At 45.8% G+C, this 144,179-nt stretch overlaps 1 protein-coding gene and 1 long non-coding RNA gene across 2 annotated transcripts; one reads left to right on the top strand and one right to left on the bottom strand.

Moving 5' to 3' along the window:
* Positions 1 to 32,243: 32,243 nt before the first annotated feature.
* Positions 32,244 to 113,099, bottom strand: LOC136793157 (uncharacterized). The gene is made up of 5 exons (XR_010838042.1): positions 112,787 to 113,099; positions 48,224 to 49,011; positions 47,798 to 48,106; positions 46,467 to 46,611; positions 32,244 to 32,705 (listed from the first exon to the last, which is right to left on the bottom strand). It is a non-coding gene; the product is annotated as an uncharacterized lncRNA (long non-coding RNA).
* SOX9 (SRY-box transcription factor 9) lies at positions 110,148 to 115,460 on the top strand. The gene is made up of 3 exons (XM_059047067.2): positions 110,148 to 110,936; positions 111,889 to 112,142; positions 112,719 to 115,460. The coding sequence occupies exons 1-3, from the start codon at positions 110,506 to 110,508 to the stop codon at positions 113,561 to 113,563; spliced, it is 1,530 nt and encodes a 509-aa protein (XP_058903050.1). The 5' UTR covers positions 110,148 to 110,505; the 3' UTR covers positions 113,564 to 115,460.
* Positions 115,461 to 144,179: the final 28,719 nt, after the last annotated feature.

The following is a 144,179-nucleotide window of genomic DNA, read 5'->3' as shown; positions in this document are numbered from 1 at the left end:
CAAAAGTGTTACACAGTTCATACTGTGTGAACAGAACTATGAGCAAGTGATGGGTCATAAAACGCAATTGGCGAGGGAAAGCTTTTTGAAGGAGTTAACTGTTGAACCAGATTTCAAATGAAGTGATGAATATACATCAATGACACTGGCCTGGGTAAGAAAAATCAGTTCCAGTAAGTGATCAGCTGTGAAGCAAAAAAACCCCAAAAAACCAGAAACTCAATATATGCAGGGAATGGTAAAGAGGACTTAAGTGCCTAAAACAAAAGTGGCCACATTTTGAAATACGAGCCTTGATTTTGAACTAACATTTACTAGCATACTGTATGCTAAGTTTATATCTACCTTATCTCATCATCTCTCAATACAAACATATAGGAAAAATTCAGCCATGAGGAAACTGGGGCTTAGTGAGGCCGAGGTCCTTGTCCAGTTGGGCATCATTGATAAGAGGTGAATCTCAGAATCCAATTTCTTTCTCTCGGACACTAAAATTTATGCTTTTTTCCACAGGACCTCTGCCTGGCAAGGTACAGTTATCAAGGGCCTCAAACACCAGGAGGAAAGAAGAAAAACAACAACTCTATTTGATCAATGATGCCAAAGAAATTTCCAGAAGTAGTACTAAGCAGAGACGTCTCAACCAATTTGCCTCCCCGTTTCCATGTGAACTGTACACACAAAGCACTGCACTTTAGATGTGTTACTACTTTCCCAGACAAGACAGATGGCTAGTTTCCCTTCAGCATTTTGCAAGGCAGTGTAAGACCATTCCTTATATCTTGTCCTCCTGATGTGCTGTTTCTTCCTCATGGCTTCTTAACATCTCAAACTGTTCACTTTTTTTTTTTTTTTTTGTAGGCTGAGAGGAAAGGTCAGTTATCTTAACACCATCTGGAATCAGCCATCACCACACATTTTTAATAATTCAAAGAAAGACTTGTCAGTATGTCCATGAAGACAGCATGGTTGATGGAAACATGTAGGGGACTCAGCCCAGGTTATCTGAGTTCTGGCCTCAAGCCATCTAAGAAGAAGAGTTGTCTGCAAAGGCACAGTTGTTACAACTCTTCAAGCCATTATACAAACATGAACTGGAATAATATTGGGAGACAGCTGATGTCACCGAATTGAACGTGTAACTTAGGATAAAGTTTGCCTAGAACCTACCCATTAAAAGTATTTGTTTTTCTGGAAGGAAGACATGAGATGGAGGGAATTGGGGGTATAGAAGAGTGGTTACTGATATTTGTGTGTGAAACTCTGTATTTTAAATAGCTTTTTCATTTCCTGCTCATTCCAACCTTTTAGTTATGGTATTATTACACCCATTTTACAGAGGAGAAAAATAAGTATCAAAGATTAAATAATTTGCCCAAGGTCATGGATTAAAACCTAAATTGGGGGCTTCCCTGGTGGCGCAGTGGTTAAGAATCCGCCTGCCAATGCAGGGGACGGGGGTTCGAGCCCTGGTCCGGGAAGATCCCACATTCCACGGAGCAACTAAGCCCGTGCACCACAACTACTGAGCCTGCGCTCTAGAGCCGATGAGCCACAACTACTGAGCCCGTGTGCCACACTACTGAAGCCCGCACGCCTAGAGCTCCACAACAAGAGAAGCAACCGCAATGAGAAGCCCACGCACCGCAACAAAGAGTAGCCCCCACTTGCTGCAACTAGAGAAAGCCTGCACGCAGCAACGAAGACCCAACGAAGACCCAACCAAACCCAAAATTTATTTATTAAATAAATAAATTTAAAAAAATTTTTTTAATTGAAACAAAAAAAACCTAAATTGACCTAACATCCAAGCCAAGGAACCATCAAAGGAAACACTTTGAGAACTTTTATTCAGAGTAAAAGAATATACAGAATATGCCTTTTCATCCTATACCATCTCCTAAAAGAATAATACCTGGATTTACCAAAGTAGTCTTTAAAATCTGAATTTCATTTATAATTATTACAAAATATTTTCTATATTCTCCATGTTGTACAATAATAACTATAAATGGAGTATAACCTTTAAAAGTTGTGAATCACTACATTGTACACCTGTAACTTACATATTATACATCAACTATACTTCAATTTAAAAAATAAATTAAAAAATAAAATCTGATACTTCACTGCAAGTTTGTCTTCAAACATTTCATCTTCTTTAAAATCTACTACTACTTGTCTTGGTGCTACAAATGGGACTCAGAGCACCTTGATGAGATCCAACCAGTCACGTTCCTGCAGGTCGGTCAAACCCACAGCACACATATGAACGTTAAAACCGAAAAAGAACTAGCCGTGGGCTTCAGGTTTGGAGGAACAATACGAGAGATCCTGCAATGGGGACAAAACTGGTGTTTACATACAGTTACCATCAAATGAACTAACAGCACAGATCAGCATCCTTTTTTTTTTTTGAGTTAACAGCTCAGACGCTTGATTCTAGGGTTGCATCAATCTACCACAGATCGACTTCAGAAAACCTGTTCCCGAGAGCTACTGATTTCAAAGCAAACTCCGGGAACAGTAAGGAAGAGAGCAAATAGAAGCATTTGGTTTTCAGGAAACAATTCCTGGTCTGTCCCATTTGCAAGCACAGAGGCAGCAAAACTGAATCTTACAGAGATCTGGTTGGGGGGTGTGGGGTGAGAGGTGCACGGGGACCAGGAAAAAGCAGTCTGAGTATGAGACCCCCTGCAGTTGGTCTGATTCGATCGCTAACTCTCAGGAAACCCTGAACTATTTCTCCTGGAAATTGAATTGAGATTTGAAACTAATGAGGGGCCAAGGTATAGAAGTGTGTTGGATAGCATGTGCTGCTAATTATTTCATCCAGAGGAGCCAAAGGGATCTTGGGACATTTCCATTCAGCCTATAAACTAGGGAAATTAATCCTAAAAGCTTGAAGGAAAAAAATTAGAACACCAACATAAAAGCACAGATATTAAATCTGCTGATAATTTCTCCTCATCTTTCTGGGAGGTTATCTAAGGCCAGGTGGAAATTTTCAGTTCCAATTAAGGTCAATCTAACTCTTTTGTGAAAATCTGGATAGGGACAAAAGGACTGCGCTAAACTGGGCCAGTCCCAGACTGCTCTAAATATTTTCACATAAGAATTCAGTGTTCTGTGGGCACAATTCTATGTTCATAGTGAAAATAGAATTCTGCTTTCCTAAGGAGCGGAAGGAAGTCAATACATGTCACCAGGATCCGTGCTATCTAGTCAGTCAGGTAACTAGGTTTGGGTATCCCCTAGGTACAAAGTCTGGTTCCCATGACAACGGTGGAAATGGGGGAGCTTCGGGAGCTGGAAGGTGAAAGAAATAGGGAAGTCAGTTTCACTGTCAAAGAGTTCCAAGTCAGGTAGCATCTACAATACGCATCCCTTTGAAAAGTATAAATAAAATAATTATCTTGGCCGGCTGTTCCCGTATCAGGCCGATTCTTAGATTCACCAGTAGAACTGAGAAACGAAAGCCAAACAAACAGAAGTTCTGAGTTCCATCCCCAGAGCCTGCTTCCTTAAGGGGCATCTTTTAAGGTTTCCTGATAATACTGATGATCAACCAGTTTTGTGAAATGTTTACCTAATTTATAAAGCATCAAACATCTAGGAATATGGTAAAATTTGAAAGATTAAAAATCCTTCCAGATAATCATTAACATGTAAAAAAGCCCAAATCTAGAGGAGTAGACAAAGGTAGGGTCCACATGGGTGACAATCCCATAAACACTTAGCAAATATAATTTTTAAGTGAAAATTAATATACTACATGCCACATGTTAAAAGAGCAGTAATATATAATACATACACCTGGTGTAAAGGAGCAATCAATAATTGCTAGCCACCATTATCATTATCATTATAACCAGTAGTATCATTGCTTATGAACTTTCTAGGGCAGGGTATGACAAGCTTTTTCTGCAAAGAGCCAAAGAGTAAATATTTTAGGCTCCGTAGGCCATAATGTCACCATCATAACTATTCAGCTCTGCTGACAGTTGGTCTGGATCACAAAAGCAGCCACAGACAGCACATAAATGAATAAGCATGGCTGTGCTCCAATAAAATTTTATTCATGGCAACTGGAATTTGAATTTTATATAATTTTCATGTGTCATAGAATACTATTTTTCTTCTCAACCATGTAAAAATCATTCTTGGCTTGTGGGCCATATAAAAAAACAGGCTATGGAAAGTACCAAACTGTTACTTATAGACTCTCTGTTGTACAACAGAGCTCTAGAACATATTTATCTTGCATGTCCAAAATTCTGTATCAGTTGAACCACTTCACTTAAGTATCTGTTAAGAGGGCAGAACTCATGTTAGGTGTTCTTACTCCAAACTACAAACACACACACAAAAAACCCACCAAAAACAGCAACACCACCAAAAACACAAAGTGACACAAGGAAAATTTTGGAAGTGATGAACATATCTATTACCTCGATCATGGTGATGGTTTCACGAGTGTTTGCGTATGTACAAATTCATCAAATTGTATACAGGCAGACCTCGAAGATATCGCTGGTTCGGTTCCAGGCCACTGCAATAAGGCAAATACCACAATAATGTGAGTCACATGAATTCTCTGGTTTCCCAGGGCATGTAAAAGTGATGTTGACACTATATTGTAGCCTCCTAAGTGTACAATAGCATTATACCTATAAAAACGATACGCATACCTTCATAAAAAACACTTTATTGCTAAAAAATGCTAATCATCATCTGAGGAGTTGTAATCTCTTTGCTGGTGGAGTGTTTGCAATATTGCGAGAATTTTCAAAATGTGACTCAGAGACACAAAGTGAGCAAATGCTGTTGGAAAAATGGCTCCAACGGACCTGCTTGACACAGGGTTGCTACAGATCTTCAGTCTGTAAAAAACAAAATATCTGTGAAGAAAGCAAAGCTCAGTAAAATGAGGTATGACTTTATATTAAATATGTACTATTTTTTGTATATCAAATACATCCCACTAAAGCTGTAACAGAGAAACAGACAGCGGGCCCAATTTGACCCACAGACTTTAGTTTACTGTGGCCACTGGGTTAGAGCCTAACTCCCCATTGATGGAGCAGTCTGCAAAGAAATGATTACACACTGGAATCTGGCGTCTGTGAGCAGCTGGTTCCCCAATGGTGCACTGGGTGTGTGCGTTTTAGCGATGCACCTGCCATTCAGAAGGAAAACCTTGCCATCTTTAAAGGTTTTCCTAATCCCTGATGCAAAGAACATCTGATTTTCAGAACGACGTAAATCCCAGCTCTGCCTGCCAGTAAATTCATGTACATCATGTTAACATCAGGTTTATATTAAACATTTACATTAAGGATTGGATTGGAAGATGAAATTGTTTGCATACGTTCCAGCCTCAGGGGGAACGGCCCCACGACTCTCCCTGCCAACGGCGCTGCACCAGACGGTGACCCATCCGAGAGGTGGGTGAGACACCAACTCATGGTCCTTGGTGAAGCTGGGCAGCCTCTGTCCACTCTGCCTGCAACCTTCACGACTGCCAGACAAGCTGTGACCTATACTGCCAGACGCCACCGGGAGGCATTTAATTTATGACAACAAAGAGAACGGCTTCCTTTAACGCAGAGATTCAGAATGGGTGTCTTCTTCCCGGCACTGGAATTTTCCTCCCTGCAAAATCATTCACTTTTCTGTTATTTTGATTCAAATCAGTCAAATGGCAATGCTGGATGTTGTGGGGTTAAGACCAACATTTGATCGTGCAGCTTGTATCTTTTGCAAGAGATTGTGAATTGGGGAGCGACCGACGGTGCTCCTAAGTCGGGTTCCTAAGGAACACGGTAGTCTTTTGTCTCTGAAATTCAGACCCAGAGAGACTGCATGCAGGGGTAACCGGGCTTTGCAGTCTCCCTTGGGCCAGCCCTCCCTGCCATGAACCAAGAGTTGCCCAGGATACTCTAACAAGCAAATGGTCTGCGGGACAAATGTTTTTGTGGGAAAAAAAACCACCACGGACGCCAAGTGAAGTGGCTGGAGAGGAGTGATGTTGTTCAAGTGTATGATTCATTAAGCCTTGTCTGAGGGTCAGATGTTCAGCATTCGATGCTACTGCTTCCAATTTAAATCATTTTTAAAGAAGTGCCGGAAAAGGTGCTGAAAGGCACCTCACTCTGTTCCCGCACTTGAAAAACACTGTCTGCTTGTGCGCTGTGGTAAAACTTTGCATTTTGGCTAGACACCCTGTGTGAAGCTATGTTGGAGCTTGAGCTTTTTTTTCTCTTTCTGTAAGTTTGTACCGTCACCCGAAGGCAGGGAAGAGAACGCAGTAGTTCCACCAGCCAAACAGTCACTCCTGATGGCATCTGTGAAATTAAAAGAAAGCGCTAAATGGAACTCCCCCTCCACAGGGAGAAATCCCGGCACAACCCACCTCCAAGTCCACACGGGATCACCTCAGAACTGTGCGGGGCATGTGCTTTTCTGCCTGGAGTCCTTGTCTCTTAGAACTCTCTGCAGAACCCCTGGGAAGTCTGGAGCTGCTGATCGTGGTTTATCATCACCAGTCAGACGTGAGGCTAATGTTGCTATCACCCTGGATTCCCGTCAGTACCCAGTGACGTCATGGAGACTCTAAACTGGTGGTGTCCTTGGTACCCCCCCCCCAAATGTCTCCAAGGGTCGTCACTACCACTCCTGCCTCACGCAGAAAGGGAGGACGCATACCACATGGATGAACCTTGAGGACATGGTGTTAAGAGAAATAAGTGAGTCACTAAAGGACGAACATACATGATTCCACTCATAGGACGTATCTCACTACAGTCAAATTCAAAGAGGCAGAAGGTAGGATGGTGGTTGCCAGGGGCTTGGGGTGGGATGGAGAGTGATTGTTCAATGGAGAAGGGGACGCAGTTTTGCAAGACGATAAGAGTTCTGGAGATGGATGGCAGTGATGGTTGCACAACCGTGTGAGTGTATTTAATGCCATGGAACCATATACACTTGAAGATGGTTACGATGGTAAATTTTCCGTCGTGTGAACTTCACCACAGTCTACAAGGATGACGCAGGTCAGAAAGCGGCTAGGAAAGTCCCAGTCAAGACTCCCAGTTCTTCCCCAGATAAGTGTGAATTTCATCCACAAATGAAATGTAGTTTTCAGGGATATTCATTTGAGATCTGGGTCTTCATATTCTTAAGCATTTTTGACAGGGATGTTATAAATTTTATTACAAGTGCAGTACTTGCTGATAGAAGCTTCTCCAGTTCCTCAGACTGTTGCCAACACAGGCCTTCAGCAGTAGGCTAGAAGATGTTAAAGACTTAGCTGAAAAGCTGTGGTGGTGTGTTTCCTACAATTCAAAGAGAACACAGCTGGCAGCTGACTGGAGCTGGCGTTTGGTTGGTGAGTAGACAGACACAGGCAGATAAAAACGCCCAGACCATCTGAAATACAACCGCACCAAGAAATAAAAATGATGCGTAATTTGTTTATCAATGTATAGATTTCCAGATATTTTCACCAACATAAATCACATAGTCGTCACAACAAATCCATGATTAATTGCCACCACTGAAGGCCTGCAAGGTGCCAACTGCCATCTTCATCAACTGCATTATTTCATCTTCAGCCTCGATTAAGAGGTTTAAAGAGGCTAAGATCATTCGGCCTAGTAAGTGGACGGGACACGATTCTGACAGGATTGTTTGTTTGCTTGTGGTAGCAGTGTTTCTTTAGCCCCAAACTCTGTTTTTTGCCTTTTTCCCTAATATAAGTGTCAAAGAGCAAAGGGAAGAAGGATAGATTCGTAGGACTCCAGGTGATAAATGGAGTTTAGGCCTTCAAATAAGCTGGAATCTGATTTCATTGATTCCCATCACTCCAAGGCTTTGGGAAATATCCTTTTGGTAAAAAAAATCACAACCCAAACCAAGGCCCGCACCTAAAGTACTCACGGGATTGAATACTAAGATGTTCTTCTTACTCCCACTGCATCAGCTTTCAGCAGTGTAACTGTTGTGTTACACTGAACAGAAACAAATACAAAGAAAACGTAGCCCCCATTATCCCCACCGATGGATGACCAACCACTGTGATGGTTGCTCAACTGGTGTGTGCCATCATCTGAAAAATGCAAACACTATGTCCTTCCCCTCTTCTCCTTCCTGTCCTGAGTGCAGATGTCCACCTAAACTTATCTTTCCTACAGAGTGACTACAGACAGATATTCCCAAGTCACAGGCTCACTAAGCTGGAAGGAACCTAAAAACAGACCCCTGTAGGTCTGTCCTTAATCCTTTCCAGACAAACGAGATACAATTTCAAAAGATCTTCAGGAAATGCAAATTCCCCTCCCTCTTTGGTGACCTGTTTTGAAGCTTTACTCCTATGATCAGAAAAACCTTCATTATCATTACTCTCAAGTTCATCCTGTTACAATTTCCCCTTCTTAAACAAGTGGTGTGTCCAACTTCAAGAAAACGTCTCAAACGTAAAAATGAATTTGTAGAAAAATAGACGAAGTTGTCGTGGATAATGTACCAAGTAATACCACATTTTACAGAAGGACACAGAATAGAGAGTTTTTAAATGATGCCTCATCCTAATATCTTTAAAGTATGATTCAGTATAGGAATATCTGTGATATAGAAAACTTCACAGACAATTATTGATTCAGGTTAAAGACCTCTGTATATATGAATATATATTTAGACAATGCTATCTTGGTGTCAGTTTCATCTATCCCTATCACATGCTTGCGTAAGCAAATAAAACTTCCTAGATATATCCACATTGATTGGACTTTGCTGGTCTTGATGCATTTGCATCTGTCCGTGAATGAGTCCATTTCAAGCTCACGTATGTGTCTGTGCATGGGTAGAAAGATAAGCTTAGATAAGCTTAGCAATTGTGTGATTTGTTTCTGCTTAGGCAGTAAGTTACTAATCTCGTGATTGGAACCAGATTTGTATGAATTAGGAGTTGAAATTGGAACAGTCACTGCTGTGTGCAGGATGTAAAGTGAATAAAATGAATGAGGTATTAACCTTCAACCACTGAATATTAATCAGCTTTTCATAAGAAAGAAAACACAGAGCCTGCCACACTAAATATTTTCAGCGCTTATTGACAGGATATGATTTCTTTTCTTCCTTAGCCCTGTTACTTCCAGTCAAGGACTGAACACCGGACAATGGTCAAGTTGACCTGGATTAATGTATGACTTGAAAACCCCAGGTACCATGGGTAAGTCAGACTCTGCGAATGTGTGGGACCTGATGAAATGATATGCCTTTATCAAAAGCAAGGCTGTCTTTCAGCCACTCCTGCAAACACAGGCCAAACTTAGCCCAAAGGGAATTCAAAGAAAGACCATGGACAGGAAACCCTGATGACCACAAAATGAACATGTAAAAGGAATACATTTCCCATTGCCCTGGAAAGGACTTGCAAGTGGGGAATGGTTCTGTTTGGATATCTGGATGAGATCTACATCTACCCCAAGAAGGATTAAAAAAAAAAAGTCAGGTAATAATGGAATCTGGGTGAAAACAAAACCTGTAATACTCCCTTTTTCTTATGCAATGTTGCATTTGCTTCTGTTCGAGAATGCAAAGTCTTGCGTGTATGGCTATTTAATGATAACATAGCATATATATATATATATATAAATTTCTACATTTACCCTTATCTACCTATATCTATATTAATCCATATCTCTATATATAAACAAACAGAAATACATATGTAGTATATATTATCTCACCAAAGAAGGCAACGAATTCTTATCTTTTGAAGATATTTTGAAACAACATATTATATTTAAACATTATATGTTTATGTCCCCAAAACTATTTATAGTACTATAAAGAACATATTTTGTGTGGCTAGACTTAAGGGGCAATTGGGCTCAATTTAAAAATCTAAGGAAGATAAAAACAGGAAGGATTTCTTCCATACCCAGCTCATGCAAAATCTCTTCAAATTTTTCCTCAAGTATGTTCTCAAATACTCAAATTTTTAAAAATTTTCAAAGTAATACTTCAAATGAGGGTAGTGTGTATTTCTATGATATTATATTATTTATAAGTCAGTAGGTACCTCTCAACCTCAAACATACCAGAGTAGCGTTAAGTAAATTATTTTCCCCCTTGGTGATCTCTCTCATTTTGTTTCTTTTTCCAACAGGTGACCCTTTCTCTGCCTGTACCACTGAGCTTACATCCCCACGGCACTCATATGCTCTCTGCCAAAAAAATTCTAATCCTTGATCTCTAATACTGAAGTAACCTCCTGTATAATATCCATTTAGCACGAAAATAACAAAAAGTATTCTACTCCCCTTAGCTGGTAGTGACACTAGAAATCCACCCATTAGGCTACTTCCATAGAGATGCTGATGACTGATAATAGCTTTCTGTCACCACGCAGGACAATTTCTTAAGCAGAAATTCTAAATTTCCTTTCTCTTCTCCCCCATGATTTCTATACCTTGATCACTCAGTCAAACACTAATCTAGGTACCATTGTGAAGTGACTTTGAAGAGAAAGCTAAGGGTACTAGTCAGCTGACCTTAATGTAGGGAGAATAGGCTGAATTACCCAGATGGGCCCAATGTAATCACCTGAGCCCTTAAAGACGAGGAAGGCAGAGACCAGTCCAACAGACAGGGTGCAGTGGAAGAAGGAAGCCCAAGAAAGGAGGCCGAAGGGGAGTCAACACTTGAGTTGTGACTGTCTTGATGCTGCTTGTTTGGAGGAAAGAGGAAGAGAGCCACGAGCCAACGAATGCCAGTGACACCATGCTGACAGCCAGCGAGGAAACGGGGGCCTCTCTCCTCCAACTGCAAGGAAACTGCTGCATGAACTTGAAAGGGGTTCTTCCCCAGAGCCTCCAGTAAGGAACGCAGCCCTGCCAACACCTTGATTTTAGCCTGGTGAGACCCATGTTGGACTTCTGACCTATAGAAACTATGCGATAATAAATTTGTGCTGCCTTAAGCCACCTAGGTTATGGTAATCTGTTATGGCAGGAATGAAAAACTCATACAGGCAATCACCAAAGACTCTTGACAGGAAACTTTATTCATCCAAATGAATAAATCTCAACTACGCTCCAGAATAGCCTGGGAAGGGAATAAGTGTTGGGGGGAGAGAAAGATAATTGTAGATAGGGCATTCCTAAGTCCCATCTCTAAGTCTACCTGTATTTACAACTGCTTTTAAGAAATGCTACTGAAACTAACGCGATATTGTAAATCAACTACACTTCCATTAAAAAAAAAAAAAAAAAAAGAAACTACAGCTCCTCACCTCAATATCCTGCCTAGAGTGTGGTTAACTCTTATAATATAATGTTGGCAAACAGAAGAACTATGCAAGCGTGACATATAGGTAATAGAAATTAGTGGTGCCTCCTGCTGGTTTTCCTACATATTTGGTCATAGCATCTTAGCCAGTGCATTTCCCATTGAAGATCTCTGACTCTCAGAGAAGTTAAATGGCTTTACTACGATCATATAGCTAGTCAGAAACCTAAGTTCAAGTCCTCTAATGTCTTATCCTAAGTTTCCCAAATCATTCCCCTGATTCCCCACTTATTACGAAAACTGGCTGAAATTTAAAAAGAACACATTTAATAGGCCACAAGAAAGTATGTTGTGTTAGTACATGTGTAAAGGGAATATCAGTATTTACCTGGATCATTTGCGGCCCAAGTCACATCATCAAAATGCAATGCTGGTTGTCTGAGTCATTGATAACTCAGATAAAAAATTACCAAAGTATCCAGATGCTTGGGATGAGGAGGATTTGGCTTAGATTACCTAAACTGATGCTTCAATAATTCGCTATTGCACTTTTTCCAAGATCTCATGACCACTCTCAACACTAAATAGCCCTGTTACTTACAAGCCTGAGTTTGCCTTAGCAGATAATATCAATTTGTAATCCTGGAAGGCAAATTGAAAAGCCCTAGGAAGAAAATAGAATGACTCAGCATGCATGTTGAGAATGGAATCCAGAAACTCAAGATGCAAATGCCCAGTTATTTGAAGGGAGTCTTATTTGGAGGCTGTCAGTCCTTACCCCCTTCCCCACCTCTCTTAATTCCACTGGCATTGCTACATCCTCCCTTTGCTCTACTGGGTTTCTCCCTCTCTGTCATTCTCAACCAACAGCCAAACACCTCAAACCCCAGAATCCTGAGGCAAATAACTGCTCCTGTCTGCTGGGTTTCAGAACCCGACCACAGATCCACCCCTATTCCAAGTCACCTCATCAAAGCATCCAGAGCCAGAGGAAAATTCAGGTGGTTTCGGCTGGAGCTGCTTATGAATCTCCTGGCTAAAAGCTATCCAGCACATGGAGGGACCCCTAAAAAGAGGCGGGTGGAAAGGTTTATACAGCATCTTGGCTGAGATCATGAACAAGTGGAATGCCCCTCCCCCCACTTTTTGGAATGAGATCCATAAAGAAGCAAAATGATCTGGAAAACATCCTTGAACTAAAATGGATGTGAAATGTCCACTTTAGGCATTTCTGTAAATATTTAAGCTTTAGCCTAAGAACTGCATCTCGGTCTATGAGAGCCTTAAATCCCTAGCTGAGGTTAAGATAAATCCTTAAACTGACGAAGAAAAAAGTATAGCCTCACTGGAGATTTTTATAAGGAACAGAGAGAAGGTACATGGATAAAGGGGAGTGGATTCAGACTTCCCCCTACACTCTCCAATTCTGAACGTCATTCACTTTCTATCAGTTTAGAAAGAGCTGCTCATGGAGAGAGAAGAGGAGGGGAAAGAAGGGTGTCTCGATATTTATTTTTGTCCAGCAGAAGCCACATAAGGCTACAGGGATGCCACCATTTATTACCCTCTAGTCCTCTCTATGTTATGATTTGACAGTGTTTGGAAAATAGGAGTAAGAGCACACCCTCAAGCAATGTCATTGGCAGGCTTGGACCTCCAGCCCTCACTCCCCATCATACACCACCCGGCAATTATCTCCAGCGCAGTTACCACCACTCTTCCCGACCCAGAGACACACAGCTACGGGAATTGACATGGCTGGAAATAAAAGTGTAGCCTCTCGTGCCCTATACTACGTCCTTTCTTTTTGTTTGTTTGTTTTACTACGTCCTTTCTATGTCACTTTAGGAGCGACATTTTTCAGTGACTCTGAAAAATGTCGCTCCTAAAGTGAGAGATTATAGAAAGCTGCCAGATTTGAAAGACACACATTTACTCAAGGTGGAAGTCCTCCTCCACGTCCAGAAAGGGTATGCAGTGGGCATGTTCTGTCCTTGGGTGCACGAGGACTTAGGAAGGGGAGGAGGGAGTGAAGGTCAGGACACCTCTCCAAAGGCTACACACTCCCATTCCAGAAGGAGAGACCTAGGATGATTAAAATACTGTTTGTGCAGCTGTCACACAAACGCTTCTTAAAATTCCTATTCTGTATCCCAGGATTTAATGCAAATTGTTCACATAACAGAGGGTCAAAATGATAATTGAGATGCCATTAGCCAGATGTGTTAGAATGAAATTTCTCCCACCCACCCCCCAAAATTATCTGAATAATTTACACATACATAATCACCTTACTCCAGTGGGAAAATAGTATACCCTCATTTATATCCCCTAAATACCTAGACTTTCTAACAGTGTTACACCCAGAAAGTGCCAAGTCCAGAGAAGCAAATAAGATAACTTTGTGAGGCCAAGCTGTCTCTCTCTTAAATGCAGACAGAATTAATTTGTTTTCATTAACTCGTTATCAAGTTACTTAGATTCCCAGTACAAAACGTATTAAAAAAAAAAAAGGGGGAGGGAGGGTAGTGGTGGTAGATTTTCAGGAAATAGCAAGTTCTTTTTCTACTGAGATAGAAATCATTTGGCAAGCCAGGGTGAAATACTTCTAGTTTCCAATAGAAAGAGAGAGAAAAAAAATTTTTTTAGAAGATGCTAATGAACCACAAAAGAAAAAGAAGGAAGTATTTTTTAAATGAGACCTCACTTTTGAAAACAGCTCAGTTTGCAACCAATTTTTGAAGAAATGTCAGAGTTATTCCTGTGGGAGCTATGTCAGAGCTAAACCAGGCCTTCAGATGACTGCAGTAAAGAAGTGAGCAATTCAGGTGACTTTAATTAAAGAGTCCAGGATCATCAGAACTGCCCTTTCAGACACAGCCTTTCATCTCCAACAAGGATGAAGCTGGTAAGAGCCAGTGATACGGAGCAAAGGGAGGGGCCTGAGAGCCTGGGAGCTAGACTGCACTGTGGGGTAACTGTGTTGGGGGGACTTGGAGGGCTGCTGCTCCTTGGGAAGGCATTTTGTTTCTTACAATTATACATCTGAAGGAAGGGGGATGTCCCACAGGCGAAGGGAAAAGAATGAAACGCACAGATGAATCCCAAGGTCCACTTGCCCTTTAAACTGGGTGTCTTAGAACCCCTTGGCCCCCGGGGGGTCACCTTCATCTCACTCTCCAGGACTCAGACGCTAATATGAAAAGAGATGGTCAACAGGAAGGGCTGGGAAAGGGATGAGAAAAAGGGAAGCCAAGAGCCAGGGTAATCTCCCTGCAAAGTACCAGCCCTTGCCTGCAGCCATAAGCAAGGCCGCTTAGCTTCACTCTGAAATGAAGACAATACAGATGTCAACGTTGCTTACAAAGCTGCCCAGGAAAGCAGCCTGGAGACTCTCCGTGGAAGAAGTGGTCAGCCCAGCTCCCCCAGAGAGAAGACAGGCCCTCAGCAGTCGGGACTGAGAGGGAGGCAGAAAAGGAGAAGTAGGGTGGACGGGAGGTTGGGGTCAGCAGATGTGGGCTTCAATATGTATTTAGGCTGGACAAACAACAAGGTCCTACTGTAGAGCACAGGGAACTACATTCAATATCCTGAGACAAACCATTATGGAAAAGAGTATGAAAGAAACGTACACATATATAACTGAGTCACTCTGCTGTACAGCAGAAATTAACACAACATTGTAAATCAACTATACTTCAACAACAGAAACAATTGATTAAAAAAAAGAAAGAAAAGGAGAAGTGGGAATCAGTGTCTGGAAGAGAAACGGGGATTGTGGAATCTTACTACCTGTATGTATCCAAATAGAGGGAGGGGCTCCCAGCCTTTCCTCCTTCCCCCCTGGGAAGGACTGAGACATCCGAGGGCCCCAAGCACCGAAAAGATTACTGTCCTCCATAATCTCTGTCCATCTACCTGTCTGTCTGTCTATACAATCGTGATTGCCAGGCTGTCTGTTCCCCAGGACACTGGGTTTTCTCCTTGCACTGCACGTGGTGGAACTGCCAATCCTTGCGTCCTTGAAGTCAGGTGTGCCGTGCGATCTGCTCTGGCCCGTGGCCTGCGAGCACAGGAGAAAGGCCTCCAGGCGGAAGGCGCGCAGAAGTCTGTGCCGCTGCGGCTGGGCTGCTCCGGCGGGTGGCAGGCCCCACCCCGCCAGGCCGCTTCCCTGACCGAAGACGAAGAGGCCCAGAGCCACGCCCCGCACCGGCCCTGCAGGCCGACCCGCAGCGACTACGCCATACAAATAAATAATATGCCTTTGATATTTGCAGCCACCGAGATTTTGACATTGGTTTTGTTACTGAAGATACAAAAATGTAAAATAATAGTAAGTCCAAAAGATTTCTTTCCTTAAAGACTGCGTGGATAATTTGGCATTTCCATGAAATAACCGAATTCTTTCAAAAAGGCCTCCCTCTTTTTATGTTTATGCCGTTACAGGGCTGCATGCAGCATGTGCCTCATCTGTCTATCAGGAAATCGAATCCTCCTCATCACAGAAACTCTGCCCTGGGGTAAAGCACAGCAGACCAACCGGACTATTTTAAATACTGTGCCGAGACTCCCCCGCCGTCATTTACCAGCCACACGTCCTTGGAGGATCTGCTCAAACTCCCTATATCTCAGCTTTCTTAGCTGTAAAATTAGCATCGTAATTTCTGTCTTTCCAATTTGCCGTGCCATGAGGAAAAGTATGCAAATGGTAGTGACTCGCCCCAGTTCCTCTCCATCAGCGGAAATGTTACCTGATGCTCCTGAGGAAGTGTTTCCATAAAAGGAGGATGACAATACCTACGTGCCCACCTAGGGTCAGGATCAAGGAAATCAGTCAAGCTAGAGCTCTTTGCGGCTATAAGCACTAAGAACATAGCAGCGGATGTAATCTCTGTGATCATCATTATAGTAATAAATTGCATAGGACCTACTATGTACTCAATAAATCTCAGCTGCTTCCCTTGCCCTTGGAGAAAGGGCCCTTCCTGTTTCGGAGTGGGGTTATCCGGAATAGCATTATCAATAGTTAATCAGCAGGGTGGCCGACAATCTACTAAGAAAAGGACTCAAAAAGTCTCTGCTTTAGACCCATTTATAGCGAGACATGTCTGCATCCTTAAGATGCCAGGTTTTTTCCATTCTGCAAACACATGGCTTCCATTAGTTGACTGATACTGACACATCCAAAGCTTCCAAAGTCCTCTGGGCCTCTGATGAGTGAAAGGTTTGCATGCCCAACGAAGAAAAGGCAGGCTCTGCAGAATGCTGCCAGGGGCAGGGCAGCAGAGGTGCCAAGTTTAGGCAGGACACCAAATCTGGCTCTGTTTTTAATGACCATCCTGTCCACACCTGAAAATAAACTAGCCAATACTGGGTGAGATTCCCAATATTCTGCAGCTCCAGTGCTGATGTCACTGTGCATATACAGCCTTCATTGATCACAGTGAGTGTGGTGGGTGTGCGTGCTAAACAGAGACGGGGGAACAGTGAATATCCTGCACTGTGTGCACCACACCGTCTCTGCTGAGCGTTCTAATCCAAAGCAAACCCAAGCTCCAATGTCGTGCTCCTTTTATTTTGTGTTCTAAGGACTTCGTTGTTTGGTCGGCTTCTTAGAAACTGGCCTGAATTCTAATTAGTTTGCAGTTAGAGGCTGCATAATGGTAACTCAATCCTCACCTAAACTTTATCATCTGTTTCCCATCTTCAAAGCTGCACGGTCCACTTTTGTCCTGTGCAACAGTGATGCCAGGGACCTCATTTTGCATTTTGTGTCTCATAGCAACAGTGCTATTGGAAAGGGGGGTAGAGGCGGAAGCATCACAGATCTGAGGAGTTGGGACAGTTCTTTGCTCTAAATTTCACCCCCAAGGGGATGACTCCAAGGAAATAAGGCTTTGTGTCCTTGATTACAGAGGGGACCTACTTAGGGTAGTCCTGTTACCGCTCGAAATGTTTGCAGTTTCAGAGTGTGCAGCACAAGTGAGCAAATAAAAGTGATGAAATAATGAGGGCACATGTATCCAATATTTGGAAGCTGACGAGTTTTCAACATGTACAAAATCATCTGATTCTGTCAACAGCCCTGCAAGTTAGGTGAGCAGTTACTATTAGCCCATTTTACAAGTGAGGAGAGAAGGACTGAAGGAGGACAGCCCACCTTGATTTGCATCTCAGCTCCACCCAGCTAACTCTTAAACCCCAGGCTAGTTTCTCCATCTCTCTGTGTCAGTGTGTGACACACTGTGAAATGGGGGGGAAAGCAACAGTTGCTACTTCTTGAGTTGCTGTTAGGTTTAATGAGTTAATATATGTAAAAGGACTTAAAGATCATTTATGACATAGTAAGGGTTGACTATATGGTGGCTGTTGTGATTATGAGGAAAGGTATAAAGTTGAAAATCTGGGGACCCGAGAGGATTAGGGCTGAAAATGTCCATGGGAACAAGACTTGAGCTGAGATGAAATCCCATCATGATGGCACAGAGGAAACAGAGACAGCAAAACGCCCCTATTCATAGAGATGTTCCACACCTAACTCCTCTACACCCCACGTTCCATCCTGGAATGTCCTCAGAAAGAGATGACACAAGTTCCCCATGGTCCCCAGGAAGACTGACCAAACCTGATAGCTGGTTATGGGAAACCGTATTTCCCTCTTGTTTTACAAAAGCACATCCAAGATATGTGAGAGGGGAAAAGAAAAAAAGATAAAAGTTTAATCCCTTCCAATCCATTGGCTAAAATAAATATTTTGTGTGCCACGTACCATGCCATATATGTCGCACACATCTTCTTATTTGTTTCTCATAAGCAGGGTGACGAACTGTACTGGTTTGTGCAGAACTGAGGAGTTACCTAAAACCTGGGGTTTTCAGAACTAAAACCGAGAGAAGCCTATGCAAGGCAGGACCGCTGATCACCAAATACAAGGCAAGTACTCTATCCATGCCATTCTGCAGGTGAAAGGATGGAAGCCTGAGGAGTCCCAAGGTCACACAGCTAGCCAGTCTAGTTGGGATTTTTAAACCATTATAAGATACTAGTTAGAAAAAGCCTCTTCCTGTAGGGCAAAGTTGTAGCACACATCAGCAAAGGAGCGAAATGAGCTGTTGCTCCCTTTATTAGAAAAGGGTTAATATTCTCCAAGACTGTGTTTCTCTATTGTTGACGTTGTTCTTTTTCTTTCTATTGTTGTTAGACTTCCAAGTGATTTGGGACACAATCTGAAATGTTAATTAACAGACTTCTGTTTCTTAACCAGTGTCATTCTATCTTTGAGGAAAGAGAAGAGTGACATTAGCATTACCAACTCCAATAGAATCAAAACTTGATTCCCTAAGAGAAAAAAATATATGATAGAATCCATCTATTTCCCCTTCTAATTCTCCCTTCAAGGGAGATCTTAGCCAGCAGTGACTTTCTGTGAATTATAGTTTCAGAGGACACCAGTAACTCTCAAAAGGCATTATCTTAGCTCCTACACACTTTCCAAGTGTATTTCAAGGTTACATTTCACTGACTATAAAACAAGCTCACAGAGTGGGATCCATGGGTTGTGTGAACCAAAACAGTCATCATCTCAAGTTAGGAGGAGGCCCAGGAAGAAAGCTTCCACATGGAAAAGGATTTTCCAATTTCCCAAATAATTGTCTATGAATGGATTTACTTAAGCAAGAGCTAAAGTACGTTTCAAAAGAAACCAGTGATGGACTTCCCTGGTGGTGCAGTGGACACAGGTTCGAGCCCCGGTCCGGGAAGATCCCACATGCCACGGAGCGGCTGGGCCCGTGAGCCTGCGCATCCGGAGCCTGTGCTCCACAATGGGAGAGGCCACAACAGTGAGAGGCCCGAATACCGCAAAAAAAAAAAAAAAAAAAAAAAAAAAAAAAAAAAAAAAAAAAAAAAAAAACCAGTGATCATAGCTGTAAGATGAACACTGCATACATTTAAAGGCTACTTGGGGACACTCTAAAATCCCAAGGCAAAACTGACTTTCTTGATTTGATGGAGGAAGAGGGCCAATTGGGAGATTAGGCTAATTCTGTTTTTCATGAGTCATTTTGTCTGTGGACATGCCTCACAAATTAAAACACACATAAAAAATCCCTAGGTGTGAGGTGATTAAAGTTTCAAATCTGTTCATTTGAAAAATCACAAAAGTGTTGGATAAAAGCCATGCTGTTTTGAGGATTTTATTTTTCTTTTTAAAATCCTGGGAGTTGCTGAGCTTATTAAAAAAAAAAAAAATCCTTGGTTCCAATAAAAAGTGAGGGCTTTTGGAGAGAGTCATTCTCTTTGATATCAGATGTATTTTAGTCTATAATTTTCCACTCTGGCTTATGTGAATGTCTAGGCTTGAGTCCATCAACTCATTTAATTTCTGATTTCATAAAAAAGCATGTTTTCTGTTTATCTTTGTCCAAACTGAGTGCAATCTGTGCTTTCTAGCTCTTCTAACAATCCCAACTTTCCAAATTTCGTATCAGAATGCCTGTGTGGCATGGTAAATCTATGCTTGTCTTGACAGGTTGGAAACTGCATGTTCATAGTGAGAAAATTAAGCTGCTACTCCCAAAGACACCCACTTACCAAACTGTAATTTAAAAGCAGATCATCATTTTTAATTTACTGCAAGTAAGTGAAGGGAGAGAGAAGAGAAGTTAGTACAAGTAAGTGCTGAGCTACAAGTCCCAAAATTAATGGGGAAAGCTTTCCCCCAAACGTTTCATTTTCATATACAAGCTAGTTACTGAATTGGAGAAAGGTCAGCATTCAACACAAGCTCATTCGAAACCAACCAAATCCAGAAACTTGAACTGAATTCACTTACTGTTACATCCTTCTATTTCTTGAAGCTGAGATGACTGACTGTATCTCAGGGAGAGTTTGTAGCCATTTGGTCACAGAAGCTGAACATTTTAACATCACGTACCACCTAACCTCACATACAGATGAGAACACAGGACTATCTTTTGTTACTACTAATGATCCTCATTTTGTTACAATTTGGTCATGAGTTTATAAAGACCTATTTCACTTTATTATATCCATCATTACACCAAACATTTCCAACATCTAATCAATAAACAAAAAATAATAATAATTGTATGGTCACAAGCATTTGCTTACCCAAAACACTTGCAAAATTTTGTCCGTTTCTCAATATATATTTAGGAGCTGTCTTATCTCAAAACCTTAACACTCAGAAAACCAAGGCCTGAAAGAAGTATTAATTATCTACCACCTAACCATACACACACACACAAACAGTGCAACAGCTTTTGCAAAAGAGTATGCTAATAAAGAAAAGAGAGTAAGTACAGTCTACCACATATTATGAAACAGACTCACTTAAGTTCACTGTTCATGGGGGAATAAAATTTTTAAAAAATAACCCAAACGGTTCAGATTAAAGGCAATATTTTTCGTTATTCATTTGTTTTTATTTCCAGTTCCTCATCAGTTATGTAACTTTGGTCTTTTAAAGAAAGAATTTATTTGTAAATGAGAGTAATGAGTTGGCAACTGAATTTAGGTCTGGCCATTTCACCTGAGCAATGAAAAAAACAAATGCCACAGAGGCCTGCAAAACTGTTTAACTCCCCCTTGGCAATCCTCTGGTGGCCCCCCTGAGATTGTCTAATTACAGAGTAATGCTGGAAGTACTCTTCATTTGTAGATTAATTAGTTGATGCCTAAGCAGCTCTTTGAACATAAAAGGCAACATGTAAATCTAAGTATAATTATTTGTCTTCAAACTAATGATCATTTAATTAGTGTTTTCTGCTGGTTTAATGGTCCATAAAGAAAAAGGCAATTGGGGGCAGAGGCTTCTGCCATTGTTATAAGAAAGGTTTAGGATCACAGATCTAACTGGAATGAAAAGTATTTATTTAATGTTCAAATAAAGCTTTTACAATTAGATATAAACTGGAAATTGACTCTCTCCTTTCCTGGTGACTAAGAGGCGTGAGAGAACCAAAAATCAAGCATAGCTTTCGGCATCATATGCATATTTCCAGAGTTAGGAATCATAGCTTGAATCGCGCTAATCTGATGTTTCGTGGCAAATCCAAAGACCTACCCAAGGCGAAGTTTACAAGCAGAAAAGAGGTTAATTCTGGGGGGTGTTTGTACATGTTATGAAGGTGCTTCTGTCCTCTTAGTAAAATAGGATACTAGTTTCCTAAATAGGATATCGTGACCAAGTTGGAAGTCATCAGATAAAGCTAAGTGTTTTGCAAAGTACCAGCATCAGACCTTCTGGCAGGGCTTTCTAATTAATTCTCTCTATATTTCCCCTACTAGATTATACACCCAAAGCCAGGTATTTGGGTGTATAATCTTTCCATATCTATTTCTAGCCTTATCCAGCCATTAGTCAGTATTCATTAACTGAGTCGATCAATGAACAAATAAAAACTAGAAATATACCTATACAACTCAGATGAGCAAATATGCTTCTGGGTATAAGAATTATTCCTATGAACTTAAAAAAATATTATGTCAAAGAAAATGTAACCAGCTCTGTCACATGTTCTCAATTCAGAAGGCCCTGTTCTGATGCTGGGTCATTAACCCAAACATCACCACAAGGAGACTGCCCAGACAACATTCTCAAGTAACTTGGCACCAAAGCAGCTGTATTGGTTTTTACCTAATCAATATCTGCCTCAGGGGAATTCCCTGGTGGTCCAGTGGTTAAGAATCCATGCTTCCACTGCAGGGGGGCATGGGTTCGATCCCTAGTTAAGGAATAAAGATCCCACGTGCCATGCCACAAGGTATGGCCAAAAAAAAAAAAAACTGCATCAAGTGACTTCTTCAAGCCACAATTTTCTCAGTTATGAAATGGGGCAGTTGCCACAGTTAAATGGAATGATAGTAAACCTAACAGAAAGAAACTATTCAATAAATGTCCGCTGTATTCACATCAGTTGTTTTTTTATAGGAACTTCAATTCAAGAAAGAAAAAATTTTAAAACTTGCTGAAAATAAAGGTAGCCTTACCTTCCATGGACAAGTATTTCCTTTGCCAACTGACAATTCCAGTAACATAAATGCAATACTGGAAATCATAATACCGATATTTCAGGATACTAAGAAGCACACCCTACACCTACAATTTAGGGAATGCTGTAAAATTAAACGTTCAAAAAGAGTTCTAAAAAAAAGCAAAAGCAGTTATAAAGATATGTCATACGAGTTTTTTATCAAAAGGAGAAAAACTAAAAGAATACAAAGAACTTGACAGTGACCTAAACTATAACATAGTTGGGAATATGATAATAATGCTATTTGAGATTTACTCAAAAACAAAGAGACATTTAAATAATAACTGAAAGACGAGCATCTTAAAGTACCCATAAGTCTACCCTGTTTTTCAGAAGGATGTTTTTCATCTTCCTTTTGGAACTCCTGGAAGAATTTCTAAATCCACTTACTCAAAAATCTCCACATCTATATCAGACAACACAGAAGTGTCAGGCATTCCTTACCCAATAGGCTGGCAGTAGAGCAACATTTGACCAGGTTACAAAAAATGTGTCAAGAAACTCTATTGGAAAAGTCCTTGCAAAGGATGAACACCCAGAATCTATATTGGCTTTGGACCCACAGGTAAGGCACTGAATTCACAAAACACATTCCCCCTGTACTTCTGTGACAAGGGTCTTGCCTGGCTTAGCCTCCAGCTTCTCTTATTTCTTGACCTGCTCTTTTATCACCAACTTCCACACTGTGTAAAAGACCTTGGTCTCTGCACCTGAAATCATGTAAGATAATAGAAAATATATTTCAATCTGAGTAAAATATCAGTTTTTAGAAGACCTGAATCTGTTTAAACAAGGCAGGAGAAAAACAGATATTGCTAATATAAATAACTTGAAACTTAGACCAAGTTAAAAAGCCTCCACTTAATAAATAATATACTCGATAAACCTGAGAAGTGTTGTCTAACATTTTTCCTTGGCTCTTTTTCTGAATATGAATGCTTTCTGTATTTGCTAAAGTCTATAAGGATTTTTTTAAAAATCCAAAAACAGAACAAAATTTTTTATCACGGATGATTTCATTTCATTCATTTCATTCAGTTTCTTCCTCTTTTTAGAAACATGAAAACAAAGCACAACAAACCTAAACAAGAGACGCTAGATTCTGTGACATCTACTACTTTGCAGATTAATCGGTAAAAGGAGATAAAACACGTTGAGTGCTGCTTGCAGAAGTTACAGGCATTATGAAATGCAAGAGAGTCTCCTTGTAACACAGGAAGCCCAGTGAAACAGGGTGAAAACACTCAAAGTACAAATGTATTTCATGAAGACTCCTGATTCCAGAAAGCTTCCCTCACTGTCCTCCTCCCCCTTTTACTAGAGTCTCTGAAACCATTTTGCTTGGGGGAGAAAGTAGATTTTAGAAGAGTGGGAAAAATGCCAAACATCTATGGCAACTTAGAATTTTTCCACTTTCTTTACATGTTCAATTGAGACCTTCATAAAATTATAAATGAAAGGACACATTATGAGCACTTTCTTTGAAGGGAAAAAAAAAAAAAGGGTCTTGCCTGGAAGTAAAATTTTGGAGTTTATATCCTTCTCTGGAGAACACTTGGGAGATTTCTCTGCCAGCAGCAGGGTGACTAAAAGAGCTTGTCTGTGGCTTCAGAATTCACAAAGGTAGAACCACCCATTGTTCCCAATTCCCTGATTGTGGTTGAGACCTTGAGCACCAGAAGGGGACTGGAAAATCCTGGGCTCCGTGCTGGTGTCTCCAGGGAGTAGAGGTCAGCGTGTATTGGCGCCTAACCTCCACCCCCCTTTCCCCATCTCTCCTTCCCTCCTCCCCCCCACCAGGGATTCACTCCTGTTTACTTTGGGGAGACTGCAACTTCTGTTTCTTAACGTTTAAAAGAAGTTTAAAAGCTTATAAAAAGGCTCTTAAGATTTCTTGGACACCAAATGCCTCTTACAGAACAATATTTTGATGAGTTAAGTGTAAATGAATCAGAAACCTACATATTAAATTTTCCTTGACATACACATCAGTTTAAAAAAATTAATGGAAAAAGTGCCCGGGGCTCAAAGTGTTCGGGGTTTTCTCAAACCCAAAATGCTTGAAAGTGAAGAACGGAACTGCATTTGAATCAGCCAGGTTTGCTGATTTCCCCCGCCCCCAACTCGCAGAACCCTAGCTGTAATGGAGGGAGTAGCATCTCCGGACGGTGGCCAAATGCCTGGAGATATGTCATGGTCCTGGTCCTTCCACCCGGGTGGCAGCAGAAGCCAGAAGCTGGGCTGACACTGGAGAGATGTCTAGCGGCTGTTCTCTGAGGGCAGACCCTAAAAGGTGCCCCCCTTTTTTTTTTTTTCAAGAGGAAGGAAACTAAATAAACAATCAGGGAAGATCATAAATCACTGACAAAGATATTTAGACTTGAAACAGCCCTCGAAAACAGAATGTGCCACAATTTGTCCCTAAAAAGATTTAACTCGGTTCTGGGTCCTATAACTGTGGATCCCGTGACGTATGATAAGAAACGGCACTGGGTGAAAACTGGAGAACCAGTCTAGCTTGGGTGTTTTGTTTTGTTTTAATGCTTACTGGGGGTCCAAGGAAACACCCACAGAAACACCAACAAATCCTGAAACCAGACTGGATCTCTAAAATCATCCTCCTCCGATTTTTTAAAAATTAGGTTTTCATCATTTTTGTTTCCGTTTTGTGAATGGATGACCATGCGAGGCGAGCAGCTGACTAGAAAGACTGAGCCAGGTGAAGGAGATTTCGACGCTGTCCTTCTGTGATCTGATCATCTGGGGGTGCGGGGCCCAGATATTACAATTGGGAGCGGTGGCTCACTTTCTGGTGAAACGTGCCATCTGCCCGGTACTCCTCAAGCACGGTCGTGCTGCCGAGGAGTCAGGGGGCCTGCCCTGGGCATCTTCCTCCCCAGCAGTAACCTCAGGGGCCAGCAAGGAAGGATCATGCCTTTGAGCTCACGCCTGACGAACCCCCAAGTTACCCCTCGTTCAGCTAAAGCACGTGAAAGCTGTCTGTGAACCTCAATGAGCTACCGCCACACAAGCTGTTTCCACTGTTATTTTCAAAATTCACACCCTCCACCTCGGTTAGGTTTTTCGGCCCCCAGGGTTTCAGAGGAGGCCCGTGATGCGCTCTAGCTCAGGAGGAGAGGAGATGCAAGGGAGAACTTACTTAGGGTGATCTGTGCCTTGCTCATCCGTTCTCAAAGAAGCGCTCTCTCTCAAAAGCTCGGCAGGGCCTTGAGAGACGGGGAGGTGATATTTAGAGAAACATACCTCTTATTTTTCTTAATTTTTTTACGAGTGCTACTGTATTCTATTTTTATTGTATTTTTTGGCCACGCCTCGCGGCATGTGGGATCTTTGTTCCCCGACCAGGGATGGAACCGGCGCCCCAGGCACTGGAAGCACGGAGTCCTAACCACTGGACCACCAGGGAAGTCCCAAACATACCTTTTCCAGACGGGGTTTAGCCTTATTCCACTCTAAGCATGCGCTGAATACATGTTTGTTGAATGAGTAAGTGAGTGAACGGGCAAAGGATAGGTTTTTCACAGGAAACTTGCATAGATGGTGGACGGATAAAAGATGGTCAAAGGATAGGTTTTTCACAGGAAACTTGCATAGATGGTGGACGGATAAAAGATGGTCAAAGGCAGGCATAATGCAGATTCCCTCCACCTCAACAGCTGTCCCCTCACCAGACCCCTCTTCCACACAAAAGAGAAGGAGCAAAGAGGAAAAGCTGTCACCGCAAAGCCCATTAACAATTCCCGGAAAATAAAAACAGAATGTGGGTAATAAAACAAAGTCTAACCTTCTTTTCTTTTCTTTTCTTCTGCAGTTAGTCTAGTTTCACTGGCTCATACGGTGCGGCGGGTAGAGGCCTCAAACCCAGAACCTTCAGACCAGAGTTTCTAGCGCAAAGCGGCTGCACAACTTACCAACTCAAGATGGAGGCAGCAACAGCGGGCCGTGTGCAGAGACGCTACGCCCGGACCGGATCTAGAGCTGTGAGCAAGCCCGCGAAAACTCCGGTCAGGCCCGCGAGAACTCCGGTCGTCCCCGCGAGAGCTCCTTCCGCTTCTCGCGAGAATTCCTCCTCCTTCCCCAGGAGAAGAGCCCTATAAAGCAGCCCTGCCCAGGGCCTGTCTGGAGAGCTGGTGCTTTAAGGTGGGAGTTCACCCGTCTCCATTCTTTGATCGAAGAATGAAGCTTGGCTTTGCTTCTGAACCGAACTCAGTGTCATTCTACTAGCTCGAAGGATACTGGGCAGCAGGACCTTTGTTGGGGCCTGACTCGAAAGGGTAGGTAACTAAACTGTATAGCAATGAAACACCCCCCAAGGAGCAAACTAAAAGTTCCTTTGTCTTTTCTGTACACCTTCCCAGTGGCCACCAGTTCTTAAAAGCTCCTAACCCTTATCGCAGAAAACGTAAGAAAGAGGGAAAGCAATAATAGTAACAGCTTCATGGGAACCTTGCAGACCCAGAAAATCCAGAAAAATAGGGAGGTGCTGGAAGGTCTGATAAAAAGCTTGATTTCCTCTCAGATATGGGGACTGGAAAAAATATTAGCAATAGAGACTAGGACAGACATCAGAAATGACCAAGTCCAGCACATTCTCTCACTCTCCTTTCCCAGGCAAACCTCAAGAACATGCAGATATAGGCAAGTGTTCCTCACCCGAAGTGATCCCTTTTCATCCTAAGTAACTGAGAGCAAATCACTGCCCCCTGGCCGGGTTTCTCTCGTCCCACCTGAAAACTCAGACTCAAGATGCTTGCCTGTTTTAGGTTTGCTCTGGTAGGTGAAGAGGCTAGAGACAAAAGTCACTGGTGTGACCAGGTGCCCCTTGATTATATGCAAATTTGGAGGCCCCTACTTTATCCACAAAAAAACACCTCTGATGCTGGCTCCTGGAATTTTCTCCTAGGCCTTTACATTCTGTGTTTAGGGGGTGAAACTCCCTTTAATGCTAGTTAAGACCCACCTCTCCCCTAGGGGGATTCCTTGCAGGTGGAAAGCTAACAGAATAAAACAAAATGACCTTTTCAAGACCTAGAAGATAAGCCTGTAAAGAGCGGCAGCCCGTCCCCATTGCTCAGCCCTCTCCTGTACCAATTGTAGCCTGGGAGCCAGATTGTTTTTTTTTTTTTTTTAACATCTTTATTGGAGTATAATTGCTTTACAGTGGTTGTTAGTTTCTGCTTTACAACAAAGTGAGTCAGTTATACACATACATATGTTCCCATATCTCTTCCCTCTTGCGTCTCCCTGCCTCCCACCCTCCCTATTCTGATTTGCATGTTTGCTCAGAAGAAGAGCCACAGAAATGAGGTCTAGAAACATAGCTGGTGTTTGACTGAAGTCTCTGGGGTTTGAACCTGCCTTCCCCACCCAACCCCACCCCCTCCAGTCCAGGACCTTCTGTGAGGTTGCACAAACTTGATCCCTTTTCCTTTGATATGGAACCTACTGTACCTATGCTTCGCTCTTAGCGCTAAAGAAAACAGCCCTTTTGGAATCGGATTTGCCTCCTGCCCTGGCTGCTGTTACTCAGCAAAGCACCAGTGCCACAATATTGCTGAAATTCAGGGTCGGTGTTGTGGCGGGGAATGGCAGGGGTCCTTTCTTCTTTGGGTTTGATACATGCTTCCTTCCTCTGCTCCTTGCAATCAACCGCTAGGAGAAGGAGGGAAGCAGGCAGGAGGGAGAGCGGGAGACTTCCGGAAATCTCTTTCCTCCCTTGCCTTTGCAGGTTGCCCGATAATGACCCTGGGGGCTTCCACCTGCCCCCAGCGAAGGAATTGGTTACTCTCCCGGAGCCCTCCCAGGCATCTCCCCCTTGCTCACTTCCTCCTCTTCCTGTCCCGAACCTCCACCCCTCTAGCCTCCCGTGGCTTCAGAGCCAAGCTCCCCATCTCAAAAAGCAGCAGATGGAACTTGGTAACAGTAAGCTTTCCACGCTTCAATCTAGGCATCACCCTCACCCGCAAACGCGCAGACTCGAGCAGTTGGTTTCCTGGAATCGTTTGTGAATCTAGAAGCATGAGGGTGGTTTTAAAGGGAGCAGGTAGCTTATTCTTTTTTCTGTTGTTGAATAATATCCAGGTGTGCTAGGGGGAAAGGGCTTCTTAATGTGAATTTAAAAACTGATTTAGAATTGGTTTGTTTTTTTGTTTTTATTGGAGTATAACTGCTTTACAATGTTGTGTTACTTTCTGCTGTACAACGAAGTGAATCAGCTATACATAAACATATATCCCCTCCCTCTGGGACCTCCCTCCCTCCCCCCTCCCCACCCCTCTAGGTCAGCACTGAGCACCGCGCTGAGCTCCCTGTGCTCTACAGCAGGGATAGCTAGCAGGTCACTAGCTATCTGTTTTACACATGGTAGTGTATATATGTCCATCCCAATCTCCCAGCTGATCCCACCCTCCCCCCACCCCAGTGTCCACACGTCTGCGTCTCTATTCCTGCCCTGCAAATAGGTTCATCTGTTTTTAATATATAGTCTATCTTGCCCTGGGGTCAAACAGTCCAGACTCCAAACTTGGGGCTTCTGCAGATTTTTAATACAGCAGGAGGGGGGACCCACCCACTGCCCCACTGCCCCACTTGTCAGTTTTTCCAGCACAGAGTGATACAGCTTGTTTCCTCTTTGTCAATCTCTGCAGACTAACAGCAAAGGCTGGTGATGGTTCTGGAGTCTCAGCCGCCGTGCACACCTCTACCCGGAGCCTGAGGCTGGTGGGACACACCCCAAGCAAAAGCACTGGTATGTAGAGAAAGTTCGTTTCTTCCCTTTTGCTTATTTTATTGGAAGAATTATAATGGCTGGGAGACAGGTACACACCTGTGATGGTTGGGGACTTCTATTAGAGTACATGCGTCCGATGCTTATGATTTTCATGGAATCAACCCCCTCGTTGCCAATTAATTTCAGTATCACAGATAATACCTCTAATCCTGGCCAGTTGTCTCACCAATATGTGTCATAAGGGGCCTGGGGCAAAAACGTATAGATGGCCCAGCCTAACCACTACTTCTCCTGGAGAAAAACAACTCAAAGGGCATGTTCCACATAGAGCAGGCCACGGGTAGAGACAGACATAATTGCAGTCACTAAATTAGCATGCATCTCTCAGCCCAGCCGGAGATTAATCTAAGCCAGACCTCGTGGAATGCCAGGCCGTGAGTACATCACAATTGCAATGAAAAAGAAAAGAGAAAAATCACTCTTGCTTCCCAAACATGTATTTTTAACATGGCAGGTACTTTGTAATAATATGAGATACTAAAGGCATCTGGAAGGAGCAAGAAAGGTGGTTTGGGTTAATCATCTTTGAAAGGCTAAAGGATTTGACATGTATCTCCAGGGCCCAGCTCTTTGCATGCTCCCCTTTCTCTCTCTGACGTCAGCCACATCCATCCCACCTCTGTTGCTACGTCTTGTTGCTACCCAGTCATGCATGGTCCCACTGTATCTACTGCTTCATCTGGACCCTCCTGCTGACTTCTTTACTTGGTCCACCTAGCTCTCCAATTCTGCCTGACAGGCCATAGTCCTTGGACCCTATGAGCCTGGTCTCTTCTCTTTTTAGGTTCTCTTAATGCCTGTAAGGCCCACGATTCTAAACTACATCCTAACACTGACTGTTTCAAACTCACTTCCACCTGAAGGCAGAAATCAAGTCTAGGAATCCACAGCAAATGTACTTTCTCAGTGGTAGGGTTATGAGTGACTTTGTCCCCTTACAATGAACACGCATTAAATTTACACTCAAAAATCTTGCTATTATTATTTTTTTAGTTCACTTTCAAAATCCAATATCCAAACACACCAAACTTTGCTTCTCTTGGCTTTTTAAACTCTTTTCCCATCCCACAACTCTGGATTCAGTAGTGCAATTTGTCTTCAAATTTGCCGCTTGGGTTTTTTTAAATCAAAGTGGATATGACAGATGCATTGTGTCTCTACAGGTCAAATCACAGTACAGTGTTGCCAAGAATCCATTTCTGTAGGTGAATGCAAGGCCTATTTTTCAGTTTTCTTTGTGCTAGGGACTACTGCCTTGATAAAATTTAGGCCTTTTGCTGGCTAGGACCTAGTAACCCCTCCAGCCATATTACAATGAATTTTGAAAAACTTGGCCAAACAGTGGGCTCTATCAGAATTTTACCTTTTCAAATTTCAGAATAAATAGGGTATCAACAGGACTGTGGATAACATTTGATCACACAGAGAAACACATTGTAATGGGATTCTTTTTCTGTGTTAGTATAATGATTTAATAAAGACATTTGGTACATAAATAAGACTCTCACAGACCAAGCATTTTGAACAATGAGAGGATTAAGATCAGCCTTTATGGGATATTAGCAAAAGTGTCTTTTCTAGCTTTGGTAAAACTCTTCTATCTGTTTAGAGATAAATTCATTATTCTTAACTAAAAACCCTCCTGAAATAGATGTGGTGAAAAACGTTCTGCCCCTGTTATGAGACTTTCCAAACAAGCTTAGAATTGCTCAGAAACAAAAGGCAGGAGGGAAAAGAAGGGGCCATGTCTCCAGATAATGAGGTCCCGCCTTTGTGTTTTATCTGCAAACAGCACGGTTTGAAAAGTCTGGATCCCATTTCATTGGAACTGTACGTAAATGTAGTGCCTGGAATTCTCCCAAATGAATAAATTCTTTGCCGATAATTTTTAAGTGAAGAAAGATCAACAGGATAGGGGCATGAGAGAGGGTTACAGCCTGCAGGGTGTATGTGTCTGTGCACGTGTGTGTACACACACACGTGCACACGTCCGGGTGGATTTGGGGTAATAAAATGTAAATGAAAGAATGCAGACCCTCATCAAATGTGGCCATCAATGTGGGAATCCAAAAACAAGAAGGGTGTGCATTTCTTTGCGTTTAGCAGGACAATTGGGAGAGTTGGGGACACAATATTTTTCTTTCTCTTTTTGATGTGCCATGCTGAATTCTGTCTCTCTTTCTTGGAAAACTCTAATAGATTTATTTCCTCTGAAAGAACTCCTGCTGACTATTTGCTCATGTTAATTCCTACTCAGTTTTCCTATCCCATCCAGAGGACAGCAGCATGACAAACCTCCCTTCCTTGCATTGGCTTCACATCTTCTCTCTCTGTTTCTGTAGGCTGGTTTTTCTCCCCTGGATGGTGGCCAAAATGACACCAATTTAGGGCTGGTAAGAGAATGCACTGTGGACCATTTCCCTCTTTAATTTTCCTCCATTTCGTGAGGTCTTCATTTTTTAATTTTTCGTTTAATTTTTATTGGAGTATTGGGTTATTTCAATAAATTTTATTTATTTTATTTTTGGCTGCACTGGGTCTTCATTGCTGCGCGCGAGCTTTCTCTAGTTGCGACAAGCGGGGGCTACTCTTCGTTGCGGTGCACAGGCTTCTCATTGTGGTGGCTTCTCTTGTTGCAGAGCACGGGCTCTGGGTGCGCGGGCTTCAGTAGTTGTGGCTCTCAGGCTCTAGAGCGCAGGCTCAGTAATTGTGGCACACAGGCTTAGTTGCTCCGCGGCATGTGGCATCTTCCAGGACCAGGGCTCGAACCTGAGTCCCCTGCATTGGCAGGTGGATTCTTAACCACTGAGCCACCAGGGAAGCCCTGGAGTATAGTTGATTTACAATGTTATGTTAGTTTCTGCTGCACAGCAAAGTGAATTAGTTGTACATATACATATATCCACTCTTTTTTAGATTCTTTTCCCATATAGGTCATTACAGAGTATTGAGTAGAGTTCCCTGTGCTATACAGTAGATTCTTATTAGTTCTATTTTATATATAATGGTGTGTATATGTAAACCCCTATCTCCCAATTTATCCCTCCCCCACCCCCCTTTTCCCCCTTGGTAACCATAAGTTTGTTTTCTACATCTGTGACTGACTCTATTTCTGTGTTGTAAATAAGCTCATTATGAACTTTTTTTAGATTCCACACATAAGCGGTATCATGTGATATTTGTCTTTGTCTGACTTACTTCACTCAGTATGACAATGTCTACGTACGTCGACGTTGCAGCAAATGGCATTATTTCATTCTTTTTTATGGCAGAGGTCTTGCTGAGCACAGTCTGCAACTCCTATAGTGATGGAGAGAACAAAAAGCTATGGGAGCCTCCCATTTACACTCAGGATCTCAGGATCAGATCGAGGTTACCGAAGGAGGAACTGAGTAATTTGTTTATGTCAATCTCTCCACCAAGTCTTGAAAAGTTCTGAAATGAACACACTTCTTTTGGGGGCTTAAGGTTCTTATTTCGCTTTTTTGTTTCAAAAATACAGGGAAAAGAAAAGGCCATTGAGTCTCCTCCTCCTTTGACCACTGGAAGAAAGGTAGAGAAAAAGAAAAAGAAAAAAGTTAACAGAGAGAGGACACACATCCCTCCTCTTTCCTTGCCCTCTCCCCATCCATGGGCAAAATCTAATAAAGATGATTAAATTACATGTCTTTTCCTCCCATTGAAATCCACTGCATACTATTCAAATATTAGAACTCAGGAAATAAGGCAGGACAAGATTCCTCATGAAACCTTAGAAGGCAGCATAGGGGTCTGAGCTGGAGGTCTGCCTGGCCGGGCGGCTCTAATTAAGAAATCACCCTGCTGAGCAGAACTTAATCTAAATAAAATATAAAAAGGAATTCAGTGAAAACCATTACCTCCTCCCAACACACCTCAGGTCCAGAGCTTCCACCCCCTTCGGTCCTAATAACTTTCTCTCCCAGTACTGGGGAGTTCGATGTTGTTTTATGTGCCCACGATACAATCAAGTATAAAGACAGCTCTTGAAGAGGGAGCTGAGTCTTGTGCCAGCCTCTTGCCGGTTGGCCAGACCTTCTCAGGGCCAGAGGCAGATGTAGTTGATGTTTTTTTGGTTTGGAGCGGGATAGAGGATGAGATTTGATCAAGGATTGATAAAACAGTTGGACATCTAGCCCACTCGTCCAGCTTTAACACAGTGAGCTGGGAATTCACAGCCCCTCTGTAGTGTGGCTGGGTTTTGCTGGCCTATCCATCAGCTGTTTGTGATGGGTCAGCCACTTGAGAGCAGCGGGGCTTTGTTCAGTATCCTTGTTCCAGTTAGTTCTTTAAGCTGTACTGAGTCGGCCTCAGACCTCTTCTCCATCCAGGCCCTGGGTTATATCCCTCTGATAGTGGTTGACATTGTTTGGCCTCATTTCCACCTACACTCCATAGAAACCTATGTTGTGTTCTTGCTGTTGACTCCTGTTCAGTGTACTGTTCTCTTTACGTGTCTCTGGCTTTGCATGGGCTGCCAGGTCTGCCCACAACAGTGATTCTTAAACTGTTAAAAACCAGTTGAGAGAGGTGGACCCTCTCCCTAGGGGGAGAAAAAGCACATATGCATATAAACTTTCCCATTGGGTGGTCAGTCTAATTATTTAGGCAATTCACCTCCCTTTCCTTGCTTCATATTTTACACGGTCCTTATAGTATATAAGGAGAGAGGAAAAAATGGAAATAGAACTGTGAAAAGGTTGAAAAAAATGGAGAAGAGGAAAGAAAAAAGAGCAAAGAGAAGTGATCAGAACACCCAAGCCAGATGCGGAGAAATGATTTCAAAAGAAAATGTCTGTTTTTCCCATCTCTAGTCATAAAGATTTTGACAAGGAGCTTGGCATTTATCAAAAAGGAAAACAAGAGAAACAGCAGTCATCTTCCTAAGGGCCCAACACTGTTGGAATTCAATGACCTAATTCTGTACAAGGTTTGCAGGGAGAGATTGCCTCTCTTGTCTGAAATCTCATGGCATCAGGACCACTGTTTTCTCAACAGCCCATGCCACAGCACTATCAGAGGTCAGGCATAAAGAACAGAGGATATGAGGGAAAGTCTGGATACTATGCTTAGAAAACATATTTTTAAATGACTGTAGATTCTCATTCCGTATCTTACTGGTTGCTTATCTTAGCAGTTGTCAACTTTTCATTACTTTTGTAGACATTATATAATATCTTCTTCCCCTTCCCCAGTCACCAGCTGGTACCCCGTCTCATCCCAGAATGGGATGGGGGTTGGGTCAGCTTTAGCTGAATAACTTTCATGCTGACATTTGAAAGAACCAATTCCCAGCTATGGAACAAACCTAAATGTTCTACAATTATTGTAGAACCAAATCGATCTCAAGAAAGAAATCTGTGTCTCATTCTCAGTGAGACATAAGCATGATTCATAGGAATGTAAGCTGATACAAACTTTCTGTAGGATAATGTGTCTCCAGTTTTTAGCATTCGTTGTAATAAATAAACAAGGCAAAGATTTCAAAAACAAAATGCAGTGACTATTAACCACCAAAATGATCTCATTCACGTTTGTTCCAGAAATATTTTAATAATTATTAATACTTAATAATATTTAATACTAAATGTGCCTTCAAACAGCATCAGAACTCAGTAAGTGGTGTTTAGATCTCAATATAAGACTGTGCTTGGTTGCAAAAAAAGACGGATAAAATCCTGTGTTTGCCCTAAAAAAAGAAAAAGAAATCTAAAAGTTCAAAAGTCAAAACAAGTTGTTAGAATTTGTTAGTTACCTTAAGCTTAGATGTTTTTATCTGTAAAATGGGGACAATAATGGGGTTATTCTGAAGGTTGAATACGTGTAAAAGCCTCAATCTCCTGCAAGGTTGATCAGCTTTAACACTGTTGACATTTCAGGTGGGGATAATTTTTTGTTGTGAGGGCCTGTCCTGTGCATCGTAGGATGTTTAGCAGTATCCTAGCTTCTACCGGCTAGATGCCAGTAGCAACCCACCTACGTGCCACCACACTTCCATTGTCACAGTCAAAAATGTCTCCAAACATTTCCAAATGTCCCCAAGGGGCCAAAATACCCCTGGTTGAGAACCGCTATTCTAGTGCTTGGCATATAGTAATCGTTCCATAAATATTAGATGTTATTATTTATTTATTTATTGGCTGTTCCTCGCAGCATGTGGGATCCTAGTTCCCCCACCAGGGAATCAAACCCTCGCCCCCTGAGTGGAAGTGCAGCAACTTAACCACTGGACTTCTAGGGAAGTCCCCAGATGTTATTTTTATTATCGTTAAAATTATTACTAACAGCAGCATCACCCTGCTATGATGACAGCTCCTTTCTCTCACTGAATTTTTTAAAATAATGCTGCATTTCTGCATCCTTTCAATACAAAGAGCTGAAAAAGGGCAACATCATTAATTTGACAGCAGTCCAACAGGAAACCTACAATCCCCTGAGATGTCTCCTTTCCTGGAAGGCAAAAAGGCCGCCCTCTTGTTCAGCTCTGGAAATTAGGTACATTGCTCAGGCTCAGAGTTTGTGAGACGCTACAGATTCTTCCATTGGCATACACTTTCCAGCTGTAGGCACTCCTGGTTTCGTTGGCTCTTGACGCCGCTTTTGGAGATTTCCAAGAGTGCCACCACCTGAGAAAGGAAGGCAAGAGATGCTCAGGAGAACTCTTCAACAGGACTCACCCCCTTTGCTGTTTTTAGTGGTTTTGTGCTTGTTTGGGTTGACAAGTGTGTTCTTTTGCCCAAATCGTTCTTGCGTCTTCTAACAGTGTTTGCTTTAGGTGTTTTGATACCACGCTGTTTTGAAGGCACTAATGTTTTTCATGGCATGTCTTGGTGTTAAGTGTACAAACTGAGAGGTAAGTGCTGGTGACAGTATTCCTCAAAGTCTTTGACAAAATAACTGCTAACAGTAGAGAAAAGTGAAAAGAGTTCCAGGGGTCTGGGAGTGGCAAGCTGAAAATATGAAATTTCTCTCCACCTGTGTTAGTTGTATCTTTAGAATATGTGCACATCTTACTTTCTACGCTAGAATGTTTTTTCACCTGTTTCAAAATGTGTAAGTGGACTCTCCATGCTGGGCCCTGTATATCCGGTGGCTTTTCCTACCCCGCTTTTGAAAGTATGCACGACGCACTTGCAAAGGAAAGATCACAACCTGCACAACAGGTTTCTTTTAATAAAGAAAATTGTCAGCCTAGCAAAGCCCCCTAGCAGATCCTACATTTGTTGCTTTTTTCTTCTTCCCCTTCCTTACCACCAAGCCTGGCTCTTCCCATCATGATAAGTGAGCCTTCTTCTAGTCCCTACCACCCACCACGCACCACCATGCCAACCTCCTCACACCCTGTGCATTCCTTTTTTTTCTTCTTTTTTTTGTGGTACGCGGGCCTCTCACTGCTGTGGCCTCTCCCGTTGCGGAGCGCAGGCTCCGGACGCGCAGGCGCAGCGGCCACGGCTCACGGGCCCGGCTGCCCCGCGGCACGTGGGATCCTCCCGGACCGGGGCGCGAACCCGCGTGCCCTGCTGCATCGGCAGGCGGACTCTCAACCACTGCGCCACCAGGGAAGCCCACACCCTGTACGTTCTGCACAAACCTGGACATTTCCGCTTCCTGGAGGCCTGTCTCTCTGTGACCTTGAAGTTCTTCAAACGCAGTCTTGAAATCAAACCACCTGTGAGGGTTTCCCCGATGAATTATCCTCCGTGACAGCCTCTCCTCCTGTACCTACCTTGTCCACACAAAGAAATGCTTTTTAAAAATTCACTTCAGGGACTTCCCTGGTGGTCCAGTGGTAGAGAGCCCATGCGCCCTGGAGCCCGCACACCACAACTACACAGAGAAAACCTGCATGCCACAACTAGAGGGAAGCCTGATCACCGCAATGAAGAGCCCGCGTGTCGCAACAGAAGATCCCGCGTGCCTCAACGAAGATCCCATGTGCCGCAGCTGAGACCTGAGGCAGCCAAAAAAATAAATAAATAATAAATCTTTTTTTAAACATTCACTTTAGAGCCAAGCTTTCTTCCCTCTTACTTTAAATTTTTATAATTTTAAAATCTAAGGATGGCTAGAAACAAGTGATGTCTGTTTAAATTTGCATATCACAAGTCACATATTTCCTAAGAAATAACAGACTCCATATTTATGTATTTCAATAAAAATATAAACAGGAGCTACTTATAATCTCTTCTAATGGCCTAATTATGATTTCCTTGAGGGTAAGGAATGTCTATTTTCCATTCTGTTTTCCTCTTCGTATTTAACTCAAAGGTTTGGACAGTTTCAGACCTTCAAAAAATATATGTTGAATGAACCTAAGAACGAATGAGCGATTTTGCACTTGTAAACCTCACTTCCATGAGCTGTAGGTGGTCTGCACACTTGGGTAAAGTGCTCACGCTTAGGAGACCGTGTCGGTATCAGGCTTGTGCAGCCTGTTCGTTGTCTTGCAGTTATGGGCTAGTTCGAGGCATGGTCACCGCGTCTCCCTTGTTTATACTTGACCTCATCCGTGTCCTTCAAAGCCCCAAGCATGGAGTTTTGCCTGTAGTAGTTACCTGAGAAATGTTATGGAATGAATGTCATTTGCAGCATAATACAGAGAGCATAAGCAAACGAACTTGGAGAAAAGGTAATCGGTTAAAGTAAATAACAGCCAGCTTGTCCCCCACATATGTATAAGGCTAGACTAAATGTTCCTAGAGGGAGGGAGAACCATCTGATGAAGCATGATGTGCAGGTTTGAGGATCAGGGGACCAGGACCGAGACCGGCTCTGTAAACACCGTCCCCCTTCCATACTTTCCACAGTGCTGGATCGATGTCTTCTGGAGTAAGAACTGGAGTGTGATTTTATTTTTCTAGATGTTTGTGTCTTTATTAACTCCTGTCCTCCAGGCTGGGGGAAGGTCTGCCTATTATGAGGCGGCTATGGCCTTCTGGGTTGTTAAGAACTTAGTTAAAAATCATAACTTGGGGCTTCCCTGGTGGCGCAGTGGTTGAGGTTCCACCTGCCGATGCAGGGGACGCGGGTTCGTGCCCCGGTCCGGGAAGATCCCACGTGCCGCGGAGCGGCTGGGCCCGTGAGCCGTGGCCGCTGCGCCTGCGCGTCCGGAGCCCGTGCTCCGCAACGGGAGAGGCCACGACAGTGAGAGGCCCGCGTACCGCAAAAAAAAAAAAGAAAGAAAATCATAACTTGTATTGATAATGAATGTGGCCTGTGGATTTTTTCACTTATAGATGCTATCAGTACTTTCAAAATGAAGACAAGCCACCATAGTTAGGAGTGGCGGCGTCTACTGAGGGCAGAGTGTGCTGATTGATAGAAGAAATGCCAGGCCTTGGGATCCTGATGCGGACCCAGTGATCAGCCGAAACTGGAATTACGACTTTGTCCGGACTTAGTCAAATACCAAGGACTTGGGGCACTTTTGCGACACTCACACGTAACTAGGAAGTTTGAAAGCAACCCTTAGAACTTGTACGTGGACGCTACAGGAACAAGAGTTCACGTGAAATGTTGTTTCGTGGACCTTCTGGATGCACTCTTACTAGTCGCATGTAAGTTGCTTGTGACGACTTGAAGTCCAGTGCGAATCAACTGGAGACCACGCTTAACAGTCTGTCTTCTGACCAGTTAAAGACACAAGTGGTCCTCCAGTCAACAGAGCCCATCCAGGTAGGACAGACAGACACCAGCTTTGGAGTGGGGCATCTGTGACTCTACTTGATGCAAGAGCAGTAAGAATACATCACTTGTGTCTGAACAGAGCTCAGTTACAAATGCGAGATAAATGACTCTGAAAAATCTTCCGGTGGACCTCTTGACTTCGGGTATGATCAGCTTTTCCGGAAAGAGTGAAACAGAGCTGCAATTGGATAGACAGGTCCTCAAGAGAAAAGTTCTTCTATTCGTGAGATTTAGCGTAAAGAAAGACACAGCACAGGAGGTAGTCCAGGCTGATCTCGTCTGGTGGCTGCGGTCAAGCTGGCACTTAACCTGGCATCTGTAAAGCAGGTCCAGTGATACCTACCCCATGGTGTGGCTGTAATGAATGGTCACATGACATAAAGTACTCAGCGTGATGGGTCATGTATCTGGTGTACAGAAAGCATTTACAAATGCTTGACCCGACAAGACACCCAGCTTCAGACCTACACTCAGACGCGCCCTCCACTACTGGCTCTAATGAAACAGCACTAACCAAGAGTGGCCAAGCCTGCAGAAGGACAAGGGGTACATCCTTGCAAAGCCAGTCTCCAGCCCGTGGAAGGTGAGGAACTAAATCTCTGCCACGTGCGCCTAAGTGACGGGGGCAGGGTTGCTCCCTGCAGGACTTTTAAATAACTGCGATTTGCCCACGGCATGGTTCCCGGGCCTGAAGTTGCCTCCTTTCCTCATAATAACTGTCCTCCAGGTAGCTTGTGGCCAGTGGGCCAAGAAACAGAAGGCAGTTGGTGTCAGCCTCCCGAGATGCCAAGTGGAGAAGTTTTTCTCAGGTTTCTGGGTGGGTTTTTAAGCCAACACCCTTGAAAGGAAGCCGAGCCTGCATGCCACAGGCATCTGGGACACAAGGACCTACACAGAAGTTTTGAAAAGTTCAGTATCGCCTGCCGACGATAAAGGGGCGTTCACTGCGGGCGCGCCGCAGAGTGGGTGGAGTCGGGGCTGCCAGGCCGGTCCTCGGACCGAGTGTGCGGCCAGTGCTCCTTTTCCAGAACTGAGTATGTGCCAGGACGGTTGAAAGCTTTCGGGGACGCCCATAGACACAGATAGCGAGCCCCCCCACTCCCCCAGCCCGTCTTTTCCGTGGAACTTAGCAGCAGCTACCAGGGGCGTCGCCACAGAGCATTCATTTTTTCCCTTGCCCGGTTTCCCACATTCTGTGACCACCTTGGAGCGTGCCAGGGAAAATACTGAGAGCCTAGGTAAACGAAGGGGAACCCAACATTCACCAGTCTGGCCTTAAAATAGCCGGCGGAACGCCCCCATCCCGGCGGGCACACAGGCGGTGACTGTGAACTAGCGTGTTCAGCACGCCCGCCCGCCCGCCCCACCACCTCGCCCCGGTCCCCGTGAGAGCCTGTGTCAGCGGACAGAGACGTAGGCTTTGCTGCCGCGTCGCCTCGGCCCACGCCCACCCCCACCCCACGACTTCGGTGAATATTAATGAACACGATCGATGCAAAGCCGTGCGCGCCCCTGGGCTGGGTGGGGGGGACCTTAGTGAAAGGTACCTCTGCGGTGGGGTGGAGGCCTCAACAGAGCCCTGGGGCAGAGCCAAGAGCGTTCTTGGAGGAGAGAGGAAGCTTGGGGAGTTGTAGGACACTCCCCGGGGCTGCGCACCCCAGGCGGAAAGAAAAGCGTCTCCATACTGACCATTGGAGGAGACCCTGGGCCATAGCTCTAGAACTTGCTGCTGGGTCGTAAGGCTGTGAATTCCTGATGGGGTGTGTGCAGTGCGGAGGGGGGGCCCACCAGGAAGAGAGGTACATAGAGAGCAGGAAGACAGGGAGAAGGTAATCTGGGGTGAGGAGAAGGAAGAGGGTCTAGTATATGCTGCATCAGCATAATATTTTCCAAGCGCTCTATGTGTTAAGCTGCCAGATTTAGCAAATAAAAAATGCAAGATACCAAGCTAACTTTGAATTTCAGATCAACAACAGTTACATGTGTGTGTGTGTGTGTGTGTGTGTGTGTGTGGTACGCGGGCCTCTCACTGCTGGGGCCTCTCCCGCCGCAGAGCACAGGCTCCGGACGCACAGGCCCAGCCGCCCCGTGGCACGTGGGACCCTCCCGGACCGGGGCACGAACCCTCATCCCCTGCATCGGCAGGCGGACCCCCAACCACTGCGCCACCAGGGAAGCCCAACCACGAAGACTTTGGGGACCTAGAGTTAGTCTTTGGTGATTTGCAACATTTCCAGATAATTTTAAATCTCACTAGTGACCTTTATAGCTATTTCTCACCACCTCTGGGAGATTATCATTTAGCCACAAAGAAAACTATTTGTCCCTCTCATGTTATTCTGAGGAAAGAGTACGGACACCAAGAAGCCAGGGATAGGCAGACACCCTCCCAGCAATGGTTTCCTCCCACGTGGCTCTTTCCTGTACCAGCTGATGGAAACAGATGAAGGACCAGAGGGTCCATCAGTAATTCTACTAACAATATGGACTCACTTCATGTTGGATTCAGAAGCCTTTGGGGAATGATGCAATAAAGACACTAGTTCCCTACCCCAGAATATTCACAGTACACCTGGAAGGCAAAATCATTCTTCAATAAGGCAATGACTTAAGAGGCTGAGCATATAACCACATACAGGTGCAAATAAATATGAGGCAGATGGAGTTCATTTATGCTACAGTGACAGAGAATGGACCACATGGGCCTAACCAAGATGTGAGCTTTCAATGGGTACATAGAGAGTTGGGGAAGAAGGCAGGAATCTTGCAAGAGTAAATAACGTTCTGTGCAAAGATAGGAAGGTTTCGAGGACGTGCCAGAAAATCAGCAAGAAGGGGAGCCTAATTAAGGAACTAGATGGGGGATAGGTGAAGTCTCCACCAGGTAGGCTGCGCTCTAGACTCATTAAATTAACCCACAAACCAGATTGCACTGAAATAATTGGATTTCTTAACGTTTTTTCCTATTGTACTATGATTTAAGAAGATTTGCAGAAACATTGAATGGTCCACCAATTTAAAAACATTTCCTCCACCAACCTGAAATTCCATGCACTGAATCATGTTGATTATACATTCCTAGGGGAGTATAAGTTGCTTCACTGTCTTTGGAAGGCAATTTGGCAATAGCTTGAGAAATCACAAATCGCGTTCTCTTTAAGTAGTAAATTCAACTTTCAGGAGTTTATCCTGCAGGCATACTTGAACATGAGCCAGGTTATTTACTCTGGCATTGTTTATGAGATCAAAATATTGAAGCAACCTAAATGCCCATCACAAGGGGACTAGTTAAATCTGTTATGCTATTAATATATTTGTAGAATATATGCAAATTAATAATGTGGAAACTTTCAATACTGATATAGAAGAATCTCTAAAATGTATTGTTTTTTAAAAAGACAAGACACAGGAAAGCCTGTAAAATATGGTGCCACATTGTTAAAAATTAAAGGGGCTTCAAGGAGGTAGAATATAACCCCCTCCCCAGTGAGTATGGGTTGAATTTAATGCCGTTATGCCAACAAGTCATAGTATAGAAGGGAGAAAGAGTTGAGACTACAGGGTTGAGACTTAGCAAACACTACCTCAGCCACGCGATCAGGTTCATACGGTCGGTGGTAAGTCATGTGGATACTATGAACCTTTGATATGATGAGGAGGAGAGCACTTCCTCTCTTTGGTGGTCCTCCCCCAAACCCATAACCCTGGCAAAAACCACGAGAAAAATATTAGCCCAACTCAACTTGAGGAATGTTCTACAAAATCTTTGACCAGCCCTCTGCGAAACTGTCCAGGTCATCAAAAGGAGATAAGTCTGAGAAACTAGCACAGACTAGAGGAAGCTGAGGAGACACGACACTTAAAGGCAAGGTGGTACCCTGGATGAGATCCCAGGGCAGAGAAAGGACAAGAGGATGAAACTAGTAAAATCTGATTAACTGCGGTTTTAGTCATTGACAGTGTACCGATGTTGGTTCCTTAGCTGTGACAGATGTACCACAGGAATGTAAGATGTTAACAAGGGGAAACTGCGTGACGGCATATATAGGAACTCTGTAATAGCTTTGCAACTTTAAAGTTTCTAAAATACAACGCATAAAAATTAAAAAGGGGGGTAGAGAGTATACGATGGGTCACGCTCACATAAAACCTTTGTGGAAGGACCGGCCATAAACTGATCATTTCAGCTGCCTCCAAAGAAGGATCTGAGTTATTGGAGGGGAAGGTTTTACTACATGCACTTTTATATTTTGAATTATGAATCATGAAAATTTATTACCATTTAAAAAATAATAAAATTTGCATTTTACAAAAAAAAAACGGAATTTTTAATCCAAGTTGTTTCTAAAAGACACGTTAGTTTTGAGATACACTTGTTTTTTGTTTTGTTTTTTTTTTGCGGTATGCGGGCCTCTCACTGTTGTGGCCTCTCCCGTTGCGGAGCACAGGCTCCGGACGCGCAGGCCTGGCGGCCACGGCTCACGGGCTTAGCTGCTCCGCGGCATGTGGGATCTTCCCGGACCAGGGCACGAACCCGTGTCTCCTGCATCGGCAGGCGGATTCTCAACCACTGCGCCACCAGGGAAGCCCGATACACTTGTTTTTAGTAACCCATCAAATCAGATTTCATACCCCATCACATCATCCCCCAAGGAATTAATTAATTTGAATTAATTTCTCATATTAATAAGTTGGATGGTCCCAAATTACAGGTCTTCAAGGACATTGGTATCGGGTATATGCAAGTGTTGAGGGGAAAGAAAGCCTTCGGTAAAGCCTCGGGTAAATGCCTAAGAAGATTCTGAGCACCCATGGGAAAAGATGAAGGTACCTGGCACCAAGGGGGTGGTGGGAAATAGAGAAGATGGCCAGAGAGGGTGACTGGATGCCACAAAGACTGACTTTGCTGACATGAAACACACATGAGATCAGCTCTCCTTCTGCTCCCCAAAAGACTAGATCCTGTATCATCTCAGTTCTAAAACGCGCCTTTCTCTGCTCTGACCCATAAGCAGGAAAAATGTACTGCGCTGTTGGACTTCTTCTGAAGGGCACTCCGGACCGTAAGAGAGCTGACTCTGGGGGCAGTCCGTCCTGCCCTGACCCGTCACTCTTCTGTTTCAGCTACTACTTGGCAAAAACCAACGGGAAGGTGACAATGAAGTGAATTCAAACTTGACTCCAGGAGGGAAAAAACGAGCCCTTTGGGCAGAGCCACAAGCCCGAGAGAAAGGAAGGACACAGGATTAACAGGTCACTGAGCCGGCTAGCCAGGGGCCAGGAGCCAGAAGGACACCCACCGAGCAAGGCAGGAAAACGGTTAACAACTCAAGGTGACAAATTAAGCCAGCGACTCGGGGGCTCCAGCTTGGCTGATTGCGAAGTCAAAACAGAGCTGTCGGAAACTGGAAGGTGCTGTCACTTTTACTGTATTTTTCCACACTTTTTTTTTTTTTTTTTAATTTGGAAACTTTCGTGGGGAGCCGGAAAACGCAGGCTGGAGAACTCCCCGCGTCTGAGAGGGGAGAAACTGTGTCCCTGCGTGGCTCTCAGTCTAATTCAGATCAGCAGCTCGCCAAGGGCGTCCACCGCCAGGGCAGCCAGGCTACCTAGCCCCGCCACCGCCCCCCGCCCCCCGCCCCGTGGAAACATCCTCACCTCCTCTCGTTCTCACTGCCCTCTGACGCCAGCAGTGTGTAACCGCTGCCAAACGACACGCACGGCATCCTCCCCCCACCAGCCCCACCAGCCGCCCTCGCTACTAAACAAGGAACAGATGGAGAGAGGATAGTGGCACCCCCAAAGTGGGCACGAGGGAAACCCGCGGCCGAGAGGCAGAGGAGAAGTAGAATACTCTGTGCTTATCCCAGCTGATACGTAAGCAAGGACCCTGCTCCACAATGCCGACACGTGAACGGCCAGCCCGTGGAAATTCATGAAAAGCAAATGGTGAACGCAGGATGTTTGACATGATCTTGTGCCCCGTTTCGGGGAGAGTGTAGGAAATTAGCACACACTGTGACAGACGTCCTGGGAAGTTTACTTGCCCCTTGGCTCTTAGGACCCTCGGCCTCTTGTTCTGAACTTCTAGGCAGGAGTAGTTACTAAGCACTTACTTTCTAAGTATTCTCATCATGATTGAACATTTAAGTAACAGTTTCTACATCAGAGGGCATGTCCACATCAAAGATTAACTTTGTAGATTATTTTAACTCCTCATAGAACTGACAACTTGACATTAAGGATAAACATGCTTGTCATCCCCCTTACACACACACACACACACACACACACACACACACACGTACACACATGCACACACCTCCTCTCCTCTCCTCCAGCAAACCTTACACTTGCTTCTGAGGTCTCCCCAAAGGGCACGGGATCTGCTATCCCCAAAACAGCTGTTTTCCAAACGGCTCAGCCGGTGAAATGTTTCCCTATAATTTGGCCAAAGCCATATCGCCCTGGTCTCGGGTGCCTTCGTGACGGCTCGGGGCTAATGCCTGGTGGGTCCTCCATTGCAGACCTTATGCACCCTGCCCCCTGACCTATCTCATGGAATAGTGCAGAAACACAATTCCTCTATTGTTCTCTGACTTGGGGATTGAGGAAAGGGGGTACATGCGTGCGCACACAAAACTTCCCTCGAAAAGACTAGTGCGAGTATTAGCCAACAGTGGTGGCTATAAGCCAATCTGCTCTCAAATCCTCCCGAGCGCCAGGGCATCTCAGAGCCCCTTAAAGCCCCAAACACAAGACTATGTGTTCTCCTGCATTTTGCCATGACTGGGCCAGTGCTTAATGCCACCCTCCCTCACCCCCAAGGCTAATAAGCAGAGGAAAAAAGCAGTGAATAATGCATGTGTCTGAGCCCTGGGTCCCCATTCCCTGTAAGTCTGTAAGAGGCAGATGTCCGGGGCCAGACATCACTGACAACTGCTTTGCCCAATGTCGTTCGGGCAAAATGCTTATTAGAATGCTGCTGTAGGTTACAGTTTGTAGTTAATGTTCAATGATGTACTTTCTCCCCTTGCACCTTTTTTTTTTTTTTTTTCCGGCCAGAGGGCATGTGGGATCTTAGTTCCCCAACCAGGGATGAAGCCAAGCCCCCTGCGCTGGAAGCGCAGAGTCTTAACCACTGGACCGCCAGGGAAGTCCCCTCCCCCTTGCATCTTAGGTGAATAACAATCATTGACCCCTGTGCTACCACCCTGCTGGCTGTTGTAGCCTCCCATCAGGAGTTATGGGTATGTCTTGGAAAGGAAATTAAATTGTTCCAAAACTTGGTACACAGGTACTTATACCGCAGGCATACTTCAAACCGTAATCTCCGAGAAAATGAAGTCTTTAATGTTAGCCTACCCAATATATTGATTGTACAGGTGACGATGGGAGACCTACAAAGAAGGCAAGTGGGAGGATGGAAAGAGTGGTGATATATTTACCTAATACCAATTAACTGATTAACTGAATTTAAGTTACTGATAAATGAAAGGAGACATTAAAAGAATTTGCCAAGTGAGTCCAATAACTCTGTGAATATTCTACCCAAGAGAGTACATAGGTGTGTAAATAAATAGAGAGGTGACCCTTACCTGCAGTTCAGGGCCGATTCAATCGTTCCTTTATTCTTCAAACAGTTAGTGACTCCCTACTACATTACTCAGGTTTCTCTTAGAGCAGCCATGTTAAAAATCCTGTTATTCCCAGAGAAATCAGTACCGTTTGGAAAACACAGTCCTGGGAAAGAAAGCCTCAAGGTTGAGCAAAGAAGAGGACGGTTGCTATGCAATGGCAAATTGGGAAAGATTTCAAGCATCTATGGTTCATTGTTGAGAAGACCTGCACATATCTATGAAATACATTTATAAAGTATTAAGCATAACCCCGTTCCTACGAATCTATACCATGTCTTTGCAGCATTCAGCCTCATTTCTCATGCAGCAGGCTATCAGAAGAGCCTCCACTGCGAGATCTAGAGCCTGCATCTAAATTACCAAGTCACAATGACTCAGTATTCTCCAGTGTGATTATTTTATACTCATATGCACACACACCTGAACAGAACAAGCAGTGTATCACTGTTTGTATATAACTTTGATAGTGTGTGTTCTGATACACACCCATACACACCCATACACACACACACACACACACACACACACACACACACACACACGGTCTTTCCCATATGGGAAGTCTAAGGTCTTAGTTAAACTCCAGAAAGCCTTCTTTTGTAATAATTGGAATACAGCTGAGATCCCAGATGAATCAGTTTCACAAAATGGAGGTTAAAAAGAATTAAGACTACTAAACGGGTCATTTGGAAAGTACCTAAAATCCTGAAGCGAAATGGATAAACATAAAAGAGCCTAATCTTACAGAATGTATACACTGAACCACTCTGCGGTACTATTCACTAATGACAAGGCAGATGCGAAGACACAGCTGCCGAAACAATTTTCCCCTTAGGATGCCTGGAACTGAGCACCTGATGCTGTTACACTGCCCGTAAGCAAGGCGGGCATTTTCGAGGCTTTTGTTAAGCAAATACGTGAGCCGTGCCCATCGCATTCAGTTGGGCCTGTCCCCACACAAACACAGCCACAAACCCATCCAAACTCCATACTCCTCTCTGAAAAGCTGGTATCATTTCGTTCTGCCTTACTACCAGATTATGTTCCCTGTGAGGGTGATTCTGATCCAGGCAAAGGAGAGCAAATGACAGAGCAAAGACTAACTAGGCTCCAGGGAGGCACAGAGTTGCTGTCAAGCCAGAGGGCCGGCCTGTAGGGGCCCAGCTCACCAGCACCTGCATGTGGATGAATTTTCCAGACAAGGGCACTCCCTCCCTGGGTACCAACTTGTGGGAGGAAACTAGATCCACAGCTAGTGCCCACTACTCACCGGTGCCTGAGCTACATACCTCTGAAAGCAGACAAGGCCAGGTGTTCCCATGTTCACTTCTGGGGGATCTTGCAGATTGAAAGCAGAGGAGGTGAAAGTAGGAGGTAGAGGCCCAGCCAGGACTCAGGGCAAGAAAGCTTGCTTGTCAGGAGGGGGATCCTTGACAGCTCTGTCCACACACCCCTTGCTGATTATCCCCCCAAATCAAAGGACCCCGCCCTGCTCATTCGTACACATCAACGCAATTCCCTTGCAGAGCTTGGCCTGCTTCTCCCGCAGCAGGCAGCCAGACAGGACTCAGCTGGGAGACTGCAACCGCCACCAGTACCTAAACCATGGCAAAAGGAGGGAAATAAGAATCACCATCAAATCGTCTGTCCAAGAGGAGGGAAAATAAGTCGGATTCGACTGACAAACGGCTTTTTAATCCAGGCAGCTTACTCACCTGGATCTGGCATATGAGGATTGACAAAGTCAGATCAAAATCCAAAAATCCAAATGAGCAAAATCCAAGGGGATCTACTCTGCCATGCTTTCCTCTGTCCCTCCGTCCTCAGGTGTGGGTGAGCTGACCAAGGACACGGCCCCGATAAATTCAGCCAGGTTGTAGAAAGAGAGCCAGGGGTCCCGCCTAATCCTGCCTCTCCTCAGTTTTGAGCTGAAAGCCCCGGCGGTGGTGTGCAGATTGCCTGCTCCCGACATTGAATGAGCCCACGGAATACCTCGATCTGATCTTTTATAGTGCTTTGTTTATTACCTGTGTGCCCTTATTTCATAAGGGAACTGAGAGAGAGAGAGAGAGAGAGAGAGCTCGCAGGAATGATGAAGATGACTGTTCACAGCAATCCAAAGACAGCGTTTCTTAAGCTTCATTCATAGCAGCAAATGCGGCCGAACAACCTAGCAATTGTTCTCTCAAATGTCACCTTGCTGTATGGGCCACTGTGCCGATAAAACTCGGCTCTCTCCGTTTTGTTTTTTTGGTTTTCTTGGGGTTTTTTTGCTCCCCTGGTGTCCCCCCGCCCGACAAAATGGCTGTGTTATCCTCCAAATATCTCCACCGAAATTGAACCGACAAGAAAAGCTTTTCTTCTTCTCCCAGCCGCCACCGCCCCCGTCCCCGTCCGTTTTTTCTTTCTTCTTCACGCAGCTTGAACAATTTGGCTCTGTTCTGGGTGCATTCCTGCGGCCCATTCTCTTTCAGTCCCCAGTGCAGGACCGGGGACGCTGGACCTGGAGAACACAGGCACACATTCAGCCCCAGGACGGTGCTTGCAGGGGGTGGGCAGTGGAGGGGGAAAAGTGAACCAAATATACCTAGCATGGTTGCACCGCCAACTTAATACCTGGGCAGAGAGACAAAGGCTCTTTAGAAAAAGCCCGGGCTGCGGGGTAACCCACTCCCCCTCCCTCCAGGAGTTCAAAAGATAACAGGAGTTGAAAATAAAGCCCTCACATAATTAAAGTTTTCCAAGTCATTTCAGGAGCTATTACAAATGATGACAGAGAACTCACTGCTGGCGCTTTTGGGCGAACAGTCTCTTCTCAATATCGGATGAGAGCTTTTCTCTCGTTGCGTGTGTGCGTGTGCGTGTGAGTGTGTGTGTGTGTGCGTGTGAGTGTACAGACACACGAGCATCCATCCCTGAGTTAACTGACCACCTCACATAAGCAAAGGTGTCACCACGGCTTTGCAAAGTCCCTGATTTGAAGGGAATCTACAAAATGACGAAGCCGGTATTATTCTTAACAAAGGGTAAGTGGGCACTGTATAGTTTTTATTCATGTGTTTCTGGATCCATTTCTGCTCGGGATCTGGAATTTGCACTTGCCCGTGGAAGAGGGTAGAAGTCTCAGGAATGCGTTCTGAGGGTAAAGGCAGGGTCGTAAGTGAAATCTAAATGGATCACACGGAGTTGAGAGGACCCCTCCTCTAAATGGAGCGGGTTCCCGGCCCGTGATAGTCAGACTTCAAAGGCCAACTTGGAGACAGCGTCGCCTCACTGTCCTAAGCTCCGCGGCCTCACCCGAAGCTCTTCATTAAGAGGATGAGTTTTTAGCCAGAGGTCTGGAGAGCAAAGAGAAAAAGCCAGGCCTGGAACGTAACTGGGAAATAGTGGGACAAATATGCCCTTGAACGTCAAACACGATTTTTCTATCTCGTAATTCAAAAACATTAGTCAGCCGTAAAAAAGAATGAAATCATGCCATTTGCAGCAACGTGGATGGACCCAGAGATGATCATGCTAAGTGAAGTAAGTCAGAGACAAATATCATATGATATCACTTCTATGTGGACTCTAGAAAAGATGATACAAATGAACTTATTTATGAAACAGAAACAGGCTCACAGACATAGAAAACAAACTTATGGTCTACCAAAGGGGAAAGGCATGGAGGGATAAATGAGGAGTTTGGGACTGACATATACACACTACTATATATAAAATAATCAACCAGGACCTACTGTAGAGCACAGGGAACTCTCCTCAGTATTCTATAATAACCTATATGGGAAAGGAATCTGAAAAAGAATGGATACATGTCTATGTATAACGGAACCACTGTGCTGTACACCTGAAGCTAACACAACATTGTAAGTCAATTATACCCCAATATAACAAAAATTTAATGAAAAAAAGTTTTAAAACACATACTTAGAAAATGGCTCTAAATCATGGCTCTATTTATTTGCTTTTTCAAGAAGACTGTAAACTCCAGGAGAACAGGGACTGCGGCACTGAATCCCCGGCATCTAGCACATATAAGCACTCAGTAACTCTTTCTGAATGCTGAAAAATTCCAGATTCACAAGGAAGAGAAAAACAAACATGCGGTCACGTGCGGGAGCCAGCTTGTACCCACTCACGGGTGCCGATTGTTAAGTCTACAAGACTTTGGCAAGTGGGTTGTTAAACACAGCCACTCTTAAAAGTTAAATTCTACAAGCTTACAATTAAATAAATTATATCTTAATGAAAGGTAAATACGCATATCACTTCCTTACTATTTTGTGATGTTTCACTATTGACCGTGCCCTTGACGTTGTCTCTATCTCTTGTGTCCATACAGTGGAAATACTGTCTGATGGCTGATGACTGCATATCTCTCCCCAACTCTGTGTTCAGTGATGTCACTTTTTCAGCTGAGTTAGCTATAGTGGGAAATTGAACACCATGAAAATCTAAAAATACTACGAAACAGGGTTCGATTTATGATTGTACAGTTGTCTAGACTTGAGTGATGAAGAAAATGTTAATAATGCAGATTAAACATGAAAGTATATCACATCTTTAGTTGTTCCCTTGTGAGTGACCAGCAAATATCCATCAGGGAAACATTCTTCCAGGATTCAAAAACCATTCTCTGATCCCGTGAAGAAATCACATCATCGACAAGGAAGTGAGGTTCCAACGAGCGTCTTCCTTCTTTCATCTTATTCCTTAACAAAAATGAAAATATCAACCAGTGCTCATGTTGGAATTATACTCCTTCGTCAGCTGCAAACGTCAGTGAAATGTTTTTCAAGAGTCAGTTAGCTGTATGGAATTTACAATGAAGGGTATTGCATATTTTATAATTATTTGCAAATCATATGCTACACCTTTATATCAGTAAGATTTATAATCAGCGTATGTGTGTATAAACATGAATACATTTTCTTCAGAGAGCTGGTGGTTAAACAGTTATCAGCATGTGACTATCCAATAGCACAACTACATGTAAGGAAGGGGTAATTTTAATGACTTAAAGGACGATAATTAAATAGAAGTATATGAATATGTGTGCACCTTTGCATATATGTCACTTAACTTTGGTTTCATGGAGGCGGATCACGAAACAGTAAAAGAAAACTATTGCTAGAAAAGTGACACAGTACGAGCCATTTCTACCTGCCCTACTCTTCCATTGAGGCCACCAAGAACAAAGCTCATCAGAGGACAGGCAAGAGCCCACTCTTAATAGTTTCATACCTCTGAGTAGTGTTTTACAGTTTCCAAAAGGACTTTTGCACAACCTATATCATGGGAGCCTCACAAGGGCTTTGTGAAAAAAGCAAGACAGTGTTCGTTCTCACCTAACCGATGAGCGTATCAAGGCTCCAAAGGCTTATGTAGTTCGCCTCCTGTCACGTGACTGCGGGTGGCTAAGATGAGACTAAAACACAGGTCTTCTGATGCCCAGCCTAGTGTTTCTCAAGGGAAGATCAAAATACCCACTTTGGATTGGCTCTTCTACAAAGCCACATCACTCTCGAACGTGAGTTTAAATGAGGAGGCAGTGCAGTGGGAAAAGAAGGCACATGGGAATCTGAAAATCCTGCTGTCAACTCAACCACACTTCCTAACTGTATTTCCTTGGGCAAGGAACCTAGATGCCAGAATCCAGGTTTGGATCTTTAGGCCCACATACAGCCCCTGCTTCCCAGGGAGGCAGCCACCTGGCCAGAGACTCCAGCTCAGCAGACAGGTAGCTGCAGAGTCCAGGTCCAACAGCTCCATTCATTAGAGCCCTGGTTTTCACACATTCTATTTTTTAGAATCACAGAAACTTTTTTTTTTATTTTTTCAAGCAAAATCCTATCGGAAGTAGCAAAGTATAATTCAGACCCAAAGGCACCTTTCTGTGGGGATAGTGGGAGGGGGATGTGGCTATTTTTGGTTATAACAGCTGTCTGCTCACGGGGACCCTTAAAGCATCAAAAAAGAACCCTAGTCTCCTTGAAGAGCTTTTAAAAAAAAATCCACATTAACAATTAATGAGGGCAGTGTTTGTGTCTGTTTGTGTGTGCCTCTCTGTGTGTCTGTGTACGTGTGAGTGCTGTGTGTATGTGTATTGGGGGGGTGGGGCAGAGGATTCCATGCTCTTCCCTGTAGGTCTCCTGAAGCTTAGCTAGATACCTTGAAATCTCCTGCCACTGGCAACAAAAGGCCAAAATGAAAAAGTGAGGGCCTCTCAGTAGAACTAGGTAGAAAAAAGGAAAAAAGTAAAACCCCAATCACACATCATACCATAGAAGAGCAAAGCAGGTGAATCTATAATCATGATAACGCCTAAGAGTGCTTGTTAAGTGCCAGGCACTGCTCTGAACACTTCGAATGTATCATCACTTTAAATGTTTCACAGCATCCCTTTGAGACAAGTGCTCTCGTCGTCACAGCTTTGTAGATGGAGACAGTCATGCTTTGAGCAGCGAACCTTCTCAAGCTTTCACTGCTTATAAGCCGTGGAGCCGAGATCAGGGCTGGCTTCCCGGGCGGGCAACCTGTGCAGTCGCCCAGGGGGACTCCAAGGGCCCCTGCTTGGGGTTTAATGCTCTGCAGATGCTGTCTTAAAATTCTTAATAATTTTATCTTTGAATCTGTGTTTTGTAAGTCAAGTCGGATGGAGCGTTTCCTGGAGGCTTGGGGCCTCTGCTCACGTGTGGTCTAGCCTCCTGCTGCCTGTTGGCCCCCTGGGATGGGTTCTCGGCCACCTGCTTTCCCACCTCTGATGCTCCACGGCCTCCTTGTCCTCCCCGTTGCCAGCCCTGCCCCTGACCAATGCCCACCACGTGGGGCGCGCCTGGGTCCTGCAGACAAGGAAAAGTACCCGTATGGCACAAGCCCTCAGAGAGGCAGAGGCTGGTACACAAGGAAAGCTGAGCCATTCCCATCTGGGGGGAAAGGAGGGGGTCTTCTTGGACTCCCCCGAGCCAGATTCTAACCATGTCCTGGAAAGGAGGTTGCATGTCCACAGTGGGTCTGGGCTGTGGGCCTGTGACTTCCCCTCCCCTGGCCAAGGCCTTGCATTTTCATTTCGCAGTTGGCCCCATGTGCTATGCATCTGGCCCTGCTAAGATTCAAACCCAAGAGATGAGGCTGTTGATCACCGTGCAGATGTCTCCCTCTTCTATATCCATGAGGGTCATAGCATCTGTTTCTTATGCTCTCAGCTGTTCAGCTGGCATCCGTAGCCTCCTCCATTGCCAGCGCCCTTGTACGGAAAAAGGGGAAGGTGTGTGACCGGCAACCGGAAGGCCCTGGGTTTGCTCTCTGCTCATCCCATAGGACGAGGGGCTTTCCATTCTCCTGCAGGAATCTATGCCCCCATGTATCCTCTGAAGAGTTCCTGAAGGTTCCATTGACCATTCTTTCAAGACCACTAACAAGGATGAAGTTTCCCCCAGAGGATAAAGGGCAAGGTTCCCCGGGCTTATGAAATAGCCTATACTGTTAAGAGTTACTCCAGTGAAAGAAAAAGCATAGGCAAGGAGACAGCAGCAGTTCTTAGAGGTACCCCCTGCCCCCTCCACCAGCACCCCGGCTTCCTAGAATCATGAGAGATGTGCTAATCTTCCCTTGGATGACCAGCATTTAAATTCCCAAAGGGCAGGAGCTCTGCCTGTCTGGCTTGCTGCTGGTACAGGACGGGGCCTTGCAGATGGGAGATGCTTCATAAGTACCTAGGGAATCAGTCCTGCTGGGTGGATCTAATCCAGATGCAAAGATCCTATGGATTAACTCTGTCGCTGGCATTTGTATCCTCTTTAGCACTCGATTTTTGGAATTAGGACTGAGGAGGAAAATCCCCATCCTCTCTCGGCCCATACTTTCTTCCCCTTGTATCAGTCTCTGCAGTAATCAATAGCCAGCAGGCCGGGGCCCCTTGGATCCTTAACAAGGCCAAACAGGTGTGAGAGATTAGCTCCCTGGACGGAGCCTCTGTCCAACAAAACAATGTCAAATTTCCCCCCTAATAAAGTCCAGAGCTGTAAGCAATTCCCCTTGTTATTAAGCAGGAAAGAAAACACACAGCCCGGCTCCTTCCCAATTAGCTCAGAGGACCCTCCGATGAGCCGAATTTAAACCAGAGACCTGCCATGATCTGGCTTCCAGTGCAGACAGGGCCTGCCTTCCCCAGTGAATGGAAACTCACTGGCCCAGGTCCCCAGCCATCTTGGCACGAGGGTGCAGACAGCCCCTCAAGCCCCCACCCCAATATCATGGGCTGTCTCTGCCTCTGATTCAAACCATCTTTGCAACTCCCTGCCAGATCCCTTACTTTGATTTTCCATATGGAGGTTTGGTCTCCTTTGCCAGGTTAGTGTTTATAGGGATGGGCTTTTTGACAGTTTCGCTGTCAGTGAAAGAGGGGATTGGACCCCTCCCCTGAACATGAATCACTTTCTTCTCGTCCAAAAAAGGGGAAAAGATCAACATCCTGGAGCAATAACAACAAAATAGAAACCCCAGACGTATCTAGCAACGGGAGTGTCTCGTCTTTCCTTCTCTTCCTCCATCCCCCGCTGCAAACTAATAGGTCGTGAAGTGGAAGACAGACAGACTCCAAAGTGCTTCCAAAGGTGGTCCACAGCTCTGTTCCTTCGTGTTTACACACGGGGTTAGAGAAACTCAAGCCACTAAGGTCATCCGATCCTTTCCCCAACCCCATCTGAGACAGTGGTTGAAGGGAAGCTCTTTCCATCTTGAGCGTCGTAACTGAATGGGCGAGGTTTAAACAGGTTTCATAATAAGCCTTGAGTTAAGAGTATTGATTGCGAGGCACTGTCCTAATGCTTTAAAGCATTACTTCATTTAATTCTCACAAGAACCTTACGAACGTCCCTCATTTTAAGGTAACCGAGTGTTTAAAAAGTTGTTTGTCCAAAGCACATGTCTAACCACTGGTAGAACTAGCAAATGAACCAGGGTTCCAATCCAGAACTGCTGTCAACTTGAGTGCTATTTGCTGAATATTCCTAATCCCTCCTCAGCTCCCCCTTCTGGGCACCAGGTGGGATTACATTTCCTGAGCTCTGAGATCACATGGGGCCTCATGACCAGCCCTGGCCAGTGAGTTGTGAAAACAGATAATGTGGATCACTTCCGGGCTGAGCCCATGTGCATCTCCCCAGAATGCACTGTATCCTCTGCCACCCTCCCTGGCAATGTTCCAGAAAGTTCTGTCAGCCTGGGTCCCACGATAAGGGTACAAAGACAAGGGAGCAGCTTCCGGTGATAGATACGTAGTATGAATAAGAAATAGAGGTTAATTGTTCTAATCCATTAAGGTTTGGGGATTATTACTATGAAATCAAGGAAGGTGGTTAGTTTTGGAGGGGGAGAAGGAACAGGATGTGGGAAGGGATTTCTGGGGTGCCTAAGCTCCATTTCCTAACTTGAGCGCTGGTTAGAAGGATGTTAGCTTTATAATAATATGATAAATATTTGTTTCCTGTGGGTCTCTGTATCAGTGTTTTTATTTTACACTACGAGGTTAAAAAAAATCCGAGGGTTGTTTGTTACCACATCCTAACAGCCCTGACTGATACAATGCAGCCAGCCCTGACTGAATCACCGTCATGGCCCCTGTTATTAAAGTGCTTTCTTATGTCTCAATGGTCCCCCTTCTGCTTAGATGTCAAGAAATTTCTATCTTATGAAATGAGAACTGAAACCTTTGTTGTTGTTGTTTTGTTTTTTTCTGGTAAGTCACCATTTTTCAATGAAAAGGACAGAGTTAGAAACATAAAATTAAACATGGAATGGATTAGCTGGGGCAGAAAGCCTTTAAAGTTCTCGTCCATAATTTCCTTGGGGATTATGGCTGCATTCCAAAAGGCAAGACATGATCGGCTCTGAAATAGAGAATGCGAAATGTGGACATCACCCAAAGCTTCTCTCTGGCTCCACTTTTCTCTGCTCTAGCGCCCTCGACATGGCTTCTGTGGTTACTTTAATCTCTAGAGCATGGTATTCTCATTAAATGTACACATACAGGGAGGCAAATGAAATAGCTTCATGGGACATTTAGGCAGGAGGGTTCACCCAATGGAGAGGACGGTCCATTTGGCCTGCCCCTGTTGGCAAATGCCTGGGAGATATTCAGAGGACTCTTCTCACTCACCTAGAGCTAAACCAGGGTACAAGGGCGGAGGGAAACTTTCATGCCTTTCCCCTGCCATGACCCTAGCTCAAGCAGTGAAGGCGGGCTCTTGCAACATCTCGGAACTTGGAAGGCAGGGAGTCACTACACATTGTGCCAAAGCAACTCCCCACACCCCAACCCATGTAGCCATAGAGAAGCAGGATGCATTCTTCTGGAAGGTCACTGTGGTGTTCTGTAATCCACCCCCCTTCTATGCATCGCTCCCCACCCCTCCCTGCTGGAATTTAAAGCCATTGCTGCCCGGGCAAATGACGAGAACAACCAGCTTAAAAAAAAGAAAGACTCCTTTTTTTAAAATTGTGTCTTTGTTTTGTTTCATTTACTTAGACACTTATCTACTAATGTGCAAAAGCTCTCTGCGGGTTCAGTTGTACTTTAGAACTCTTGCCCACTTGAAAGCCAATCCCCCAAACCAAACCTCAGATCCTTCCCACCCACCTGCAGGCAGAGTGCTGGGTTTTCACTCCAGATTCAGCCCTTCGAGGGCCCTCTGTCAGCACTTAGAGGCTGTTGACCAGCAACGGGTTTCCCAAGCTCGGCTTTGGCTGATCTAACCTCATTAAGCCAATGCAAGAAGTCAATGAGATTAATTTATCCCTTATAATAAAACCAGGCTATTACTCACTGGGGCAGCCTGGCACACGATCTGGTCCCTTCGGTAAGAGGTAGCAAACCAGCAACATAATAAACCGCCTGCTAGGTGGGGAGAGATAAATTGCCAATCTGTGGCTGTCACACCAGAAATGAATTTTCATTACAGTCTGGGGCAGCGCTGAACTTCAAGGTCCTATCATTATAATCCATTGATTTTTTTATTGTCACCTGCTAAAAGCAAACGCATAGAACATGATTACTTTAACACCAAAAGGTCCAATTGAATGTGAGTCCTCCCGCTGTAAATTACAGGTGGCAGCAGACAGATGCATGAGGTAAGGCAGTTATGCCCTCCCTCCCTCCCCCATACCCGGAAACGTGCCTGAGAGAAACCCACACCAGAGATGAATCATTCACAAAGGGATCAAAACTGGCCACCTTTGCCAGGCTCAAGAGCCTGAACTTTCTCTCTCATCGCACTTCTCTCTTTCTACCGTTTATGTTAGTTATTTGCAAGATATTACAACATACAGGTAAAGAGTGCAGACCCAGTAGGCAAAATTGTTGTGTTTGAATGCTGACTCCCTCTAATAATTTGTTGTATGACCTTGAGCAACTGTGCTTCAGTTTCCTGCTCTGCTCAGTGGGAATGGTAGTAAGGGTTACCACCTACCTCACAGCGTTATTATGAGGACCAAGTAAGTTAATTCATACCAAGCAATTAGAAGGATACCCTAAACAAATACCGTATGCTAACACATATCTATGGAATCTAAAAATAAAAATTAAAAGGTTCTGGAGAACCTAGGGGCAGGAACAGGAATAAAGACCGGAGGTAGAGAACGGACTTGAGGACACGGGGAGGGGGAAGGGTAAGCTAGGACGAAGTGAGAGAATGGCGTGGACATATACACACTACCAAATGTAAACTAGATAGCTAGTGGGAAGCAGCCGCATAGCTGCTGCTATGCGGGGAGCTCAGCTCGGTGCTTTGTGTCCACCTAGAGGGGTGGGATAGGGAGGGTGGGAGGGAGGGAGGCGCAAGAGGGAGGGGATATGGGGATATATGTATACGTATAGCTGATTCACTTTGTTGTAAAGCAGAAACTAGCACACCATTGTAAAGCAATTATGCTCCAATAAAGATGTTAAAAAAACAAAAAAAGAAGGATACCTGCACAGAGAAAGCATTCAATGCATGTCACATATTATTATTACCACACAAATGAAAGGGTGGCCGTCATTCTTTTCCTCTTAGACTATAAGTTATTTGTTAGTAGAACACTTGTTTTAGACATCTTTTTATATATTTTAGATAGACTGAACTGGTTGGACTTTAGCCATCATGACACCCCGTGGACCCAGCGATGGGTCTGGTACATAGTGTTTAATTACAATGCGTCTGAAGCCTGGCACGCTCTAAGTATCACAAATTCTTACTGAGCAGACAAATGAACGTTCAAAAATGACTCTTCTTCACTTTTCCTTTACGTGGCCACGTGCTCTGTTTCATAGATGGTGTTGGTGAACAAGCAGAGGCTTAGGGAGGAGAGTTCTCCCTCATCAGGAGGCAGGGAAGGACAAGATGTGGAACTGAGAGGAGAAGACATTTGCTGTGCACGTAAAAAGAGACTGTATCCCCCCCGCACCGCCCCAGTTGTGTATCTTTTGTTGCATGTTTTTTACTCCGGGGACCACAATTAAGAGGGGCCCCAGCAAACCAGTGTGTTTCAAGGGAGGCGAAGAGGATGTTGCAGATTCTGGAACACACGTGACGTGTGGTAAACCGAGTGCCTTAGAAGAGGAGGCTCCTGGGGAAGCTGGAGGACGATGCTCGGGGCGCTGCAGAATCGGGAACCATGTTCTCCGTCACCTTCCAGATGCAACGGTTGCTATGTTCTGCGATCCTGCTTCCGAACATTTTCCTTTTTTTAACTGAAGTGTAGCTGATTCACAACGTTGTGTTAGTTTCAGGTGTAGAGCAAAGCGATTCAGTTATGTATTGTATATTACATCCTTTATATATATATATATATTATAATATAGATATTCTTTTTCAGATTCTTTTCCAATGTAGATTATTACAAGACATTGAATATAGTTTCCTGTGCCTCCACGTAGTTCTTGAATGCAACACTGCCTCGGCCCCAGATCCCAGGTTCTCTGGGTGGTCATCCTGCTGATGCCGGTACATCCCTCACTCTCACAGCTCCTCTCCTCAGCAGCCGAAAGTTCAGACCTCTCGGCACGGCACTCGAGGTCCGCGCCAGCCTCACTCCAGCCCACCTTTCCAGAGTTGTCCATTCCTTCGCAGCCCTGCTCTGTTTCAGGTGTGCTCTGCCATGGATGATTCTAGTCTGGGGAAAAGGGCGATTATGTTTTCCTTCCTCCCCAGTGGATTCTTTTGCCCCTTTTTCAGGTTAATGAAATCTGACCCAATCTCTCAAGGCTCCTTTCTGAGGTCACATCAACCTGCAAAGTCTTCTCCCACCTTCCCTAGCAGAACTAAGTACTCTTCCGCCTGTGTCCCCCCCGGAACTTTGTGCACATTGTGCTCTGTAACCGTGTCCATCACTCCACTCGGAACCCCTTAAAGACAAATCCTGGGATTTACCCAGCTTGACATCCCATGAGCCTAGCAGTGTGCCTGGCACATAATAGGTACTGAACAAGTAGGGAATAAATAAAAATTGGAGGTGATTTCCCATTTAGTGAGAGAGAGATGTTTTCATGATAAGAGTAAAGCCCCCAAACAAGCTATGCTAGATGGGTACAGAGACCTATGATTCCCATACCAGGATGCTGTAGAAGAGATCTCCATAGGAAGGAGGAGAAGGTTGAACCAGAGGGTCTTTAGGAAGTTGATCAATTTAGACTTGAGAATCAAGGACACTATGGAATTTGCAACGTCAGCCACTCCACTGGAAAGAGACATACGGAAGTGTGGGTCCTGGGACTTTGCTCTCCCACAGGTGCTTCTCTAGGAAATGGATGCTTTTCACCTGTGGGAAATGAAATAAAGATGAAAGTTTTAAACTCTAGAGCAAAAAAGCAGGATCGTGTAGCGGTGCTTATAACCTGGAATGTCTAAGGCCCTTCTCCAAAGAGATCCAAAGCAATGAGCTTGCTTCTTATGTGTGTATATATATATAGATAGATAGATAGATAGATAGATAGATAGATAGATAGATAGATAGATAGATATTTTTTTTAAATGGCCTTTATACCCTGTGTTCTCATAACCAAAAGAGGCAGAAAACAGGAGGGGGGCTAAACATGGCCTTCCAGATGTGTCAGAGTTGTGATAAGTCATGTTTAAACTTTACCCAAAGTGCAATAAAGTGTCAACAGAAAGTGCTGCCCAAACTCTCTGATCAGATCAGGCAAACAACCGATAGAAAGCAATCAATCAAGTGTGAAAGGTGGCTTAAAGGGGTGAGAACGCTGAACTCCGTGACTCCCACAGGAGCCGGGTCTGTTTGGCGTGTTTCCCGCCGGCTGCTGCTCTTCCCCGTAGCCATGAAATAGACAGAAGTGCACCAGAGGCTGTTTTCTTTTTTTGGGGGGGTGGGTTGCGGTACGCGGGCCTCTCACTGTCGTGGCCTCTCGCGTTGCGGAGCACAGGCTCCAGACGCGCGGGCTCAGCGGCCACGGCTCACGGGCCCAGCCGCTCCGCGGCACGTGGGATCCTCCCGGACCGGGGCACGAACCCGCGTCCCCTGCATCGGCAGGTGTACTTTCAACCACTGCACCACCAGGGAAAGCCCAAGGCTGCTGTTTTGTGAGCTGGCTTGGTCATAAGCAGAGTGGGAACTCGGCAGCACCGACTGGGGGTGCGAGAAGGATGCTGAGAACTGGGCTCAAGGTGGTGGGAGCAAATCAGCCCCAGGGCCAAGGCTTTGGGAAGGGAGGTGACCCAAACTCCAAAGAGGAATAGAAAATTTGACCTCGATCTGGAATACAGTACAGACTCAAGGAGATTGGTTCTTGTGGGTGGGACAGAGGAACAAAAGTTTCTAAGTTGATGTGACTGACAGAAGTGTGTTTCCATGTGGCCCAACCAGTTGCAAACAGACTGCATTTCCCCAGGGGTAAGAGATCAGCAGGGACCACACGGGGTGTCCAGGCCCCAGAGAAGTGGGCTAACGTTTAGGACAGGGTTTCCATTGCAAGGAGGAAAGTAAAGAAGCCAGGAATTGGGGGAGCAAAGGTCCAACAAATATGGTGACATAAAATGGGTTTGGGGGACAGGAAGGTGTTTGGGTGACACCACCCACAATGAACCTGATTCGAGCCCCCCAGAGCAGGTGGGACTCCTGATGTACACCCAGTCTCATGAAGGTTGGCTCAGGAGCCTCTGGTGGTTTGGGTTGGATAAAAAGCTAGAAGTGGGCAAGGATTTGACGTGGCCGCCAGCTCACAAGCTTCCGCACTCAGACGACTGACACCCTCCCCCCTGCCCTCTAATATTTTAACTTTTTATTTTGTACTGGAGTAGAGTTGATTAACAATGTTGTGTTAGTTTCAGGTGTACAGCTGAGTGATTCAGTTATAGACACGTATCCATTCTTTTTCAAATGAGCTGGGACTGCTGCAGAGGTTAAGCAGCTGCACGAACCAACCAAAATGTGATTCAAATAACAGCACTCAAGGTAGAAGAAAAATCGGTACGAACTCTCTGGAAAGTAACCTAGTGACCCATACTGAGATCTTAAAAGTTGTGTATTTGCTTTAACTAAAGAGCCACAATTCTAGGGTCTTATTCTCAGGGGGGAAATGCACTAACGACAGCAGGAGAAAAGTAGGTGAAATGAGAGAGTTGGAAGGGACAACAGTTTGAATGTTTATCACTATTATATTAGAAACTTTACGTGGATCATCTCATTTCATCCTCACAAAATCTACAGGATTGGGACAACGATGCTCATTGTAGCCTTGTTTATAATCGTGAAAAATTGAAAACAGCCTTCTTGTATAACTGCTGAGAGTAACGTTATGCTGTGGCCACGTAATGCTTTACCACCAGACCCTTAAAACTGTTTATAAAAAATTCTGTACTGACAGGAGACAGTGCTCAGAGCATAATGTTAACAGAAATATACAGAACTGTATACGCAATAGAATTACCAAAGCACTTCTATTTTCCTTGTTTATATGTGTGTGTTTATATGATATAGTTACATATCCACATATCCACGTGGATATCTGAAAGTCAGCAGTGTTACAAATGGGTGATGGCATCATCAGTTGTATTTCTTTTCTTCTTCACATTTCCAATGTTTCCCCCAGTTTTTACAATGAGCATAATTACTTTAATTATCAGAGAGTCAAAATATTTCATGGAAATAGCTTATTTATCATATGCTTTTCATGCAGATCTCTGAACAAATATTACTCCTCTGCTAAAATACTGTCAGCAAAGGAATTCAAGTGGCTGTATTTGTCTAACAAGGACAAATTACAGACAATTGGAAAACATCTAAAATACGTCCGTAACTGCTCTGCTGCTATAAGTCTCAGAAAATACTTCACATGTTCTCACAGCAAGCAAGGTGTGTGACCCCAACACCAGCAAATATATACTCAATGTATTTCTAGCCTGAAAATAGCGTGACCTGCTAACATTCTTTACTGATGTTGAGAATACTTTGGGCTGTCTTAGAAAATGATTAGAACCATGTATGTTATTCCCATGCTTAAAAAAAAATCAAAATGGTAAGTTATAGTTTACCATATGTTTTATTAATCGATGACAGTCCTAACATCAGAATCCTAAGCTAAAGGGTGTTATAAAAATCTAAGAACACACGGTAGGTAGGGGAAACTGATAGAGCAGAGCTTTTTAAAATTTTTATTTATTTATTATTTATGTTTGGCTGCATTGGGTCTTCGTTGCTGCGCGTTGGCTTTCTCTAGTTGTGGCGAGCGGGGACTACTCTTCGTCGCGGTGCGTGGGCTTCTCACTGCGGTGGCTTCTCTTGTTGCGGAGCACGGGCCCTGGGTGCACGGGCTTCAGTAGTTGTGGCTTGCGGGCTTGGTAGTTGTGGCTCGCGGGCTCTAGAGTGCAGGCTCAGTAGTTGTGGCGCACGGGCTTAGTTGCTCCGCGGCATGTGGGATCTTCCCAAATCAGGAATCAAACCTGTGCCCCCTGCATTGGCAGGCGGATTCTTAACCACTGTGCCACCAGGGAAGCCCTAGAGCAGAGCTTTTGAAGGGTGGTTTTCTTTCTCTAAACAACGCCATAAAAGATGGGGGGAGGTCTGGAGAGATGAAAACGGACTTTGATTCATCACCGAGAACCCCAGTCCTAGTCTTTTTCTTAGGGAATTCTGGGATGCGGGGGAGACAGGCTCTTGAACTTTCATTAGACTTTCCATTCCCTAATCAGGAAGGTGCTGCCTTCCTTCCCTCTGCTGAGCTCAAAGCCAGAAAGCAGTCCACCTCATCTATAGCCTGTAACTCTACATCAGAGAGGGCTGGAAGAGTGCTAAGAAGGCACCCAGGAAGGCAAATCATATTTAATTCCAGGAGACTCAACTGGTTTGCAGTTTAGCAGCTCTAAACCATAGATATTCCCAGTCAGTCCAAATGAGATATTTTTCCATTACATTCAAGAGTTTAGAGTTAGGCAGATGTGGTGATGTTATCTCGCAGACTCCATCCTGTTAAATATTCAGGTGTGTTTCCAAGGAAGATTATAGAATATCTTGCTCAGAATGCTAGCATCGATAAAGTCGCTATTAAGAGTAGGTAACTGCCTATACAACGCAATGTGAAGAGAGGTATAAGAGGCCCATAATCAAAAATGTTTTCTTCCTTTGGGCATTATCACACCTAGGGCTCCACTACTGGAAAGTGGGCTAAGCTGTATTTTTTCTTCAAGAACTCCATTTCCAAAGGCTAATAGAGTTGCTGGTGAGAGCAGGATGAGTTGCTGACAGTCGTGCATGAGATAACCAATTAGACTGTGTTCTCACGTAGATGTAGGGATCCAAATTAGCCAGAATACTGCTCAGAGTAGAGGAAGATGGGTCCAGAAGAAAAGAAGGCATGGGGAGGGATAAATTAGGAGGCTGGGATTAACATATACACACTACTTTGTATAAAATAGATAACCAACAAGGAACTATACTCAATATTATGTAATAACCTATAAGGGAAGAGAATCTGAATAAGAATATGCGTGTGTGTGTGTGTGTGTGTGTGTGTGTGTGTGTGTGTATAACTGAATCGCTGTGCTGTACACCTGAAACTTACACAATATTGTAAATCAACTACACTTCAATAAAAAAAATTTTTTTAAGCAAAGAAGGCACCAAAAATAGTGCAAAGGATGGAAGGAAGTGTAGACAGACTGAACAGCAATGTTGAAAATTGCATAATTCATAGTCTCGCCTTGGATGGTCCCTGGGTTGGTGCTTCAAAGCAGAGGCAGGGATGAAACGGTCATTAGTGGAGCCCTCATTTCCGGAGTTTCCTCATCCAGTTATTGTATCATATCCATTGTTTCCTATCGTAATCTTGGGGAGCCTCTCAGTGGCCTCCTTCCTACCTCCCACTCCTGCATGGACAGAAGACTCACCAGAAAAGGGGGGGCAGACATATTTTGAAGCCAATTTTTTTTAAACATCTTTATTGGAGTATAATTGCTTTACAGTGGTGTGCTAGCTTCTGCCGTACAGCAAAGTGAATCAGTTATATGCATACATGTATCTCCATATCCCCTCCCTCTTGTGTCTCCCTCCCTCCCACCCTCCCTATCCCACCCCTCTAGGTGGTCACAAAGCACCGAGCTGATCTCCCTGTGTTAAGTGGCTGCTTCCCACTAGCTATCTAGTTTACACTTGGTAGTGAGTGTATATATGTCCATGCCACTCTCTCACTTCGCCACAACTTACCCTTCCCCCTCCCCGTGTCCTCAAGTCCATGCTCTAGTAGGTCTGCATCTTTATTCCCGTCGTGTCCCTAGGTTCTTCGTGACTTTTTTTTTTTTTTTAGATTCCATATGTATGTGTTAGCATACGGTATTTGTTTTTCTCTTTCTGACTTACTTCACTCTCTATGACAGACTTTAGGTCCATCCACCTCACTACAAATAACTCAATTTTGTTTCTTTTTATGGCTGAGTAATATTCCATTGTATATATGTGCCACATCTTCCTTATCCATTCATCCGATGATGGACACTTAGGTTGCTTCCATGTCCTGGCTATTTGAAGCCACTTTTGATCAAGGAGGGGTTTCCCTTCACTCCACAGACGGCCAGTCTTGTCAGCCTTAAGCAAAACCGAATATGGTATAAATGATGGAATTTGAGTCTTCCCACCACACAACAGGAAAGCTTTAGCCCATCCACCACCAGCAGCCTGCTGCTCTGGCACCTGGACTCAATGAACCAGAACTCCTCAATTATAGCACATTTGGGACCAGATAATTCTGTGTTGCGGGATGTTTAGTAGCATACCTGACCTCTATTCACTAGGTGCCAGTAGCACCCATCGCCCTCTTTGACAATCAAACATATCTATGAATATTGCAAATGTCCCCAGATTAAAATTGTCCCCAGATGAGAACCCCTGCACTAAATGGACAGAAATCTTCATCCTCAATGAAAGGAAGGTAGGTAAGTACAATCCCATTCTATTCCATCTTATATGCCAAAGCCCCTCGTTGAACTTTCAGCATGACTTTAAACCCAGGGGTAACAGAAATGGATGTTCTTTCTTGGTCTGTGCAGAAGCTTAAACAGTAGAATGACATTTCCTAGGCTTGGGAGAGGCCTTCCCGAGAAGCCTACTGGCCATATGTTCAAAAGCCATCAGGTTCTCTGCATCTTTGATCCTAACTAGGAGATCTGAGTAGTGTCTATAATCAAGGTGTCTATATCTTAGTCTGACGGTCTGATAGTGTGGGCAGTTATCTTCTTCTTAAGGGACATCCCATGGAAGAAAAACCAAAAACATCTACATGGTTTCCATGGTGTGTTGCCACTGTGATCCCTGGCTGGGTTTGAGAAGATGTAAAGGACAGTGCAAGAACTCTCCATCTTGTCCTTGTACCACTTTCCAGATGGCTCATCTGGTGCTAGAACACACCTATGTCTAATTCTGCAGACTCGATGAGGTATCTTGAAGTTAGAGACCATAAAAGTCAAAGCTGAAAACAACATAAGAGACCACCAACCACCCCTCATTTTATAGCGAGTTGGAGACAGTCATGAGCTACTTAAAGACACAGTACAGTGGGCTAGTCACAGCTTCAAATGCATTGATCAGGTTCACGGCAATAAAGAAAACAAAAAGTGTCAGAGCAAACAGAAGCCTCAAACTCATGATAGTCAATCCTGCTTGGTTAGGTTCTAGCTCCCTGAAGTATAACAACAATGCTCTCAAAACTATTTTTTAAAATATTTTCACCTAAATGGGCATCATCAGAAAATCTACAAGCAACAAATGCTGGAGAGGATGTGGAGAAAAGGGAACCCTCTTGCACTGTTGGTGGGAATGTAAATTGATACAGCCACTATGGAGAACAGTATGGAGGTCCCTTAAAAAACTACAAATAGAACTACCATACGACCCAGCAATCCCACTACTGGGCATATACCCTGAGAAAACCATAATTCAAAAAGACACATGCACCCCAATGTGCATTGCAGCACTATTTACAATAGCCAGGTCATGGAAACAACCTAAATTCTCATTGACAGACAAATGGATAAAGAAGATATGGTACATATATACAATGGAATATTACTCAGCCATAAAAAGGAATGAAGTTGGGTCATTTGCAGAGATGTGGATGGACCTAGAGACTGTCCTACAGAGTGAAGTCAGAAAGAGAAAAACAAATATCGTATATTAACGCATATATGTGGAACCTAGAAAAACGGTACAGATGAACAAGTTTGCAAGGCAGAAACAGAGACACAGATGTAGAGGACAAACGTATGGACGCCAAGGGGGGAAAGCAGGGCAGGGGGTGGGTGGTGGGTTGAAGTGGGAGATTGGGATTGACGTATATACACTGATATGTATAAAATAGATAATACGAACCTGTATAAAAATAAATAAATAAAATTCAAATAAAAAATTTTTCACCTTAAAAAACCCATATTCCATAGGTCATTTTTTGAAACTCCAGATATTTAGAAGGGCAAGCCTTCAGTCACTCTAAAAGCACTAGGCAGACGGATGGCACAAGGTGAGGCAATGGGTTGACTGTCTGGGAGCCAGTCAGTCCTCCCTGCTTCCCTGATCCTTTCCCCCTCCCCACACCATCCCCTGCTGTCATTTATCAAGACTGGCCTGATCCTGTGGAATTCCTCTCATTCTTCGTCAGGGCTTTGACCTCGTCCAACCAAACAAGCAAGGTACATGCTGGGAGAGCACTAACACCAGGGCACGGGGGTGATGAGGAGGAAACAATCGATGCTCGAGGACTTTCCCACACTTGGGGGGATCAGTTTTATCGGCGTTTGGACACTGGGTGTCAAGGCTGGTCAGAGAGAAGCCAAAGGTTCTGTGGGGGAGGGAGGCTGAGAGGAGGCCGCTGCTGTGGCTTCAATCATAGGACAGCTTCCTGGAAGTAGCTGGCTCTAGCAGCCAGCGCATTCAGAAGGGACCGCCTCTCACATCCCACCTGTGGAGATGCTGTGGGTCCCTCCTTCCCTCTAAAGTGTGGAAAAGGCCCCAAAGGTCCCAACAGACCCTCTCTACCTCGGAAAGCCACGAGGAAATATGGATTGGTTCCAGAAAAAGGCAAATGCCGAGGGTACTGGGTTCCGCCCTTCATAAGTAAATCAGGACTGTTCATGTATCCATCTTCTCTCAATTAACCAAGAGCTGATTAACCCAATGGTGTGTTGTCCGAATCTGCATTTCCTCTCTCTTTGGTTGCCCTCTGGGATAGTGATGATTATTGCTCTCATCAGGCTGTGCAGAAGGTGAAACGCAAGCCGGTCGGGCTGCTCGCCGGTAGCACATTTGAGCGGAGAAGGAGGATGCAGCTGCCACCTTAATGGAGACCCTAAGCTTCTCCACCCAGTCTTCCCACTTTCTCACGTGCACCAGGCTGTTCTATCCCTCTGGGCTTCCAGTCATGTTGCTTCCTCTTCCCCCACCCCCTTGACACCCACTGAGCTCCCATCCTTATAGCAGCACTTAGTGATGTGTCTCCCTGATGTGTCCTAGTTAAGGGACCTCTCCCTTGGCTTTGTTCCCACTTTGCCAGGAATCAAAACGTGGCTATAATGCTCTATTGTACACAGATTCTTCTTTACCTCATTCATCTTCATATCCCCAGACCCTAGCATGGTGAGTAGCATAGAGTAGATGCCCCATAATTATCTGATGAGCACATGCATCTGTATATTTATATTGTTAAGAGTCTTTCAACTCCTTACAGTTCCAGAAACCTCAGCCATAAGTGGGCGTGGGTGCTTCTCTAGACCAATACGCTGATTGTGCTACATGAAAATGATATTGGTGTGGTCCTTCAGATATTCTGTCAGTTTCCTCTCCACCTAAGACCTGGCTGCAGCTCAGCCCAACTGCTATAGAGTCTCTAGTACCTGCACGGCCGGACAAGAGGCAGTAGCACCACCACGCGCAGCTCTGGGTGCTGCAATCTCCTTCATCTCACCTCAACCTCACTCTCTTCCCCAAGCAACAGGAGTGCACAGACGAGAGAGAGGACCTAGGAAATCTGAAGTCCCAGGGACTCCCATGTCTGCAGGACCCAAAGACTTCATCTTAAATCAGCCTCTTCCTGATTCCAAATGTCCCTACAGGTGACTGGTGCACACTCTGGTAATCTGAAAGAGTCCTGCGTACCTGTGTGAGGTAGTCCACTACTGTTCCTCAGCTCCAAAACTCCTGTACATCGCTTAGGGTGCTAAGGGGTACTCTGCAAATGTTTTTTCACTGCTCCTGGCTGCTTCTTGAGAGGTTCTGGCAATAGGGGACACTAGAAAGAGACTGAAAGCAGGACAAAGAAGAATGCACCCCCATTTTCTTTTTACTTGCCGTTCTTGCCAATGCCGCCTAGCAGCAGTGTTTTCTCTGTCCCCATGGCAACAGCTGGACATGGCCTCCATCTCCCAGAGGCAGCCCCAAGTGCTTTCTCAGAGGTACAAGTCTCCACAAGGCAACAGTACTCCTTCCTCAGAGATCTGAATTCCAGCTCCATAGGTCCCTTCTTCCAAGCTTTGCAGATGCCATCAGCAGCCAGACAGAACCTGCCCCTCAGAGCTTTAGGCTCTACCTTCTCAGGGCCCTTCCTCTGATCTCTTAGGATCCGTAGATTTAATCTCTTCCAATATTCCCCCAGCCTTTGGCGGGGAGCCTCTTCCATCAGCTACTGTGTTACCTCTCTGTTCCTATTTCAGTTTTTCAGTCCTCCAACACCTACATAACCAGTCCCCTATATTAAATTCCCTCTGTTGAAATACCTAATATGCTTTCCTGTTTATCTCCCATACCCTCAACTAATACAATATCCAAGGGTTCTTTCTGCCTGTCACCTAGGGAAAATCTGAGAATCAGATCCTTTGCTCAGAATGACAGCAGAGTCTAAGAGAAGAAAAAATTTTTACTATACGTTTGATACTAGTTGTCTGAATAACCTTCAACAAGTCACATAATCTTCTTGAGGCTCTAGCCTTCAGACCATAAATGGGGGCAAATAATCTTAGCTTCTTGCTTTGTCCTAGAAATGCAGTGAGAACTACAGGGAGTCTATGTGAAAGAGCTTTAAGGTCTATGTTAGAAAGGCATCATCGTCTGTACAAAATGACTTTGAATATCAACAGGCTTTAAAGACACTTCCTAGTTTTGATCTCAATAGGCTCTCCTAGACAGCTCCTCCCACCTACAGCAACCACATAGGAAGAAATAGTCCAGGTTTGCTGCTTTGTGAAAGACTCACCTTGACAGAAAGAGATTGAAATCTCTTGTTCCTTTATTGATAAGATCATAATCACCCATTTTCAAAATAAGATTTATTCTGGATGTTGCAATGACAGGTTGACCCTTTTCTGTGCTGAGAGAAGTAAATATTGGGAGATGTGGGTTTTGAGGAAAGGATATAGGAAGCAGAAGGGAGGGGAGAAATGGGAGGAGGATGAGAGAATGTATTTCTTTCATGTTTGGAGTCATGCCAAGGTGTCATATTCCTGTGAAGAATGGTTAGATCTGTAAGAAACTTGAGGGATTAGTGGAAAGTAGGGGTGGGGGAAAGAGGCAGCACCATCAATTCCCTAAAATTGGCCCAAATATGTTTCCTCATTATTCTGCCAACTGGTTTTGCAATAAATTGGAGGAAATTTGGCAAGATATTCAACCAGAGCATGGACGGTGTATTGGGACCAAAATAAACAACCATGAAGAAGTTGGCAGTTTCTCATTGGATATTTCAGAAGTGAGTTATGAGACACCAAGCTGTGAGTTACTTCTTATAAGTTTACGTAATGAAAATTAAAATTAGGCCACAGATATCAAGTTTTGCCCTTAACCCTTGAGAAACAAACAGTAAATAGGAAATACATTTAGGAAACACACAAAGAATTAGAGAAAAATAGAATTAGATCAAATGTTTAAGATAATTTAGATATAGTCAACACATTGAACTAAAGAGATTTAGTCCAGAAACTCCACAATATAGAAACTATTCAGACTTTCTTGTAACTGGGGATTTTTTTTTTTTCTAGAAAGCAATATCCCTGAGATCCAGCTATTGCTATATTTTCTTGACTGAGTATCTATGAATGAACAGAGGTTAACAATTTGTGTACCATTAGCCCTTTTGGAAATTTGTTGATGTCTTTTTCTAAGAATTCTATGTTTAAATACATAACTTGAAATATATATGATTATAAAAAATAAATTATATTGAAATGCAGTTATCCAAATATTTAGAAAACAAATTCGTGATATGTGGTATATTCACTTCTTTATTAACAAGATAAATAGGATCTGACTCTGGGACTACTAATGATTTCTTACTAATGTGAATCAGGTAACACCATACCCTTACTAAAAATTTTCATTGTTCTCTTTTGTCTACATTATATTCTAAGTCTTTAGCATCACATTTATGCACAATAGGAAGTAGATGACACATCTGAAAAAGGACAATTTAAGAAGGCTTTATCTACACAGAGACCATTTACAAAGGTGTGCATATAGGAGAATCACAAGAGACAGTGCAGAAACCTAGGGTTTACCATTTCTAGACACAAAAAGATGAGGAGAAGCAGCAGTTACCTGACCTTTCAAGGACAAGCTGAGTTGACCAGGTTTAGAGGGCCAATGACTTTCCATTGGGAAAAGCATCCACCCCAAGATGGAGGAGGGAGGACCCCTCCATTCTCATGGGGGGAGCCAATGGAGCAAAACCTCACTCTCCTCCCTTTTCCCAATCTCCTGCCAAGGCTCTCCATGGGGGGAATCCAACCAGAAGCCAGAGGGCAAAGGAACCCATTGATATCTTTCCAAGAACAAGGAGGGCAAGGGTGGAAAGTGATGTGCGGGGACAAACAGAAGAAATCAGCACAGTGTTGAAGACGTTTCAAACTCTGGTCCAAACCGTTCCTCCTTCCTTCTCTACCCCTCACTCACAGATACCCTCCATGATGGACATTCCAAACTTCCCAAATATGCCAAGTTCTCTAAGTAGTCCTTATTTTAACACAGTCCAGAGTAGTATGCCATTAGCCTCTTTCTCCGGTCAAATTCCTGGTTGAGTTCTTACTAAGTCTTCAGGATCAAGATGAAAGGTCACCTCCTCTTGGAAACCTCCAATATTCCAAGGCAGTTTTAGTCAATGCTGCCAGAATATTGCATCACTTCAACATTTCCTAAAGTACTTCCCTGAGAACGTGAATCCTGGAAGGTGTTATTAGGTGGAATGTGAAATACCAGTTTACAGGGGGCTGGTGTTCCATGGAATACATTTTGGGAGATGATTCTTCACTGCAGCAGTTACCACGTTCCTTTAGACTCAAGACAGAATATTCCCAGAAGGAGGGGACTAATGCGTCTGAAGAATGATCCAGATAGCAGTGGAAGTGAGAAGCAAAAATAAAAATACGTTAATTACAGATGCTGTATCAATGCACAAAGAACAAGTTTCTTCCTCAAGAGCATCACCCTGTCCTCAGAGGATAGATGCTGAGCAAAATACATATATTTGAAACAAACAAAAAGAAACAGTCACATGTAACTTTAATCAGAGCAGGAAGTTTAGGCCGACTGGTTTCCAAGGAGTAAAAAAGTCCCAGACCAGATGGGACAGAAGCAGGAAGCCAGAGAAAGGAGGACAAAACCTATTGGTCACATGAGCTATTCTATGGTGATATTTTAGTTTTCTAAGAATTATTTCTGGAGACTCAACCAATTCGTGTTATTCATATATATTTTTAAAATTCGGGGGCTTCCCTAGTGGCACAGTGGTTAAAAATCTGCCTGCCAATGCAGGGGACAGGGGTTCAAGCCCTGATCCGGGAAGATCCCACATGCCGCGGAGCAACTAAGCCCATGCACCACAACTACTGAGCCTACGCTCTAGAGCCCGCAAGCCACAATTACTGAGCCCGTGTGCCACAACTACTGAAGCCCGTGCACCTAGAGCCCCTGCTCCGCAACAAGAGAAGCCACCACAATGAGAAGCCCGCGCACTGCAACAAAGAGTAGTCCCCGCTCGCCGCAACTAGAGAAAGCCCGCGTGCAGCAACGAAGACCCAGCGCAGCCAAAAATAAACATATAAAGAAATTAATTTAAAAGAAAATTTTTTGAAGTATAGTTGATTTACAATGCTGTGTTAATTTCTTCTGTACAGCCAAGTGACTCAGTTTTTTTTATATATATATATATGTGCGTATATATATATATATATATATATATATATATATATCTCACTATTTTCTTTTTCATATTCTTTTCCATTATGGTTTATCATGGGATATTGAATGTCCTTTCCTGTGCTATACAGTAGGACCTTGTTATTTATTATTCATATGTTTAAATTTGTTTCTTCTGATAAAAATCTACTTTAAAAATAGTGATATTTTGAAAAATTTTAGACTGTCTTCGTTTTGAAGAAAGATGGAGGGGCTTCCCTGGTGGCGCAGTGGTTGAGAGTCGCCTGCCGATGCAGGGGATACGGGTTCGTGCCCCGGTCCGGGAAGATCCCACATGCCGCGGAGCAGCTGGGCCCGTGAGCCGTGGCCGCTGAGCCTGCGCGTCCGGAGCCTGTGCCCCGTGACGGGAGAGGCCACAGCAGTGAGAGGCCCGCATACCACAAAAAAAAAAAAAAAAAGAAAGATGGAAAAAGTCTCCTCACCCTCCCCAACTCCTCCAAGGAAGAGGGAACATCATCGCCAGGGGCTGTGACCACCCCAGCAGCTGCCAAGAGGAAGGCAGAATGTAAGCGGTGGAAAGTAGGAGGCTCTTAATTTTTCTGTCTCCATCACAAGCTTCTAATTTCTTGTCCCCCATCAATTGAGGGGGGGGGGCGTTATTTGTGACAGTTCCTAACTCTGATACTCTTGTTCCAGAGAAATGCCCAACCCCAGGCAGCAGTGGTACCCGAACCATCTCGGTCCCTTGTTGACACTATTTTTCAAACATTTCCTTGTCCTTGAGGAATCATCCAGTGACAGCTGGACCAGGAATGTGCATGATAACCTGTGTATGTTTTCTTTAGCTCCTTCAGTGGATGGTATGGATACTGTGCTTTCATAGCTGGATTGTCAGGGGAAAGTTTTACATCAGGGGTGATTTTCAGGAAGTGTGTCTCTGCAGCAACCCGGAAGCATGATGTACAGACCTGTCACACACAGTTAGGATCTCCATCAGTGGCTGATCTGGTGTTGGCAAGGTCCTGAGAGGGACCCCTGTGACCCCCTTGCTAAACTACAAAAGTAAATTAATCTCTTCCAAATGCAGTTCCTTACATTTGGCTATGAAGGCCCAAGCAGTCCAGATGGCTGGGTTAATTGAAATGAAAACCGTTTTTCTTGGGACAAACTCATAGTTTGAAGTCAAGCAGACCCGGCAGACTTGACCTCTTTTCTCCTCAAGCTCATAAAGAGGCAACGGGTCTTCAGAGGGGGCTGAGCCTGCATGCATTTCCTTGTTCATAAGAGAAGAGGAGCCAGAGGTAATGGGCAGTAATGAAAATTCTCTGGAAGCGTTAGGAACTTGGACCATTCCGTTCCTGTGAGCAGGTCCTGACTTCTCTCCACCTGGCATTTTCTCTCTGCAAAGCACACTTAGCAAACATGGCTTCCGAGCTTGGGAAGTGATGTGGGTAGAGGGGGACCCCCCGCAAGGCTGAGGCTTGCTCTCCTCCAGGTCATTATCCACCTCAGCTTGTTCCAGTACCCCTTGCTTTCTGTCCCTGTCAATTTATGCATCCCCACCTTATCACGCTCACATACAAGGAGCTACACAAATTCTAGATCTGGGTATTTGGGATCCTTCATCAACGTTTTATTCATGGAAATGGTGAAACAATCTATGCCTGGAAACTCCAATACATCAACCTCAAGTATGGAGGACTGTGTGTGTGTGCACACACATGAGTGTACACGTGCTTTTTCCAAATTGCTTTATTCTTTTCTTCCTTTTTTTTTGGCCGTGCCACTCGGTTTGTGGGATCTTAGCTCCCCGACCAGGGATCGAACCCGGGCCTGTGTCAGTGAAAGCGCTGAGTCTTATCCACTGGACTGCCAGGGAATTCCCCCAAACTGCTTTGTTCTTACGCAATGGCTACTAGAGCTCCAGAAAGTGCCATCAACTTTCTGTCCACTACTTTACCTTTTACTTGGGACCCAAAAAGATATAAAGACTAAATCTCACCCGTGTTTATTTTTCTTTGAATTGATAAGGGCATAGTGTATCAGTGGAATGCTTTTGGCTGCAAACACCCCACTAAAAGTGGTTTAAATGGTAAGGACACATCAAAAGACATGGGGTAGGTTGTCTCCAGGAGGGGGGTTCATTCAGCAGCTCAATAAATGGTCTCTTTCAGAGTGTCTTGGCTTTCCCTAATAATTGCAACTTACAGCAGCTTCAAGCATTACTTCCTACCTGACAACATTCAAAGCAGAAAGGAAAGACCTATTTTGATGACTCTGGTTGTGCAGTATTTTCCCAGAGCTTCTAACAGATTCCTATCATCTTTCAGATGCCCACCTCTAAGCCAATCACTAGCAAAGGGAAATTTAGGAATCTCATGATTGGCTAAGATCAATCAAGTTGTCTCCTTTGAAAACCTCCTAATCCACCCTCCCTGACACATTGCTTCCCTAAACCTCAGCCAGATCCGGGTTCTGTTGGGAAGACATAGCAGGGATTGGGGCCTGAGCTGTTGTTGTAAAACCAACCGATGCCCAGTTACAATATTTGTTTCATCGCTCAAGTCCGTCTCTTTGAACACAAACTATATAAACTTTCTTAACTCAATAACGGATGACATAGTTATCTGTAATTGGAACAGAAATCAACTATCTATGTAACAGGTATGTGGAAGTCTTTTATTATAACTTAAAGTGAATTTGCAGCAAATTTTCCAATTATTTCTAACTTTTTTGTTTATGTATCATATCTAGAGTATTAAAATCCTACCATTCTTACCAGGCGGATCTTTACCCCAAGGATCACTCTTTTTGGGGGGGCCGTGAGACTGAATTGCCAACCAAAGATTTAAATGTGTACCATCATGTGACTAGGGGCCCAATCACCTTTCTTCACCTCAGTTTTTACCATCGATATCTGGCCAAGAAACCAGGCATTGCTGAGTTTGAAATGAATGTAACTAAGCTCAGCTTACCGTGTAGTAAACTGTTCTGTGTGTGTGTGTCTGCATATCTATCAACCTATGGGGAGTCTTCAGCTTCCCGAGCTGACCAACACGTGCTCGCAGTACATGGCTTGTCGATATGGTTCTCGATTCAGATAGAGCTGCACCATGTTAGTTCCCGAAGGACAGCCATCAGCAGTACCCCTCAGCTCAAGAATAGTTTAGATATTGTCCCAGGGACCAGGCAATGTGTGTAGTCAACAAAGTGTGGCCTTGTTCTGACACTGGAATCAAAACCGACTTCACAGAAAAAGGGGAAAGCAAATATATTTAGAGAAAACACTCCAGAATCCAAGAAGGTTTCATGCAAACTCAGTTGTGAAGTGAATGAATGTCAGCTCTCCTACTCCTTTGTCCCTTTATAGAACTGGCTCTATCTGCGTCCTCCCCTTCCTAGCCCCTAGTGATTGTATGCTGAGTCCCAGAGAGCCCGAGCTTCCTTTCCAAATAGGCTATTATATGCAACTGGTATCTCCACCTCCCTTCCTCCAAGCTTACCCGTCCTGCGTCTTGTTCCGAGGTGACCCTGCTTGAGGGGATGTGAGTTACCCCTAAAGGTGAAATGAAAGGATGGTGTGTGTTCATGGCCGGAGCCAGCCTCGAGAGGACACTTTTGCAGTGGGACAGCTGACGGTTCATTCCTGAAAGGGACAAATCTCCCAGAAGTTTGGAGGCGTCTCAGCTTGGGAGATAGGGAGTTCTGTTTGGGACAGAGAAGATCAGAGCCAGGTGATGGCCTCGGACTCAGTTTAGAGTTTCTTTCTAGCCAGTCCTGATCATGAGGATGGAGGTTTGGTCACAGGACGGTCCTGGGCCCACGTCTCTCCACTTTTAAAACAGACAAGTGATCCGGCCTCAGAACCTGAAATGCAAAGGCTCAGAGTAAACTCCCAGACTCTGCAATTCCCTCTTCCCCACAGGCCAAACAAGAACTAATTTTAAACAAACCACCATGACCGAGCCCGGGGGGAAAGGCCAGGTTCACAAAGCAATGGAGCCGGCAAAACTGCACGCCCCACCCAGATTGTTTACTTCTCCCGAGCCTGTCAGGGATGGCACACAGGGCTGGGGTCTGGGATGCCATCCATCCTACCCCGAAATTCCCTTTTCAGGTTAAGATTAGGAAATCCTTCCCCACCCCAGTCTCCACTGAGCCAGTAGCTCCTAACTTCATCCCTTTTGGTTGCTTTCATTAAAGTCTGGATTCCTATAATAGATAAGCCAAAAAGAGCTTCCTGCTAAAAATTGTTTACATACATGTTTAAGTCATGGGTTTTTATGTCAGTCAGTGTTTCAGAGAAACAGAAGGAATAGGACATTTTATATATATATATAATATATTCACCATATATTATTATATAAGAATTATGTAATGTACAAACATTATATTTATTGTATATTATTTTTATTATGTGTTATTTTATTATATATTTATGTTTATATCTATGTATATCTACTTCATATACATACTTTAAATGTACATACATATTTAAATGTATGTTTTATATATTATATATAAATTTAAAGATATATAATTTTATAATTATATACACATATATACATATTATATATACATAGGTACATATTATATGTATAGACAAAATACATATATATGCATATACAGAAATACATACATTTATGTGTATGTTTCTTCATATATATATATGAAGAAATTTGTTTCAGGGATTGGCTCAGGTAATTATGGGGACTCTAAAGCCCCAAATTCATAGGGCAGGCCAGCAAACTGCAAACTCAGTTGTGGACCGATTCTGCATTCTAGAAGCAGAACTTCTTCTTTCCTGGGAAACAGTTTTTGCTCCCAAGTCTTTCAACAGCCTGAATGAGGTCCACCCACATTACTGAGGTAATCTCCTTTCCTTAAAGCCAACAGGTTTTGAGTGTTAACTACACAATACCTTCTCAGCAATATTTAGATGAATGTTTGATTACATAGCTAGGTGCTCTAGCTTCACCAAGGTGACACCTAGAATTAACTATCACAGCTTCTGACGGCTTTGCTGGCATCTGAACTTCTGTGAAGTTCTTGTATCGTAAGAAGCTTTTGGGGTTATTCAAACCTCTTGGCTATGGAAAGCCAAAGATTTTGTGGACCTGGGATTTGCGGCTGCAGCTTTACCCCAAGCCAGGCAGTGCCACCCCTGAAATGGGGGTCTCACTGTCTCAATCAAGTCATAATGAAATTATGAAATTATTTCATAGTAAGTTACATGCTTATTATGTGTTAGGCAATTTGCTAAGTAGTTTAACAGCATCATTTGACTAAAGTTATTTCACTGAAATGAATCCTCACATTATTCCTTTGCAGATGAGGAAAATTCAGAGCTCAGAAAGGTTAAGACACTTGTCTGAGGTCACACAGTGCTTTCAGTGGAGGATCAATATTTTTTTCTTTTTTTTTTTTTTTTTTTTTTTTTTTTTCTTTTTTTTTTTTTTTGCGGTATGCGGGCCTCTCACTGTTGTGGCCTCTCCCGTTGCGGAGCACAGGCTCCGGACGCGCAGGCTCAGCGGCCATGGCTCACGGGCCCAGCCGCTCCGCGGCATGTGGGATCTTCCCGGACCAGGGCACGAACCCGTGTCTCCTGCATCAGCAGGCGGACTCTCAACCACTGCGCCACCAGGGAAGCCCAATATTTTTTTCTTAATAGCTCTTTATTGGAGTATGATTGCTTCACAACACTGTGTTAGTTTCTATTGTACAACAAAGTGAATCAGCCATATGTGTACATATATCCCCATGTCCCCTCCCTCTTGCGCCTCCCTCCCTCCCACCCTCCCTATCCCACCCCTTTAGGTGGTCACAGAGCACCGAGCTGACCTCCCTGTGCTATGCGGCTGCTTCCCACTAGCTATCTAGTTTACATTCGGTAGTGTATGTATGTCGACACTACTCTCACTTTGCCCCAGCTTCCCCCTCCCACCCCCCTCCCCGTGTCCTCAAGTCCATTCTCTATGTCCACCTCTTTATTCCTGCCCTGCCACTAGGTTCATCTGTACCATTTTTTTTACAATGGAATATTACTCAGCCATAAAAAGGAAACGAAATTGAGTTATTGCAGTGAGGTGGGTGGACCTAGAGTCTGTCATACAGAGTGAGGTAAGTCAGAAAGAGAAAAACAAATACCGTACGCTGACGCATATAAATGGAGGATCAAGGTTTGAACAGGACTTTTCTAACTCCTGCACTTCACACGCCCCATAGAGCAGGATCTCCAAGACCAGAACTGGATGGATTAGGGATTTCTTCTTTCCTCCTTCCCTTCTGCCCGCCCCTCTTTCCCTGCTTTCTTTCCATCTACCTTCCTACAATTGTCTTAGATGTCTACTTTGGGCATAGCCCTTCTCTTGGAAATTTGCAGCTGTCTGGTGGGTGTGTGTGTGGGCGGAGGGGCCTAAAGGGAGGGGTGGGCAGACCTGAGATGCTGAGAGTTTTCAACCAACAACTCATCAGGGTAAAGCAGGAAGAGACGTTTTGAGTTGCAGAACGTGTTTTTGCCAAAACTTAAAATTTGGCTCTGAACAGAACTAAAATATTGCCTCGGGCCAAAGATGCCCTGGGAGCATCTACCTTCATTCACAGTCCACTTACCCAGAGCACGGTGTGATATCAACTTCCTCCCAGTCCCAGGCCAGAAGAGGCCAAAATATACTGTCCAATTCAATCTCTGTCTTCTTCTAGATGTTCATGGAAGAAGAGTCCACACCCAGGCTAACCTATCTGCCTGCCCAGTAAGTTACGTGTAAGACTGTCTTTGCAGCTTTTCTCCTCACCCAGCCTTAGGCAGGACTTACATATTCACTGCATGAGTCCTACTCTCTGGTGCGATGCTCAAAATCAGAGACCTGAAAACACTGCCCCTGGGAAAGAATAATGGAAACAGAGTCTGCAGCAATCAACCAAGAACGGTTTTATTTCACACACGTCGGACAGTTTCTGCCACAACTTTTTCCTCCGAGTGAATCAACACAAATGAAAACGGGCTGATGCTCTGGTCCACCAGAGACTGCAGAACAAAACGGAGGCTGCCTGATTCTAGCTTAATTCAGAAGAACAAAAAAAAAAAACAGGGAATCACTCAGCAGACCTCAAATCGCCAGTCAGAAGAACATGCCCATGGAGCCCATAGTTTTATGGACCGTCTACCCCATCTATTCCCTCTTGCCACAGCAAGTAGATTAAAATAACTCACAAAGCCTTGCCTTGGTGAGTGACATTTTCGTTATTAACATTGTTGCCCCTGGTGATCTTGTGTTCTTTTTTCATATAAAGTCAAATGCACAGTAGGAAGAATTTATTTTACAAAATAACTACAGCACTTCTACTATGTGAGGCCTTGCATTTTGTCTCCCTCCTTCGTGTCACTCAACTTCCTACTCAAATGCCACTTTCTCGGAGAGATCGTTCCTGGTCACCCTCTCTAAAATGACACCCTCTACCACCCAACACTCCAAACCCTCTAGTTCTGCTTTATTTTTCTTCCTGGCATCATATCATATATTTGTTTGTTTCCTTATGATCTATATCCCCTGCTAGAATGTAAGTTCTATGAGCACTGAGTAATTAATTTAAGGACAGCTGTGTTTCCAGCGTCCTGAACAGTATTCAGCACACAAGAGATACGAGGGGCTAGATAAATATTTGTCGAATGAATCGATCAATGGATCATTCACTTAAGTGAGTAGTCTTGGAGCTTTGATATTTGAAATTCTCTTGCTGGAGAGCAACCCTGAAAATTCTTACCTTCGGCAACTCAGAGCTTCAAATCCCATGGGTTAGGATTAGGCTGATGCTAGGGAGTATCTGACTGAGCCGCTTAGAAAAGCAGCGGTGGAAACTTTCTGTGTGTCACGTGGACACAACCGCCCTTGAAGAAGTATCCAGTTGAAATTTAGAGATCAATAGTTGAAAATCAGATCGCCCAAGTCCAACTCCTGGATTTGGCATCTCCTAGATGAGTGTATTTTAACATCTCCATGTTCTTAGTTTCCTTGTATGTAAAACAGGAATGAAGATACTTCATAGGGTTTTATGCAAGGAAAAATAAACAAGTACATGTAAGTTACACTTCCTACACATAGGCAACACTCAATAGGTACTCGTTATTGTTAATTTTGTTATTTGAAAAATTAATAAAAACACTATGCCATGCAGGGCCAGTGCCTGGGTGAGGCAGTGGAGCGCCTGTGACGTGAAATGTAAGTAGGCAATCACTGTCAGATGCCAACCGTGCGCCTCTTCCTAGTCCTGGATCTGCAAGAAATGGACAAGCAAGAAATAAAACTAGTGCAGAAAGAAGGTTGGATGCAGTTTGTCTCACGGTGCAATGATGTTTACAGAACATGCATAACTCTCGGAGGAAATGTGATTCAAGAAAACAACAGGGTCCTTACAACAGTAGGACCAACATTCACGTTTTGGCAAATTTAGGGGCTCCCTGAGGTCTCTGGACGAACCCCTCATTGACAATGAGACCGCTGGTTCTCAGAGGTAATCTTCAGACTTAGCTGCGTTCCCGTGGGCTTCCACCTGGTGTATCTATAGGCTAGTCCATACGCATTGTACAAAGAAGGGTCTTGTACACATACCAATAAAGACCAAATTTTATCACGACATCAAAATGCACTGGTGAACGGCATGCCAACGAGACTATACTCCAAGACTGCGGACAAGATGAGAATAGTATTGGGGCGGGGGGACTTTGGGAGGAGCCCCCAAGTCATCAGATGCCCACGTCCCCCATACACATATAAGGAAAATGGCTACAAGGGTTCATTTCTACCCTACGTCATGCTATGATGTAGGTGCCGCCATCTTGTGTGGATAAACCAACCCTGCTCTCTAACCACATCCAACTGCTCCACTGAATGGCCGAGAAGTCAAAGACAGCCACGTACGGGCAGGGCATGAAGAAGTCTGAATGTCCCTGGAGCACACTGTTCCCCAGTTCTGCCCCATAAGGCTGTCTAAGTAGGATGGTGGCACACGAGCCCAATCAAACCCTTCCTTTCAGGAAGTACAACTGTTAGGCGAACAAAGAGAAGACTAGTCTCTGAAGTCCAGTTCTATGTGAGGGGTGACATACCTCGCAGTTCTGGGTCTCCTGAGATTCAGGCAGACACCATGATGGAAGAGAGAGCATCTCTCTCTGCCCTGAACACACACCAACCCTTGTAATTCACCCCCCTCTCTGCACGTAACCTGTCAGGGGTCTCGCAGAGATGGACACAAAGCCTCATGCGTAATCTCCAAATGGTTTAACACACTTCAGTAACAATACAGCTATCAACGTGAAGGACGAAACAGGCTGAAATACCGAGAACAAATACATCTGTCGTCATGTCCTTCCAGACAGATTACTGGTTTTTAAGAAGTTAATGTAAAGATACCTACGGAGATACTCATGGTGCTTCCACCTTTTCCATTATTTCTCCGTTGTGTTTGTAAGAGGACTGGAGCTCAGAGTCACAAAGTAAATTTGTTGCTGTACAAAACTGCAACTCCATAGGTGTGCTTAATCTCATGATATTGCTCTCACCCTGAGTTAACCATGACTCTTAAGACAGATAAGATTTCGGTCTTGAAATGCATTGAAACTGAGAAAATAAAATGGAAGAGAAATCCGTAATTACGATCCATCTTTCAGTGACCATCTTTCAAAGAGACCACTGGGGCTGTGAAACCATCTGACAAAATGAAAGGCAGCACAACATATTCCACCATTTTTATTCCTTCCCCCTCTTCCTTTGGCCAAAACGTGGTGGTAGGCTGTCATGAACTGTCCCTTCAAACATGGATGTCAAAATGTTCACATTCAGGTCCTAGGTGTCCTGGTTAAACAGCTGGGAGTGGAATTTGACTCTCATGGAAAGAGTTGGAGACACGATTTAGTCACTGACCTCCAGTGTTTGCTCTGACTTCTTACAGGCCAGTTCGAAGTGGAGCTGTGAAGTTTCCCAAGCTCCATGCAGGTGACAAAGGTCCACCCTGCAAACAACAGTCCTTTACCTTCTGAGACCTGACCCCTATGAAGCAGCAAGGAAGGAATTTTCTGGCTCTGCTTCCTGGCACAGTCATGGGCCAGGATCTTTTCTTCTGATTAGTGGACCTTCACAACTGAGCCTCAAGAAATTTGTAGTTAGTGATCTGAGTGAATTGGACAACTGGATCAGAAAAAGCAACAAGCATACCTCTCTTTCTGCCTCTACACTGACCTGCAGTCTCTGGAGTGGACCAGACAAAGAGGAGCTGGTGAGACTGACTTCAGGGAAGAGCAAAGTCAAGAAGAGAGGTCAGCAGACTTGACCCATTTCAAGTCTAATGTACCCAATTTATTAAACGCCCACAAATCTGTCCCTTAACTGTATATTCTGCTGTGGTGATGATGGAGAACCCATCTAGGGATGTAAGTGCCAGTAGGAGATGAAGAAACATTTCTATTTTGTTGTTAAGTACGGAGGTGCCATGGTTCTGTTCAGCCTTCTCCTTCCTGATGTGCAGGAAGGTGTGGTGAAAAATCGCTCAGGGTCTCACATCAGTATCTGCACCCAAATGGCTTCAGCTATACATTCTCCAAAACACCACATCAAGGCTAACAGTCAATGGGCTGAAAGTCCTAAAACTCAGCACCTGTCTTTTCAGTGTCCCATAAATGAAAAAAGGGGGAAGCACAGGCCTGGACTGAAAGTCAGCAAGGGGGCATGTGTCCTCATGGGGTTAGGCCACGGCTGCCCCATCCTCTGTGCTAGCTCAACTCCTAAAAGAGGAAAATGGTATCACCCTTAGGACTAATCCCCGGAGCATTGAACCACATAATGAAAAAAAAAATTCCATTGTTCTCACTGTCTGAGTGAGGGCTGGGGAGGGAAGGGAATCTGGGTCTGCAGCATGGGACGTGGTCTATTACTGATACATCAAGCATCCTCGTCCTAAAATGTAAATCGGATCATATAGGTCTCCAGCTGCATAGCCTTCATCGGTTTGCGATAAATTCCACAACCTGACGGAGGCAAGGCAGACATCACTCATAATTTTAAATGAGGAAACTGAGTCCCTTAAGGCAAGCCGCCCAAAGCTCGCAGGAGTAAACTCTTCCCCACCCCCACCCCCACTGCCCACACGCCCAGGACAGCAGCCCCTAAACTCAGTATCCTCTGCCCTTCTCAGAGGCGCCACCGTGCTCCTTTCCACAGTTTAACTTTCCTGCTCCTGACAATGGCCGTCTGTGAGCGGCCCTCAGCGCCTGGAATTCGAAATTGTTTTTCTTCCCTGCCTTCCTAAGGACCAGATTGTTCCTAAGCTCCGGGCTGCCTGGCCAGTGCAGGCCTGACAGGCTGGCGCTAGAGTCGCACGGAGGACACGGATTTGTTTTTTCTTGCTCATGAGCGATGGAGTGCTGGCCTTGGCTTCCTCGTGAGAGGCGCAAGCCAGTTAGGCATGTATTTGCAGGGAAGTAAACTTCAAGAATAAACAGAAAACACACACACTCCACATGCTGCCAGCCAAGCCCCGGCCTCCTAGTCCTGACAGGTGATCCATTCTGACTTCCTTAGAGACACACACCCAGGCGACTGCACGCCTTGAAGCATGGCGGGCGGGAAAGGGGACAGACTTGGATTCTCCACTTTCTAGCAGGATGGGCTTGAAAAAGTGACTTGCTCTCTACACCAGAGGCTCCACATTGGAAAGCTAGTCCGCATTCTTTTGGTTCCTCCAACATACCAGCGTCTTCCCCACCCCAGGGCCTTTGAATGTACTCTTGTCTCTGCCTGCGATGCTCTCCCCATGTCCCCCGACTCTCACGAATGGCACCCCTAATCCTTCAGGCTACAGCTTAAACACCATCTTCTCAAAGAGCCTTTCCCCAGCTACCCTGTCTAAAGGAGGTCATCCTCCACCCACCCCACGCCAATTATTGCCTATCTTGGGCATTCATTGGTTTTCTTCAAGTATTTGTCACAATATCGAGTACCCTTTATTTGCTTTGTCTTCCTGTTCAAACTTGAAGCTCCTTGGGAGCTGCTTTCTGCTGTGCCAGCACAGGACCTGGAATGTGATGAGGACTCAATCAATATCTGTTTAAATCATAATAAATGTCCTTGCTTTGTCCAGGCTTAATTAGTTCAAGGGAAAGATCAATAACAGCCACCAGAACCCAGAATCCCTGATCCTGTGGGCAATTTTATCTTCAACTGAACTCATGTGAATGATAAATAACAGTGGCAGAAAGATGTGTAGCCCCAAAGGCCAAGGAAACTAATGATCTTGTTGCCAGAAAAGACGTCACAAACTCTTTGTTGTGTGTTCTATAATTTGGGTACTACACCAATTGTATGACATTTTTCCCACATCTGCTTGGGAATCCTCTCTACCTGCCTAAGAAGGGAAGTGTGTTCATAAAAATACCTATCAAAAAATCATTGAAGAATTTAACAGAAGGCTGGATGAAAAAATATTATCAGTGACAAGCTAATACATGGGAATTTACAATTAAGTTCTATTTATATGATACAGATTTGTCAAGTGCCTGAGATTATAAATAAATGAATGATGCAGTTCTACACTCAATAGCTAATAAACTTGCTCAGAAAATGAAATATATATTTACGAAACTATTCTAGGAGCCTATTTAAAAAGCATAAAATAGTATAATGAAACTATTTAGTTAAATGCTTTGAGTTAGGATTAGGAAAAAATGAAAAGACAAGAGTTTTGGCTAAAGTCTTGAAAGGAGTGATTGAATAGGGATTGGCACAGAAAAAGTATAAAGTTTTAGAACCGGAGGAAGGATTTGTTTTCTTAGTAAATAGAATCCCCTTATTACAAGTGGTTTTTAAAATTTTTTTATTGGAGTATAGGTGCTTTACAATATTGTGTTAGTTTACACCATACAGCAAAGTGAATCAGCTATACGTATACATATATCCCCTCTTTTTTGGATGTCCTTCTCATTTAGGTCACCGCAGATTTCCCTGTGCTATACAGTAGGTTCTCATTAGTACAAGTGTTTTTTAAGTGAAATATATTTGACATATAACATTGTGTAAATTTAAGAGGTACACTATGTTGATTTGATGTATTTATACATTGTAATATGACTGCCATTGTAGCAGTAGCACCTCGATCATGTCACATGATTATCATTTCTTTTTTTATGTTGGGAATAATTAAGATCTAGTCTCTTAAGCAAGTCTGATGCTTATAATACAATATTGTCATCTATACTCATTATACTGTGCGTTACAACCCCAGGACTTATTTATCTACTAGTTGCAAGTTGGTAACCTTAAAAAAACATCTCTCCTATCCCCCCACCTCCCAGTCCTTGGTAACCACCACTTTCCTCTGTTTTTACAAATCTTGCTTCTTTAGATTAAACATGTAAGTGATATCAAACAGGGTTTGTCCTCTGTCTGACTTATCTCACTTGGCACAACGTCTTCAAGTTCTAACCATGTTGTCACAAATGGCAGGGTTTCCTTCTTTCTTGTGGCCGAATAATATTCCATTGTTCAGCGCCACACACACACACACACACACACACACACACACACACACACACACACATATGTATGTGTACATACATCTCACATGTCCTTTATCTGTTCATTCATTGACTTGATGGGTGAGGGCACTGAGATTGTTTCCCTCTCTTGGCTATTGTGAATAATGCTGCAGACGTCCTTTCAATATCCTGTTTTCATTTCCTTTGGGAGAACCCCTTGTTTACAAGTGTAGAAAATGAGGTTCAGCGGGATTTTCTCCCTACCTGGTTTCCTGTAGCAGAGGAGGATCAGGAAGCAAGGAGCCCAGGTGCCCAGTCTTTCCACTACATCACTCTGGCCACTTTACGAGGAGGTGGGGCAAAACCTCGGCTCAGGCACCGAACTGAGTGAGCAGGATGTGGCCGTGGCCATAGCAACAGGACTAGGCTAGGAATGGAGAGACGTGACGGAAAGGTTTGGAGGTGAACTGGGGGATGGCCAGTGGCTGCTTTCCTCATAGAACATCCTTATTGGGGCCATGTTGACTTGTTAAGTGGCTCCTGAGTCACGCCTCTCGAGGCTAGGAACCAACTCAAATAGAGGAGCTCATACATCACGCCTTTCTCCTGGAGCATGGTGGGTACCCACCAAATATTTGTTGATTTGCTTTGACCACGATGCTAGACCTACAAGTGTGCCACGGGAGAGTCTGCGTGTGCCATGACCACAGAGTGTCCTATTTATCTCGGGAAGGTTCGGGCCAGGAAAAAGTAAGTCACCTCATTACTGATAGCAGGCATTGCTCCTATTGAATCAAAACGCTCTCGTTGACTTGAAACAAGAAACAGTTGAGCTGGAAGAATGTGGCAGAGAATGGAAATGTAGCAGGAAGGTACCATTGTCACCCCCGCTCTGCTGATTACAACTACACCCAAGCAGGGCCCCATGGGTGTGGGGTCCCCTTTCTCTAGCTGGAGAAGGAAACTCTCCAGAGAACTGTGGCTTCCAGCTCCACTTTTTAATACCTGTAAAATTGGGGGCATGACGTTCACCCCTTTGAGCCACAGTCCCCTCTTTGGCTGTAACACAGGTAAAGCACTCAACATGATGCATGGCAAAGAGCTGGTGTCCAGGAAATAGAAGTTCTCCTTTCCCTCCAGGGAGAGAGGGCGGGCTGCACAGAGAAAGAGAACGAACTTGTGTGGTCTGGTGGCAGAAGAATGGGAGCTCGGGGAAGAGAGAATACTGAGGAAGTCTCAAATCATGAGGCAAGCCTTGAACCTTCCAGAGAAAAGGAAGGAATAGCGACATGGTATGAAACAAAGAGAAAGGTTCCGAATACGTGGATTCAAAGTCCACTTGAAGGCAAGAGCATCTGCTGGGCAAAGTGCAATTCACTCTTTGGAACTCAGCTTCTCAAGTCAAAATAAGGAAGCTTTAATATTAGTCTCCGAGGGTCCTTAGAGCTCTATGGTTCAAAGGTTTTAAACACTAAGATGGCAAAAGGCAAGGGCCTGGGCAAGAGAAATCTCCTCCCTGGCCGTCCTCCCCATCAGAGCAGAAGCTAAGCAGACAAAGAAGCACATCAGGGCTATCTCAGGGTAGTAACCAAAAGATGAAGGCGAAGTACACTCGCTATTTGCAGCCCTGAGGGTCTCCACTTCCCCTGAGTTCCAGTTACTTTGGGGGGCAGTTGCATGGGAGGATTGCTAAAGGGAACACTCGAATCTATTTCAAAGGGCCGTAAGACGGGTCAAGTAGGTAAGAAAAATCCATGAAAACCGTCTGTGGCTTTAACCATCCTTGACTGTAAAGTGAGCCCCAGTCCTGAGTGTTTATCTCTTGGCTACCCTTCCAGGCTGAAGGGAGTAATGATAAGAGGATGAAGGAGAGATTCAAAGTGGAAATCCATCCTCCCATACGGGGCCCTCTCAGCTGCATCCAGACCCCTGTTAGTAATGTGGCCTGAGGCTCTCTTCAAGTTGATTCAGTCCCCTGAAACACAAACACCCTCAAGATAGGCCAGGCACTTCTGAGACGTCAGTCATCACCGACTGAGAACCCCCCAATTCGCAAGTTGGAAAATCAAGGGACGTATGTGTTCTTTGGTCCGGGGAGGCTGACGTTGCTATTCCCGTCCGAAGTATTTGGATCTGTAGAAGCTGGGTGTATCGGTTTCCTTGGGCTGCCATAATGAAGTGCCACACACTGGGTGGATTAAAACAACAGAAGTGTATTGTCTTCGTAGTTCAAGAGGCTAGAAGACCAAAGTCACTGTCTGAGCAGGGCCATGGTCCCTCTGAATGCACTAGGAAAGGCTATGCCCCATGTCATTCTCCCAGCCTCGGTAGCCGCTGTAGCTGTAGCCTCCGTGGCTGACAGATGCATCAGTCCAATCCTCTGCTTTCTCCTCCCTGTATCTTCCTTTTGTATATATATGTCTGTGTCCAAATTTTCCCTTTTTAAAAGGACACCAGTCCTATAGGATCTCAGGCCTACCCTACTCTAGTGTGACGTCATCGTAACTAATTCCATCTGCAGTGACCCTACTTCCAAATAAGGCCAGATTCTGAGGGACCATGGCTTAGGGCTTCAACATCTTTTAGGAGGACCCAATTCAACCCGTAACACTAGACTTCTCTAACTTACGATCAAGAGGCCAAGATTTGAAAGTAACATTCCCCAGAGATTAAAGACCATGAACATCTCCTCTTCGCACCCAATACTCCTTCATGAGAAATGATACGTTAAAATGGACACCAGTGCAGGCGGCTCCCGTGGGTAACTGGCCCATAATCTCTCTCCCTTCACCCAACCCACATCTTAAACCTCCATGAGCTTCCAGACGCTCATAACGCACTTCAGTTACAGAGTAATACACCCCTCAAATAGTCCCACACCAAAGCTGTTTATGTAACACTAAGGAGCCTTGATGTAGCTGCATCCAAGTAGAAATAAACATTTTATTCTATTCAGCAAAGGAAGGCTTCCCGGGGGAAGTGGTCACAGAAGGCTGAGAACAGAAACAGGCATCTAGGAAAAGACAAGTATGTGAATAAGGCCCAACACTGAAAAAGTTTCGTATCAAATCGTTACCCGTTTCCCCAAATCCCCATAAAGAAACATTCAAGCTAGAATAGTTTCAGGGGGATAAAAAGCGCACAAAACAACAACTTCATTTACTTCTGCCTGGCTTCAGGTACAGAAAGTTTCAGGGGAGGGTCATACCAAAAGGCTCCCTTTCTCGGTGTCTTCTAACATATTATTTCTACATGAGTACTATCGGGCTAGTTATACCCAAAGACCGATGCAGCACAAGAAGCCGATCACATTTCCCAATCTTATTTGCAAACAAGCGTTCATTTCCTGCTTATCAAGGCATCGTGCGGGCACTTTGTCTGTTCAAATCATTGTCTTAAGCCAGTGATGCAAACCACTGAGCAAGGCTGGCCCCAGCCAGAGCCCGGACGCTCAATGTCATTGGGCTCAAGGAGCAGATAATTAGTATTGAAAGGTGTGATTGCAGCCCACTCAGCCAGGTAATCAGCCCCTGATTTCTCTTCAAGATTCTAGACCAATTGGAAATCTTAGCCCAAGAGGAGGCTGGAGGGAATTATCCTGGAAGTGTAGTATCCCTTTTCAAATATAAACACTGGACAATTATCCCAGCCAGTTAGCCCTTCCTTGCTCGGCACACGGCACCCCAGGCGGTGAGCGGAGGGGACCATGCTCTCCCTAGGCAGGTCTGCCTCCTGGCCCCAGATCCCACAGCCCCTCCCAAGGCTGTCACAACCTTGGGATGTCTCTGGAGACTGAGTCTCTTCATCCTGCTGCTTGTTTTGCAAACATTTGGCTGCTTCATGGGGACCTGCCCAGACCTGAGGCCTGAACTCCCTCTTGGCGGGGATGGGGAAGGCTTCTTGAGAAGGGCTGATCTCTTTTCCCACTCAGATCCGATGGCTTGGAAGTGAGAGGTTGGACTGCGTCTTTCTGCTATTCCTTCAAGGACAGAATCCCACTTCTCCGTTCTCCAACGCCAGCAGCCAACTTTGACAGAAAACTTGGTTAAATATTTCAGTGGGCGTCGGCATGAAAACAAAACATCTAAGCAATGAGTTAAAGCCTCAAAAGAGAGCTCTAGTCTCTTTTCTGACATAGGTGGGCCCTCCTCCGTGGACAGGGGTGCCATCTGACAAGCAAGATACATATGGAAACGCAGTTGCGTCTCTATCGAAGGATGCTTTCTCCATCCCTTTACAGGGCTTTGCTTTAACCAAACACAAAGGCCAACAGAGCAAAATAAACATCATCGTCCGTAAAATACCGACTCTTCCCGGCTCTGATGGAGGCAGTGCAGCCAGCTACCTGCCCCCAGACTCAGAGGGAGGGCCCAGCATATAAACAAAGTTCGCATGCAAGACTCCATGTATCGTCAACATATCATGTTCAGGTTCCTGCCAACCTCACAGCAGGCACATAACTCTACATTATGTAATGCGGAGAGCAGCAAGGTTCTGGGAAAAGAGGCTTCTTGTTCCCTAGAACCTATCTACCCACTCGGGCAGATGTCTTCTGAACCAGGCCAAGCAGCTCTCAGGAGCTGAGCCCCCAGAAAAGGTGCTCAGAGCCCCAGGTCACTGCTGTTCTTTCTTGCCTCTAGAAAATGCTGAGATTACACTTTGTATTGCTGGGCAAAGGCCCTTTTGCCTTCTGCACAAAGCTCACCTTGCCTCCAATGCACCCTATTTTCCCCTACATCCTATTATGAAAATCTCAAATATCCAGAAAATTTGAAAGAATCACCCAGTAACAACCCATGAGACATATTTTTAAGTTATTGCCCTTCTCCTGCATGGCTCTTGTATTCCTACCCTCTTCTCCAAGCCACTTTTTTCAAGAGACTTGTCATGGGAAACCTATGACACGGGAAATCAGTACTCCGTGGTTCTTCAAGGTGATTTCCAGGGCTTCTGGCCATTCTCTTTCAGAAAGGAGAAGAGCCTGGGTTACCGTTACACACAAATCTGGGTTTTGATCTCAACCCTTCCACTTACCAGCTACGTGAACCTGGATGTGTTACTGCATTGCTCTGAGCCTCAGTTTGCCTTCAACTTATGATGAGCAGAGAGCTCACCCAATGAACCTATGCTGAGCATTTGTTAGACTCCAGGAACCCTTCCACATGACACCCGCTAGCTCAAATGCTCAAGTGGCCTCATGAGAGGGGCCCTAGTGTTGCCTCCCATTGTAGAGAATCAGGCTGGACATCCAGGTCCTCTACCCTGTGGCGCCCTTGTAAAAGAAGCCATCGTGAGCATGGCATAGTTAGTACAAAGTTTTTACTCACTGTGGCTTTTCAATGAATAATTCAAGGATTAGTAGTAGCAGCAGTAGTATTTTGAGAATGGGCCCCCAATCAGCACCCGGTTATAGATGAGAACATAGCCAACGATAAGTGCTTCTCATTGCCCTGGATTCCTATACTCCATTCGTTTAACAGTTGAGGCCAGTACTACCGCCGGAGCACTAGGGATGCTACCCCACAAACCCAGGGTCTCCTGGAGAGCTGTTTTCTGTCTAGCTGGCAAAGACCTTTCTGCAAAGAACTGCTTTGAGTGCTCAGACTTTAAATTCAGAAAACTGGATGGTACGGTTGTGATAGGAACCGGAGAATGGTAAAATGCCATAGTTGGGTAAGGCCATGCTGTATCAGACAAATAGAATTCAGACACCAGCACTTGTTAAGGTATATCTTTTATTGGCTGGATCACCTTTTTTTCTTTTTTTAAGTGATGGAAATTTATCAAATCTAAACTCTGTCCATACGCCCTACTGTAAACGTGGCTATATTTACATTGTGGAAATATTTCCAGATGGACTCATCCCTCATCGGACCAGCCCAAAGATATTTTCCGTGGTGGCTGCCATACAAATCTGAAACCCCGAGAGTTCTGAGGCTCATGCCCCACAGATGATTAGCTCTTCTCTGATTCTAGGGGAAGGCATGGGATTCCTTAAGCAAATGGATTGCCAGCTTTCAGGCCAAAAAGCTCTTGACAGTTTCCAACCCCTCCCTCCTTCTAAGCTCCTTCACACACAACTCTAACCAGATTCCTCCATAAGGGAGCATGTCAGAGATTGCTAAGGTCAGCCTTCTGGCCTTGGGAAAGGCAAAAGAAGAGTGAGTGCCATGCTAACATCTGATGAAGAACTGCCTTTGAGCGAGAGATGCAACTGAAGCCCAGAGATGTGGTATAGCTTTTCTACAGTCACAGAGCAAGTCAATCAAACAAAAAACAAAAAAGAGAGAGAGAGAATCTATGAGTCCTGAATCCAGAGTACTGCTGTGCATTAGATAAGGAATAACGCCCATTTGCATAAGTCCAGAGACTCGAGAACTGAAACAAATCCTTGGAGAACAAGCGTTTTGGAAACCATTGAAAGCACGCTAAGGACACTGTCTTTCTCAAAGAGTGCCATTTCAGATGCACCAAGATAGGACACGGTTGATGAATCTGATACATTTTGCATCAGATGAAAAAGAAGGGGCGTCTTCTGAGTCTTTGCCATTAGTAGTTGAAGAAGAAAAGTTAGAGTTTGGCTAAGAGATGCCCAGCCCAGGAGAGAGACAAAGGTCCACAGAACCAGATGGACATGTTCAGAAGGAAAGGGACCACCAACTGATCAAACCGTGAAACTCTCCCCAAAGTAGAGTCACAAGCAACTCCAGAGCCGTATCTACAACCATACAAGGGTTCTTGCTAAAATCTAAAGCGAAGGAGAAGGAGTGAGGAGGGATAAAATGAGGTAGCAGTGTGTCCGTCAGGAGCCTCCGCACACTTATGAGAATTATACTTAAGGACTTGCCTTGGGAAGGCCTCCCCTGACAAGTCATCTGGGCACATTAACCCTTCCTTGGGCCGTGGAAGTTCACCGCCAGCAGCTGACATGGCCTCGTAGAGAAACCATCAAGGGTGGGCGAGAGAAAGTGATGTTTTAGGTGGGCTGGCAGAACACCTTTGTGGACTGCTGTGTTTTTAAACATATACTCACAGAACTACGTGAAGCCAAATGTTCTTCAGGCCGGGCCAGACGTTCTTACGCCCCCTTGGGGGTCTGCCAGTTTTCGCTGGCTCCCTCTCCACTGTCAAGCCTTCTTGTGAAATGACTGGTACTTCCTGCTTCCCGTCGCACCCCAGACCCAGACACGCTCCCTCTCCCTGGGTAGCCGCCCTATGGTTTTGTGAAAGGGAGCCAAGGGGCTCCTGAGGACATAGGAGCCCTGTTCAGATGAGAACAAAAAAGAACAAGGTCATTTCCCCTGCTGCTTCCTAGTTTTCTTCTACCTTTCTCCGCTCCCCCTCATCTCTGACCATGGCCGCTTCTTCTCCCCGGCTCTAATTCAGCGTCACAGTCCTGCTTCTCTGTGTCCCCGCCTCCCAGCTACAAGGCCACGAGATGTTCAGAGAGCTCTGGCTCCAAGAAATTCTCATCTCCATAGACCTGTCTACCCACCTCCCACCTGCCTCAGAGAAACAGCCAACATTCCTTCAGTCCCACAGAGAAAGGGTGTGACTTGGATTACTCAATGAAGCCTCCGAGCCAGCATCTTATGCCCCCAAAACAACAGCGCTGTATTTTTCTTGGACTTCCTTCGTTTTATTTAGTTTCTCCTTTGATTAGCAGGAAGAACTCCTCTCCCTCCCCCTCCGTTTTTTGTTTTTTGTTTTTTTTTTTAATCCACCAGCCCAGTTCTTCCGTTCTTCCAGTAGGATCCCAACCCCCAACCTCAATAAGGTGAAGCCCTGGATCATGAACTTGAGTGATGTCAGTGAGCTTGAGAAACACCGTCCGTTTCTCCCAGGCTGTCTCACACATGGGAATCATCTCTTGGGAGCCTACAGGGCCATCTCTGATCTGTTTGTCTTGGATGCTAATCCCAGGACGCTGGGTGAGGTGTTAGCCTGCCCTTTCCCATTTTTCTGAGTCAGTGATCTTAGATCACTAAGTCAGGCTCTAGGTGTTGAAAATGAAAATCAGTGTGTGGGCCCCGCCAGAGGGAGCCGGGAAGGTGGCAGCAAAGGTGTGAGAGAGGAAGGTGACACGTTGGTTTTGGTTGAGACAAACGAACACAACCCTCTATCTGCGATCAAATCCATCCTCATCAAAAAGGATTCTGAGCGTTTGGGATGAGGCTCATATTACAAAGAGTCTTACAGGGACTTGACCCCTCTAGACGTGTATTGCCTCTGAAAGGGCCAGGATCAGTCAGAAGTCTCAAGAGAGCTGCCATCCATCCCCAAACCACCCACTCTCCTGGCATTCACGGCATTTTCTGTGTAGTTGTCTACTGAGTTGGGAGGTTGGTTGGGCTGCAAGAGGTATTTTTAGGGAGTATCTTACCTCTCACCAGGCGAGGGCATTTAGGGCACCCACCAATTCCACCCCAAGCTTCTCTGTCAAACAAACGGATCTAATGGAACAATGCTCATAATGCCAGGTGCTTGTTTGGATCAAATCCAGCTCTTATCTCAGAGGTCAAAGTCCCTAGAAGCCTGAGGCAACGCCGCTTAAATATCTATGGAAACTCAGACAAGGCAACTTCTCATTTTTAACAGGAGAAGACAGCCTCCTTGAGAAGCAAAGTGTTTCTCAAGAGGTCACACAACATATTTACAGGAACACAGAGGTCACATTTTTGGTCTAAGGAACCCTGGATTTAGGATTATTAATGGAAAGGTATATGGAGGTTGCACTGTGTTGGCAAAAGTTCGTTTTTAGGTTTAACCAAATATGCTGACCATCCTCTCTAGCTCTGTCGCATTAGAATCTTCAGAACTCTCCTATCTCCCAAATCGTCAGTGAAACATTTTTTCCTCCTACCTAACCAATTCCAGCACACAATCGGGACTTCCTTTCACTTAAACCTATCAAGCATGGCAGGTGCAACTCCCGGCCACAAATATTTGTAGAGCACCTATTACCTTCAAGGCATTTGCTCAAACCAGATAAAAAATGCTAAACCCGCTTGTGAAGCAAACCATCCCTCACCACACTCTCTCTGTTTCCAAAATTCAGCACCTCACTCCTTTCTTTTTTTTTTCTTCTACCACCCTGCTCTCAAGGAGCGATAACTTGATCATAAAAAGAAAGAAATTATCCCTCTTTTCTTTTCCCGGAGAACGCGCAGACACAGACACACAGACACATAGCCACGCACGCACATCTGTATAAAATAATTATTTGTCAGTAAGATCTCCCCAGACGTCATGGATGAAAATCCACTAGGCCCGTCTAAGCTGCAAGTATGCATTTTTTTTAAGGCTCCATGAAAAGAAAAAGAGAAAAGGCAAAACCCAACAGGACCCTAAAGGAGTCAGATCCCTTTCTATACCGTCAGGTAATTGTTAGCAGAAGTGAGCGGTAATAACAAGCCATTTTAAAGGAATGCCAATTCAACTCACTCCTGCTCAGAGAAGATCCAGAATCTGCCTTTGTCCCTAACCTGGGCAGTTTTGAGAAAATAACAATACCTTCTTTTAGGAACTGGGGGGAATCTGAAAGGTAGGGCTTCTGTTCTCCCAGATAAGGGCTGGCAGGAGTGGCGAGTGCTACCAAGGGGAGGCCGGTGTCAGCTCCTGCTGGGGGGCAGCCAGGAGCCCCCGGAGGAGAGGCCCATCCTCCTGGGAGGCAGGGAGGTTTGGGGCGGGGCTGGAGGGGTGCGGGGCGGGGTGAGGCTTGTGGCAGGAAGAGAGCATCTTGCTTTCAGAAACTTAAAAAAGGATCTCCCAGGGGACACGGGTTCGAGCCTTAGTGCGGGAAGATCCCACATGCCACGGAGCAACTAAGCCCGTGCGCCACAACTACTGAGCCTGCGCGCCACAATTACTGAAGCCCACGTGCCTAGAGCCCATGCTCCGCAACAAGAGAAACCACCGCAACGAGAAGCCTGCACACCGCAATGAAGAGTAGCCCCCGCTCGCCACAACTAGAGAAAGCCTGTGCGCAGCAATGAAAACCCAACGCAGCCAAAAATAAAATAAATTATTTTTTTTTAAAAAAGGTACTAATACCATCTAACGTGTATTGAGCACATACTATGTACCAGGGGCTTTACATGTGTAACCGAACATAACTAGGGCCTAATGCTGCCCACTGTCTGCTTGGTAACTGAACTCAAAGAAACAGCACTATTGCATAAAATCATAAATAAGAGCTATTCAAAAAAAAAAAAAAAAGGAGAAAAATAAAAATTAAAAAAGGATCTCAATTCCTCCGTGTGGACCGGCCAGCCGAGGCCTCCACAGTGGCAGAAACACCAGTCTCTTCGGAAACAGCTCCCTGCTGGCGGTATGTTTGCAGTCTGGGACAGTTTTACACCACTGGTTCCTTCCAAGAGTCTGAGGTTTAGGGTTTGGGTGAGCTTGAGGGTTAGTCTTTTTTTTCCTTCCCCCCTACCTTTTTATTCACAGTTTCCAATACACAAAGCACTTTATGCCATCCATGGAAACCCCTGTGGCCACAGGCTAGAAAAAGACTTATGACGAGCGTCCGACACACGCGGGGAAGGCGGAGGGCAGTGTCCAGTTATGTGGCACGGATGTGTTGCTTTTTTAAAAAAAATCAGGCCCCCAAAGTGGCATTTCTTTGCGAAAGGCTGGATGGGCAAGGGCTTCAGCTAAGAGAGCAGCACAGCCTGACATGATGGAGTAAGAAACGAAGTCGCCTTGAGTTGGTCCATTTGGGTTGTTGTGTAGCACAAGCCAGGCCTCTCTTAGACCTTCGTGAAGTGTTTGTGGAGTGAATGTGTGATGCTTTTTTACAGGGCTCTGTGCCATTGTTAGAATGTACTGGATGCTTCCCAGAGGCAGGAGTCCTAATGCTTGAACTTGTCATTGTTCTCATCTCCACTAGACTCCCTGGCTCCCCTGAGAAGGATCTGAGCTCAGGAAACATCAATAAAATGTGCTACTAGGGACTTCTCTGGTGGTCCAGTGGTTAAGGGGGCCGGGTTCGATCCCTGGTCAGGGAACTAGATCCCGCCTGCTGCAACTAAGACCCGGCGCAGCCATACGAATAAATAAATAAATATAAATAGGTAAATAAATAAATGTTTTTAAAAATCAATAAATAAAATGTGCTACTAAAATAACTGATCTTTGTTCTTCTCTGGAGGTCTTCTGTCCCTTTCTGTATACTCTCTGGAGATAGTCCTGTGCGATCACCTTTCCCCACCTTTCTTTTTTTTCCAACCAATTATAACGGAATGATTGCCAGAAATGAAGACTGAGCCCAGTTGAATTCTAATCTGGCTCCTCCACAGAGAAAACACTAGAGAATGGTGGAAAGGACATCATCAGGGAACTGGAGCTCCAAGTCTCCGCAGCATCTGCCCACCCCGCTCTCCGGAGCACCAGCTTCCTCTTTCCTTAAACCAGCATCACAACCCTCTCCCCACGTGCTGTACACCATCAAGTCTCAAACATCAATCTTTGCTGTACAAATGAAATGTCTTCTCCTACAGACCAAGTTTGAACCAGAGGATTCTAATCTTGATTCCTCCCCCAAAGAATGCGCTCTTCTCTTACACTGTGCTTCTCCAAGGTCTGGGCAGGAGGGGAGAATGGCTATAAGGCAAACAGCGAGTTCCGATGGGAAGTGAGATCACCAGGTTACTGAATCAGCCGTGACTTATGCAAAACGCAAGACAGCCTTTTGAGAGTCAGAAACCCAAGCAGAGCCCCTCTTCCCTCCCAAGCCCTTCTCTTCCACTGACAGCCTTGTTTGGGAACTTTTGTCTCCAAATCTGGGTTGCCTCATAAAACACAGAGTCCAGAGGAAATAAGGCAAGGCCAAAAAGAAACAAGGCTATGGGTAAAATTTCCCCCACTGTAAGAAGAGAGATGGCAATGGCATATAGCCCATCTGGTCTTCTGAGTTTTTACACAATAAGCATCCAAGTGTAGGTGGCTATTGTTCTATGGTTTCACTGTTGCTGTTGGTGTGGGTTTTCAGCCCTTTACCCTTAGAGCTGTAAAAGTTTGGACAAGTGACTTAACCATTCTAAACCTTATCTTTCTCATTTATTAAATGGGGGAAAGGAAGAAGTACCATGAAAGGTTTTCTTGGGGGGATACAGGTGACATATCCAGGTAAAGCCCTTAGCAGGTTGCCAGGCACATGGTAAAGGCTCTGCAAACACTTCCTCTTATTAATAAATGACCCAATGGAGCAAAAAGGGACAGGGTGATGACACAGGGTCCTGCCTTCCAGAATGATGAGGACTTCTCCAGGATTAGGGGGACGGGGACCTCACATTTCTGCTATGTTGAATAAAATGATTTTGAAAACCTGGACAAGCCTGGATCAAGATGTAAAAAAGCTGCCACCAACCCAGAGAAGAAAGAAGTCCCAACACACGTCAGAGTGGAATGATGGCTGTGAAACGAAGTCAACCAAGGCACCACTTCTGCAAACCCAGAGAGGTTCTCCCGAAAAGGAAATGAAGAGGAGGAAAGACAGGTCAGATGTGCATGGTTCAAACCACACTTTGTTCTCTGCTCCTCTGAGACAAAGGTGGCCAAACCCTGATTAAGGGGAGAAAGGAGGAGATAAGGTCAGAGACACATTTCACAAAAGGGTGGAGCCCCCCCACCCCCGTCTCTCCTCGTGACCCAGAAAAGAGCCAGAGCCCAAGGAGATCTCCAGGGAAACAGTGAGAACGTGGGGGAGTGGTCTGCTTGGACAAGGCGGCCTGCGGGCCTGGGAGCCAGAGTTCCGTGGAAACAGCAGAGTGTGGCATTCTGCGTGTGTGGGACGCGCCAGGGGGGGCAGATGCGACCCTGGCAACACGGGATCCAGGGGCCTGCCTCTCCCCTTAACTGCGTGACCTTGAGTAAGCCACACGCTCTTTTCAGGGCTTCTCTTTCTGAACACGAAAAAGCAGGGAGAAAAATTTCTTCCCCTCACAGCGTCCTAAACACGTCCAGGGAATAAAGCTGATGAGTGGATGTAAGGGCACCTCAAAAGCAGAAGCAGGGCTTCCCTGGTGGCGCAGTGGCTGGGAGTCCGCCTGCCGATGCAGGGGACGCGGGTTCGAGCCCCGGTCCGCGAAGATCCCACGTGCCGCGGAGCGGCTGGGCCCGTGAGCCGTGGCCACTGAGCCTGCGCGTCCGGAGCCTGTGCTCCGCAACGGGAGAGGCCGCGACAGTGAGAGGCCCGCGTACTGCAAAAAAAAAAAAGAAGCGGAAGCAGCCGCAAGGAGTATTCATTAGCGGTGAAATTATTTTTCAGTAATAGGTGAGAAGGCACAAGAGCCGATTCTTTAGAGTGATGCATGTGTGCGCATGTACACGTGCGTGTGGGAGAACAAGAGAGAGGGGATAGAGTGTGAACCCCCAGGATTCCTGCCCCGGAGCGAGTGATTCCGCAGCGTGTGAATGGGCGTTCGGAGGGAACCGTGCAGAGCTACGATGGGCGAGTCCTGGTAGTTGCTGGTTTTGTGGGGCGGAGTGATGGAAATCACAGTGCGGATGGAAATGGACACAGTGCACTGAGTAGGGAGAATACAGGCTCTAAACAGACTGCAGGCTTCTCTTCCCCAAGCCGGGAACCCCACATTTCCTACCCGGGGTGGCCGCCCACTGGCTGGAAGAGAATGCCCGTCCTCGACCCCTCACGGCATCACCCCACCCGTATGCCACCAAGTTTCACCCAGGAAGAGCAAAGAGCCGTGACACTTTGACACTTAATAGCTAAATAAATACATGTTGAAATTAACTCCTCCCACCCCGCCCCACCCCACCCTCAAGCCAGTGCAATAGTTCCCAAAGCTCCTCCAGTTTCTCTCCTCCTCCTGTTTCTCCTCGCCCTCTACCTCTCCTTCTCCCCTTCCTTCTTCTTCCTGCAAGTTAGTCGCCGTTTGGAATGGGGGGCAGGGGTGGAGGTGGGTGGTTTTGTTTTTCAAGTGCCTTTGGCTGGAGAGGATGTAGGGTGTTAGGTCCAAACATTACTGCAAGGGTCCCCCAAGCCCCTAGACATCGTACATCCACGTTACACACACTTTGTTTCTCCCTTTCCCTTTAAATCCCACCCCCCGCCCCCAAAGAGGAGTAAGGGAGGGGTTTGTGCTCCTGGGGCTCCTGGGACTGATTAGCCTGCAGATTTCAGGTAGCTCCAGCCACATGTGCAGCCCACATGACACCCCTAATTCCATACCCACAGCCCTCCTTCTCCAAACAAACAGCAGCGCCCTTGGCAGAGGAAAGAAAATGCCTTTCTTAGGGGAGCTGCAGAGGAAAGCCAGGTCATAACTGTCTACTCTGCTCTGGACCCCACCCCCCTTCCCCACTATCCCCGCCCACCATTCATTCCACAGGCAGCCACGCCGTTCGCGCGCGGCTCATCCATGAAAGGACTGTACCTCATGCTTAGAAAAGCAAGCAAGAAAACCAGCAAGAAAAAAATATTTATTATCCTTGTATATTTGGGTAGGAAGGTCTGGGGGTTTTAGAGGTTCTGATATGTTAATAAAGATTTCAGTTTGTGGTTTGTTTTCTCAGAACCTGTAAATCCAGGCCAGAAATGTACAAAGATTGTAATCTAAAAGCTTTACATCCATCACTCCAAAAATTCTCCAAAGGCATGTCTCCAACACTCTTTCCTATAGGAAGAAGTCAGAGGCTAGGAAATTTAAAAGAGGATTCCAGAACAAGGACATACTTCCTTGTGAGTAGCCTAGGCAGCCGTCTACGGGACACATTTTGGAGGGGAGCCATAAAGATATCTCATCTGACCAGCCAAGGTGTCTCACCTCATTTCTGACCAGCAGAAATCTACCATTAGATATTCATTGCTGTGGCTAAATTTTGGTCATTCATTTTCTAAATGAATATTTATTCGGCAGAGTCTTTGTGGCATATAGACTGGGGATACAAAGACAATAACACTCTGTACTTGATCTCAAGGAGATCACAGTTTAATGGTAAGCATATTGACACAAAGGACAAATGACAACACAAAGAGGCATGAACAAAATGTTATAAAAACAGAGAGATAAGAGCAAATATCCATTCCTGGGGAGACCTCAAGTCTTCACAGAGGGGTTTGATCTGTGAAGACTTCGGATCTCTATCTCCTGTTAACGTCTGGCTACCTCTGAGACCTAGAATATACTAAGTATATAGTCACTTACTCCATAGTCTGAATAAGGCTCACATCTTTCCCAAGAGAACACTAGATGAGGGCAGCTTTTATCTGAGAGAGACACCCTTCCCTGAAAAGGGAGAGGTGTGCTGCCAGCAAGGGGTGTAAGGAAGCCTCCCCAGTCCATGAGAAAGGAAGCTCTTGAATATGAGGGATAAGCCAGTACATAAATCCAGGAAGGCTGGGCCGCTTCAATACATGAGTCATTGAGAAACAACCAAAAAAACATGGAAAAGACCTGAGGAATTAGGACTACTCTCAAGAATGAGCAAATGAAGGCAAATCAATAATTCTTTCTAAGGAAATTCCAAGGAAGCTTTGTTTGGGATTTCTTAGAATCAAAAGAGAACCTGGTCTTTTCTCTGAACCCATTCTTAAGTCTCAGAAGCAGCCTCACCCTCACTTCCTGGTTTGTTTGCCTGAAAATCAAAGTGCCCTTGGCAGAAGTGGGCTGGCGAAGCCTGGGGACAAAGGAAGGGGTGGGTGACCGTTCTTGCCATCCTCTGCCTAACCTCTCCCGTCCTCTTGGCTGATACTAACCCAAGACTTGGCTAAAGCAGGTCTCAGGCCTTGCTGAGCTGAGGAAGTGAGCCTGGAGGCAGACACCTCCACCAATATCACTCTGAAACCCCGCTTTCCTCAGATCTAAGCTCCTGGAGGAGAGTCAGAATCAAGAGAGCCTCCTCCGTGCCAGGAAAATAAAAAGCAATTAGTGACTTTTGCTTTAGGCAGAATCGAAAGGGGAAAAAGAAATCTTGGAGCCTCACAAAACCCCACCTTCCTGGGCCTCTCCGGAACCACAACATTCAGCCCACTCAGCGTTTGGCCAATGCCACCCTCTCCTCCCTCAGAAGATTTCTTTGCTCCTGGAAAATCATCTGGAAACTGTCATCACCACTGTGCTGGTTGGCAGATGTCCTCCGAAGAGAGAGTGAAGCATATACCCCACACTACAAGGCATTTCTGGGCTTGCACCAAGAAAGGGGGGGGGGGGCGGGGCGGAGAAAATGATGGCTGAGGCACAGGGCAGAACAGCATCAGCGGGGACAGGAGGAAAGAGGTGAGCTCCGGGGGCAAGAGGGAGGAGATGGAAGGGGGTCGGACACTGAGCCAGGAGCTCAGGACCACTTCTCCCTCAGCACTGGGATGGAGCAAGGATGGAAGTAGCTCTCTGTGAGCCATGCAGGAGCTCAGGACCACTTCTCCCTCAGCACTGGGATGGAGCAAGGATGGAAGTAGCTCTCTGTGAGCCATGCAGGAGCTCAGGACCACTTCTCCCTCAGCACTGGGATGGAGCAAGGATGGAAGTAGCTCTCTGTGAGCCATGCCTTCTTTCAGGGCAGGAAGAGGGGAAATCACGGCAGAGGCAGAGAGAGCAGCACACAGCGAGCCCAGAGGACAAAGCAGGGAAGGGGTGGCACTCAGAGGCTGAATTCTGATGGAAACGAGACCAGGAGACAACAACTGGCAGGAACCCACTCTTGCCCCCTTTAGAGGTTCAGGCCCATAGCAGGCCCATCAAGCAATGTCCACGGAACTGATTTATGTGGGAGCTGCGGATGATTAAGGTTGAGCTCTCCGGGACAGAGGTGACAGGGGAAAGAATGACAGGAGAGGGTACGGGAATGGAGAGAACAAGATGTCCCCACTGCGCTGTACTTCCTCCGCCCAGAACTGTATTCCACCCTCTGGGGTCCTGGAGACAACTCTCAGAACTAGGGAGCCCGTTCCCGCACAGCCGGCCAGGGTCACCCACACCTCGGAAACCTGCAAAAGCACCAGAGGCACCTGGTTTGCTGCCCATGATACCTCATGCGTTTGGGACAGTTGAGGTTCAAACAACAGCTGGATTTGGGGCTCCTTCACAGGCCAGGCCTCTGTGGGGAGGGGAGCAGACCCTGGAGGTAGGGGGTGAAAGCCAGGATAGAGCATGTGAGCCAAGACGACCCACCCTACCTTCCTTTCCTACTGGAGATAGAACCCTCGCTTCCATCAGACACCACTTTTCTGAGGACAACCTCCCATCCTGTGAGACGTCGCCACTGCTCCCAGAAAGGGAGCATTTAAGGAAAAGGTGCCTCCGTCTAGGGCTGTCTTAAGACTACCTGTCCCTTTTGAAGAATAATAAATGCCCTGAGGTCCGAATCTCTAGTGACCCTGCCCTTAAATTATACGGAGAACTGCTATTTGTCTCTGCGTTGCGCGTGGTTACGAAGGCAGGTGAGACTGAAAGGACAGTCCTCGTCTGTCAGCTGAAGCTGGCAGTTTTGTGAGCTTTAGGGGGCACCGGGGAGGGAAGTCTTTTCTGCCACCACTCCTGCCTCGTCCAGGCTGTTGGGCCTTCTCTCGTGTTTCCTCCCCCCAGGAAACTGGGGGAGCCGCAGGTTCCAGCCCAAGAACTCAGTGAGACAGAAGCAACCTGCACTTTCCCATTGGAAGGAAGTACACACGTGTTGTCCTGAAGATGGAGACGTGGACACTGTGAGAGTTTTCTGGGTCTTAACGATGTAAAGGCGAGGATACAAAAACCAACCACGACAGCAACAACACAACAAAAACCCTGTTATTCTCATCTGTGCCCAGCCAAATCTCACGCTCGTCAAAAAGGGCGGGTGGGGGGGGGCATTTAAGAGTTTACTTACTCCTTTTACATCAGTGAAAGGGCCTTGGGAGAAAAATGTCACGGGGAGAAAAAAAAAAGAAAAGAAAGAACCTGCTTTCTCAAAATGCCTCATCTGCCTATTGGAAGCTGGGAGAGAACCAGAGACACCCCTTGCTTCTCCCTAGAAACAACCCCGGGAGAGAATCAGGTAATCATGCTGCCTGCCTTTCCTACAGGATTGCAGAAAGCGACGCGGACCAAGAAATTAATTTGAAATAAACAATGACAAGGCAGGAAGCCCAGCGGGTCCCCCGGGTTCCCTGTGGCCCCCACTTGGAGACTCCCCAAGGCTGTTTAACCAGGCTCTTGGTCCGCCTACCCTCTACAGTTTTTGCGACGTCACAGCTCTGAGAACCCTCCGCCTTAAGACTTCACTCCGGCGAAACTCGAAAGTTGGGGCTGACTTCACGGCCTTGGCCTTCCCAGGGCCCTCGGGGCAGAACGCGCTACCGCTGCCGCCTGAGCTCCGACCGGAGGGCAGGCGACCCAGCTGCGCTCTCTGCCCTTGAGCCTCGCTCACGCCGCTCGGAAGCGGGGCCCAAGTCTCGGCAGCAAGGATGCCCGGCTTGGCCCTGAGAACGTAGAGGTGCCAGAAACCCGGGAGATGCGCTCTGCCGCAGGGATAGAAAAGGACTGCGCGGAAGACACAAGATAACTTGTCTTTAATTCTGACAGTTACCCGCGTGATTGTTCAATAATAGCATGTCTCCCTTTTCGTAGTTGGATGGAAACATTTCCCAGATTCATAAAGATCCGAAATAATCGCCCACCCTTGAGGACATCTTAGAGGGAGCAGCTGTTAGCGTCCCCTCGGGCTGAGCTTAAGTCCTCGCTCTAGAACCCGCCGTCCCTTTGGCGAATCGGCACAAAACTCCTGAGAATCTCAGCTCTTTTCTGTCGGGTCCTTCCCTGGGACCGAACACACCCTGAACCGAAAGGGGACCCGAGGGGAGGCCGGTGGGGCTCTGATCGACCGAGGAAACCCCTGGGGGCTGAAGTGGGCGCCCTGACCCTGCGGGGCCCTCGGCAACCGAGGCACCGCTGCGTCGAGCGCTTATTTTATTTGTATTTTTGAAACATCGAGGCAAAAGCACCTTCAGCTGAAAATGCCTGAGGGATTTTTAAAAGAGGAAAATTGTGGAGGGACCAAAAAAAAAAAACACAAAAAAACAAAAAGCAAAAAACACGTGGCCCAGGAAATTTCCCGCAGGCCTTTCTAGGGATGCGTGGAGGCAAAGCCGAACGACGCGCGGCTCCCTTGTACCTTGACTAAAAACAGGTATTTTCGAAACAGTAAGGTTAGAAAAAAAGAGAGCACACTCCCTTTGCAAGCCAAGTCCCTTTGGGGCTGGGACTGCCCCACTCGCACCCCTCCGTTCCCCCTCGATAGCCGGCCAGCCCTGGACCAGCTCATTCAGTCTCTTGCTCTGGTTCGGGTGCGCGCCCCCGGCCCGGCCGGGTCACCGGGAAGCACACTGACGGTTCGTGCCTCCTTCACCCGGTACCTCCTCCCGTCCACCTCACCCCCTTTCCTCTTCGAAAAGAGAGGGGGGAAGAACACTGAAATGCCCCTCTCGGCCGGCGGTTTTAGGGACGCTGGAATTACATAGTCTTGGGTGACGCTGGTTGGTTGATCTCCCAGAGTAGGGCGCCCGTTTGGGGAGAAATTTACATGGAGAAACATACAGTCACATGCGTTTATGGGGCGTGTTGCTGGGAGGTCTGGAGGCCTGCGATGTCCAAAGATCACGTTTATTTGGCCGGTCAACAGATATTTATTGCGTACCTAACGAAGCGGCCTGGGACTTTCCTCTGCCCTCTTGCTGTTGCCGTCCGGCCCAGCGCTTATCCTGAGACAAGCTTACCTGCCGCTCCTTTTCAAAGGGAACCGGTGTCCGGCGCGAAGAGCGACAGGCAAACAGGCTCCACGCCCAGTGAAAAGTGCTAATTACCGAGGAGCGCTTGGCAGCGGAGGGAGGGCCAGGAACCTGAGTGTCCCGCCAGGGACTGGGGTCTTTGACCTCAAGGGAACCAGGCCAGGGGACCTGGCACAGAGAAGGGGCATCCCTCGTCCCGAGCACTTCTGTAGAAAAGTTGCCCGGGGCTGAGATCTTCGGGAGACGCTGCTGTTCTCACCCCGACCGATTTCTCCCAGGACTTGCCTCCCTGCAGAAAACGGATTTAGACACAGTCCCCACTCTTGGCTAAGGAATTTTGTAGAGGGAGGTCGTGGTCCTTAACTCCCCAGGCAAAGGGAACCCCATTCGCTCACACCGCCCACCCCCATCCGAGACGGAGCCCCCCCCCAGCCCCCGGTGTCTGCGCCAGCCCGCCCCCCCCACCCCCCCCGCCTCCGCGCCCGAGCCAGGGAAGCTTGCTCAGCGCCAGCACACACACCCCTGGGCTCCTGCCTGAGCTCCCGCGTAGACGCGGAGGGAGATTGGCCGCCCGGGCCGGGGAAATTGAGCCCGGCGCCGGCCCCCGACGCCGAGAAGGAGAGAAGCGGTGGGGCGGGGGGGCGCGGGGGGTATCCCAGACCTCGGTTTCCCGAGGTTCCCCTTGGGATCCGCTCGCACCCCCAGGGCTCCGCTCCCGGCGGCAGACCCGGCGGCGCGGGCTGCGGCGCGGGACCCCAGCGCGCGACTCCGGACCCGTGGAGTGCGGTCCACCGCCCGCCCCTTTTCTTGATCTGCGTCCTTTTCCTCCCTCGGCCCCACTAGACGGTTCAGCTCCCAGGCACAGCGCTCTGGCTGCCCCTGGGCCGACAGCCTCAGTGTCCCGATCTATAAGCGCAACACTGTGGAACGGGTTTCTTTCCCCCGGGTTCTCTCTGACTCAGGTGCTCCGGTCGGGGGCTGCGAGCGTTCTTCCCTGGGCAGGTCGGGGAGGTCAAGGGCGACGCGGAAGAGCCCCGGCAGAGAGAGGTGGAGGGGTGCTGGCACCCGACCGCTTGCAGAAAGGCAGGATCGCCCCCACTGGCTAGTGGACGATGCCCACGGGTCGGAATTGGCCTGCTCCCGGCACGCCAGGCAGAGGGCGACGCTTGGCACCTGGGAGCCCGGGGTCATTGTGGTCTCGGTGTCCCCGTTCTGTGCAGAACAGAAACGTCAGACATCTCGAACGCTTTTTTTTTTTTTTTTTTTTTTTGCCCCGTGCCCTACAGACACACACCTCCCAGTTCCCCTAACTGGGATGCCCAGAGGTGGATCCGTATGGGAGGGAATATCGAGTACGAATTTCTGCCGAGATAAATCTCGGCAGCAACACGCAGTCCTGACTGAACGGCACACGCCACCCCCCACCACCATCTAAGTTTTCCGCAGTTTCTGTGTCAGACAGTTTCTGAGCTTTTGGCGCCCCCTCTGGATACAGCGAAAAATTGCATTCCGTTTTTAAAGTCAACTGATTGTTTACCACAGGTTTTCGAAAAGATACAAAAATGCTGGCATCAAACGAACAGAAAAGGGATACACCCCGGTAACTTATGATTTAAAATGCGATATATTACGTATCTCCTATTACGTAATTGTACTAAGAATATATTATGTGTACGTATTTATCTTGACAAATATTTAGCGAAATCTTCCAAAATATCTTAAAGTCACAGTCGTCTTCACTGCCTTTATGCCAGTAAACATGGGAATTACAATAAAATGCGACTAAATACAGACGGCCTGGTTAAAACTTCTGCCCGAAGTTCTGGCCTCTGAGGCCCCTCCTGGGTCAGGTGTCTGCGAAGGCACAGTTATACTAACAACTGTCCCCTCCCTAGGATACAGAAATCAGTCCATACTAACCGGGATTTTTTCCTCCTAAGAAAGGACGAAGTTGTTCCTATACTTTCCGAGCGTATTCACGAAGCCATGAATACAAGGCTATTGTATGATGTCTCTCAAACGGGTAAACGACCTACAGGCTACTAAAGACATCCACTTGTGAGTTACATTCGTTTAAGAAGTAAATATTGTTTAACAGGTTTGTAGCTGACTACCTAATGAAGAGTTCCATTTCCTGTAACAAATGTTGACTGCTTCAGAAAGACGTTCTTTTAAAACGAGATTTAAAAAAATTCTTCAAGGAAAACATTCTTTGAAATCTTGCAATAGTGTCCGCAATTTGCAAATTAGAAATAAGAAGTCTTTGATATGATGCGGGCCGATGGACACTAACAATAATTTAATTCGGAGGCGAACATTGGCGAGAGCCAGAAAGGGGTGGGGGGAACATTTAAAACTGAATTTTCCACAGTTGTGCATTTATTTGTGGTTCTGGAGACATGTAACCCGCAGGCGACTAAGATTTTTCTTCTCTCCCAGAACAGAGAGCAAACCAAGCTCTAAGCAGTTCGTGTAAACACAAAGGTTGTGCTCAAATCACACTTGAAATACATCAGAGACACCCCCAGCCCCCTCCCCAGAACTCCTGAACGTCTGCAAGACAGAAAGGACCCGACTAAAGTCAGGACGACAGGCGCTTCACCGCTCCAGGTGTTTTGTAAAAAAAAAAAAAAAAAAAAAAGGCGAAAGCAGGCAAGCAGCACGACTCCACCAAAGTGGAGTGTTTTGTCTGCAGTGGTGCCCATTGGCTTGGCCTTTTCAAACCAAGGAACCGGCCTCAGCCTCGCGGCCCAGGACAGCCACATTCGCAAAGTTGGACTTCTCAAAGCCAGAGCAGTATGCAAACTCTTTCCAGGGGCAACTCTGCTGACGTTCTGATTCGACCAGAAGTGAAAAGCAGAACCTCCGAGCAGTCGCCCTGTCACGGAGGAGGGTCGGCGGGGTGGGGGGCTGGGGAAGGGGCGGCTGGAGAAGAACTTGTCAGAGTTCAAGGTCGGTGAGGCGCGCGGGACGACTCCCGCGAGCGCGGTGCGGCGTCGCCGCGGCCGCCAGCCTGAGCGGGGACCTCGCTGTGGGTTTCATTGATTCCCTTTGCAGGAGCGCAGCCGAATGCCGACCAGCCGCACCAGCTCCGGCGAACCAGAGCATGTTAAATCTATTTATATGGATTATTACCGAGGAACGGCGGGCGTTGAGTCACTAAAACGTTTGCTTCGCAAGACAATTTCTAAGCGCTTTCGGCGGAGGCCGGCTTCAGGCGCGGAAACTCGGCTATGATTTAAGTCTGGAGCGATAGCTTTTCGAATATGGCAAACTCCGACTAAGTCCCCGGGACCTCGGATAAAATAGCGAACAGAAATGCTTGGGGGTGGGGAGAGATCCTAGTCTACACACACACACACACACACACACACACACACACACACACGCGCGCGCGCGCGCAAAGATTCGCGCGGAGACGGCACCGAATTCTGACATTACCAGAGCACGGCAAACTTACACACTTGGACGTCCCGGGTCCCCCGCCTTCCCCGCAGCACCCCACCCCACAACCCCCCACCGGCGGACCAGCGGCTGCGCTCCCCTCCCCGCTCCGCCCCTCCCCTCTCATCACCCTGCCCAGCGCCACAATCCTCCTCCCCCCCGAAGTGGATCCAATCAGCTGCCTGCCAAGCCCTGAAACCTGAAATGCCGTGCTGTGATTGGCTGACGTCTCTAAGGTGAGGGGGTGTATTTATTAAAGAGCCGCTGGGCTGGGAGTTGGAGAGCGGAGTGCGGAGCTTGCAACTGAGTGGGAACTTGAGTGGCGCCGCGACTTGCCAGTTTCACTCCAGGACCTTTTTCTCTGCAGGAGCAGGAGAGAAGGGGTGCAATCGCCCCCCGCTTTTTGCTCTCTTTCTTTCCCCCCCTCCTCTCCAATTCGCCTTCCCACACTTGGAGCGGGCAGCTGCGGGCTGGCCCCCGCGCGCCTTCCTAAAAGCTCGCCGCTGCGGCCGAGTGACGCGCCAGGCTCCCCGGGAGCCGCTCGCCCCGCGTCCGGGCAGCCGAGGGGAGAGTAGCCCGCGCCTCGAGCCCCCGGGCCGCCGCGGCTTCTCGCCTTTCCCGGCCACCCGCCCCCTGCCCCGGGCCTGCGTATGAATCTCCTGGACCCCTTCATGAAGATGACCGACGAGCAGGAGAAGGGCCTGTCCGGCGCCCCCAGCCCCTCCATGTCCGAGGACTCGGCGGGCTCGCCCTGCCCTTCGGGCTCCGGCTCCGACACCGAGAACACGCGGCCCCAGGAGAACACGTTCCCCAAGGGCGAGCCGGACCTGAAGAAGGAGAGCGAGGAAGACAAGTTCCCCGTGTGCATCCGCGAGGCCGTCAGCCAGGTGCTCAAGGGCTACGATTGGACGCTGGTACCCATGCCGGTGCGCGTCAACGGCTCGAGCAAGAACAAGCCGCACGTCAAGCGGCCCATGAACGCCTTCATGGTGTGGGCGCAGGCGGCGCGCAGGAAGCTCGCCGACCAGTACCCACACCTGCACAACGCCGAGCTCAGCAAGACGCTGGGCAAGCTCTGGAGGTAGGGCGGGCGCGGCAGGGTGGGTTCCGCGGCGGCGGCGGGGGGCGCTGGCCGGGACCGTCTCTCCGCGCCCCGCCTCCCAGCAGGAGGGAGTTGCCGGTCCCGGAGCAGGCGGGGTGGGGCGTGGGGGGGGGAGTGGAGACGAGGTGTAACTTGGCTCAGAGTTTGACAAAGTTCTTGGATTGCTTTTGGGGAAAGGGGGGAGGGGGTAGGTGGAGCGGGGAGGGGCGGAGGGGCGGGGGGGGGGGGAGATGGCCAGAGGAGGGGAGAACTCCAGCAGGAGACTCGGTGGGAGAGGGCTGCCGGCCGGATCTCCCGCCGCAGTGAAGTTCAATCCCAAGGAATTGAAGTCTGCCTCCCCCTCCCTCGAACTGCGCTGCCCCGTGAAGCCCTTCGTCCACGGAGATGGGATGCAGGGTTGGGGGAGAAGCCGAGGCTAGAGGGCCCCGTGGCAGGAAGGAGAGGGGGGGGGAGAAGGGAGGCTGCTGGAAATAGGTGGGTACAGTGTGTGAGTGCGGTGGCGGGGGTGGGGGTGGGGGCAGGAGAAGCTCCTTGCAGATTAAGTGGTTTTTCAGAAAGTTTTTAAAGGGTGTTGCGGACGGAAGGGGGGCGGGTATAACTCCAGTAGCAAAGGCCTGGAGAGCGGGAGCCGCGGAAAGCTATTTTCATCTCCAGGGCTTCCAAAATAGAGAAGGGGAGAGGGCGGGGCGGGGAGGGTCCGCTCAGGTCGGTCTAGAAGAACGGAGATTTTTTTTTCTTTTCTTTTTTTAAAGAAAAGTTTCGAGTTGCGGTAGTGGCTGGAAAGCAGGGAGGAGGGAGGAAGGGGGGCTGTGTTCCAAGAAGCCGAGCGGTGAGGGTCACCTCCTCCTCCCGCCGACCTGACAGCTCAGCCGGTTTCACGGAGCCCCCTCCCCTCTCTTTTTGTCTGCTACCCCCCCACCCCACCCCCCAGACTGCTGAATGAGAGCGAGAAGCGGCCCTTCGTGGAGGAGGCGGAGCGGCTGCGCGTGCAGCACAAGAAGGACCACCCGGATTACAAGTACCAGCCGCGGCGGAGGAAGTCGGTGAAGAACGGCCAGGCGGAGGCCGAGGAGGCCACGGAGCAGACGCACATCTCCCCCAACGCCATCTTCAAGGCGCTGCAGGCCGACTCGCCGCACTCCTCCTCCGGCATGAGCGAGGTCCACTCCCCCGGCGAGCACTCCGGTGAGTCTCCTTACGACCCCCACCCCGGCCTGGCCACCGCGCCCCGTCTGGCACACCCCCGGGCCCCCAGCTACCTAGTGGGCTCTGCTTAGGGACCTGGCGCTCCCTGGGGAGGGAAACACGCTAATCCCTGCGCCAAGCCCCTAAAAACACGCGCGCGCGCACACCCACACCCACACCCACACCCACACCCACACCCACACCCCAACCTAATTCCTGCATCCTGACAGTAATTTTTATCGCGGGGTAAAATGCCTTTACAGCTTTAAAGGATTTATTCCTTTTTCTCTTTGCTCCCCCAGCCCAAAAGCACACACAGGGCTCTTGTACAAGTAGCAATTTGGTCTTCCGGACCCTCCGGGCCTCAGACCCTCCCCTGATAAAAGGAGACTGCCGAGTGTGTACCGGCGAGTTAATCATTCAGCGATTTCTCTCGCTGCAGCGCGCCTCCCCCGCGGATACGGGACACTTCAGCGGAGGGGGGGGAGGGGGGGTCCCAGGAGGGTTCCTGAGACTAAAGCCTCCGTACAGCCCTGGTTGATTGCTCTCTGCTTCTTCCTCTTTTATCGTCCTCAGGGCAATCGCAGGGTCCACCAACGCCACCCACCACCCCCAAAACCGACGTGCAGCCGGGCAAAGCTGACCTGAAGCGAGAGGGTCGCCCGCTGCCAGAGGGGGGCAGACAGCCCCCCATCGACTTCCGCGACGTGGACATCGGCGAGCTGAGCAGTGACGTCATCTCCAACATCGAGACCTTCGACGTGAACGAGTTCGACCAGTACCTGCCGCCCAATGGCCACCCGGGGGTGCCGGCCACGCACGGCCAGGTCACCTACACGGGCAGCTACGGCATCAGCAGCACGGCCGCCACCCCAGCGGGCGCTGGCCACGTGTGGATGTCCAAGCAGCAGGCGCCGCCGCCGCCCCCGCAGGCGCCCCCGCCAGCCCCACCGGCGCCCCCGCAGCCGCCCGCGCAGGCGCCCCCACAGCCCCCCGCGCAGGCTCCCCCTCAGCCGCCCGCGCAGGCGCACACGCTGACCACGCTGAGCAGCGAGCCGGGCCAGGCCCAGCGAACGCACATCAAGACGGAGCAGCTGAGTCCCAGCCACTACAGCGAGCAGCAGCAACATTCGCCTCAGCAGATCGCCTACAGCCCCTTCAGCCTCCCGCACTACAGCCCGTCCTACCCGCCCATCACGCGCTCGCAGTACGACTACACTGACCACCAGAACTCCGGCTCCTACTACAGCCACGCGGCGGGCCAGGGCTCCGGCCTCTACTCCACCTTCACCTACATGAGCCCGGCGCAGCGGCCCATGTACACCCCCATCGCCGACACCTCCGGGGTCCCTTCCATCCCGCAGACCCACAGCCCCCAGCACTGGGAACAGCCCGTCTACACACAGCTCACCAGACCTTGAGGAACGCTTAGAGAGCGACGATAGCCGTGATGATCATAAAAAGAACCCAAGAAATAACGCGACCAACCAGAATTCCCTTTGGACTTTTTTTTTTTTTTTCTTATTTTTAAAGACATGTACGCTGAAGGCAACTCGAACTCAGATTACAAGACAGAAACATTGACTATCCAAACGCATTACCACCTTGTTGCGAATCAGTGGCCAGGCCACTCTTGGCTAGAGGGACCAGCAGAACCGATGGGAAACTGGGCTGGAAACGTTCAAAGCCAGCGTGGAGGGTGATGGAGATTCGTGTGATCAGTTTGCTCAGTCTCTCTGCCTGTTTGGACTTTGTAATTATTTTTTAGCAGTAATTAAAGAAAAAAGTCCTCTGTGAGGAATATTCTCTATTTTAAATATTTTTAGTATGTACTGTGTATGATTCATTACCATTTTGAGGGGATTTATACATATTTTTAGGTAAAAAAATTAAATGCTCTTATTTTTCCAACAGCTAAACTACTTAGTCGAACAGTGTGCCCTAGCTTTTCTTGCAACCAGAGTATTTTTGTACAGATTTGCTTTCTCTTACAGACAAACAGACAAAAAAAAAAAAAAAAAAAAAGCGTGTGTGTTGTATTAACCTCCAGAAGCCACAGATTTGTGTTACGTGATCAGTTTTGGGGGGTTAGCTTTGCTTAATTCCTCGGGCTTTCTGATTCAAGGAGGAGTTGCCTTAGAAAAATCAAGGCCTTATTTTGCAAATACGGAAGTAAACAATAGTCTAGAGACGATTTGGTAAGCTTTATCATATATATGTTTTTTAAACAAGAAAAAAAACACCTTAAAGCCTTAAAACCATGCTGCTGGAAAAGCCTTGTGCCCTCTTTTAGTGCATTTCCTCCTGTGTTTGCTCGCTCACCGAAACCTTAAGAAAGAAGCAAAAGGCAAGCAAAGGAGATGAAATCTGTTTGGGGAATGTTTCAGCAGCCAATACTGTGCCCCCAGCACACTGCCCCCTGGTTGCCTGCCCGGGCCCCATGTGGAACACAGATGCTAGAATCCTCTCACTTACACTGTCACCTGTGCCTCTCTGAAAACCAGCAGTTAACTTCAAGACATTCCACGTGCTAAAATTATTTATTTTGTAAGGAGAGGTTTTAATTAAAAACAAAAAAAGCTTCCTCTTTTTTTTTTTTTATTTTTTAAATTTACCTTCTTTAAAATAGGTTGTTGGAGCCGTCCTCAAAGGGTATGGTCATCTGTTAAATTATGTCCTTAACTGTAACCAGTTTTTTTTATTTATCTCTTTAATCTTTTTTTTTTATTAAAAGCAAGTTTCTTTGGATTCCTTGTCCTAGATTTGTATAAATGCCTTTTTGTCTGTCTTTTTTTTCCTCTGTTGTTTTGTTGAAAACAAACTGGAAACTTGTTTCTCTTTTTGTACAAATGAGAGTTTGCAGATGTAGTGTATCACTGAGTCATTTGCAGTGTTTTCTGCCACAGACCTTTGGGCTGCCTAAACTGTGTGTGTGTGTGTGTGTGTGTGTGTGTGTTGTGACTCAAAACAATGCAAGCGTGTGTCATCGATGTTCCCCTGCATGTTTTCTTGGAGAGGGGGAGGAAAGGGGAGGGGGGTCAGCCCACTGACAAACCTTAATTCTTAATTCTGTGGCTGGAGAGTGAGGATTGCTTTTTAAAAAAGACAGCAAACTTTTTTTTTTTATTTAAAAAAAGATATATTAACAGTTTTAGAAGTCAGTAGAGTAAAATCTTAAAGCACTCTTATAATATGGCATCTTTCCATTTCTGTATAAAAGCAGATCTTTTTTTAAAAAAAATATTTCTGTAACTTAAGAAACCTGGCATTTAAATCATATTTTGTCTTTAGGTAAGGTTTGGTTTGTGTTTGTGTTTTGTTTGTTTTGCTTGTTTTCCCCCCCAAACCTTTTGTTTTCTCTGTGAAACTTACCTTTCCTTTTTCTCTTCCTTTTTTTGTATATTATTGTTTACAATAAATATACGTTGCATTAAAAAGACAATGGCCTATGGATTTATTCATCTGGTTCTCCTGTTAAAACGGTGGTTTGAAGAATCGGGGCACCGAAGAGATCATGATAGCCCAATCATTGTGATGTTTTTATTTTTTATGCACATTTCTGGCAATCCTAAAACCTGCTCTGAAGAAAAGACTGTCCCCAAAAATCAAAGCAGAAAAATCTTGAAAAGTGCCACCCCATTAGGTCACATGGAGAATTACATGTCCGTAGCCGCCATTCTGGCAAAGATGTTTGTTGTGGTTTTAACACCCTCATGCTTCAGGGCAAAAGCTGCTCCCTTGAAGTCAGAAGGGGAATATTAGCCCTGAAATCAGTAGCTTGTCAGAAGACAGAATGCCAAAGGAGGTGACTTGCCTGTCTGAATGTAATAGAGCAAACCTTCTGTGATTATGAACACATAGCAAAGAAACGGGGTGTCCATTGAAAAGGCAAAGGAAGCCAAAGTAAAACTGTCGGAAGGAGAACAGGGGGAAATCTGTCCCGTTAAGTCTCCTGGTTTATCTGCAGGCACAAGGACACGACATTCCCTTCTTTTTCTGTTCCCTCCAGTTTAACTCATTCTGAGAAGATGCAAAGCCATCGTAGAAGTAATAAGACTTAATCCTGTTTTCCTTGGCCTCAGTTACATGGGAGTTTCCAGAATCAGAGAATCGTTCAGGTCATTTTTCATTAAACAGATGAAATCACTCCTTCCCTCCCACCCCCAACACTGAGACACCCTACCTCCCCCCAACACACGCACACCCCAGCTGATTGGGGAAGTGATTTTAAGGAGGCGAGTCTGCATTCTCATCTCAGGCTGGTTTCACTACTGGGACCATTATCTCTAACAATCTTAACCAGCGTCCAAACTTGGTTATTACCTCACATTGTCTGTTTTTGCTTATTGGATTCCTGGCTTGTGTCCCATGCAAGGATCATGGCAACCAGGAAAATGGTAGTTATCAAATCGAGGCAACATTATACTCTCCTCCTTTGCAAATTCCTTCAACAAACACGGATGGAGGGCCTGTGACCTGTGGGGTGCTATGCAAATCCCTCCCTGCCCCCACCCCCACCCCCCAGACGGCAGACTCTGTTCCTTGTTTGTGCCATAGCGTCCGTTCACTCAGGCCCAGAGTCTATCCTCCATGGGTACAAAAATCTCTATTTTTCCCCCTTGCCAAAACTCACAGAGTCCTTTTTAAAAGTCTCCGTGCTGTTCATTAGTTCTCGTACAGCCTTATGTGCCCTAAGCCTGTTGTCAATTAAAATCAACACATTCCATCCCATCACGACCACCCCTTTCCCCAAACCTCTACTGTTTGTCAGATGGCTCTCTCTTCTCCTAGAAACGTGCTCTTTTCCTCCGTATGTAACCTTTGGCAGACCTTCTTAGAGCCAGAATGTTCTGTTGAGACATAAACTTGCTAGGTGACCTAGGGCAAGTCTCTTACTTTCCTGTTCCTCGGTTTCCCTTTTTGTTAAGAACGTTTATAATCCCTCCCTCATGAAACAGAGTTGTTTTTAGAGCAGTTTTTAGCAGGGAGCCTCCTGGGAATCGACTGCATCAGGATTGACCGGTCTCTACAGGATTCCTCCTACATTAGAACAAGAAGGAAAGGGCAGAAAGGTTTTCACAAGCTCCCCAGGTGGGTCTGAGACACAGGAAAACACAACAGACACTGGAGTGCAGAGCATGCTTCTGAATCCGCTCACCCCCATCCTCCGGATCTGGTCAAAGCCCAAGATCACCAGATTATAAAATACGTTAGAGGAATTTTTATTCTAAATCCAGAAATGCGGAGCTTATCACCTTGACAACAAGATCTTGATTGGAACCAGCAGAGTCCTCCAGACCAGAAAAAGCTTGTATGCAGATCCAGGGTTATTTGTTTATTTGTACTCAAAATAAAATCTCTCTCTCTCTCAACTATTTTAACAAAAAGGGATTTTTTAGCAAAATGGGATAAACAAAAGGGAATTGAAAAAACTCATTTAGAATCAGTCCTTTGCACTATTATTAAAATGGAACTTACGGATTAGTTGGAGCTGTGTGTTTGACTTTCTCACCTCAACGCCGTCCCATCCCTCCCCTTCCCCTGATTTCCAAAATGAACATCTTTGAGGCACCACGGTGGCACTTTTTAAATTAAATTAATTGATGAGTTATTGCTGTACCAGAGATGGATTTCCTATGAAGCTAAAGAAGCTTAAGCTTCAGGACCCACTGCTTTGCACAGGCTCCTTCGAAGGCCCTGTACCTAAACTTGTACTTTTAAAATTTATATTCTTTTCTTAAAGAGCTCACCCCTCAAAAAAAAAAAAAAAAGCTTCAGCCCCCCAAAACCTAGGTCTGCCCCTGACGACAGCTGTTGGGCAGCAAACCGTGACATCAGAGGCTGCCAAAAAGATGCCTTTCTTTCTGTTCTCAGCAGTGCCTGATACACAGCAGGAGATTAATAAATACCAACCTTTTATCGTACCCACGGACCTGGTGGCAATGTCACAGAACAGGTTATTGGGAACCTATACCATAGCATTCTACCCCTTGACCTTACACAATTTTCTTATCCCTCTGAGACTCAAATGATTCTCATTTCTCGAATGATACTGTCTCGTGGGCATAACAGAGATTAAATGAAATAAAGCCCAGAAGAAATGTTAATTACCTGTCCTTGCTCATTCTCTCACTTCCCTCTCCCTACTCACTTCTCTTTTTTCCTTTCTTACACCACCTTTCCCCTGTGTTTTCTTAGGATCTCCCATTGCTTCTTGCAGCTGAAAAAAAAGTTTGCTGGGCCCTGACTGGGCTACTCTTTTTCCATCACTCACAGACTAGGACTGACTCTGGATATCCGAAGAAGAATCATTTATAGACCAATACAACATGGGACAGGCAATGTCGTATGTGCATTTATTTAAAACAACCAGGCAAAATGTGTGGAACATTCCCTTGTACTTTACTGCTAGATACGTTTCTTGAAATTTCAGGACTTTATACTGAACTTAATCCAGTTACCGTAATTTCATGCTGCCCTCTTCCACTTTAGGAAGATTTATACTCCTCATTCTTCTCCTAAACATTTTTGGAACACCTCCTGTGGGTTAGGATTCAGCAGTGAACAAGACAGACATAATCCATGCCCTAATGGGATTTCCATTTTGGGGTGAAGAAGGCAGGTGAAAGCAAATAGTACGCCGTGATATTTTCTTGTTCACGTGCTATGAAAAAAAATGCAACTCATTAGGGCCAGTTGGGAGGTTATTGTAGCCATCCAGGTGAAAGATGACGGTGGCCTGGTCTAGGGTGGCGGAGGGTCAGAGTAGATGATGGATTTAGGAATAACTTTGGTGGGACCTTCATGAACTCGCTTTTTCTCTCCTGATCTCCATCCATTTTTCACTGACATGAAATTTACTCTGACCCAATTTACATAGAGGTCACCCACTCTATCTTAGCCATTCCCTCCTGCCCACCAAGAATAATCTTGTATTAGTCTCTCTACTTCTTGATAAAATACAGATTCATGTATCTCACAATCTTCTTTTTCACCAGAGACATCAAGAGAAGGATCCAGTCCCTGGAATCCAAGAGGGTCTCTTGATCTCTAGAGACTTGGTTACTGCACCCCACAAGTTTATGGAATCAGAAATTTGGAAGGTGTGATGAGAAGTCCCTTAGTTTGGTTGGACTCTCATTGCAAAAATCCTTTATCAGCATCTCAGCTGTTGAATGACTCCTCAGTGTTTCCTAGAAGGCTTGCATTGATTCACAGTTCACTTCTCCTATCAGGGAGATTTTTGATGCTACAAAATCTTATCTCTGCAGTTTCCATCCAATGGTCCAAGGTGACCCACCTCTACACCAACATGATATGAGTCTTGTCTTTCTTCCAAATGACAGACTTTCAACTATTTGTACAGTTTTCAAGTTTTCTTTTAGTTTTTTTTTTTTTACCATGTTAGAATTTCCAAAACATTTTACATTATGATATGGTTCCCAAGCCCTTTCATATCTTGCCATTTTTCTTTACATGTACTTCACTTACCAAAATTTCTCTCAGTTTAGCACGCCCAGAATTATTTCCAGGACTCCAAATATGGTTTGACTAATATGGAATACAAATAGATTCACCCCTTTTGTCATCGGAAATTGTGCTTCTATTAATTTAAATTTAAATTGTATTTGTTGTTGTAGTAGCCAAATCACCAGAAAGTCCTCACCAATCCTGTCATTGTGCAACTGATTTTTTGAACTCAGCTACCAAGCTCTACATTTACCTCTGTCTTGACGGGAGAGTGACATATACAGATTCAATGGAAGGAAAAAGAGGAAAAGGGACTGACATCATTGAGCCCCTACTTTGCCAGGCACTGTGACAGATGTTTTATATACATGATCTCATTTAATCCACTTAATAAGCCTTAGAGACAGGTGTTATTATTACAGTTTTATTAAGTAGGAAACTGAGGTTCAGAGAGATTAAGCGATGAACCTAAGGTCACGTAACGAGTGAACATTATAGACAATTAGCATGGACTCCCCCACTCCACAGCCTGTCTCCCCTGCCTCCCAACCTAGTCCTGTTTTCAAAAGAGAATTTGAAATAGAGTTTTGAATGGAGAAAGGAGAATAAATTCTTTTGCTGTAGCTTATGTCACAGGGAATATCTTTAAGGCAAAATCTGACCTATGACACACATCCGCACAGGCATAGTTCAAAACCTTCCAATGGCTACCTATTCACTTGGAATAAAATCCAAATTCCTTACCATACGCTATCATGTCCTACTCCAAGGGGTTTGCAAATTACAGCCCACGGACCAAATTCGGCCCACCACCTACTGTCGCAAATAATGGTTTATCAGAACATAGTCACACCCATTAGCTTACATACTATGAACGCGATTTTCATGCTATGACAGCAGAATTAAGTAGTTGCAACAGAGGTCATGGCTGGCATGGCTTAAAATATTCACCGGCTGATCTTTACAGAAAAGCTTTGCTGACTCTTTTTCTACAGAGTCCAGCCCTTGCCTATTTCTGTGACCTCCTCTCTTACCATCATCCTCCTTATTCCGTATGTTGCCACCCTTCTGCCTTCTTTCTCGTTCTCGAATCTGCCAAGCTCTTTGCCACTTAAGGCCCCGTGCACTTGCTACTTCCTCAGCCTAAAAGCACCCTTTCATCAGAATGCTCGGTTGTTTCCTTTCCATTTTTCAGATCTCACCTCAAACATCACCTCTGCCGAGGGACCTTACCTGACTGTCCCAGATCAAAGAGCCCGCACTGCTATCGCCCCAGGCACTCACTCCTTTTTTTGTATATTTTTGTAACACCATCACTTCCTGAAATGATCTTTGCTGTTTACCTTCCTCTCCTCTGACTAAGGCTTTGAACTTTGCCTTGTAACCAACGTACCTCTAGTACCTACAAAAGTGTCTGCTGCATAACAGGAGCTCCGAAATTGTTTACTGATGAATTCGTTAATATTTTAAGTCGTTTTTATTGCCCAAGATTCTGAGGTAGGAATTGAGAATTAGGGGTTCAAAGGCAGAACATCATCAATGACTCTGTAATTAAATCATACATTTAGTGAACATTGGATGAGCGTTGGCTCCGCGCCAGATAGGATTTGGGGACTCCAAAACGAATAAGAGAAGGAACTCACAAGGAAAAGAATGGAGGTAAAGTAATTAAACCTACGATAGTGTTGAGTGTTAAGTTAGAGGTGTGCACAGAATCCTATACAAACACAGAAGCTGAAAGAAGAGGGAGGCTTCTGGAGGAGGATGAGGTCGATTAGCTGAGGGGAGACATTTCAGACACAGAGAAGGGACTTTCTGAAGCAAGACAATGGAGATTGGAAACAGATTTGCACTTGGGGACAGGTACAGGTTGGTTTGGTGTGACTAGGACTGGATGTGGGTGGGTAAATGGCGGAGAATGAGTTGAGAGATAAGCAAGGGTAGAGTCATAGGGAACTTTAAGAGGATTTGAACCAGGGTGGGCACAAGAGCAGTTTTGTGCTTTAAAAAGTTGGGATGGCATCATTCCAGCCCAGACTTTTGACTTTGCTGTCAAAATCCAAGAACAGGGAGACCACTTAGGAGTCTCTTGTTCAGTCTACTGGGGAAGGGTGAAAGCCTGAGCTGAGATCAAGGCAGTGGCACTAAAAATAGAGAGAGGATGACGGCTCTGAAGAGACTCAAGGGGCTGAGGTGGAAGGGTGTGAGAACTGGTGCGATGTAGACACAGAGGATGAAGTCAAGGATAACCTCTGTGCTCTGTCTTCAGTGTCAAGGTGACAGGTGGTGCCATTGAACCAACATTGGAATATAGGAACATGCTCAGAGATACTCAGCGGGCACTCGGACAGACATGCCAGCTATAATATTGAGCAAACACAGCATGTGGACTGTGATCAACGCGCAACTTTATTTTTGCCTTTAGTGTCTCTTTAGACTTTATTCCAGAGCTGGGATCTTCCATTGGTCCTGAGTGATCCTTGAGGGTGGAATTGGGAATGGGGGCCATAAGAACGGGACTTTTCCCAACATTCTCAGAAAATCAAAAGTCCTCTGGTTATTTAGTGAAAAAATAAATAGTCTTGTTTCAGTCCTTGAAATGTTCCAACCCCGGGAAATAACCTAAACCAGCTTAATATTAAATCTTCTCCCTCCTCAACTCATGACTGTTTCAGGACGGAAAGCTGGAATGGGGAAGACGGATGGTCCTACTCTTCTCTGCACATCTGTCTACCCAACAGATTCGAAGGGGATTGGACAGGTAGGGGAGACGAGGAAAGGGAAGGGAAGGGGACTTGTATCTGGATGGCATCACACTCTTGGGTCCTCGTAGATGGTTAAAGCTGGTATCCCTGGTGGGCCAGGCTCTTGATCAGAGATGGTTCGTTTTCTCCTGGGGCACTTTTATGACTCCTTATTCATGCAGTTGTCTTAACTCAGAAAGATACACTGCTATTCAAACTGATAGTTTTCAACCCTTACCCCACTTCTGAGCATGCTCAGAATACCTCTGGCCTCGTCCAGCAGTGAGGTCTCCTTGCCCCTGCAGGAGACTCTGCTACACAGGACCTAAGGTGACCCCGTGCTTGCTCTCTCTCCCAGAGAACCACGTTAGGTAAGTGGAAACACACCACTTAGCCAAGAGAAGTCAGCACCTCTCACATCTTACCCAAGTTACCTAGACTCTTGAGTCAGGCACCATTTCTCTGTGTTCCCCACCTGTAAAAACTCATTCCAAAGCTTTATGAGCAACCTCTTTAAAGGCCCATTTGCTAAACTTAGGGTTAGTGAATAACACCACCCCACCTCTCCATTGAAGAGAAGATGAATATCCATTTGCATGGCATCCACTCTCCAAAAGTCAGCCTTCACAGATTTTCTTCTCCTTTTCTGATCCACCCTTCCCTTATTTTCTAGAGGCAATTTTTTAAAATTACATACTATGAAATGCATAGCTCTTAAGTGTATAACTCAATACTTTTTGATCAACGAATACATCTGAACAGCGACCACCCCAAATCCAATTATAGAACATAACCATCACCCCAGAAAGTTCTCTCATTCCCTCTTTCAGCCAATCCTCATCTCCCATAGACAACCACTGGTCTGATTTCTATCACCACACGTTCGATTTGCCTGTTCTTGAACTTCATACAAATGGAATCATATAATATGTACCCATTTATATCTGGATTCTTTTGCTCAACAAAATTTCTATGAAATTCATCAATGCTTTTGCATGTATTCAGTAGTTCATTCTTTTCTCTTGCTGAGTAGTGTTCCATTGTATAAATATACAACTGTGAGTTTATCCATTTTCCTCGTGATGGACATTTGGATTTTTTTTTTTTTTTGAGTTTGAACTACTGTGAATAAAACTAATATAAATCTCTCGTGGGCGAACACCTAGAAATGTTATTGCTGGGTCATAGAATAGATAAATGCTCAGCTTTGTAAGAAACTTCAAAACAATTTTCCAAAGTGTATGAATCATTTTACACTCCCACAAGCAACCTAAGAGTAGTCCAGTTCCTGTACATCAATACCAACATTTGTTGTCAGATTTTAAAATTTTGACACCTGTTTTTGCAAGTGTGAAATGGTATCTCATGCTTTTAATGTGCATTTCCAATGACTTCTCTTCCTCCAAGACCTGTGTAACTCCCTTGCACATTGTTTTGCATTACAGAACTCATATGACATCAGATCTGACGACCTCCTACTCTTTTGGAACCCAGATGTTTATTTCCTTTCACTGGATGGGAAGAGTTTGAATATCCATTTTTCTTATGACTTTTCATTTTTGCAGCTGCCTCGGCACTGTATGAATCCAGCTAGAGCCATACAGGGCATGCCAAGCACTGTGAGGGAGCTGATTGTGCTGGTTTTCCAGGTCCATCTGGAGATTAATAGGGCTGGGAATCCAGGAGCATCTAATGGGGGGCTCTTAGCTCCTTTACAGGCAGCTTGGGAAGGTGGAGGAAGTCAGGATAAGGGAGGGAAATGTGGAAACCCAAATAAACATCTGAACTTCTAGGTGGTGCTTATTCAAATTACCCCCAATTCTCTGACCTGTGGGGAGCTAACCCACATCTATGCAGATAAGGCAGCTTACAGAAAGACGGTGTTTGTGGGGCTTTCATACTTTATAGCTTAAAGCCCCTGGAAAGGGTGAGATTTGCCCCTATTCTGAGTGTCCCACGTCTCCGTAAATTCAGCAAACAAGAGTCACTTCTTTTCTATGGTCCCCCCAAAACAGAGATAGGGCAAGGAGTCTGGAGCCTCATTTCTCCTTAAGCCTGAGGCCCGTGAATCCCAGAATGATCATGCCTTAGTCCCCGTCTGCCCAGTCAACAGATCTGCCTCTCTCCAGAACCAATTTTGAAAGTCCCTGAAATTTCTGAAGCCGTCACTGAACATGAGCACACATCTGACCTCTGAGTTGATTTCATCACCCAGCTGGCCCCTGTCTGAACCCCTGCCTCCATGGAGAATTCTTGAAATCCATCCTATTCTCCACCTGCAGCTGTTTTCTGGAATTTGAAAAAAAAAAAGATACAGCATTTTTAAGTCTCCTCAGCGTCCCTGCTCCTTGATCTCCTATTCCCACGAAGACTCTTTCCGCTCCAATTTTCAACTGTGTTATCTGGTCATTTCGATTCAATCATAGTGCGAGTGGTTAACTCTTTTTTTAAAAAAAAATTTATTATTTATTTTTGGTTGCGTTGGGTCTTCGTTGCTGCACACGGGCTCTCTCTAGTTGCGGCGAGCGGGAGCTACTCACTGCGGTGGCTTCTCTTGTTGTGGAGCGTGGACTCTCAGCCCGCGGGCTTCAGTAGTTCTGGCACGTGGGCTCAGTAGTTGCGGCTCGCGGGCTCTAGAACATAGGCTCGGTAGCTGTGGCGCACGGGCTTAGTTGCTCCGCGGCATGTGGGGTCTTCCCGGACCAGGCTTGAACCCGGGTTCCCTGCAGGGATTGGCAGGCAGATTCTTAACCACTGCACCACCAGGGAAGTCCCAGTTCACTCTTGAGATTCAGCTGTCCAGCTAGAGGCCAGCACCCATAGCTCTTAATCAAAACAGTCCTCATGGGCACAGAGTATAGAAAGAACTGTCTTGCTCTGGTCTACCCAGCCACATTGCTCAAGAGGTCATAATCATCAAGACAACAAATGTTTCTTTCTCATTTACCACCTGACAGGCTCAATGCTAGAAGCCAGTAGCACAGAGGGACCTCACACCTAGTAGGGAGAGATCCCCATTCAACAAGCATATTTAACAAATTATGGAGAGTTATGTTCCTGGATTAAATTTAGTCCAGGGAGTTCAGTGAAAAAAAAAAAAGAGCTTAGAGTCAGGAGTTCCCTAGTTTCTAAATGTCTTCGTCTGAATGTGTATTGCTTTTAAATAGCAAAGGAAAAATGAAAGATTCTTTAATCCATAAATAACTTGATTTCCAGAAAAATAAAATCCATATCCTGGTTTGTAGAGCCATCTTCCATTTGATGGGCCTTTACCTTACCCTACGTGGTCTATGTGGTCACACGTACCCTCCGTGTTATACTTTATTACAACTTGAGTGATTTAACGGAAACTCTGATTCCCATTCATGACCGAAGGTGGAGGGGCAAATTCCTCGCTTTCCCAGAAGCTCCGTCTGGTCTCATATGAGAGCTACGTTGCCACATTTTCCCCTCGTGACTTCTGCCCAGCCCACAAGACCCTCTGGAGAAACAGTCCAATAGCTCTTGACAGGGAGCCAGTGATTATGACCAAATGTCTTTTCTGCTTATTCAGTGTTCTGTCCTGGTCAATCGTGGACGAAAATGGCGTATGGTGTGTGCCAGCTTGCTGTCAACCTGATGTGCCAAGACACTGACAAAATACAGGTTTCAACAAAGTTGGGGGATTTATATGATGTGGAAGAAGGAACAGCCCCCCTGCACAGTTAACTACCAGCCTCGGTGAGGGGGCTTCTTTGCACATCTTCTCCTGATACATTAAAAGGTAATTCCATCTGTCTTGCAGTCTGGCTTGGAGAGTAAGGAGGGGAGGAAGGGCATAGGGTCGATCCGATGACCTGCGGGGTGGGCAACAGCTATGCTGAGGACATTATTTGGGGTGACACCCGCCCCGCCTGGGAGCAGAGTCTGGACAGACGGCAAACCCCTCAGGCGAGGACCCACCCCACAAGCTGCTGTGGCCCTGCCACAGCTGTTTCCGTTTTTTATGACGATTTTCTCCGCGTTTCATTTTTCCAGGCCAAAAAGAAGCTCAGGGGGGCCCATCTGTTTCTCTCTTGTGCTTTTCCCTGTTCCCAGAAGCAAAGCAGACGCAGGCACGTGGGCACACACACTCCACACCAGGCACCGCAAACTCCTCTCAGGACAACAAAGAACAGAGCCACCAGGGAACACTCTCCACCCTGACGACACTCCAGGCACCTATGATGAGAGGCGTCCCTGGGAGAGGAGGTGGTGTCCTCAGAAAGCTTTAAAGGAAGAGTGTCTGTTGACAGCAGCCTCGGATGCAGGAGCAAACCTTCCCCTGAAAACAACCGCTTTTCTTCCTAGGAGAACCTGCAGCTTTGTCTTGATTTTACTTTAACTTTTCTACGAAAAACAAAAACAGAAAAACGAACGAAAACAGGCCTAATGGTTTAAGCCCGCAGTGAAAATTCACTCAAATTCCAGAACGCCTAAGAGAAATTATGCCATCAGGTTTAGGAAAAGTTAGAAACGAATTGAAAGACCAACTTGCCCCTCAAGAGAGAAAGGGGTAGTGCCATCCCTGAAAAGGGCACTGAAAGAGCTGGGCGATGTCTCTAAGGCCCCAAGGACAAAGCTAGGGCTTTGAGGATGTCGTCACCCTGAAGAACCGAAACCGGACTTTTTATGACTGTTTTTCCTTCACTCTGTGGCAGGAGGATGTCTCCACGTTCTCCACCTAGAAGAGCTGTTGCCTCTCATGCCGAAGTTGGTAGAATTGCCTTCTTGCTTCTGCTGTCATCAGAGTTTTCTGGAGCACTAACCTTCTTACATTTCTGGATCGTTCAAGAACCTGCAGCACTGGATCCTAAGAACAATCTCAGCCAAGTAAACCTTTAGATTCTTTTAAGCCCTGCTCCTCCTCCTTCCCCGATGGACCCACCTCCAGTCACCTCTCTGGATAATCTGTCCTCCAGCCCCGTCACAGCACTGGATCATTCATCCTTGTACATCGGGGTTTCTCAACCTCAGCACTACGGACATTTTGGGGCTGTGGGGGACTGTCCTGTGTATTATAGGGTGTTTAGCAGCATCCCTGGCCTCTAACCACTCAGATGCAGTAGCATCACTGTGACAGCACTTAATAGTCACTAGATATTACCAAATGTCCCCTGGGGCAGGGGAACCGTTGCCTTGGTCTAGAACCATGGCTGCGGGTCTATGCTCTTGTGGTTCTTGGGCTAGAGCGTACTACTACTACCTCCCCTTATTCAAATCTCTGAAGACTTGAGTCATGTCCTCTGAAGGCTTTGAGTGAGTCACCCCTGAGCTGGTGTATCCTATGCCTTTTCCATGCTACCTCGATAACACCCAGGTATTTACTTGCATTTTACTTTTACTTCGTCATTGCTTCCCAACTGTTTTATGTGGGTTTGTTTATTTTTTTACAGCAATAGTTTTCAAGCTTATAGATGACTAGAGTTGTGCCTTAAATTTTTGGTTTTGGAATCACCTGTAGCACTTAGCAATTCATACAGTGTTGCATTCATCACAGAGTACCTGGCACATATTAAGCCCTCTATAAATATCAGTGAAAGGAAAGAAGGAAGGAAGGGATAAAGGAAAGAAAGAAGGAGGGAGGAAGGAAGGAGGGAAGGAAGGAAGGAAGGGGAAAGGGGAGGGAGAAAAAATATTTAGTGTCTTCCTGTAGAATGAGAGAATGAATGGTATTTCTTAATTATCTTACCTTTGCCAAGGTATTCCTCTGTCCCCTTACTAGTACCTGCTTGCCATATCACTGAAATCATCAGCAGAAAGCTGAAGTCTGGGTAGTCCTGACTTTGGGCTTGGATGCAAATAGGACCCTGCTTTCTGATAACTTCTGATTTGAAACTTCTCCAGATGCAACCGTCTTAAACCAAAAGTGATAGCATGTGTAGTTTTGCTTTGTTTTTCCATCGGTGAGTGCACTTGGGAGCTCCTGCTGCAAGTATGGTCCAGGCCTTGGGTTTCCTCAGCACAAACCCAGAAGAACCTCCAGATGGTCTATGAAGGTGGATCAGCGGTGAAGATAAGGAAGGCATGAAAACACCTGAAAACCAAGCAACCGAAATGGACAACCACAGGCCACACTCTTACGAGACCCGTGCATGTGGATTCGAATTAGGGCGAGGTCTATCCAAGCTTGAAGTGGGACTGAAGGGAGAAACTGAGCTGGAGAGTAGAGGACAGAGTCATCTCATTGATGACTCCTAAGCTGCCACCCTGGAGGCTGCAGATAGGAAAACAGAAGCAAACAAACAAAAACCCAAGATGTGTTCGCCTGGGTCTTCTGAGAAGCAGATGCTGAGATGGGACGATGTGCAAGGACGTTATTAGAGGACATGCCTTTGTGAAGGAACATGGGGGGGGAGCTGGATGAGCTGGGAGAGCTCTCAGACCACCAGGCAATTCTGACCGCAGATGAAGCAGAGGTAAAAGCATCCTAGGCAGCTGGACCAGGCCGTATGAGAATTATCCAGCCAAAGTTGGCCTTCACAGGAATGCTGGGTCTCCCAGGAGTAGGTCTCCCTCAGCATGGCATCCTTGCTGGGCTCAGCCCTTGGCCAGAAGCAGCCTGAGGGAGGCGTGGCTTCAGCAGCAACATGGGGCCGGGTTTCAGAGAGCAGCCGCGAAAGCCTTTGTACAACTGCACTCCCTGTGGGTGGAGGTGCATTCTCATGGGAGACAGGGAAGGGGGACATCCAGCTGAATTAAAGGAGAGTGTGTGCATCGTTGGTGAAGAAAGGGATGGTACTGACTCAGCCCACAAGCTCAGGAATGCTTAAAAACTATGGTCAGAGCCATTGCCTTTTCTCACCTGCTCTCTGAGTGCAAGTAACCACTCCCCACATGGTGAGCTACTTGGCTGTATGCGGAGTAAAGATCCTTCATTTTCTTTACTGCTGTGACATTTAAATTTTTCTTTCTCACTATAAAAATGCCCCGCTAGTTGTGAATAATTAACAAATTGCGGATGTGTAGAAATAAGGCATGGAAGGGCCCACGCTCTCCAGCTCCCGGTGGAAACCTCTGTTAACCACTGCACGTGCCCTTCCATTGCACATGTGTCCGGTAAGTGCAAGAATGAAACGCAGGGCAACGTGATTTACTGGACTTCCATCTCTCTAGCACTTTGTGCTGAGCACTTGTCTTTTTTGATCCTCCTGATGACCCCAGGAGGTAGGAGGGCTCATTAGCCCCACGACCCAGGTGTTTGGATGAGAATGCAGCAGTCAGAGGAACCAATGAAACACTGAGAGGCAGGTAGGCTGAGAGTTAAACTAGGGCCAGAAAGCAAGGAGCTGACAGCAGAGAACCACTGACCAGATTCTCTGTTATGACTCTGAGCTTCTGGGCAGAGAACCTGCAGCCCATACCAATGCTGATCCTGTTCCTCTCTCCCAAAGATTATGCTAGAATTTCTCCCTCAACAAGATATCTTATATGGACTCTGTGAAAGGTTTCCCCACTCTCCCTGGGAGACAGATTGGGTGTCTTCCTTCCATGAGTGTCAAGACTGCGTTTTGACCCAAGATTCAAGGGGGAAAAAAAGATCTGTCCATTCATCTACTCATAATAAGTTGCCTGTCCTACCTTTCAGTTGTTAGAATAAAATACCATATCAGGGAAAAGTTGATTCCTGAAAATGCTGCAGAGTTCTTATTCCTGCAGCATACAGACTATTCCATAACCTCCAAATCTTACATTACTCTCAACTGGTTGTACATGCTCTTGAACAAGCAGGCGCTACCCCAGAAGGAAAGAAGATAATACTACCAGGGATGCTAAACTTGCACCATGTTCACATTTGATCATCTCTATCTACAGGGCTGTGAGATCTGCCCACTGGGCTTTGTTTTCTACCTAAGGGCCGATTACCCTGAGTTGCCGGGGCTCTGAGTTCCTCACTGTCCCCAGTAGTCTCAAGTCATAAATTCCAAGTCACTATTAACGTGGCCAGACAGATTTTTAAGATTCCTATAGACAGCAGACAATTAACCATCTCCCATCAGCTGGAAAATCAGCTCAACAGTTATTCAAGTTCATGTCCAAACTCCTTTACATTAAGGAAGGCTTAGCAAGCCTCCTCCAGTTTCAGAACTAGAATCCCTCTGAAGCTATGGAGACAGGAAGAAGTCCAAAATGGGAGCCAGCCATGAGGAGGAAGGGTTATGCAAAGTCCTACGTGCATGTGGGTTGTAAGTCAATTACCATAGTCACTAGTTGCTATCTTTTTTACCCAAATCACTTTATTGGAGTAGTTGTGCAAATAAGTCCTACAAGATACCAGCCTATACATTTTTTTTTCCCAGTTTGCTCTGTCGCTGGAAATTTATGTGCAAGTGTGTACTTACCTGGGGCAATTTGTAAAATGGCCAAATGGAGATGCTTGACAGTGGCTGCGGCACCAGCATGGATCACAGATCATTCCTGCAGTGAGGCAGAAGGAAGTATTGGTGCACAGAGCAAGTCTTCCACCCTCGGTATTGGGGCGTTGGCCACCACCTCAGAAGGGAGGTGCCATAATCAAGCATCACCAGGAGGGATGCTGAGAGCAGATTCCTGTATCATCCCAGGGAACATGGCGGGCAGGACTGATTATTGCTTGGAAGACCTCATGAGTGAAGGTGGCAGGGAACTAACACAAATAAGACAAACAAGTAAGCCTTCTGTAATGTGGACTCGATTTCCATTGTTGACTTGATTTCCCACGAGTCTCCTTTTCAACCGTTCTATGCTCCATGAATGACGGAGTCCCCTCCCCAACACCTTTCCCCATTGCTGTATATGCAAATGCTATCTGGAGTTCAAGAACCATCTCTAATGTTACCTCCTTCACAAAGCCTTCTGTTAGCCCTCCTTTATCCCATTTTATGGCTATTACGGCTTGAGGTAGTACTCTTGCCTAAGGAGTGGTCATTTTAAAACAATTCTGACTATACCAATCTCCTATGTTAAAATATCTCAAAGCCTCTCCTTGTTTATAGAATAAAGTCCGATCTCTTTTATCAAACCTGGAGAGCTCTTTGTGACCTGGCCTCTCTCTATTCTGAGCAGCTTTATCTCAGCTTTATCTCTCCTGGCTTTGTTTGCTTTGCCCTTTAAGCGAAAGGAATACCATACTACTTGTCACTCCTTGCCGTTTCTCATAACTGTGGCTGGACCTGAATGGGTCCTCTTAGCTGATCTCTTGACCCCTTCACTTGGTAACTCCTACTCATCCTCCAAGCCCTAACTGTGAGTCACCTCCTTTAGGAAGCTTCCCCTCCCCTGAGCTGGGTCAGCCTGTCCTCTGTACTCTCAGAGCATCTTAACACCCCCTCTTTTCTAGCATTTACCACACATTGTATTGCAATGATCTGTTGCCATACATGTTCTTCCCATGGGATTGAAACTTCTGTGAAGATGATGTCAATGTTTTATCTGCAATCCAATACTTACAGAGCATTTTTTTTTTTTTTTGGTCTGTCACTGCTGTGAATGTAATTGGGGCAATATAAAACTTTGGTGGAATGTTTTATTTTCTAATCACTCTGATTCTCATTCCTTTGACAGAGTCACAAGGTAAACAAAGTTCCAAGAGGCGTCAGGGTTCTTGCCCTCCTGGTACCTATCCTTGTATCTGGTTCCTCCTGGCATTATTGGGGTTGTTGATAGAAACTGTCTTAGTCAGTTTGGGCTGCTGTAATAGAATATCATAGACTGGGTGACTTATAAACAACAGAAATTTATTTCTCATAGTACTTGAGGCTGGAAAGTCCAAGATCACAGTAGAGGACCATCTTCTTGTCTTCTTGCTGTGACCTCATATGGCAGAAAGGGGCTAGAGAGCTCTTGGGGGTGTGATTGGAGGAGGAGGGAGGTCCTTTATAAGGGCACTAATCCCCTTCAGGAGGGCTCCACCCTCATGATCTAATTACCTCCCCAAAACCCCCACCTCCTGATACCATCACATGGGGGTTAGGATTTTAACATATGAATTTTGCAGGGAAACAAACATTCAGTCTATTCAGAAATATATTAACTTCTATGTACCCAGGCCAAGGAAATCTTATTATGAGATGACTTCATTAGTGACACATCATTATTTTAACCATATTCAAAACTTAGGTGTGTCAAGAATTAGAAATTTTTAAAAAAAACATAAAATAATAATTTTTAAAAATCCACACTGAAATTTCCTCTCATTCAGAAGAAATTTCAACACTCTAAAAACTAGAAAGTAACGTGAGGTTGCAATGATTTCCACACCCAAGCCTGGAAATAACAACGTTAACGGTGAGCTCTAACAATTCAAAGATCTATGAGGGAAAAACAAAATATTACTAAGTCTTGAAATTCTAGTGGAGTGCAGTCTGGGCCTTGAACTTGTACCTTTTATGGGAAAATCTATTTGAATGCAGATTATAACTTTCTATCTGGGGTTACTGATCTGTTTTGCAGCCAAATTAAATAAGAAAGGCTTTTTCCAAAGTGGAGCCTGGGCAGGGTTTGAATTTGTCATCCATCTCTTGTGCCTCATTCTCTAGGTCTTTCTTGGTGATGGCTGCTCTAACAGCCACCTCTCCTCCTGCCCGCAGCCCAGCTGTTCAGGAACAAAAGAAGCGGGGCCTATTGCATGACAAGAGTGTGAGGAAATGAAGAGCAGCTTCTGGGGAGGATGAAGAGAAGCAAAACAAGTGTAAAGTCTGGAAGCAGTTAGACCAGAGCTGTCTTCCTGTCTGCAAACAGGAATCAGTTATTATTTATGCTGTTGTTCAGCTAGATTTTATCTGAATCTGTATCACAGCCTGGTGAATTGATAACAGTGTTTCTAGGGGAAAAATACATTCCGAATTCCAAACAAGGTTGTAAATGAAGGTTTGGAAAATAGTCTGTTCTTACACTGGAAATTACATGTATTTTTATTCACAAACCTTAAGATTGGAGTCAATATTTTTAGGGGCTTTCTCAAAACTCTTAGTTCTTCCTGAGCTTGTCATTAACCCAAATATCTCTGTTTATGCCCACAGAAAGCCATCGCAATTGACGGTTAAAACTAACATTGTCAGGACTTTACTTTCGACCCCGTTGAATTTCATGGGGCTTATTTGGATCCATTCCTGCTAATTCTCAGATCATTCTGAGTTTTGATTGGTGAAGCTCTCAACATTAGTTATGCCCTTCAATGATTGATCACAAACACGTCACAAGCATTTCTTTTAAGGCTTCATCTAATTTTTCTGGATTAAAATGTGGAACGGGACTGAGGCAAAGTAGAATCCAGATGATCCTCCTCTGGAGATTTTCTGTCATGTTAACTCCCATTCAGTGTTGAACAACTGAAATATGTTTACGAGAAATGGCCATCTTGAGCACAAGAACAAATTGGTTTTATATCTGTTTCAAGTCCATTTTTTTATATTATTTTATTTTTTAATTGAAGTATAGTTGAGTTACAATTTTGTGTTAGTTTCTGATATACAGCAAAGTGATTCAGATATATATATATCTAAATTTATATATCAGTTTAAAATTATAGTATAATTTATATATATATTTATAAGTTTTATATAAATTATATATAGATAAAAAGGTATAGATATAGATATGTATATATAAAATTCAAGTCCATTTGCTAATGTCATCCTGTCTTGGGTACCACTCAGTTATGATGCTAGAGCTTCATGAGTCAAGACCAGACAGATGATTAGTCCTTCCATCACACCCTCTACTAAAGAACTCACAAAAAGTATATTTTAAATTACCACCTCTTTGCTTTACATCTAGTGAAAATATCTATTTTGAAATATTAAATTACAGTATAAGAAATCAAATATTGATATTTCTCGAAACTGAGCCTCAGTTTTTTTTAAAAAGTGTGAGAAATGCTGCTAAAGTACCCAAGACTCATCCTCCAAGCCAGTGGATAAGCCATGCACTCATTACTGAGATTACATCTCATTACTGAGATGCTCTATTTCTTCTCTGCAGGGACACTGTGGGGCAAAGCTAAGCAACTCAAAATTACTTTTAGATGCAGTCCTTTCAACTCTGGCAATCAAATCTTGTTCTGGGGAGGAGAGAACACTTTATACCTTGAGACACATTGTAGATAAGCCTTCTAGAACTTGCAGCAACTGCAGTAAAATGAGTTAGTTGGGCTCCTCAGCTACCCTACTAGATACAATGTGACCAAACAGGGACAGTCCCTTCCCAAGGGCACTATGTGCTCCTGGGCTGTGCAGTCCCACGGTGGTGGTAGCGGTGGGGGACATCAGGGGAGGGGTGAGTGTGGGGCTGTCAACGTAATCAGACATCTACCAGACTAAGGGGCCACCTCGGGTATTTTCTAAAGGGACATGGAGACAATGGAGGCCACTAAGTGGGAGAACTAAGTAGAGGAGAGAGGAAGGATGCTGATACCTGACACTTATGGTCCTTACAGTGCGCCAGTGGTGTTCCAAGCATCTTCCCTAATGGGAAGAGACATTAGGGTACCAATTATACCTATAAGGATACTGGGGCCACCAAGACTTAAGTCACAGTGCCAAAGTCAGATGGCTGGTAAAAAGCAGAGACGGGATTTGAGCCCAGGTATTCTGGCTCCAAACCCTCCCCTTGAATTCTACAGCCTCCTAGCGTGCAAGTGAGGGAAGTAAGACTGAACAGCTGCATGGTGCTACATTTTAAGTCCTTCAGGGGAGCACTGATGAGAAAGCTGCAACAGAACCGCTTGCTCTGAAATAGATGTCCAGGTGCTTAAATCAAGTCCAAGCCCCTTTTGTCTCCATCCTTTCCCCTGGACCCCGCTCCCACCCCAAACCTTGGTATCTCCTGCCCCACCTGCTCCCACGGTAGCTTCGCCCCCAAATCACCAGTTCCCAGGAACTGGCAGTCTTGAGGACCTATTTGTTTTTTAATTAAACTATGCACACGCACACTTCCTTCTTGATCATATTGTGAGAGGTGGGAGGGAGAACAAGGGTCTGGGGAGATGCTGAAAAACATTTCTTCCACCCCAGAGGACCCTTTCCATCCCACTAGGAGTGCTGGCCCCCGGGGGATATTCCACTGGGTGAGGGATGGATGGGGGCTTCCCACTGTGAGAAGGAGGAGAGGGGGAGGAGAAAAGGGGGGAGGGGAAGGAGGAATTGGAGGGGGAGGAGGAGGGGCAGAAGGGAGAAGAGGAAGAGGAAGGGGAGGGGGAGGGGGAGGGGGAAGAGGAGGGAGAGGGGGAGAAGGGAGAGGCTGCCTCCTCAAAGGAAGAACCTTTTCCCATGGAAATGCACTGGGGCTGGTGCCATTAGCATCCCTATGCATAATAAGGGTTGGCCTATTGTCATGCAAATTAATTCAGATGACAACACTCTCTCCTGGACGACACAGAGCCCCAGCACGAGGAAGTTTCTCACACTGCCCGAGCAATGCTAACCGGTGGCCTCTACACCATCTTCCATTAATTATTTCCCCCCCTCCCCTTTGCTCCTGCAAGGTTTGTTTTCAGCTACAGCCCCCTTTACCTCCCAGCTGCGGCTGCCTGCTTCTCATGCTGGAGCCATCGAAACATCCCCACAAACAGAATAACATGTAAGAGCAGTAAATGAGAGGAAGATCCGCATTTCAGATCAATCCTGGAGAAGAAGGGTTTGACGAAACAGAGAGGTGGAGTTCTTGCCAGGTATCCGCAGAGCACAGGCTCCTCTTTTTGATTCCCCCTCTTCCACTGTGGTGAGCTGATCTAAGCAGTGTCTCTTTTCCCCAGTGAGCCCTGTTCTGTTGGTCGCTCAGGGCCCGATAAGATGGATTCTCTGGCTCTCACTATAGAGGCGCTGACTCATCGTTGCCACTGTTTGACCTGACAACCTCTTTCTCCAGGACACTGACCGAGTGTTCCCCACTTGTCCACATCGGCAGACGTCAGCTTGGGCACTGCCACAGACTGAGACCAGTTCTTGCCCTGAAAGGAGTTCACTGTCAAAACAAAGAGTAAACACCCGTGGCTTCTTCGGATGATGTCCGAAGAGAACAGAGTGAAAGCAGGGCTACAGTGTATCCACGCTGCCCACCTGGGCTCTGCACCTTCCTTCTACCTCCTGATCACCCACACAGGTCCAGACTTCTTGTCCCCACCCCTCTGCTGGCCGGAGGATCTATCCCTGCAACCCTGAATTCAGAGCTGGTCCTCTCTCTCACCTCCAGGACGCTGCCTTCTTGTTCTGTACACAGCATAGGAGACTAGTTCCATCCCAAGTCCTGACTCTGTCTCTCTTCAAGGCTGCATGATCTCAGGCAACTTACTTATCTTCTGTGGGCCTCAGTTTAATTACCTAAAAAATGGGGATAACAGCTGTACTCACCTTGTAGGGCTGATATGGTGATTAAACACATCATCCATGTAAAGCCCTGAAATCAATGCCAAGCACATGGTAAGCACTCTGTATAAGTGTCAGCTACTGTCATTAATTAATTTTCCCAGACTTTACTTTTTGTTGGCTTATCTGGCTAACTCGCCCCTTTCTAATTCAGCTGAGTTCTCTCCTCTACGTATTGCTTGCAGGCCTCCAGGCAACTCTGTCCTGGTTTCTTCTGCTCTCCAAGATGTTTTGTGACAATAAAATGCATGGTGACATGCAGCATTGCTGATACAGAAAGTGTGTGACCCAGGGACTACCCTTGTTCCCTGAAAGTCCAGACATTTCCACCCTATACCTGAGTAGATGGGGTGAGGAAGGACAGGGGAGAGTGGGACATTCTGGAAATCAACTTTAGCTTAAACATTATCTGAACAACAGACAGGCTTTGTAGCTGGATGCAAATGATATGCAAATGACATGCAAATCTGAATGTAAATACTTGGGGCCTGGGGAGAAAATCCTTGCAGAGACAGTCCCATTCTCTTCTCCTCTACTTCCCAAGCTGCGTTTTGTTTCCTGATTGGTTAGTTTGGAATTCATTGTGAAGATTCAAAGGTGCATATGGTTCTCCAAAGCAGTTTTTTTAACCTGCCGCTCAGGGGTCTGAGGCTGAAGAGACCTTGGGAAGCAGATAGTACTGAAGGGCGATCTCTGTCCACTCCAACACGAGCCATGAGAAAGAGGACACATCCATGTCATGGACCATAAGCCAAGGCGACTGCCAACCTCTCAGGAGCCGAGGTCTGGGGAGGGCTACTTTCCCAGGGCCACCGGGCTGCCCCTTCCTGAAATATGGTCCCCAAAAATACTCTCACCTGATGCTCACTCTACTGTGGGCTGGTTCACACTATTCGTTTTGTTTTTTGTTTTTTGTGTTTTTTTTGCGGTACGCGGGCCTCTCACCGTCGTGGCCTCTTCCGTTGCGGAGCACAGGCTCCGGACGCGCAGCCTCAGCGGCCACGGTTCACGGGCCCAGCCGCTCCGCGGCACGTGGGATCCTCCCGGACCGGGACACGAACCCGCGTCCCCTGCATCGGCAGGCGGACTCTCAACCGCTGCGCCACCAGGGAAGCCCCCACACTATTCGTTTCTTTAATCAGATTTGACAGGAAACACAAACCAGCTTAGTTGGGGGTGGGGACAGGGAGTGGGAAGGGAAAGAAAGAAAACAGGACTACGTTATTCATTCATTCAACAAAATTTTATTAGGTGCCTCCCCAGCCATTACACGGAGGATGTCACCTAAGTTCTCAGAAGTAGACATTCCACCCACGGGAAAACTCGGGCTTACAGAGCATCCCTGGCTCCAAGTTTCACATCAGTACAGTTTCTGGGAGAAAATCATACAACTAGACTGTGGTCATTATAAATTCATGATTCCCTAACCTCAACTGGGCCCTCAAAATGGCCCGAAATTATGTATGTTTCTTTAGTCAGCTCGCTTTCCAAGTCTAGGGAATGGCTGTGTCTGATCTCCACCTTCCTCAAGGCTCCTGTTTCCCTTCTGGGCCATCATTCCAGAGTGATAATCATGCCTCATACTTCAGAGAAAGCAGAAGTCATTCCACTGAGTTTACAAATAAACCCACACCTGACCTGTCCTCTCCTCCCCTAGGGCTCGGAGGAGGACACAGCCCTTCTCCTCCAAAGACCAGTTGCTCCGATTCTCCCCAAGGACCCTGCTCTCTCTGGGACACCTTCATATTCCCCTTCACTTCTTTTGCTGGCTCTTCAGGCTTCAAACAAGTCAATAAATACATTAAATGGATGACTTCCATCATGCGCTCAGAATAGTGCCTATTATGTAGCAAGCATGTCTAAGCGTTTGCCCTAATTATTCTACAAAAAGCAGGTCCAGCTCACTAGTATCAGAGACATGCATCCAAAACAATGAGATCCTTTTTTTTTTTTGGCCAAGAGTAGCACGGTCTAGTAGAACTTTCTGTGATGATGGAAATGCTCTCTATCTGTGCGACATAATACGGCAGCCACTAGAGCCACGTGTGGCTGCTAAACATTGGAAATGTAGATGGTGCACCTGAGGAGCTGAACTCTTTATCTTACTTCATCTTAATTCATTTGAAACAGCTACACGAGGCTAGCAACTACTGTATTTGATAGCATGGGCCGCAATATCTGGCAAAAATGTAAAGGGGTGACATCATCCGGAGTGTGTGGGAGGTGGGCACCCCCATACCTGGCCGCTGGGCCATGTCAATAACGACAGCCTTCACAGGGCAGCATGGCAGGGTCTGGCATTCTAAACGCGCCTGCTTCAAGTTCTCAGGATCTAGACTAAAATGAGCGCATGTGCCCAAAATAAGGGTGGGGAATTGACAGTTTGCAAAGGTGTGTGCTGGTCTCCAGCTTTCCAGCAGTGCAAATCATGCTGTCCTATACGTCGTCGCTCACCTGTAAGCTGAAGATAATCGTCACACCCAGGGGTGTTGAGAGGCTAGGAGCTAATTTACCTAAGAGCCTAACACGGGTTCTAGTACAAAGTAGATGCTTAATAAATGGTGACTAGTATTAGTTAATAGAAATAATAACTAATTACGGAAGTAACCTTGATAGGGTCGGTATTGGGATTATAGCCTTGGTGACCCCACTTCGAAAGCCTCCCAGTTGTAGGGGTGAGCAAAGTTCAGGGGGTCCCGCCAGCTGGGTGGAAGCAGCCCTCTGGGAAGAAGATGTGTTGGAGAAGCATCAACTGTGGACGGGCACGCAGCTCAAACTCGACAGTCAGCACAGCACTGGGGTCAAGGGGGCAGAGCGGTGGGTCTCATCCTGGGCCCCTGTTTGCCCCCAGGGGACATCTGGAAACGTCCGGGAACATTTTTGATTATCACGACTGGGAGAGGGTGTGTGTTGCTGGCATCTAGTAAGTAGAGGCCAGGGAGTCTGGCTTCCCATCTTCTTTCCATCCCACCTAGAATCTCTGGTGGAGATAGACTGAGAGTTTGGAAGACCAGCAGACTTGGTCTACAGGCTTGCCTCATTTGGTGGGCGTAAACGACCTCTGAGCTGTCTTGCTGGGGGTCTCCCAGCTTTGAGAATTCCTCTGGCTTCAATGGGTTTAAGAGTGGACTTCAGCTCGGTTGTCCTTCCTTCCCTCTCCTCCATGGATGCAATCGCCACAGTGGAAATTTAGATTCTGGCATATTCTTTCCAAAAGCCACTTCCTTACCAAATGTACTTTTCCCAAGGCCAACCTTCCACTGTGTCCCTCCTTCTTCTCCTTCCCCTCCACCCGCCACCATTTCACAGGTACGGGATGCATGTGATGCCTGCCTCTCTTGTCTGCTTCTAGCTCTGCCAGGAGGATGTAGAGTCCCATGAAGACCTAACACAAAGGGGAAGAAAGCAACCATGGAATCTAGACCACTTCTTCCCCATCTCAGATTTCCCACAGTCGCTTTGCCGGCTTTCTCGGACTACCTGAGCCTGTTGAACGGCGCCCATTTTCAGCAACGCCCCTTTGTGCCATCGACAAAGACAACCGGTTGGATCCACTGGCCGCCTTCCACGTGACTTCATTTGCAAAGTCCGGGGGAAAGGACTGGGCATCCCATCCTATCCCCTCAACAACGTGGGGACGGGCAGGGAAGCCTCACTGGGCAGAGCAAGGGAAGACAGCCGTGAAGGCAGCTCTTCCATCAAAGGCCTCCTGCTTTGGATTCTGCAGCTCGCACAGTATATCTCACCATGCCTGCCAATCGCCCCGGCAGGGGAGTTGGGGGGAGTTGGTGGGGGAGAGAAAAGCAAAGGCACGGTTCAAGCTGCCCGCCCCTGGCCCGTCATTCCCTGTCTGTGCGCGGACTGTGCTTCTCTGTTCTCATCATTCGCTTCCCCAAGGCGTCACGGTGTGAAGGGCTGAGGCGTGCTTCCTCGCGATCCCCCTAATCCTCCCGTGTCAAGTAACATATGCATCACTCCCTCACCCTCAAAACAGTTTTGGCAGATTCTCCACCGACATCTGTTGCCCGAGGTCTGCCCCATGCAAGCTTCCCCCTCATCAAATGACAGGGCCAGTAGGCAAAGCTTGTCTCTTCCTTCCCCGTCCGCCAGCTCGCAGCTTGGGGTCCCGGGGTCCGGCACGGTAGCCGTCAAACAAGCCCGGAACCGACCAGGAGGCGGCGGCGGAGGTCCCAGGGGTGTACCACCATCTTCCTTCCCATCCCCCAGCAGAATGACGCCTGGTGACCTCCCCAGCTACATCAGTAATTTGTCTTGGAGAACCGCCATACCTACAGCAAACACAGGAAGGATTAGGACACAGCATATGCCGGACGGCAACAGAAACGAGCGAAGGTCCTTCCTGGGTCTGCAGGATTACTGAGGGGGAGGAAAGGGAGCGACACAGAGCGAGAAAGATGCATGTGGAAATCAGCGAAACCCCGTGTCTTTATCCAGGATGGAAAGGAAATGGATGCCTCCAAACTGGGCGTGTTGAGGTCAGATCCGATATGGGCTTTGAGTTGCAGCCGCTTTAAAGCCCGTTGGTGACAGATGTGGACTTTCGCCAAGTCAACCACAAAATAGGATCAAAGGAAGTTGAGAAACAACAGCAACTGGGACTCCCCAGCTAAAGTTTTTTGCTCCCCTTGGAATGTTAGCCCCGTGGACCCGCTCAGGAAGCGGAAGAAAGCCTGAGGACTACATTCAAATGAGTTGGAAAATATAAAGATCCAGAAACCAGGCTGGTGCCTCGAAGGATGTAGGGTGTTCTCCACTGCAGCAAAGAGGCAGGAGACACTACCCAGGGTGAGGAGGGACACCTAGAGCCAGCACTGCTACTTGGAGAGGAAATCTCTTCACCTGCATTCAAGAAAAACAACAGTTGAGTCATAGTTAATGCATTTTAAAGGTGAAAGGGACAGGAAAGTGAACTGGGCTTCAGCTTACTGGCTCTGAGGCCATACTCATTGAGTTCAAATCCAGGTTTTGCCACTTCATAGCTGTGTGACCCTGGGAAAGTCACTTACCTCCCCTCATTTCATTTTCTCATCTATAAATAGGGTTGATGGTAGTACCTGTCTTCAAGGTTGTAAGAATTCAAGATACATATAATGTTCTTAAAATTGTGCCTGACAAGAGCACAAAGTCAACAAATGCTAACTACGATTGTGACCTTAATTCTTAAGAGTAAATGTACATCTCGTAGAATGTCCACCTTAGGAAAGATGAGAAGATCAAAAGCACTGTGCCTGCGTTTGCAATCCTAGACTCAAGGAGTATCAGTGACAGTAATTTGAAAATGAAAATTGGGTTGTACAAGCACGTGTGAATTTCAAAGAACTCATTCTTCACATCTAAAGCCAGGCTCAGCCACCCATCCAGTGAAGGTTGAAGGCAACTAAAATAACAAAAATAATTGCCTTGAGAAGAAAACCACACCCCAGAAAGGGTTAACACATTTGCAAGGACTTCCTCGTTGTGGCTCTGTTCTAACTTGTTCTTTAGCCAATGACGATAGTTAGAAACATCAACCACTGTTTAATTATCTGGCTGCCCTTACCGCCAGTGGCATATCATGCCTTGTGTCCCCGTCTTCCAAATGGCCTCCTCCCTATTCTCACATAATCTAAAGATCTGAAATTCTCAGGTCCTTTCAGCCCAGCTCCATGGGATCAATTCCCCAGGTGTCAGGCTTAGTTTTGCTGGAGCCCTGTGGGAAAGGGGATATGCTCTCGTTGCTGACTCTGGGGCAAAGTCTCTTTAGGCAAGACATCCATCCTAGTCACCAACAAATGTCCCCAGCTGTGGGAAAAAGAGCAGGGGCTTTCCACGTCACCCACCGTGTATTCCTCTCTGCAGAGAAGCTGGTACCTCGCCTAAGAGCATTTCCAGGCAGGGCCAGCTGAATGCACCCCAGGCTAATAATCGCAGATTTGGGGGGCACATCCCACACAGTCTCTGACTCTACAACTTAACAGAGACCTTTTGGTGGGGAAATGGGGGAGACTATGTCTGAATGGAAATTTATCATCTTAGAAAAAATTAGAATTTAATTGAATGAATAGTGTTCTGGTTTTTAGATCTATTCAAAGAAAGCAATGGAGGACATCTGTGACAGGCGTGGCAAATAAGTTTCATCACATCTCGGCAACCAACCCTGATGGTTTGGTAATAGACTCTGGAAGCGCTCTACTAAGATGGATTGTGAAACCGTAAGCCAGCATTAAGTTGGCTCTGATTGATTAGCAATGTCTGCCATGTGCGTGGGAGGAAGTGGACAGTGATCAGTTAGCAATGTCTGTCCTGAGGGGTGGCCTCAGATATGCACCTCAGACAATACAAAATAAAATTCTTAGTTTTTTAAATATGACCATTCCCAGGAATATTTGAACAGTTTCTTAAAATTCCTGGGCCTTCATTTCCATTTTTGTAGACTCTAAAAAGGAGAAGAGAAGAATTAATTTTTTTTTTCATGTTTGAGTGCACTGGTGTCTAAGGTCAGTTTTTATCTATACATGTGAAAGCAGATATGAAAACCCTCCTATCCAAACACGAGGTCCAGTCCTAGACAGGTTTGCAAAAGTTGATTTCTACATCTGTAACAGTTTTCATTTTTTGCCTCCCTATAATAATATGTATTTTTTAAACCCCACATTTGTTTATTTATTTATTTTTGGCTGTGTTGGGTCTTCATTTCTGTGCGAGGGCTTTCTCTAGTTGTGGCAAGTGGGGGACACTCTTCATCGCGGTGCGTGGGCCTCTCACTATAGTGGCCTCTCTTGTTGCGGAGCACAGGCTCCAGACGCGCAGGCTCAGTGGTTGTGGCTCATGGGCCTAGTTGCATGTGGGATCATCCGAGACCAGGAATTGAACCCGTGTCCCCTGCATTAGCAGGCAGATTCTCAACCACTGCGCCACCAGGGAAGCCCTCCCTATGATTTATTGATAAGCTTGACTATTCAGCCACCTACCCCATTGTGGGCATTCTTGCATCGCCACGTGAGAATCTGAAATATTATCAATGACTGAGGTGCAGGACCTCACTGGGAAAGCAGGTATATTCACAGTAGGCAATGTTAAAGATATGGCTGGGGAATAAAACAAAACAAAATAAACAAATAAAAAATATTAGTTTATGCTGACTGAAATAGATCAAAATACCTCTCTCTATGTCCCGGATAATCCCTCTCTCTGTCTCTGTATCTGTCTCTGTCTCTGTCTGTCTGTCAATCTGTCTCTCTCTCTTCTCTCTCTCTCTGTCTTTCTCTCTCTCATCTTTGGAAGTCTCCATTTCAATCTATAAGAGACATACCAGAGGAAAGGAGGAAAACATAACCCTAACCTATAGTCTAGGGTTCCCTCTACAAGGAAGTAAGGAAGAAGAGAAGGATTTCAGAAACATAAAGGAGCCCAGAATTTGGAACTAAATGTAGATTACATTGGCTTTACCTGAAAATAATTGT

Source organism: Kogia breviceps, chromosome 19 (assembly GCF_026419965.1).
Source record: "Kogia breviceps isolate mKogBre1 chromosome 19, mKogBre1 haplotype 1, whole genome shotgun sequence".
Classification (NCBI taxonomy): Eukaryota; Metazoa; Chordata; class Mammalia; order Artiodactyla; family Physeteridae; genus Kogia; species Kogia breviceps.
Note: the sequence above shows the minus strand (reverse complement) of the source record. Positions and strands in the feature narration are given on the sequence as shown.

Coding starts and splice junctions, on each gene's coding strand:
- SOX9 (XM_059047067.2), top strand. CDS start 110,506: ATGAATCTCCTGGACCCCTTCATGAAGATGACCGACGAGCAGGAGAAG. Junction 110,937..111,888: donor ACGCTGGGCAAGCTCTGGAG/GTAGGGCGGGCG, acceptor CCCACCCCCCAG/ACTGCTGAATGAGAGCGAGA. Junction 112,143..112,718: donor CTCCCCCGGCGAGCACTCCG/GTGAGTCTCCTT, acceptor TATCGTCCTCAG/GGCAATCGCAGGGTCCACCA.